This window comes from Eubalaena glacialis, chromosome 12 (assembly GCF_028564815.1).
Source record: "Eubalaena glacialis isolate mEubGla1 chromosome 12, mEubGla1.1.hap2.+ XY, whole genome shotgun sequence".
NCBI classification, from domain to species: Eukaryota; Metazoa; Chordata; class Mammalia; order Artiodactyla; family Balaenidae; genus Eubalaena; species Eubalaena glacialis.
In genome coordinates this window covers 103992883-104137061 of record NC_083727.1, presented here as the reverse complement: position 1 = coordinate 104137061, position 144179 = coordinate 103992883, and the positions used below count along the sequence as shown (strand labels likewise).

The 144179-nt window shown below is 37.1% G+C and overlaps 1 protein-coding gene and 1 pseudogene across 3 annotated transcripts; both read left to right on the top strand.

The window, feature by feature from the left end:
• Positions 1-24394: 24394 nt before the first annotated feature.
• On the top strand, positions 24395-118051 carry IBTK (inhibitor of Bruton tyrosine kinase). Of its 3 annotated transcripts, none has more exons than XM_061207270.1 (29): positions 24395-24562; positions 33851-34538; positions 39311-39407; positions 40538-40662; positions 44230-44340; positions 45691-45861; positions 47389-47506; positions 47597-47777; positions 49757-49880; positions 51791-51968; positions 54747-54921; positions 56139-56738; positions 57692-57778; positions 58612-58694; positions 58773-58810; positions 59248-59344; positions 67531-67632; positions 69558-69675; positions 72682-72742; positions 79538-79659; positions 81289-81401; positions 85161-85309; positions 87034-87197; positions 88301-88393; positions 88941-89084; positions 104257-104406; positions 115356-115427; positions 115838-115970; positions 116757-118051. In XM_061207270.1, the coding sequence occupies exons 2-29, from the start codon at positions 34218-34220 to the stop codon at positions 116886-116888; spliced, it is 4059 nt and encodes a 1352-aa protein (XP_061063253.1). In that variant the 5' UTR covers positions 24395-24562; positions 33851-34217; the 3' UTR covers positions 116889-118051. The 3 variants fall into 3 exon arrangements, with proteins under 3 accessions (XP_061063253.1, XP_061063252.1, XP_061063254.1); XM_061207269.1 differs by having other exon boundaries at positions 54744-54921; XM_061207271.1 differs by lacking the exon at positions 115356-115427 and having other exon boundaries at positions 54744-54921.
• A 323-nt stretch (positions 118052-118374) lies between these two features.
• LOC133102278 (amine oxidase [flavin-containing] A-like) lies at positions 118375-136039 on the top strand (annotated as a pseudogene).
• The last annotated feature ends 8140 nt before the right edge of the window (positions 136040-144179 follow it).

The window sequence follows — 144179 nt, the reverse complement described above, 5'->3', positions numbered from 1 at the left end:
CGCAACATGTGGGATTATAGTTCCCTGACCAGGGATTGAACCCACGCCACCTGCAGTGGAAGCTCAGAGTCTTAACCACTGGACCGCCAGGGAAGTCCCAAACTTTCTTTTTTAAAGGTCCTTCTTTTCATAAGTGGAATTTCTCCAGGGTTTTGCGTTCCAGGTGTGATCTAGACTGGATTTTTTTCCTCCCAAGTCCCTAAAGATCATATAATCATATTCACTCATATCTCACTAATAGACATAAAAACAAAATCAGGCACAGGTCTGGACACTTGCTTGTCCTCCCTGCAAATCTTGAAATCTAGAGTATTTGAGGAAGTGAAAGCTTTGAGTAAGTCATGTCTAATATCTCATCCAAAGGGAGATTTGGGGGGTGGTTGGTTCCACAAACTCTTTTTTTTTTTTTTTATAAATTTATTTATTTATTTACTTATGGCTGTGTTGGGTCTTCGTTTCTGTGTGAGGGCTTTCTCTAGTTGCGGCGAGCGGGGGCCACTCTTCATCGCGGTGTGCAGGCCTCTCACTATCGCGGCCTCTCTTGTTGCGGAGCACAGGCTCCAGACGCGCAGGCTCAGTAGTTGTGGCGCACGGGCCCAGTTGCTCCGCGGCATGTGGGATCTTCCCAGACAAGGGCTCGAACCCGTGTCCCCTGCATTGGCAGGCAGATTCTCAACCACTGCGCCACCAGCGAAGCCCTCCACAAACTCTTTTAGTCACAATGTATACCCTTCTCAGTATGTCCTGTCCGCCCCCTCCTCCATCTTTAATATACACTGGGAGCCAGTTTTTCAAACACCTGCTTTCTTCAGATGTGGTACTATTACTGTCCACGTCAAAAACGTCTATCCCTAGATAAAAGGAGGTCAGATGAAACGGAATGTGAAACCAGCTTGGACTGTGCCTCTCATGAACTCTGTGACTTTGGGCAATTACTTCATCTCTCTGACCTTTCATTTCCTCCTTCATAAAATGGGATGATTCAAACTTCATGAGGTTTGTTTGTGAGGATTAAATAAAATAATACAGGGAGCCTACTCAATCTATGTTCTTATTATGAGCATCTCCTTGTTAAGTTCGGCCCCTCTGATTTCTATGTCTGTCTGATGGAACGCTTGTGAATGAATTCCTCTGTATTTTCAACATTTACTTTTGTTCCTTTATTAATCACCTACTATGGACCAGATACAGTGCTAGCTTCTGGTGATCCATAAATGACTAAGAGAAAGACAGTTCAAGATGCCCTCAGCAATAAATTAGGAGTTTGGGATTTACATATACACACAACTATATAAAAAATAGGTAAACAACAAGGATCTACTGTATAGCACAGGGAACTATACTCTATCTTGTAATAACCTATAGTGGAAAAGAATCTGAAAAAGTATATATACATATATATGTATAATGGAACCACTCTGCTGTACACTTGAAACTTACACAATTTTGTAAATTAACTATACCTCAATTAAAAAAAAAAAAAAAAAGTTCCCTCAGAGCAGCAGAGAAGACAAACAAATGCAATAGAAGCCCCAGAATGGGAAGCCAGAGGGTGAAAGAAGTTTTTTTAAAAGAGAAAACCCTTGAGTTGCACAAAAGAGGAGAGAGCGGGCAGCTCATGGTGGCTTCTCGGGCCTCTTCCTTATGAAGAGAGATCTCTGGGCTACAGATGAAACCCTGCCTTCTTCTGATGGCCCTATTTCTCCAAAAACCCTCTATAATAGGATTGAAACACAGAAAGGATAGTTTCTCCCCTTCGTGGGGAAAGAAAGAAAATTGTTGTTGTTCCCCCCAAATATTTCTCCATTGTTTTATGCACGCAACAAACATTTGTGAGTATCAATTAAGTACCAGGCACTGTGCTAGATGCTAGGGATACAGAGAGACAAGAAACTTAGTCTAGTGAGAGAGGCAAATGAGAGAATCAAAATGACAGTCCATTTATAAGAGCTCTAACAGAAGTTTACTCAGGGGGATGAGAGGAGCAGTGATAGGGTGACCAACTATCCCAGTTTACTACTGTCCCCATTTTGGCAATGAAAGTCCCGCATCCTAAGAAACCACTCCGTCCTGCATGAACTGGGACACAACTGGTCAAGCTCCTGGCCACGGAATAGGCCCCCCTAATGCAGCCTGGGGTAGGGCTGGGATCATAGTCACGTTAGAATTGATGTCCGGCATAAACTTAATGAAATACTAGATGGATGAAGACATTGGGAACATTTGTGAAGTGAATGAATTTAGCACGTGGGAACTAGATGACACTGAATGCTTAGGAAAATCCCAGCAATGTGCCCACAGTAAATGTGGAACTGTCCCCAGCGTGTTCATTAACCACCGAGGTTATTTTTTAAGCTGCATCTGAGTAATTGATAGCAAAATCCAAGTTTCCTGATTTCTTTTTCCCAGTCGCTGGTGCTCTGAACTCCTTAAATTCAAACCCACTGTTTGTTTATCCTTGTTCCTCTCTCTCCTCCCCTCCTCCAGTTTTTGCTCCCATAAAATGCAGTGTTCACATCTCATTTCTCAGCAAAATTATGAGATGTGTTGAGTGAATTCACATTAATAATATTTTAGCTAGCAACACTTCGAAGAGTCTACAGACCATTTACCAAGGAAACTAAATTATTTTGAATACTTGTGTCAAAATAAATGAACCAAGGCTTTTCTGATGTAGTAGCCTAATGTTTTATTGTGGGTATAAACACAACTTCCCAGTCTCCAAAATTCAGCAATCCTTATTAGGTTCTTTCTTCATTAGTGAGAGTGAAGAATGTCCTCTTATTGATTTTTCCATAACTTTTAGTGGTGGAATAGGGCATCTCTTTCCTAAAATAATTTAAACTAATATGAAACTCTTTTCTAATATAAAAGTGTTTTTAGAATACCTTAGAATTATTGCAAATGATAAGCAGAATTTATTAAGGTTATGAATCAAAGAGAAATTTTGTGTTCTTGTTGTCATAAAAACATTTTTTTAGAGGTTAATCTTGTCCCCATATCTTGGCTTAGCGATGAGTTGGGGTTTTTTTCTCTCCTAATAGGTTCTCTTTGGTTCCAAGGTTTTCCCAGCTGCTGAGAGTCACAAATTCTGCCTGAGTAGCAGGGTGACCTTTTCAGAGAGGAGCCAATGTTTGTAAGCTAAAGTATACAAAGGAAGAAAACCAAGTTTACTGACTCTGTGCTAGCGGAAGAAAGCCCATCAAAGCAGCCCTCCACCACCCTCACTCCCATCCCCACCCACGTCTTCCAGCTCCTTCATCTCCATCCTCCCTGACCTTACTGGACTGGTAGAACTGACAGCTACAGGGATGCGGTTGTCCACTCAGGCTCTTTGATGTCTTTAAAATTCTCCCTCAGCATCCACTTGACTTTTTTTTTTTTATATAAATTTATTTATTTACTTATTTATTTTTGTCTGTGTTTGGTCTTCATTGGTGCACGCGGGCTTTCTCTATTTGCGGCGAGCAGGGGCTACTCTTCGTTGCGGTGCGCGGGCTTCTCATTGCTGTGGCTTCTCTTGTTGCGGAGCACAGGCTCTAGGCGCGCGGGCTTCAGTAGTTGTGGCACGCGGGCTCAGTAGTTGTGGCTCGCGGGCTCAGTAGTTGTGGCTCGCGGGCTCTAGAGCGCAGGCTCAGTAGTTGTGGCGCACGGGCTTAGTTGCTCCGCGGCATGTGGGATCTTCCAACACCAGGGCTCGAACCCGTGTCCCCTGCATTGGCAGGCGGATTCTTAACCACTGCGCCACCAAGGAAGTCCCCACTTGACTTTTCGGGGAAAGAAGCAGCATCTGGCACCTCCGCTCTGTGGAACGTGGCTGACTGCTCCTGGGAAGAAGCAGCCAACCTGGGTTAGGAGGGCAGGTGACCTGGGTTAGGAAAGCAGGTGACCTGGGTTATGCTCACCCACTGCCAGTCACGCAGATTACATTTGGTCTGGATATGACCGGATGTCCTCAATTCCCCAGGCCTGAATACACTGAACCTTGCTTCGCCAAACTGCTTTGCATTCCTTACCCACCCCTGCATCCCCTCCATTCTCAGCTCTTTAAAAAAAAAATCACAGACACTGCAGTTATCACACATCTTCTGACTGTTCATTCACAGCTTTGCATACTGCTTTCAAATCGTCTCTTCCTTCCTTCCCCTTCTTTTTAACCTCCCAATTTTGCTTTTTGGCAACCAACCAAAGATTTCTCTGTGCGACTTAAAAGAAATATTACAAGACAAACCCTCTCCTGGTACAAGAGCTACGTAATGATTTGCATATATAATCTCCTCCTGTGCCTCCTGCTAGCACGGGCCTTTTCGTCTCCAATCCCCATGGTGTAACAAAAGAATAAATTGTGGTACTACTGATAGAACATTACACTGACAATCTTCTGAGGCACTGGGAGTTTTAATGGAAACCAAAGAAAATTCAAGATTAGACATTTTCTTATAAATGTATTTCTTTTTCCTGTCTGCCCTCTCACATATTATCAATTTTCTTGCCTTCTTATTCACTCTCCTGTCTGCCAAATAACAAATCTAAAGCGGCCTTTGAGCCAATCTCTCATCAATGGAACTGTACCTGCTGATAGAGAATTAAGGTATTGGCAAATCGGTTACAAGGTGTTTAGGCTTATAATTTAAAGATTTAGTTAAATTAATAAACGATAGCAATTTCAAGGACTGAATGGATTCCCTTACTTAATATTTTGCCTCCTTCCTATTTCTTTGGGAAGATGGGAAAAGTGAAAATAAAAGTGCTTATATAGTGCCATCTAGTGGCACAGATGTTTAAAAGCTCTGTTTCAATCTAGGGATTGTTTAAATGAACCTGGAAAACAACTGCTACTATTAGGTTCTGGTTTGGAACCCCCAGGCTTAATTCTATTTTTTGTTGTACCTCCTATGAGGATATCCAACCCTGGGGGCCCTTTTTGGTGTCACTGAGAATTTTAAGTTTTAATCTGCTTTGTGGAGAGCCAAAAAACATAACTCTGAAAATCCAGACTAATTGATGCTGCATTGCTATTTTAACTTTAGGCTTTCTTGCCACTCCTTTTCTGACTATCTCACTAAAATAAAACACTGATTCTGCTCAGAAGAGAAACATGTTAATAATCTGAGAAAACTGCAATAATCATGCCACTTAAAATACAAAGGCGCTCTCCTCTTCCAACTCTTCTCACTTAAATCTACTGTTTTGTTTTTTTTTTTTTAAACCAAAGGCACATTTTGGCCAACCCAATATTTTTTTTAAAAATTTTATTAATTAATTAATTAATTAATTATTTTAGTTATGGCTGTGTTGGGTCTTCGTTTCTGTGCGAGGGCTTTCTCTAGTTGTGGCAAGTGGGGGCCACTCTTCATTGCGGTGCGCGGGCCTCTCACTATCGCGGCCTCTCTTGTTGAGGAGCACAGGCTCCAAACGCGCAGGCTCGGTAGTTGTGGCTCACGGACCTAGTTGCTCTGCGGCATGTGGGATCTTCCCAGACCAGGGCTCGAACCCGTGTCCCCTGCATTGGCAGGCAGATTCTCAACCACTGCGCCACCAGGGAAGCCCAAATCTACTGTTTTAAATGTTAAATATATGAATATGTACAAAGTTTCATCAGTTTTATTTATTAAAGAGATATACTTCTATGTGGACAAAACCAGAGTTTTAGAAGTTGGCCCCATGCTAGCAAAGTTCAAAATCAATAAACAACTGCCCCCCACACACATATAGAAAGAAAGCAACAGTTAGAAAAATGACAGCCAAATCAGAAACTATGATCTAATTTATTTGTTATTTCCCAGGATCAGCGTGCCCTTTCAAAGACTGATCTCTCACTTGGAATTGAGGCTGGCTTTGCTTTGTGAGATACTTCCAGGACCAGGAATCCATCTCGATCTGTACGTATAAGCTGCTGTTTCCAAAGTACTTCTGCCTTTCATAGCCGGGTTCTTCTCCGGTACCAGCACTGAGAAGCTGATCAAATCTGCATGTGTCAATCATTACCTGCTTCCTGACTGGTGACAGAGGTGAGTCCTCACCATGCTTACCTCAGAGACCTCGAATGCATTTCTCAGGACCTCTTCCAGTTGTGCATTCTTTCATTCTGTCATGATCTTGTGGATAAACTGATAGACACGAAAGTGAATTGAAATATAAAACATGCTGGGCAAGTCTAAAATGCTTCAAATAATAGGAGTTACTTGAATGGATGACTCTCAGACCTCATAGAGTGTCTGCTGAGATACGTATCTGTTGAGTCAGGGGGTGAAATCCCAAATTTCCCAATACAACCCATCGTCTGGAAATTTGTCCTTAAATAAATTTGGTCTTCCTCTCATGGTTCCCTGGTGCTTACGAAAGGATTTCTTTGGTCTTAATCTTTTCTTCTTAAGATATTCATAACTGTGAAAATGAATATGATGAAAATGAACGTTTCAGGAGAGCGGATTTTGGGGCCCAGTACTATCCTTTTACTGTGTTAATTACAATGAGTAACTGAATGAGGTACACCTGTCTAAAGCAGTTTCAATTAAAAAGGGCTCAAAACCTCTGTTCTTAATTTCGGCTAAAATACTATAGAATTTTCCTTTTCAGAAACAGGATAGTGGTCTCTTGATCTCTATGGTTTTCGAATCCCCCTACTCCCCCAATTCAAAGGCTCCCGTTTGGCTGATGGCATTAGCAGCAATGTCATAATTGGTAGTTAGAATTGACATGCGGTGAAACAGGCCGGTGAATGATATTGATGATTGTTGTATTATTCTCTATACTTTCTTAATGCTTGAAAATGGTTATAACTTTGGCTTAAATTCTTCATTATGAAAATAAAAATAATGTCAACAATCTTCATGAAAAAAATAAAAGAATTGACATGCGGTGGAGTTGAAGTAGTTGTTGGGATCGTTGTTGTTAAAGATCTTTAAATTCAATACCAGTTTGGTCTCTGGTGTTCTTTGAAAGGGCCACCCTTCCACAGCAGGAATTTTAGTGGAAGGATGCTAAGCTGTGCTCACTTTTTGTCTCACTTCCAGCCCTCTCCAGTGGTGCCAAGTTTATTATGGGTTAGGAACTAAGCAGGATCAAGCGGTTCATTTCTAAAATGTAATCATTTAATGTTTATATAATTTTATGAGGGCAGTTCAATTATTTCATAATTACATAACCGGAACATGGCATGATGCAAGGTTGTGATGAATGCACTATCTTGCAACCCTAAATATGCCTCGCCATCCCCCCAACCCCCCACCCCTGCTTCAAAAGTCTTCATCAGATCACATACAGAGATTCAATTAAAGTAATACATAGCCTGTGTTGGCATCTCTTTCTCTTCTCTCTCGGTGGGCATTAACTCAGAGTTTTCCTGGGCGTACAGTAAGAAAAGCCTGCCTTCTATGTCATTCTGGTTTCTCTCAGTGCTTGAACTTTCTGGTAACCCATTAGACACTATTTTATGCTGCCCTTAAGAGTAGAATCATGAGACTCAATAGTTAAGACCCTCCTCTCACAATCTCTCTCTTTCTGCTCCACCCTTGTCAATGATGTGTGAATAGAGGAGGCATAGATGCTGGGCCGTGGGCTTTGTGCCCTCACTACGAAATAACTTTTTCAGATCCCACTCCTGATGGAAAGCTGTTTGCAACACAGTACTGGGGCACTGGTCAGTTTCTGGTATATCATTTTATTAATGAACAAAAGAGCACCTAAAACAAATTCTTGCTGCAGCAGTAGAAGACATCTACTGAAGAGAGTTGACTGACAGGTTGCTGACTTTAACCAGGAACTAGGGCCATTTTTATTACAATGAACTCAGGAATGGCAGCAACTATAAGGTTGTTCCATTTTCATAAAACTGGAAACAGTGTAGTAATGGTTAATTATTTTTTAAAGCATAGCTGTGATTCCAAAAAAACATTTCTAAATTATCTAGGTTTCTTATTAAAATTTCCTGGGTTTTATGGACATAATTAGGAAGCAAAAGAACATTTCATCTTAGGAGACAACTTCATACTCTGAGAACTTGAAGGTACCAATGACCCCTGTGTAAGAGTTCTCATCCTCAGAGGGAATTTTATGCTTCAGGTACTAAAAGAAGGTGACGGATAGGGATGAACATAAAGAGATATTTGTATCTTCATGGTCTAGAATCCAGTGTCTGTGGTTATATCTTCTTAGGAGACAATTTAACTTGTATGTTCAAAGTGATTCCTGTGTGTTAGGGACAGGAGTGAGAGGTTGGTGTGTGGGCAGGAACTGGGAAGGACAGATATTATGTGTTCCACAGGAAAAGCCATCCAAGCCTGCTTGGACATCAAGCTCTGCAACAAGAGACCTCAGTGAGAGGCAGTAGAAGTGCTTCTAACAACCTGGGCACTAGACTCGGGCACCAGGAGTCTCCTTGAGGTGTGTGCACCGGGTGTATGTAGTGGAAAGCGACTAGACTGCCCGCAGACAGATTCTCTTGTCTATGAACAGGAGTTATCTGCATTGCTATCACCTATGTACAAATAATGGAGTTGTAAAATAGCTCACAGACAATGAAAGGCCCAGTAACCCAATATTATGAGCCAATTTACCTAGTTTTTCCATTGAAGTCAGCCAGATCTTTTGGGTACATTTCAAAGTCTTTCACAATTTTCCACTATGTTGGCAATCACGGAAATAAGAGATTGCTTTCAGATGCTCCCCCAAATCCTATTCATCCCTAAATTCCTTTACAAATCACTCAATTTAGAAGTTTACCCTGATCCTCTCAACTGATTGTGATCTCTCGCTTATAGCCCCACAATTCCCTTGTCTCTCTTCTGTGGCAGTATTTCATTTAGCCACCAGTAAATGAAGAAATTGAACATTTAAAGTGCGGGGTCTACAATTATTTAAATGAACAGAAGTCCTTCCTGGTCATTCTTATGAGAAGACTTTGCTGTGATTTTCTCCAGTGAAATTAGAAGTTTAGAAAAGTATTCCCATAAAAAGTGTGAATAGAAAAATTTTTTTAAGATTTTTTAAAAAAAGAAAAGATTTTTAAGGATGCCTTTTATTTTTTGAAGTACAGGTTAGATCATGATCATCAGCTAATATTTTATGGATTGGTATTACATTGAAATCTTTTTTGTCATTGAGTATGTGAATAAATTGAGGGAGTTTAAAACACTGCCTTCAAAACTAGAAATAATTGCACTGGGACCCGGAAACAGTTGGCATCCTTGCATAAAAGACACTTGGTACCAATTATTTATGCACTAAATGGGTCTAGAATCCCAGATTAAACTATCCACAGTTTTGATTCAATTAGCTTTTGATTCAGTGCCTATGTCTTTAATGACAAAGTTATTCCAGAAAAATTTGAGCCTTGGAAAAGTTTTACCTAGCTGAGATTCCCCTCAGGGGAGGATGTGAGTCACACAGTACTTACATTGGTAAATAAAACCACACCGCTCGTCTGCTCCCTGGGGATCTTAGTTTGCAGCAACAATAAGCTGCAAGTAATGGGTCTTAGGTTAAATGGTTGACTATAAAGTTTAAATCAGAATTAAGATGTCTTGTCTTGAAAAAGGTGAGGTAAATGTCAGAGGCGAAATAAATGTTCCCCCCCCCCACCAAGATAGCCTGGTTTTATCTCCCCCAACAGATATCTTCATATGAATCTATTCACTTTAATTAGTTCTTTCAATTCAGTTTGCACCTTGCCCTCACAACCCCAGGGGGAAAGAGACAGCAGATATGACCAGGGGAAAATGTTAAGTTGTCAGAGCATGAATTTGCCAATCAATATCTCCCCTTGGGGTACGCTTGCATCTCCAAATACAGTGCTCCCTACTTTTCTCCCTCTTTATTTATTCATTAATTTATTCTTTCATTTTTACTTTACTTTACTTATTCATTCATATTTATTTAGTCATTCCTTCAACAAACAAATACCTATTGAGAACCTAGGGTGTTTCTTCCATTTTTAAAAAAATTTTTATTGGAGTATAGTTACCTTACAATGTTGTATTAATTTCTGCTGTACAACAAAGTGAATCAGCTATAGGTATACATATATCCCCTCTTTTTTGGATTTCCTTCCCATTTAGGTCACCGCAGAGCATGCGGAAGAACCCTGGGTATGGTCCCCTGTGGGAGGGTATCAGGAGGAATAAGACAAGGTATGGGCCTTGGGAAGTTTGCAGCCTCATAGAGAGAACAGATGAGTAATTACAGTACATTCTATGAGAGAAATAAACACAAACCAATGACTCCCAGAGGTATCCAAGAAGGCTTCTCAGAGGACAAAATGCTTGAGCCATGTCTTTTTTTTAAAATAAATTTATTATTTATTTATCTATTTTTGGCTGTGTTGGGTCTTCGTTGCTGCACACTGCGTTGCGGTGCGTGAGCAGGGGCTACAACGTGAGCAGGGGCTACTCTTAGTTGCGGTGCACGGGCTTCTCATTGAGGTGGCTTCACTTGTTACAGACCATGGGCTCTAGGCGTGCGGGCTTCAGTAGTTGTGGCGCACGGGCTTAGTTACTCCGCGGCATGTGGCATCTTCCCGGACCAGGGCTCAAACCCGTGTCCCCTGCATCGGCAGGCAGATTCTTAACCACTGCGCCACCAGGGAAGTCCTTGAGCCACGTCTTTAAGAAGTAAAAATTAAGTGAAAATTAGCTAGATTCTCTAGGCATCAGAAGAGGTCCAAAGGCCATGCCAGAGTTCAGAAAAATGCTTTGGAAGAGCTGCGAGCAAATTCGTCACGGCTGGTGCATGGAATTGGAGTTGGAGAGGTGGTGACTAATAAGACAGGAGGTGTGATTGTAAGGAGGGTGTCACAGGCTAAGCTAAAATATTTAGACTTCATCCTTCGTGGAAGTGACATGATTAGATCTGAGTTTCCGAATAGATTAGAGAAAATACGACTGAGAACAGGGAAAACCATTTTTTGAGGATGCTGGAGTAATTCAGAAGAGAAATGAAGGGTACTTAATGGATTTCAGTGACTACATCAATGTATACAGTAAGGGCTGCCAACACCCTCCAGCCAAAGACCACCAGGTACATACCTTTATTTAAACAAGTTGGTTTTATTACTCACTGCAAGAGGAATGAACACTCACCATGAGGAACCAAGGGGTGTTTCTATAAGGGGGCCTTAGAAAGAACCTATTTGTTGGATTTGAGCTTTACTGGATTAGTTGGGTAATTTGGGAGAGAGTATAAGGAAATAGGGGTTTACTGACTACCAAAAAGTGAGGGCAATTCTATGATTGGATATCTCAATAAATCTTATCTGCAGGGAGGGCAGACTAGACGGAAGATTGGTAAAGAAGTAGTAATCACTCGTGGTAGCTGGGAAAGTGTGATGATTGATATCTTATGGGTAGCAGGGATCTTGCTTTTGTCTCACTTTATTATGTATTCCACTGTGTGAAGACTTCAAGTGCTTGGCTGCAAGGGGAGATAAACAAGGTAATAGTTAAGCGGCATTGGTTCGAGTTAAGCTTTGTTTGTTTTTGTGAAGAGAGATACTTGATCACTAAGCCAAGGAAAAGCACTTAGTAGAGAGCGAACTGTGAAGGAGGGAGAACAATTAATGTAAGGAGAATCCTGCAGACATTAGAGATCACAAATTTTCATTTGTGAATTACACAGTTGTTTGATTTCTTCTAGTAACACCCATCAGTCAAGATAAAGGAAAGTGGAGAACGTGTTAGTTATTTCTTTAGTATCTATTTCTCCCTTTCCAGTAGCTACTGATTTCTATTTGGGATCCATGGGATTCTAGGGAAATTGATTCCGTTTCTAGCTCCAATATGGGAACACAGAAGAGAGCTTAAAATGATCAGTTTATCTGAATTACCTGCCCAGAGTGACTGGTTCCGTGGTGGGCACATGACCTAGGACTTTTACTGTGAATACGGGGACACATATTTGTTTTTCCCTGCTGGATATGAGGAAGAAAGATTATTTTGAAATTTTAGAACCCTAAGGCTTCCAATGGGGAAAAATAGGTCACATACCAAGGACCAGGAACGAGAATGGCATCAGAATTCTCAGTAGCACTGCTGCACACTAGAAGGTAATGGAGCGATGCCTGGCCCGAGAATAAAGCCAACCCTGAGGAAAGCAGAGTGAAAAGACAAAGAGAAGCTTGGTCTTGCTCACATCATTTGAGCTGTAAGATCAAGCCGCATTTGAAGGCAGTTTTACCTTCGGGCTTTGCAGTCCAAATACCTTTCATTATTTAAGCAAGTGTGTGTTCATCTTTCTGTTGCTTGTTATCTTGTTTCTAGGCTAGCCAAGGTAAGGAGTGAAGAAGGCTGACGGGTACGTGTAGGTTGATCCAGTGTTACGATTGAACTGAGGTGGACGTGTGCACTAAGAAGGTCAGGGAATTAAATATCTTAGCAAAAGGATGATTTAAATGATGGTAATAGACTCCATAGGCACAAAAGTACCTGGTATACCTTTATTAAAATTTTCCTTTTCTCTATTTTATCTTCTCAGGGCCAAAGTCTGTATTTTCCATGCTATTATCTAATTTAGTTAAATTCAAATAAAAATTATTTATAAGCATTGCACTGTGCTAAATTTTGTGAGAATACAGAAGTCTAGGTTCCTGTTTCTAATACTTGTACTATATAATGAGGGGGTTAAAGCATACACGTACAACATTCCCCCATTCACTTATTCAACTCGTAAAAGAAAGACAAGGCAAAATATGAGGAAGAGCTCAGGTGAATTTTACAGATGGTAAGTGCAATGGGATTTGAGAAGTAGAAGGCAATCTGTGCTATTCAGCTAATGTGGGGTGATTAGAGGAAATTCCCCAGGGCTCTTTTCTCTCATTTAATCTGTTAGCATGAGAGAGGGCAGCAGGCTTACCCTGCTTCTGATGTGAGTGATGAGGGATCGTTTTACTAGCTCTGTGACCTTGAAAAAGTCACTTAACCCCTTTGGGCATCACCTTGTTTATTTTAAACCTTTTGATTATAATATAAGCCCCTACTTCTTTCTCAAGATTGTTGCTAAGAAGCAAAATCATAATCGGAAACAAAGGATGTTAAAGTAACTTCCAAACTGGAAAGCACCGAAGAAAAGTAGGCAATGATACTGATAATTAACGGTGGACCTTGGCTGGCCCAAAGCTACCCCCAACTTCCCTGTTTTTTGTTTTGTTTTGTTTTTGTTTTTTGTCAAACATCTAAATATCTAATGGTGGAAGTTTTAGAAGATATAGAAGGAACAAAGCTGTGAAGAAGAAACTGCTATACAAGTCACAACGTGTACCTATGTTGATCCTCTCTGTCACCTCCATTTGGGGGCAGATCTATTGGGCAATTAAGTAAATTTTTAGAAAGTGCTTATTCAGCTACATTTTACCCACAAACCTAAAACTGGGATCAAGAAACAAATGTATAATAAAAATGGCCTTTTCTGTTTTGGGACCAAAGAAAACTTCCATTCAAATGCAGCTGTTCATTGGTTCTGCTCTTGTCAACTTTGTAAATGAATTTCTTCACATTAAAAGCTGTACCTAATTTGTAAATTAGGTGCAAACGACCAACACCATCAAGGATCCAAAACCACATACACATTGAATGCAAAGCAGTCATAGAGGTAATAGGGGAAATAATGAGGTCCTTAAAGATGCTGGCTGTCTTCTTCCTTCTTTGACTTAGGCCAAGATAATTTCTCTAAGTCTTATTCCTTTTTTCTGAACTACATGTTTCCGTCTGTTCTCTTGCTTCTGTGGTCCTTTGCCCTTCCTATTGTCCACTCCTGATCTGCTTACTGTATAGGGCAATTGTACAGCTCTGTTCAGCATCCCCCTTTCAGAGCCCTCACTTAAGCTCTACTTAAAAGCAGGAAGGTTTCCCAGGCATAGTCTTCCTTCCATCTGAAAACCAGGATGAGCCATTCAGGGGGTTTAGGGAGGGCAGTGCTGCATATCACGAGTAAGCTACAGAAGAAAAATCTATTTTCTGGACACAGAAGTACAGGCAAGAATTCTGGCTTCTTAGGGATTTCAGAATAACAAAAAACCTCAGAAAGGGAGGGCCACCAATGGTTGCAAGGCAGCCTAAGCTCCAGTTCTCTCTGCTTCTAGAGGTAACCAAGCAGCTCTAATCAGGGTCAAAACAAAGAAATTCTTGAGGAATATTGCATATCCTTATTACTTTCTAGCATGATATCAATTTCTCAGTGGCTTCAGTGTGTAGAGGTACGCTTTAGCTTTGTTTATCACCCCTTCAAATCCCTCAGAAAATTAAGATATGCAGTTGAAACCATCAGAATAAAAACCAGCCAGCATTCAAAGCTGCAAACAACAGAGCCTGCATTGTCTAGTTTAAGCAGAAAAGGAATGTATTAAGATGTTGGGCACCTTACAGTTTCTGAGAGGGCCTTATAATCAGGTTTACGCGCTACAGGGCCTGTACTAACTAGGCTACTGGGTTTTCCAGTGAAGATTGTATCCCTTCTGCTTCTGGATAGAGGAATGGAAGCTTGTTCTTTTGCACTGTCAACACTCGATATGGAACTCAAGGGCTAGCGCCTTCACCCTAACTACCTTTGAAATCTGGATGCCTTTTTTTAAAACTTTATTTCCATTTCTTTACTTTTTAGAAAACCTTTTTTATTTTGCAATAATTATAGATTCCCAGGAAGCTGCAAAAGTAGTTCAGAGAGGTCCCTTATACACTTCACCCAGTTTCCCCCAATAGTTACATTTTATATAACTATAATACAAACAAAACAAGGAGATTGATGTTGGTACCATCCATAGACCTTATTCAGATTTTGTCACTTTTACATGAATTCATTTATGTGTACGTGTGTGAGTGACTTTGAGTGTACAGGTCTACGCAGATGTATAGATTCAAGTAACCACTACCACAAACAGGATACAAAACTGGTCCATCACTGTAAAAATCTCGTTTATGCTACCCTACCTACTGCGTATTGTCCTTAACCCCTGCAACCATTAATCTGTCTCTGTCTCTATGCTTTTATCATTTCAAGAATGTTATGTAAATGCAGTCATATATGATCTTTTAAGATTGGCTTTTTTTCACTCAGCATATTACCCTTCAGATCCTAACTATTCAGATCTTCAGATGTAACTATTGTGTTAGTTAACAATGAAAAGTTAGTTACTTTTCATTGTCAAGTAGTGTTCCAAGGTACAGAGATATACCATAGCTTGTTTAAGTGTTCACCCACTGAAAGACATTCTGGTTGTTTCTAGTTTGGAAGGATTACAAATAAATTTGCTCTGAATATTCATGTGCAGGTTCTCTGATCAACTTTTAAACCAATGTCTTTCTCAGGTGGGTCTGCTTGATAGAGCCCAGGCCAGAGTTTGTGCCCAAGGTTCTTAACAGACTTCCCTTTATCATCATTAGCCCCTACTGGTCATTTAGTACAATTTCTAACATATACAAAGTAGACAGAAATGTATAATGAACACCCACGTCCATCACTGAGCTTCAACAGTATCATGATTCTGCCATTTCTTTCATCCATAACTCCACCTGCGCTCCCTACAAACACTTGATTTTGAAACAGATCCCCAAAATATAATTTTATCTGTGAATATTTCAGTATATATCTCCAAAAATGAAGAATTAAAAAAAAATAACTAAAATGCCATTATCCCAATGTCATACTTTGGGTGCCTCCAGAAACTAATAACAAAACAAAGACTTGAATGCAAATAGTCTATTTGAGAGAGGGACCCAAGAGGGAAAAGGGGGAAGTGAGACAAAGGGAAGGTTGTAAGTTAGACATTGGCAGAAAGCTGCTCTGGCAAGCATTAACTCCTCAGCATTTGCAGACAGCCAAGGGCAGGCAAAGGTTTCAGCAGGCAGAGAAAGCCCTCAGCAAAGAGATGCAGATGCTGACAGCTGAATTCTGGGTAGCATGCCCTGAAGTAGTAAGGGTGAGTGACCGTGGGACCTGGGAACTGACAGCATCTCCTACACAGGCATAAAAACAATTAACAAGTAACCAGCTAGCATTCAGATTTCCCCTAGTGTCTCGTCATTTTATTTAACAGCTTATGTGTCCAAATTATGATCCAAATAAAGTCCATACATTGTAATTGATTTATACAATTTTTAAGTCTGTTTTCCTCCAACTTTTTATTTTGAAAATTTTAAACATACCACAAATTTGGAAGAATTTCATTGTGAACAACTATATATCCACCAAGATTATACAGTAAACATTTTTAATATACTTGTTTTATCACATATCTACCATCTATTCATCTTTTTATATAAATTATATTTCTTGATGCATTACATAGTAAATTGCAGGTATCAATTTACACCTAAATGTTTCAGCATAAAAATCATTGCTAAAGTTCATATTGTTTACTGTGTTTTTTTTCTTTTGAAGTAAAATTTAAACAATGAAATGCACAAATTTTAAGTGTATATTTGTTGAGTTTTGACAATGCGTACCCCTTTGTAACCCACACCCCTGTCAAGGTACAAAGTGTTTCTACCACCTCAGAAAGTTTTCTCATACTCTATCCCCAACTCCTCAAAGGCAAACCACTCTTCTGATTTTTTAACATAATGTTGTTTGTAATGTCTCTTATTTTTCCCTCTAACATCTGTAGGATCTGTAGTGATGACTACTCTTTCATTCCTGAACTGGTAATTGGGATTCTTATTGAGAGACTATTACGCATGGGTTTCTGTTACCTGAAAACTAGGTTTGCCTCTTGGTGGCTATTGAGTCAAAAGACACAACCAAGCCAAAGAACGGGAGAAAGAAGGATTTATTACTTGCAGCAAGTAAGAATACCAGGGATCTTTCCCAAAGCACTGTCTCCCTAAACAGCAAAATTGCTAAGGATACATGCATATTCAATGAAGGGGTTGGGGCAGTGTATTCGTATTCATGAAGGGGCTTGAGCAGAGGAGAATTCAACATAGAATTGGGGCAAAGGTTAACAGAGTCCAAGCTTTAGTTGATTGAAGTCACCAGGATCAGAAAATGTCAACATCAACCTCTTCATTCCTTTAGTTCCAGTTGACCTGGTGGTTGAGCTCTTCGGGGGAGTTTGAATTCTGCAAAAGAGCTCAAGAATGTGCCTCAGGCTAACCTTTATCACTGTAACAGAACTGGGAGTCTTTACAGCTGATTTATTATATTTGTTATTTTCACTTGTCTTGCCTGATAACAGTTGTTTGTTCCTGCATTCTTTTGTTCCCTTAAAATCTCAATTACTGAGATCTGTTAGGGATAATGTTGTGCAGGCTTAGATCACAAAATGGCTTAGGCCCTGAATGGCTTCTCTATGTCAAGAAAGCCATGCCTGGTTCTCCTTCTCCAGGGAACCCCCCCCCCCCCCCCGCCCCAACCCTATCTGCTTACATGTCTTCATGTTTCTGCACATCTTGTGAGGAGGGCACTGACAGCCTTTGTCCTCCACTACCTTCTCAAGGATATTGTTGGTATAGTAAATAGCCTTGGTAAATCGTGATAGTGGCTTCCTCCAGAGTAGAGGACAGGTTTATTTACTGTCCAGTATAATAAAGATAATTTCTACTTCAGAGGCAAAAACAGGCAGGTTTGCTTGCAGTATATTTTAAAATATTAAGTTTCCCTAAGCTTGGAATTCCTTAATTGGGATGCCAACTCACTACATTTGCAACGTCTACTTGGGCAGCATCTATATTATTCTTGAGGGATTTGGGGGCCTAAAGGAAGTGATGCAAACATAAAACTCATTCTGCTTGCTGTACCATGAGCAATAAAGTCCTGTCTCTGGCCCAGGAATCCCATTTAGTCCGCCAGCAGCCATGAAACTGTGGCAGGCTAACCTGGTTAGCTTTCCAAGTAGGGTACAATCTCAAACCCTTGAAATTCTTGACAGTTCTCAATTTTTATTTTTTCTTAACAACTGACAAGGAGTTTATCAATTTTGTTGATCTTTTCAAAGAAAAACTTCCAGTTTTGCTAATTTTCTTTATTTTTTTCCTCTGTTCGATTTAATTGAATTCTGCTCTTATCATTGTTATTGTCTTCCTTCTGCACACTTTGAATTCACTTTGCTTTTCTTTTTCTAGCTTCTTAGTGTGGAACCTTATGTGATTGATTTTCGATCGCTCTTCTTTACTAACATAACTATTGAAAGCTATAAATTTCTATATGTGTGCACTACTTTAGCTGCATCATACAAATGTTATGTTGTATTTTAATTTTTATTCAGTATGAAATACTATTCAACTTTCTTTAGATTCCAAGTGTTTTAACTCTATTAAGGCTTATTTTAAGATCTAGTATATGAAACAGCTCATTCAGCTCAATAATAAAGAAACAAAAAACCCAATCCAAAAATGGGCAGAAGACCTAAATAGACATTTCTCCAAAGAAGACATACAGATGGCCAAGAAACACATGAAAAGATGCTCAACATCACTAATTATTAGAGAAATGCAAATCAAATCTACAATGAGGTATCACCTCACACCGATCGGAATGGCCATCATCAGAAAATCTATAAACAACAAATGCTGGAGAGGGTGTGGAGAAAAGGGAACCCTCTTGCACTGTTGGTGGGAATGTAAATTGATACAGCCACTATGGAGAACAATATGGAGGTTCCTTAAAAAACTAAAAATAGAATTACCATATGACCAACAATCCCACTACTGGGCATATACCCAGAGAAAACCGTAATTCAAAAAGACACATGCACCCCAATGTTCACTGCAGCACTATTTACAATAGCCAGGTCATGGAAGCAACCTAAATGCCCATCGACAGACGAATGGATAAAGAAGATGTGGTACATATATAAAATGGAATATTACTCAGCCATAAAAAGGGACGAAATTGAGTCATTTGTTGAGACATGGATGGATCTGGAGACTGTCATACAGAGTGAAGTAAGTCAGAAAGAGAAAAACAAATATCGTATATTAACGCATGTGTGTGGAACCTAGAAAAATGATGAACCGGTTTGCAGGGCAGAAGTTGAGACACAGATGTAGAGAACAAACGTATGGACACCAAGGGGAGAAAACCGCAGTGGGGTGGGGATGGTGGTGTGCTGAATTGGGCGATTGGGATTGACATGTATACACTGATGTGTATAAAATTGATGACTGATTAAAAAAACAAAAAGTCTTTAAAATAGTTAAAAAAAAAAAAAGATCTAGTATATGGTCTATTTTGCTGAATGGACCATGTTCACTTGAAAAGAATATGTATTCTGCAGTCATTGAATGTGAGAACAGCTAAACATCAAGGAAGTTGTATTAGTCAGTGTTCTCTAGAGAAACAGAACCAACAGCACAGATTGTATATATGGGATTGGGTCAAGTGATCATTGAGGCTGACAAGTCACAACGTCTGCAATTGGCAGGCGAGCTGGAGACCAAGGCGAGCCAATGGTGTTGTTCCAGTCCCACTCACAGTCTGAAGGCCAGAGATACAGGAAGAGCTGCTGTTTCAGTTCAAGTCTGAAGGAAGGGAAAAATGGATATCCCAGCTCTAAGGCAGCCAGGAAGGAGGAACTCCATCTTTATTCACCCTTTTTCTTCTATTCAGGCCTTTAAAGGTTTGGACGAGGCCCACCCACATTAGGGAGGGCAACCGGCTTTACGCAGCTTACCACTTCAAATGTTATTCTCATCCAGAAACACCTTCACAGACACAGCTACAATAATACTTGACCAAATATCTCGGCACCTCATGGCCCAGTCAAGTTGACACCTAAAATTAACCATCACAGAGGTCACAACCATCACAGAGGTTGACAATCTTGTTCAAATTACCTATGGATTTCCTAATTTTTTTGTTCAATTGTTCTCTTTATTGCTGAGATTATAATTATGGAACTATTTCTTCTTTTAGTTCTGTCAGTTTTTGCTTCATATATTTTGAAGTTCTGTTATCAGGCACATCCATATTCATGGTTAGGTACATACACATTATTTCTTCCTGAGAAATTGATCCTCTGATCATTATTAAATATCCCTCTTTATCTGGTAATACTTTTTGTCTCAAAGTCTACTTTTCTGCTATTATAATAGCCATCCATAAGATATGCTTATGGTATCTTATGGGTTACTACTTTCTACTGTCCAATCCAGCCTCCTATCCATCTTTCAGGGAATCTTCCTAAGTTCTGGACCATCAGTAGCTAAACTTTTGTTTTCCAATGCACTTTTTATGAATTTTAAAATTCAATTTTAAAGATGTCTTTTCCGCCAGGTCTAGGGATTTGTGGCATGTAGTATGTGGCTGTAGTATGTGTCCAGTCTGCCATTTTAAACCAAACTTGCTTTTCTTCTTAAATCTTTACATCAAACTCCCTCTTCTTCTTCTTAAGGAAGCAGTGGTGACAACGACCTGATTTAATCATGTAGTTAGATAAAGAAGGAATACTATCAATTCTAAGTAAGATGGGCTGGGAAAAGAGCACTACAAATTCTCATAGTAAAGGGGAGATAGAGTTTGTTCTGATTATAAAAAGAGTGCTAAGCTTGCCAAATTTATTGGTTTGATTTCTCACAATTTTTGCTTGTCTCATGCAGACTTTGAATGTCTTGAATTTCTCCAGTATTTGCCTAGAATTTTTAGATTTATTGGCAGATTCTGCTTTCAAGCTTATATAGTTCTAAAGTTATATTCAAACACTGCCATCTTGTGGGTCATTCCTTGGGTCTCCCAATCCCACCCCTCAAAACTCTCTCATGCAAATATATTCATCCAGAAGAGTTCAGGGATGTCAACTTTTATGAGGTGCTAACAGCTGTACTAAGAGCTCTACATATATCAAATCATTAAACTTCATAAGGCCTTTATGAAGGAAGTACCGTTAATCCCGTGTTAGAGGTGAGGAGGCTGAGGCCTAGATGGGTTATATAACGTGCCTTAGGTCTCACAGCTAGTAAGAATAGGAGTAAACTTTTATATTCAGGCAGTTTGCTTTCAGAACCCTTGCTTTTACTGCACCCACATGTAAAACTAATCAATCTAAAAACAACACAGTGTGACACAGTAATATGAATAAGCTATAGAAGTAGTAGAGAAGATGGGATAACTGTTAGGAAAGGGCATCAGGGAAGGCGTCACAGATTTGTGAGGAGGTGGCCTCCTGTAAGTGAGAATTGGAAGGATAATCATTACATAGGAAGAACGCAGCTGGGACCATAGCCCCTGGAGCTAATAGCATGGAAACACCCTATAGTTGTCTATTTTTCATCTGCTGTGTACCCTATCTTCTTTTGGGAAACTACTTGTCACTCTGCTTCAACCACAGGACTCTAATGAAGGTTGTCAATCATGATACCCTTGACTCCTCACCTAATCTGAGCCAATATCAGGGTACATCGGGGCACCTGGGAATTCTGTGCTTGAGGCAGAGGGCTCAGTGCTATCTTCCCTAATGGTAACGCTGAGGTGTGTGTCAGAAAGCTGCTTCCAGCCAACTGTTCTCACGTGGAAGACAGTTTGAAGTAAAAGATAATAAGGCCAAACAATAAGGTTCTAGTCATCTGTAGGCCAGCTGCACTGCTGATCTTCCTGTTTTGATAACCATTCTTGTAGAACCTGAACAGGTCTGGGCTTTGGTCCATTGCAAATATACAAGTTCTGATATTCTTTCTTCTGTCACCAGCTGAAGCAGGGGCAGCACTGGCATTCCTCATCTCTAAACAACTTCAGCGGTAGCACAATACATTTTGATTATGAAGGATAGCACGATTAATTTATTTGGGAAAAAAATGGCATTTGGGGAGTGTATTGGAAATGGTGTGGCTTAAACATTTCTGCACTTTGTGCTCTATCTTGGCCTCATCTCAAACTTCATTCCTGATGCCTGGATTATTCCCCTGCTTCTTCTCCTCTAAATCACTGCAATCTTCTAAAACCGTCCTTAGATTTATTTCTTGCTTTAAGCCTACTTTAGAAATTCCAGTCAGTTATTTTTTCTTAACTTTGATTTTTTAAATTAATCGAGTAACAAAAGTGCAAATAAAAATGATAAATTCAAAATGATAGAAATTAAGAATCACCCATATCCCACCACACAGAGATAATCATTGTTATTGGTATATTTCTATCTCTTCTTTCTTCTGTGTGTAAACACAAACAGAATTATTTTTTAAATGGCTAATTTTGATCTCTTCCTTCAGCAAACACATCTACAATGCGTCAAATGAAATTGAATTGCACTTCATTTGTACTATTTCCTAATCATTTCAATATTCTGTCCTGCAAATTACCAGTATCTTTGAAGGCACCTAATTTTCCAGGAAAATGGGGAGCAATTCCACATCCCTTGGCTTACAATGTTCTTTCTTTCCCACTTCATCTGGTTATCTCCTACTCATTCTTCCCGTCTTAGTTGAAGTGTCACTTCTTTGGGAAGTTAGATTAAATTTATCATAGTATTATTTGCAGTTCTTGTAAAAGTTGCAAATTATTTTTTTTTTTATAGATTTATTTATTTTTATTTATCTTTGGCTGCGTTGGGTCTTCGTTGCTACGCGCGGGCTTTCTCTAGTTGCGGCAAGCAGGGGCTACTTTTCATTGTGGTGCAGGGGCTTCTCACTGCGGTGGCTTCTCTTGTTGTGGAGCATGGGCTCTAGGTGCGCGGGCTTCAGTAGCTGTGGTACGCGGGCTCAGTAGTTGTGGCTCGCGGGCTCTAGGCGCGTGGGCTTCAGTAGTTGTGGCCCATGGGCTTAGTTGCTCCGCGGCATTTGGGATCTTCCGAGACCAGTGCTCGAACCCGTGTCCCCTGTATTGGCAGGCGGATTCTTAACCACTGCGCCACCAGGGAAGTCCCACAAATTATTCTTATGTGTGGGATTTTCTGGGTCTATAAGTGTTTTGTTCACTATTGGATCCCTATGGCTTACCACAAGTGCCTGACACTGGCTATTGTTAAAATGAATGGAATAATTGGAATGGGATTGGAATAATTCTGCTGCTAAGGAAATACTTCTTATTTATAAAAAGTAACATCTACCATTTAGGAAGTGTTACTGTGTGCTAGGCACTCTGCTAAGTGCGATATATCTCTGTATAATTACATTTTCACAACCATAAAATGCATTATTGCTCCTATTTTACAAGTGAGGAAACTGAGGCTTCAAAAAAGCGAATTAACTTGTCCGCAGACTGCTAAAAGATTTGACCTTAGGTCAATGCATTCATTTACGTTATTGACTTTACTTGCCATTGCTAGCTTCTTTGTGCACGAATATAAAAGTCAGCGTACATAGCTTATTTTCAAAATCACTCCATTTTTACATTACAAATTAGTTTTTGTTACACGTCAAAGAAGGAAGTAGGGCACTTAGAATAAGGGGCAAAGAGACAGAACACTGTACTGGGAGGGGCAGCAGCGGAGCTATTCTCCTTTCCTCTTCACTAACCAGCTGTGTGGCTTTGGGCTTCCGCAAGGCAGGCTCCAGAAAGAGTGAAGCTGAATGGGCCGCCCTTAAGACGACATCTTAGTCCAACTCCGTCGTTCTATAGGTGAAGGAGACTAAGTGGCTTGCATTAATTGACCACGTGGCAGAGCTGCACAGACACCTCCTGACTCCTAGTGTTGTTTGTTCTGAGTTACAGTAACCCTCCCTGAACAAACATTTACTGGGCGCCTACTGTTTCAGGCATTCCCAGGCAGGATGTTTCCTTTTCGCTATCCTGGTATCGATTATTGGCTACTTGCTGTCCTCCCTAATTTTTTTTCACTCGACCATTTTTTAAAACGGCCCTTGGAGGCAGAGTTAAGGGGTAAAAAGCGTAGTACGAGCCTGGCATCAGGCACTGAGTGGCGTGACCTGGTGAGTGGCTTGGCCCGGGTCGGCGGCTAGCCCCGCACAGTGATCTAAGAAGGCAGTGACGCCTTCTGACCCAGGGAGTGACCCCGGAAAATCCGGGGGTGGGAGCGGCCGGGGAGAGGCGAGGCTGAGTCTCTTTGAGACGAAGCCCTGGGCTTTCCTGTGACCCCACCGGTAGGGCGACGGGAGGAAACTCTCTTAGGTGCAAGATGCCTACGCCTTTGGTTTCTGCTGCGTGGTGACCAAGGCATCCGTCCAGGTCCCCAGAACTCAGTCTCTCCACCAGGGTTTATCCTGGATTCCAAGTCTCGAGTTGCGGGGAGAGGGAGGTTTCTCCTTGGGCGACTGCTGACCCCGGGAGGGACATTTTCACCACCCCCCGTTGGCCCAGCGTCCTCAGCCGCTGCCTTTCCCCGCCCCCAAGGCCGGAGGGGTCAAGTTCCTTTCGGGTGCCAGGGAAAGACCACAGTTCAGGCGCTGCCACGCGAGGCCTTCTGGGTAGACACCAGCCAATCCTCCACAGGCATACACGAGCCCCAGCCAATCAGCGCCCGCCTTATTCCTGGGTCCCGCCCGTGCCGGCCCTTCCTCCCTGCCCCACTTCTAGACGTCTGTAGACGCGGCGGCTGTTGCTGCAGCGGCTTACGGAGCTGACCCGGGCCTGGGGCCAGGCCTCCACTGGCGCCCTTCGTTTTCTTCTGCTGCCTTCACTGAGGATGAGTCCCTGCGCGACCGTGTGCCCACCCCGCGGAGACCACCGGAGCATTTTCATCTAGCGACTGGTGAGGGAGGGCTCGGCGCGGCCCGACCGTGCGGAACGGGCAGAGGCAACGGCGTCCCTTGAGTCGCGGGGCGACGGGACAGTGTTATCTTTCCGGAGGGTGACCGCGGGCGCCGGTGGCCCTTGTGGGCCGCGGGAAGGGGACTCAGCGGCGCCGAGGCTGCCGGGCTCCGCGAGAGGCGGCGCGGGGCCGGCTGCATGGCCCGGGTCCCGGCGGCCGCCTCCTCGCCGCCGCCCGGAGCTAATGAATGGTCTGTGCGGGCGCCGCGCTACCTTGCGGTCCTGCCTGCCAAGCCCTCCAGCGACGTTGCGCTGCTAGTTTCTGATAGTTGTCTCGTGTCACTTCCCCTGGAGCCTTGAATTTGAAGCCATTCCTCGAGGCCCCCACGTCTCTTATCCCTTTCGTGGCGTCACAGAAGTTTTAAGTTCAGTCTGGGGAGGCTAACGATGAAGTTCAGTGTGAATCGACTGTTAAGTGAAAAGGGACCCGTTCTTTCTTGGGGGGATGGGGGACACAGGATAGAGGCCGTTTGTTCTTGTATCATGTTGCCGATTTCTAAAAAGTTTTAGTTCATCAGCGAAACAAGTAACCCAGGGTATCCGTGACTCTGGATTTCCAACGTAGGTAGTAAAACTTAAAGGGTGTTAGCCGGACGGGATATTTTTCAGGAAGCAGGATTGATGTAGCACCTTTTTTTTTTTTTTTTCTCATGCCTGGAAGTAGGGCGTTTGAAAGTTGAGATTTATCAGAAGTACTAAAAGAACGTGACTTTTATGAGTGGTAGTGTTTCTATGCCCATGATGTGCAAATTCACGTCCTTCCATAGCTCCTTGATCTTTTCACTGCCCTTTTTATTTTAAATTCCTTGATTTTTTTTTTATAGGTTTTAGAAACTGATATAGGGCAGAAAGATATATTTTCTTAAAAGAATTATAGTATAGATATTTGCTGAAAGTACAGATATTTAGTCAAAGCGGTTTACTTCAAGGAATTTAAAAAATGGTTCTTCCTTTATTTAAAAATTTAAAAAAAAACTTGTGTCCAGGCAGACGTAGAGAATGGACTTGAGGACAGGGGGAGGGGGAAGGGTAAGCTGGGACGAAGTGAGAGAGTGGCATGGACATGTATACACTACCAAATGTAAAATAGATAGCTAGTGGGAAGCAGCCACATAGCACAGGGAGATCAGCTCGGTGCTTTGCGACCACCTAGAGGGGTGGGATAAGGAGGGTGGGAGGGAGACGCAAGGGGGAGGGCATATGGGGATATACGTATGCACATACGTATGCATATAGCTGATTCACTTTGTTATACAGCAGAAACTAACACAACATTGTAAAGCAATTATACTCCAATAAAGATGTTAAAACAAAAAACAAACAAAAAAACTTGTGTCCAGGGCTTTCAGCATGCTAAATTATACATTATGCTTCGGAACCATAAAGTACAATAGACCATATTGCATAAGGAGCTCAGTGTTACTTGGTTAATTATTATAAATGATGTCAAAGTTAGTTTATTATCTTCTTTCTTTCTTTCTTTTTTTTTTTTTAACCATCTTTTGGCCATGCCATGTGGCATGTGGTATCTTAGTTCCCCCACCAGGGATCAAACTCACATCCCCTGCCGTGGAAGTGCGGAGTCTTAACCACTGGACTGCCAGGGAAGTCCCTTTATTATCGTTAATAGGGCAGTAATTCTTTTTTTAATAAATTTTATTTTATTTTTGATTTAATTTTTGGCTGTGTTGGGTATTAGTTGCTGCACGCGGGCTTTCTCTAGTTGTGGTGAGCGGGGGCTACTCTTTGTTGCGGTGCGCAGGCTTCTCATTGCAGTGGCTTCTCTTATTGTGGAGCACGGGCTCTAGGCGCACAGGCTTCAGTAGTTGTGGCACGTGGGCTCAGTAGTTGTGGCACGTGGGCTCAGTAGTTGTGGCTCACGGGCTCTAGAGCGCAGGCTCAGTAGTTGTGGTGCACGGGCTTAGTTGCTCCGCGGCATGTGGGATCTTCCCGGACCAGGGCTCGAACCCGTGTCCCCTGCATTGGCAGGCAGATTCGTAACCACTGCGCCACCAGGGAAGGCCCAAGGGCAGTAATTCTTTGCCACCTCCAGAGATATGCTTGCCCCCTAAAATTTGGGGAATTGTTCAATTGTGAAACTGGGTTTTGCACTAGTAAAATATTGAAGCTTCTATCCTTTGTACCCAGAGAATAATTGAGAAAACAGAATAAAATAAAATACAATATTGATAAAGTTAAATTATTACTTTCTTAAAGTAGTAAGTCTTGATGTTTTAAAATTATGTGAACTATTTTCAGGGCTTACAGAAGGAATTTAAAATTTTAAAAATTCTCCAATTATGAGTCACTATAATTTGTAGCTTTGTGACAGTTAATATAGATACAAGTTTATAGGGAAGATATTTTGATTTTAGAGAGTTCTTTAAAAATATAAGCCTACTTATTGAATACATATTATATTTTGTGACAAATATGAGTAGGTATGGCATTCTCTTCCCTGCCTTAAGGAGCTTAGAATCTTTATGTGTAGTCAAGGTCCACACTTACAAGGCATGTTGTTATCATCATTTTGCAGAAGAAGAAATTGAGGATTAGGAAGATTAAGCTACTTGACCAAGGTTTTAGATAATAGGAGCCCAATTCTTAGATTATAGGAACCCAATTCTTAGTTAATACATACAGGGCAATACAGGCTGGAAAGAGGATTAAATTAGTTCATTTATGTAAAGCACTGTGTTTGTCCATGTGAAGGTTCATAAGATGGTAGATGTAATGTTTGTAAGCCATGGACAAGTTGGCAGCCCTGTAAAGGTTTGGGTAAAAACATTCCAAGCAGAAAGGGCTTTAATATAGTTATTCTATTTTTTGACCAATATATTATATCACTATGTTCCTTTTTCCTTCGTAACATTTCTTGGGTGCTTACATGTGCATGAATTGTCTCATTTATTTTTCAGAACAACTCAGGAGATAAATAGTTTTTATTCCCTTTTTACAAGTGAGAGAATTGAAGCTTAGGCAACTCTTATGTGCCCAGGGTCATTTAGTTAGTGGTTACTAGCTAAGTGTTCTGAATTCACAGTCTGAACTTTGTGTGCTACGTGGTTGCCAAGTCTAACTGGCATCCTCTTCCTGAGGTCACAAGGCTATTAACACATGAAATACAGATATTGGTTCATTTTGGTCTTGGATATGTGAGAGAATAGCATGATCAGGTTTGTGTTTTAGGAAGATAACTGAACTCTTCACCAAGGTTAAATAGGATTGTGAGCCATTGTTGAGGGCTCAACCTCTACTGGCTGGCACCTTTGTGGTGGACCAGTCTTCAAGGTTAACAATCACCTGTGTAGCTAGCTACACTCTTCCAGCTCAGTTTCTCATCAACACTTCGTATTCATAACATATAAAGCAAAAATTTTCTCCTTTAATTTCTGTTTGTTCCTTTTGTTTTCAGTTTGTTTTATTTTTCTGATTTACAAAGCATTTACCCTTTACTCTTCTTCCTGGCTGCTCTATCTGTAGTCAAGCTAGAAACCTAGGAGTTGACCACATCTTGTCAACTCAAGGTCCTAAATATGTTTCTGAATTGCTCACTTTCTTTATCCCTGAAGAAAGGCACATAAGGCTGTCTATAATCTAGTTCATCCCTGTGTATATATTAGGCCTTATGCATTTCTGTCTTCTGAATTACTTAGAATTTTCAGAATGGACCAAGGTGATTTTAGTGTTTTATATTTACTGTTACTTCTGCCTCAAATGCCCACTGGCCCTGAATTTATCAGGCAGACACATACTCATCTCATCTCCTTTGGGGAATCTTCCCTTTATCCCTCTTGTTGACTCCCCATTCCTATGAGTCACTTGTTATATCTTTATCATAGGTTTTAATCATGATATATTTTTAGTACTTGATTTAATAAATACCATTCTCCTCTACTAGACTGTGCCCCACTGATGGTAGAGAATGCGTAATAGATAATAAATCTTGTTCAGTCAATACAGTTGTTAAATGAGCTATATTTTCACTTAAGTATTATCCATGAGTCTGTACTAGAATATCTAGAATATTTAAGTCCTATGTATTTTTGTTTTCTCAGTACCTTATGACCTGCGGATGCACTGAAGAGGCAGCATCGTGTTGTAGAAATAGCTTGGACTTTACTGTGAAATAGATCTGTGTTTGAATTCTAACTCCTCTTTTACCGATAGTGTGATTTGGGTGGCTTACTTAACCTCTTTGATGTAAAATATCACATCATGTAAAATATTACATGCTTAATAAGTATTTCCTTTGCTTTCTTTGCTTTCAATAAGCATTTGTTGAAAGCATGAATAAGATTAACACTAGGCATTGGGCCAGGAATTTAGGAAAGATGTGAAGGCAGGAGACAGATTTGAGGATTATGAGCACAGGTTAAAGTTAACATGAAGAGATTGAAATTATGCAGGGTGAGTATGAATTAGAGAGGAAAAGAAGACTGAAGATGGAACACTGAGAGAAGCCTAACATTTGAAGGTCAGGGGAAGGGAAAATGCCCTTGGAAGAAGTGGTAGGAGAGAGATCCCATGCGTAGATGCTTCATTGGTTCCCTACACTTTCAGTACTCCTTTTTAGATTCCTTACGAGAATGTCGTGGTCATGACTCGAAAGCAGGGAAGTCAAGTAACGTTACGAAAAGTATTTGGCAATTTGGAGGTCATTGGTAACCTTAGTATGTATGGTTTCATAGGAGAAGAATGCATGGAAACTAGTAGCAGAGACATTGAAGCCCAAACATGAACTTTGGAATAAAAATTTGTTATCTTTTTGTTACCGAAGAAATGATAGTAATAAAAGCTGCTATTTGTTGAATGTACATTTGGTAGCAGGTACCATGATAAGCAGCTTTATTTATCATTACGGTAACCCTTTGAGGTTGGTGGCATTGTCTCCATTTTCAGAAGAAGAAATGAAGGCTTGGAGAGATTATGTAATTTGTAGAGTTATGTAATTGGTAACAGCTGGCATTGCTATATTTGAATCCAAATATGTAGGATTCTAAGAAATGCTAGCTCTTAGCTCTTAGTCACTTAGTCCCTTCCTAATTTATGTTCATAGTACTCTGTATGTGCCTCTCTCATTATATATTATAGTATAGTATCACTTTTGTTTATATTTAATATTCTTTTTTCCCTTTTAAGTGTTTAAATTATGTATAGTAACAAATTAGGGAATTCTTTTCTCTTGTATCTTAATTATTTCATGTAGGGTTTGAGTTATTCACATAAGTAGTTCCTTTCAGGTATTAGGAAGACACTGAAAACACAAAGATGGCAAAATTTTAGAGCCTCAAAGGGATGAAATTAACTACATGCGACTATTTTGCCATCTGTCATGTTTTCCAGTTTAAACATTTTAAACTACTTGAGGCTTTGGTACTTTTTTCTTCATGTCAACTAACTACCAAACACTTTGTTTGCTTGTTTATATGTAGTCTAGCAGAAACAGAACTGGAGCTAGAAAGGACTAGGAGTTTTCTGGTTCTGTGCTATCATTTCCAGATGTGGAAATCAGAATAGTTAAGAACTAGTTAGATTTAGGATTTCTGACTTAGTGTGGTTTGAAATGGGAGTGGAAAATACAGATTTGGAATGTTTATGTCTGGTGCACACAAATTTTTCCTATACATATATGTAAACTCACTTGTGTCGCTCTAAATAGTTTTATAACCATTTTTCCTCTGTCATTGAGATAAATACAGTAGTCTCTTGGTATCACTGGGGTATCATTGGTTCTAGGACCCCAACGGATACCAAAATCTACAGATGCTCAAGTCCCTTATATAAAATGGCATAGTATTTGTATATAACCTACATATATTCTCCAGTATACTTTAAATCGTCTCTAGATTACTTAGAATATCTACATACAGTGTCAGTGCTATGTAAATATGGTTGAACCTTGGACAACATGGGTTTGAAGAGCATGGGTCCACTTATACTCGGATTTTCATCAGTAAATGTGTCCTGCAGTACTACAGGATCTGCCTTTGGTTGAAGTTGCAGATGTGGAACCGTGAATACGAGGAACCTACTATAGGGAAAGCCAGCTGTAAGAGGGTCATTGTGTTGTTCAAGGGTCAACTATAGTTGAAAATGCTGTGTAAGTAGTTGGCCGGCATGAGGCAAATTCAAGCTTTTCTTTCTGGAACTTTCTGGAATTTTTAAATATTTTCAATTCAAGCTTGGTTCAGTTCACGGTTGTGGAACATGCAGATCTGGAGGGCCGACTGTATTTTTAAAATAAATTAAAATGAAAAAAAGTATTTTGCAGAACTTAATTTGATACCTTGGAGAAGAGAATTTATGTAGAATTTCTACTATAAAAGCTTTAAAATCTAGGCATTATAGATGGGTTGACTACTCATTTAAAATCCAGAGCACAAAAATATTGAAAGAAGAAGATAATTAGGAGATGATAAATAAAAAGATGATGGAGAAATGCTTAAAGTAGTCCACTCTAGATATAAAATTTCTAATATATTGGTGGTTAGTTTTCTAACAGGAAGTGAAGAAACTGAAGGCTAGTAGCTTTTCAAGTAGTTGACAATGATATTTCATTTCTCCAGATCTGAATGGGCAAAGCAGACACATTAGCGTATTGGAAAAAAGCTAGAGGCTCATGTATGATGGTTGAGTTTTCTAGACTTTCCTGTGGCCTCTCTAATCAATATATTAGCATTTATTTATATTTTTAAGATGTTTATTTTAAAATAGGTATGCATACACATGGTAAAGCATTCAAAAGAGGTTACTAGTAGTAAAAAGTAAGTCTGCCTTCCATATCTGTCTCCAACCATTGGTGGTCTTCCCTAGAGCAACCACTATTAACCATTTTCTTGTGTATTCTTCTAAACATCTTTCATGCATATTCAAGCATAAACATATACTTATATGTACATTTTCTCATACGTGGCATTACAGATACATTTAGTTTTAAGAGACATTTTACAATATATCTTGCAGATTATTTCATATTAGAAAATATATAGCTACTTTATTCTTTTTGATACATGAATAATCTTCTGTTGAATGGACATGCCATAACTATCTTTTAACTATTTAGGTTTTTTCCATGCAGTGATGCAATGAATGTTCTTGTACTTATGCCATTTCACACATGGATATAGTTTTACAGGATAAATTCTTAGGAGTAAAACTGAGTCAGAAGGAGTGTGCATTTTACATTTTAGTAAATATTACTAAATTGCTGTCCATAAAGACTGTGCTGATTTATACTCACCAACAGTGGAGTAGAGTTTCTATTTCTTCACAACCTTGTCAATACATAGTAATCAACATTTTTTTTTTTAACCTTTTTGATCTTTGTCATTCTGATAGATAAAAATGGTGTCTCATTATAGTTTTAATTTACATTTCTTTTGAATGATGTGAGCCTCTTTCTTTTTAAAAATCCATTTAAATCCACCCCCCCGCCTTTTTTTTGAGAAATGTGGTCATATTCTTTGACTTTTATTCTGTTGGTCTCTTAATGATTTGTAGAGATGATATATTAAGGAAAAATTTTCTCCTTTTTTGTCTTTAACATTTTTTGTGTATGTTTTAAATACTTGTAGTGTTTAAATACATGTAGTCAAGCATACATCTTGGTAAAAGATTACTGCTAATCACAAAGAACAGATATCTCGTGTTAATGATTTTAGTGTTTTCCTGTGTATGGGAAGGTGCAAGAATCTGGTCTTTTTACCTACCTAGGAGCCTGTAGATCCAAAGCATAGAATGCTTCATCCTGTTTTTCCCATCCTGAATTTCCCTCAGGATGTACTGTCAGTGGGCCTCTGCAGTGCGTTGCAACTTAACCTTTTGTGTTACTGGATGATGAGCTACACTCTTCTTTAATGGTTGAAGCAGATGTACAGTGTGTGTTTGACAGGCCGTAAGACAGGCTGTTCTGGTTAGCGTAAAGTTCAAGCCAAGTCATGTATAAGCCAGAATGACTTCCCCATATCTCAGGATGTGAAAATTTTTTCTATCAGTGGAAAGTTTGTTTGTTTTTAACATGGTTAGTTAAATTTATTGATATTAGCAACAATAACAGAGCAGATAATGCAAAACTGTGGCCATCTGAAAAACAATATCAAGGTGGCTTTGAAGTGCATTTCTTTTAAAAGTTACCTTTGAAATGGACAGGTGACTACAATTCCAGGGCTTGAAAAGCACTTCAAACACAGGAATAGCACAAAGTAATCTCTCTCTCTCTTCTCTCTCTCCTTTCCTCCCTTCCCCCACTCCTCCCTCTCTCTCTCTCTGTCTCTCTCATTTTCTCTCTCTCTCTCCTGTCAAATGACAAAATTAAAACAATTTAGTAACGACTTGGGTGTCCTTTGTTCAAGGGAAAACAACGCATGGATTGCGGGGGGTGGGGAGTCAGCGCTCACTAGCAGTGAAGCAATCTTCCAAGGGATTTTGGGCAAGAGAGACTTACAGCATGTTAGAAGAGGCAACTCTGAAGCAGGGTGCGCTTGGCTAGGAGGTTGGGGATTTCCTAATAAGGCGTGCAGGTCCTGTTTTCTAGAGTAAGGTGAACTCGCTAAAACGGAGTTGGAGGATTGATTGGTGTTAGGATTCCTTGACAGGTGTGTCCTGTAGGTGCAGACTGACAGGTTTAGATTTGTGAAGTGGGTGAGGCCACTGGGGTGGCCTCCATTTTGGGGTTCCTGATTAAATGCATTAACTTCATCACTCCACATATACATATCTACTCGTGATGCCTAGATTCTGAAATAAAGTTTGAGTGAAGTCAAATAACTTAGACATACCACGGATATGAGAGCCCTTTGACCCTTCCAGTTACCTGTATGGTAACATTTGTAGAATCCGGGTGAACAGGCTGGAGGGTTGCTGCCAAGTGGATCCACTTCCCTTTCCTCTTCAACTTTCTCGGGTGGAGGTGGATGGAGCCACCTTTCAATCAGGCTTGTGGCCGAGCAGAACTAACCTCCCTTATCAAAACTGGGAGAGGAGGTCGAGCTTTTGTCAGTGAAGCTCTAACTTTGCCACACATTCCATAGGGAGAAAATATCACAGGGAAGGGGGAGCGACTAACGTCAGATCCTATCAGTGAGAAGCTGGTAGGCTCATTTATTTGCTTGTTTGTTTTTGAAATAGGAAGTAGGGGCACTTAAATATGGAGGTAATTGTATTGTAAAATACTTGAGCAAGAGATAGATTGTGTATTTTTTACTTTATCTTTCTCCTTCTCTTATAGGTCACACTTGCAATTATGGATATTTAAAAGGATCGGACAGTGTGGAGGGGGAGTTCCCCTCCTCCTCCCCCTTGGTGCTTGACTCCAGGAATAATTTATAAACTGTGGGAAGTTTTTTTTTAAATAAAGAACTTGTGTTTGATATAAACTTTATAGGGCTATTTATAATTTTTGGATTTAAGTGCCAAAATAAATTGTACAAATCTATATAGTTTTATACTGTTGCCATGAGGATTTAAATTATAATCCTAAACAGGCCATTTATTCTCTATAAATCTTTCTGAATAGCACCTTTGTGTCCTGGCTTTTTCATTTTTTAAAATTATCTGACTGTTCAGAAGAAGTAAGCTGTATAAAAACAATTAGGATGAATTCTTCCATCCCTGACTGCACATCGAAGTGTCGATCCCTGAAGCATGCTTTGGATGTCCTTTCTGTGGTGACAAAGGGGAGTGAAAACCAGATTAAGGCCTTTCTCTCCAGTCATTGTTACAATGCTGCAACTATCAAGGATGCCTTTGGCAGAAATGCCCTCCACCTTGTTTCCTCCTGTGGAAAGAAAGGAGTGTTAGATTGGCTTATTGAGAAAGGAGTGGATCCCTTGGTGAAAGACAAGGAGTCAGGATGGACAGCTTTGCATAGAAGCGTTTTTTATGGACATATTGATTGTGTTTGGTCTCTATTGAAGGTAAGTGTCATTTGTTTATTTAAAACTATTTGGTCTGGCATGTGTTTTTCTTAATCTTTTTCATATACTCCACTTACTTTCCAAAAGAGATTTGAGTTCTTATCAATTGTTTGATATCTTTTACTATTATAACTCATCTTTAGAATTCAAATCTCATATATCCTTTTAATTTAAACCTTTTATGATGTAAAATTTTGAACATATACCAAAGTTTACAATGTATCATGAACTTTTGGCCAATTTTGTGTTATGTATGTCTCCACTGACTTTCTCCACCCCATGTTATTTTGAAGTAAATCCCATTTTGTCATTTACTCAGTACTATATATCTTTTAGTATTTTTAAGAAATATAGTTTCCTTTTGTATAACTATATTATTATCTACTTTAAAAGGGCACTGGTTATTGAAATCACTTAGGGACTATGTTTTGAGTAGTGTGTTTATTTCTTGTTTGGCTAGGATAAAGTTTTTATAGTTCTTTAAAAAAATAATTAGAATCAGGGCTTCCCTGGTGGCACAGTGGTTAAGATTCCGCCTGCCAATGCAGGGGACACGGGTTCGAGCCCTGGTCCGGGAAGATCCCACATGCTGCGGAGCAACTAGGCCTGTGCGCCACAACTACTGAAGCCTGCGCGCCTAGAGCCCACGTGCCACAACTACTGAAGCCTGCAGGCCTAGAGCCCGTGCTCCGCAACAAGAGAAGCCGCCACAATGAGAAGCCAGCGCACCGCAACGAAGAGTAGCCCCTGCTCGCCGCAACTAGAGAAAGCCCGCGTGCAGCAACGCAGCCAAAAATAAAATAAATAAAATAAATTTATTAAAAAAAAATTACCTCTAAAAAACATAATTAGAATCAGTTTATTTTAAATTTCCCATCAAGTAGATTAAATCTAGGTTTGTTGTACTGTTTAGCCAAATAATATGAAGTGTTTTGATATATACCCCGATGGATGTCATTTCACTAATGAATGCAAATTAAAAACTGTTAGAAGTCATGAGTTTTAAATTGAACAATTAGTTTTTGTATAGGCATTTAGTCATGTTTGTGGAGGACCAGAGAAGAACAAAGCAGTTCCTGTCCTCAAGGCACTTGTGGTCACGTTAAGGCATTAGGGAGCTTATCTTCAGTGTCTTTATCTTTGGTGTCTGTTTTTTGTTTTTGTTTTAAATTTTATTTATTTATTGATTGATTGGCTGCGTTGGGTGATTGTTTGCCCGAGGGCTTTCTCTAGTTGCAGTGGGTGGGCGCTACTCTTCATTGCGGTGCACGGGCTTCTCATTGCGGTGGCTTCTCTTGTTGTGGATCACGGGCTCTAGGTGTGTGGGCTTCAGTAGTTGTGGCACGTGGGCTCAGTGGTTGTGGCTCACAGGCTCTAGAGCACAGGCGCAGTAGCTGTGGTGCCCGGGCCTAGTTACTCCGTGGCATGTGGCATCTTCCCGGACCAGGGGTCAAACCCGTGTCCCCTGCATTGGCAGGCAGATTCTTAACCACTGTGCCACCAGGGAAGTCCTGGTGTCTGTTTTTGACTTCAGAAAAATTATTTACATACTGGTCTTTAGGTGGTAACATTTACTGATCAAAATAATTTTCAGTATGTGTTAATAGCAAAATATCCTTTTTTGGAGGTAAACTATCTAGGTTTACTACTTAACTGAGTCCTCTTGGATGAGTTACTAAATCTTGAACCTCAGTTTCATCTATAAAAAGAGGATAATAGTGGTACCTTCCTTATTTTTTTTTTCTCCCAGGGAGTTTCAGTGAAGAAAAACTTTTCTTAAGTTTATTGATAGTACTGTTAATTCCTCTTATATCTAAAACCTTTGGGTATCAGTTTAATTTCCTTATTGTAATCTCTTTTATACGAAAAGCTAGGTTAGTAAGAGTTAAAGCATCTATCAGCTCTACTTCTACCCTTTCCCACCAGTTTCTGCTGGAAAATTGGATGACTGCCAATCCTTTCAAGCTTGAGAGTGTCCTTGGATTTTCTGCTGTCCTAGGGGTTGCCATTCCGGTGTTAGGATTTGGGGCTTCAGTTTGAAATAGGTTCTGGTCTGAATTTTGGACCTTCCCTCCCTTTGGGTTTCATTTCCCTTTAGAAATCCTCAATCATCCTCGCCTCCTTGGCTAGGAGAAGCCAGGAAATTGTGCCTTGGGCCGCCTTGCTCTCGGCTTGACTGTCTTACCATCATCAGAGTCCTTCTTCTGATCCGTGATAGACACTTAACATGGGTGCTTCCCACTGATAAAAGTATTCCCACAGAAACCCCTTTCATCCATTTAGTGTGCGCATGTTGCTGTAAGCCATCTGCATTTTTTTAGCACAGACTTCTTTCCCCTTTTAACACTCCTTTAATTGGAAGGGCTGCAATGATAGGGGTGTTCATGTCAGTTCCACTTCTGGTGATGGCGCTAGCATTTAAGGTGTTATGGACTAGCGAGAAGAGACTATACAGAAAAACATTTTAAATGAATTACATTTGATAAAAGCTTTATAGGTATGAAATTTTAAAACTAAGTGCTAAAATTGTACAATAAATAAACACCCATGCTATCAGTTCCCAATTGCCAAAGATGGAAAAACCTCAGCAGAAACTTCTTGTCTACCAAAAGCCAGAGTAGAAACAGCCTATCTTATGCAGCTTTTCATTACCTTCTTGATTCCGTGACAGGAGGCATGTTTATGTTTGTAGGGTCCTGCTGTGTCTGTTATCTCTATACCGTTTTTCTTTAATATTGGTGGTTTACTTATATTACTAACCTGGAAGAACTTGCTTTAGTTTTTCCCATTTGTAAATGGAAGAACTCACTGAATCATAAGATTGTGTGGACTAAGTGATATACTGTTTGTAAAGTATTTGGAATACATTTTTTTTTTTTTTTAGTGCCTAATGTGTATTAGGCAGTGATCTAAGTGCTAGGGATATTGTAATGGGAAAAAAAAAGATAGAATCCTTTTCTTTGCTTGTTTGTTAGTTTGTTTTTTGGTTATACTTAGATACTATTTAATAAGCTAATGAATTTACCTACTATTTTGGGGATATGTAAAGAGTTGATCTTTTAATAAATGGGATAGACTAGACTACACACTGATCCTACTACCTTTAGAGTTTAAGGTGAGCATATTAGAAAGTGTCAGAGACCACCATATGTAGGGAGCTGTAAAGGCAAAAAAGTGTTCCTAGTCCTTTATGCAGTTGGGGCTACTTAGGATGATGCAACTGTATGTAGTCTTATTAGGGTCCAGTTGGTATGTATATAAAGTTTAGGACAAATTTATAAAACTGGTAAAGTAAACTCTCCAGGGATCTAAGTTTCTGGGATCCTGTTTGTCAGATTCATAGCTTGGAACACTCTGCCCTGGAATCTACCCTTCTTACCCTTATGAAGACCAAGCTCAGGTCTTCCCACATGGATTTATTGTATCTAACTTTGAAAGTAGCAGGCAACATACACTTAAATTTGTTAAGATCTTAGATCACTTCTGAATTTTGTTTTATTTGTTAGCTCACTAACGAGTATTTTTGTTCATTGACAACCCTTGTGAAATCAAGTGTTATAACCATCTGGAACCATCTTGGTTTTAATTTATTAAAATCCATTGTTACGAGGTAAGAGGAGATTCTCTTTCTTAAGTAACCCAAAAAGAGTATTCCAACATGTTGTGGTTAGAGTTTAAAAACTTCATGGTTCGTCTCAACCTGTAATTGCCCAGGTAAACTGTGTGTGTAGATGGATAGGCAGTGATCACTCACACGAGTTAAAATTATTGTTGAATGCCTTATTATACTATCAGCAAATATTAAAAGTTATTTATGAAAAGGAGTACATTTTGTGTTTGAAAAACTGTATGTAATAATAATAATATGAATTGAACATTGCTGTATTTCTCCCCTCCTCCAGTTATATTTTAAAAACAGTAAATATGGTGCTAGGGATAGGGTGTGCTAACTGCCTTAAATAAATGGGACAGAAAATGTTCTGTTTCATGTTTGAATTCTGGAGATATAAAACTACAGGTTACTTTAAATTCATTCTTAAAACACACACACATGTGCATTCTCAGGGGTTTTTTTTTTTGATACAATCTAACTATAAGTGGTAAGAGACAATGCTCTGAAAATTTAAGTAGGATATTTTAAGTGGAAAAATATAAAAATATATATCACACAAGTGGAAATAAAAGAATATAATTGTCTTCATGTCAGTAATAGATGTAATAGAATTCAAGGCAAAAAGGTGGAGCATAGGTGATCACATTATATACAGTAAATCCTAAAAAACATATATATAAAAAGTAAAAAGTATTGTTTGCCATTGTGTAGAAATCTTTACAGCCCTTAGCTGGATGTGGAGTTTGGCTCTTTAAATACGAAAAAAAAAGCTTGTGTGTGTACATACACATGTAGACCCAGACCAAAAGTTAGGGCCTTCTCGGTAACTGACCTGCCTTACTGTGGAAAACTTTCATATCTAGTTCATTTTGATTTTTTTTTCATTTTGATTTTAAATGTTATTTTATTTGTTCACGTTTTCTGGTTCTTCTTTATTCCCCCAAGAATTGGATATTCGATTTCTCTTAGTTTTCTTTTATGTGAGAAATAAATGTGTATGAGCATAGGAGATAATTGTTATTAAATGTTTATTTTTAATGTATTTATGGGTTTTATCATCTGACTTTTTGATAAATAAATTACTGATTATAGGTAAATGATTAAAAATAAATACATATATATCTGTATATACACACACATATTTTTTCCTTTTTTTTAGCGTGGTGTTAGTCTGTATATTCAAGATAAAGAAGGCTTGTCAGCTTTGGATCTTGTAATGAAGGATAGACCAGCTCATGTAGTATTCAGAAATACCGGTAAGAAAATTCCACAAATATATTCCATTAAGGTACAGCTTAGAAAATTTTAATGAAATTTTATTGTTATAGAAATACCTGAGAAAATTTGTGTGGATATCTGCAAAGAACTTTTACTCTGGTATATGTTGGTTGATAACTTTGGTTTTCTTTCAGAGCACTTCGGTTTATTTTACATTTTTCAGATTCAGTGTTCATTTCTGTGTATAAGAGTAAAAACACAGCCTAAAAAGGGAAGGCAGCTAGAATTGTAACTACTGTAAAGCCATTGATGTGCATTCAGAAAGTAACAGCATTTGAGGTGGAGGGGAAAGGAAGTGACTCTTCTACCCACGTGTGCCTTCTTCTCATTGCACTTATCGCTTCAATTTTTTTGCCCTGTGAGCTTTGGCAATGGAAATTGACTGAAAAGGAGAAGAGATTTAAATGGGGGCACTAGTTAATTTGCATTTTAACCTAGTGAGCAAGCTAAGTAAGGACATGTTCTTCATTTTTATTTCTATCTTGGACACTATATTGCAAGTTACAGTTATAATTCCATTCAAGAACTTTATAAGCCTTCCAAAATAAAAATGAAGCTTTATATCATAATTAGCTGTGATTAAGTTTTATCCCAGTTTAATGGATATTGGCCCAATCTCTAGTGTGATTTTGCATCTATCAAGAGCAAACTATTGGAAAATGATGTTTCTGTAGAAATAGGAACTAATATCATGTTTGCTTCATTTAGAACCTTTATTTATTAAATGTTTTAATAACATTTTACATTTAAATAATTATATGTATTATTTTCATGGAAACTAGGTGCATATGGCGGGTGGTATTTTAATCATTTGGCAGTTAAACTTTAACTGCTAAAGAAACAAGGGTAAAGTGTTAGATTGCTTACATTGGGACAGGCCTGTGCTGAATTGGATTTTCTGATTTCTATTCTTAGAGTTATATAGTAAATTATTAGATTCATAATTTAAAAGAGAGGGTTGGTAGTATCTTTCTAAATATGGTAATTAAATTAGTTTTTGTGAAGAATCATGTTTGAGGTAAACTGATTAGTGGAGTATATCTGTAATTAAACTACACTGATACTTGTTTAAAATGTAAAAGAGTATAAAAACTAATTTTCATTTTAGATCCTACAGATGTCTACACTTGGGGAGATAATACAAATTTCACCCTGGGTCATGGAAGCCAGAATAGCAAACATCATCCCGAGTTGGTGGATCTGTTCTCTAGGAGTGGGGTTTATATCAAGCAGGTATATTGAAATACAATCTGAGTACTTTTAGAGATTAAAAAGAACTTTTGTATTTGATAGCTTATCTTTCATTTGGATTATGTTAACTTTGGTGAAGGTACAGTAACATATTTGAATGAAGAAATTGATCAACAGAACTTTACTAATTCTTTTTAGATTTTGTTAGTCTTAATCATATTTAGACTATGTAAAATATCATAAAACTATGAGATGTTTGTGTAAGGCATGTTAGAAGTTAGAAGGCATTATACAGATATTAATTTTAAAAAGGTAGAGCTTGTGTTGATTTTCTAGCTTTTCTTTCTACTTAATTAATTAGAGTTCTTTGAATTGTTTCTCAAGTGAATTTGTTGTTGATACTCAAATGAAGTTTGTTATTAGTTTTAGGTAAGTGAACCTGAGTTCTTAAATATAAGTAATTGTAAAATTTTAATTGATAATTGTAAAGGTTTGGTCTTTGGCCTTATATCATTATTCTGGATGATTCCACTTCAGTGGATTTTGCTACTGTTGACCTACTCATCTTTCTCTGTAACTCTCTCTGTGTGTGTGTGTGTGTGTGTGTGTGTGTGTGTGTGTGTGTGTGTGTGTGTAATTTATATCTCTAGCCTCAGCCTTTCTTCCTCTTGGGTTTCATTTCAGTTGTACTCCAGACATTGTTTCAAAGTTTTTAAATTTAACTGTCTGAAGTGCTAATTTTGCCACTCCTAAACATTCTCTACTTAATTTTTAAAGCTATAAATCTCAATTTCTGAATCCTGAAAATTACACCTCAGAATGTGTCTTTTGAGTTTATCTCTACGTGATTTTTTTTCCTGATGTAATTGTTAATGTCATTCCCCTTTTATTCCCCCAAATATTTGGATTATAAATTATATGGCCACCATATTTAGGGTTCTGTAGAACACTGTTTTTCACACCAAAAGTCATTAGTTAATGTATCACAATTAGCAGTTTAAAAAAAATGAAATAGAAGAGTTAAACTCAAGAGAATATTAAAATTTGAGAGGCCAGGAACAGGAGCCCACATGGGAATGAAGAGTGACTAGAGAAGTAGAGAGTAGAGTGGTGTCCTGAAAGCTAGGATTCTGACTGGCCATCTACACAGACCTCGGGGGAACTTAGGATACTGAAAGGACTTGGGATGGACCAGAGTCATAAGCCTGGGGTCAGAGTCTCTAGTGAGTGTGAGGAAAGCTGTTAGAGCAGGGCTGGCTGCTCTTCCTCACCTAGTTCAGAGCCTTTGGCAGATGTCGCTAATCAGTCACAGCGTACTCTTGTTCTCCCTTCTTCCCTCCCTCCCTCCCTCCCTCCCTCTTCTCTCCCCTCTCTGTTTTAAACTGAACTTGAACAGGTCCTCAGAATTCACCCATCAACAGCCACTAATGATTGATCAGAGTTGAGGCACTTAGAAAGATACCTGTTTTCCTTTTCTGAGTTAGTACATGATATAGTCAGATTTCATGAGGTGAGCTTTTTCAGGAGCAGAGATTTTTACACAAAAGTGAAGGAATAATGGTGGCATTAGGAAACGGGCTGATTGTACCTTCTGATCCTAAGATATATGTGCTGTAGAAGAATTGAGCATATCCACTTGGTAGGGTTAAGGATGAAACAGTATACCCAAAGAGAAAACTACATTTCAGTTAAGGCAAGGATGTGAGAGTATTTTGTGAAGAAATTAAGGATGTAAGGGATTTTTTTTTTTTTTAACTACGAAAAGGAGGGTTGAAACACAAGCACTATGGATAGGTTTGAGAGGAAGGAAAGCAGTGTAAATTTCAGTAAGAAAAATGGCAGCAAGTTAATGGGAATATTTACTGAGCACCTGTTATATTGAGAGCCCTATTACTGAAAAAGGGCTGATTCTGTAGTATATAGTACCAGATGAATTAACTGCCATGGGACAGAGATGATTATTATTAGCATAATATATTCCTGAGAATTAAGATGAAAATCCATGAGCAGTTACCTCCTTAAAAAATTCAGAGGTTTTGAAGTTGGAGGTCTTTCACTCTGGTATTGGTTGTTTTGTAGAAGTCAGAGATTATAGAATGGCATTCTAATATTGAATATAGAATTGAACAAAATATATTACTTCTGGTTTCATGAAATAATTTTTCCCTTACAGATTGTAACTTTGTATTACAAATTTGAATACAATTTTGGGTTTTATTTTTAGACTTTTCAGGTATTTATGGTACAGCTAAATAAGATAGTGATTTTTGCATTATCATAGGCACATGTATTTACAGAACTCGCCAAGTGGTTTAGGGATATGTGTAAACAGCTTGCAATTCAGCTTGTAACTTTTTTTTTTTTGGCTGCTTTGGGTCTTCGTTGCTGCGCACGGGCTTTCCCTAGTTACTGTGAACGGGGGCTACTCTTCACTGCGGTGCTTGGGCTTCTCATTGCGGTGGCTTCTCTCGTTGCGGAGCACAGGCTCTAGGCATGCAGGCTTCAGTAGTTGTGGCACACGGGCTTAGTTGCTCTGTGGCATGTGGGATCTTCCTGGTCCAGAGCTTGAACCCGTGTCCCCTGCATTGGCAGGCGGATTCTTAACCACTGCGCCACCAGGGAAGTCCATGATTTTCTTATTTTTCCAAAGGACCCTGACTTTCTGGAAAATAATTCTAGGATTTTTTATTTCTTAATCCTTTTTTTAATATCCTAAGCTAGAAATATTTATGGGTGGCATAAGAGATGTAAATGCAGATTATTTTTAAAAATAAAAAAGGATTTTTAGATAGTATTAAGGTAAAATAAGTATGCTGATGCATTGAAAAATAGCAAAGTGTGGCCTGCAGGTTAGCTATGTAAGTGCATGCATATTTAAAACTGCTGTTGGTTTCCTATTATTGCCTTCTGATGCAGTTCAGCCCTTTTAGTAACCTTGTTTTCTGGTAAGAATGTATGAAAATGGAACTGTTTGTCAGAGGGCAGGGAGGGTTCTGGGAAGGAAGCAGTAAGAAAGGAAGTGGGGAAAAGAGAAAAGCTTGAAAATTAGTGTAAAATTATTTAAAGCCATGTAATTATATTAAAGATATATTAGACAAAATCAGGGGTATAAAAAGCACATACTGTTTACCCCCCACTCCCTGTTTATAAGGTGATGTTGAAAAAATACTCTTAAGGCATTTTCACTATTTTCTATAGTAATAGTCACTATTTGGTAATCTTTATGCTTCATATTTTACTCTGTTCAATTCTTGCTGTTTGAGATTTTATGAAATTGGAAAACAACTGGCTACTACTTTTTGTAGTTGAATACTTAGGATTTGCATTTTCCTTTGTTTAGTCTCTTGTGGGTAACACGTGCTTAATTACTTCTAAATTTTCTTCCCCGAATGTCAGTGTTTTTAGACGTAGTTTTAAAATAGACCATATATTATAAATTTTTATTACAGAAAACTTTAAACATGTACAAAGTAGAGAGAACAGTATAATGAATCCTAATGTACCCATTATCTAGCTTAAACAATTAGTAATATTCTGTTATTTCTTTTTTATAAAATAAAGGATGTTTTATTCACAGAAGTTTAATAATATTCTCTTGTTTTCCTGTAGGTGGTGCTTTGTAAATTTCACTCAGTGTTTCTGTCTCAGAAAGGGCAAGTTTATACCTGTGGTCATGGTCCTGGAGGACGATTAGGCCATGGAGATGAACAGACATGCTTGGTAATTGAAATGTCATTATACAGTTTAGGTAACTTTGGTAAAATTTTATAAACTGGAAACTTCAGTTAACTAAAAATTTTTTTTAACGAACTATAAGGAGAAAATAATATACCGACTGATAATAGAGTTTAGAAGATCAGTTACTTTCCTGGTATATTGTGTTCAAAATAAGGATTTAGATGTGATGCAAAATTCTAAAGCATGAAAGAAAAATTATATTGTATAGCAAACATTGAGTCAGGAGAGTACATAAATAAGCTTTCAAATATTTCCATAGTTGAAATTTAAAAAATCAGACTAATTGTAAAACTCTTTTCCTGTAGTCCAGGGTCCAAGTTTTTATTCATTTTTAACTTCTCATTAAGGTATTTGTGGTCTGAAAATTGAGCCAATATTTTCATTGTATAATCACAAAATTGACTCTTAATGCTACTGAAACTTAGTGCTAATTGGAAGAAACCTAATAATCATTACATTCAGGAAAGTTATTTCCTCACTAGGTTATTTTTAAGGTAAGTGTTTTTTGAGGGGACTGCTGGCATCTTCATCAGTTAAGAGGTCTTTAAAAATGAGAGAGAGCTATGGTAGTCTCTTCCATTTTTCGAGGGTATATTATGTTCTAGGCATTGTTCATGCTTTCCATGCAGTATCATTACCTTGATTTAAGTCTAACAACAGCCCTGTGAGGTTATAGGCCTTATTATCCTCAATTTATACACAATGACAATAATAATAGCACTCATTTATCAGTTGTTTACTCTGAGCCAGAGAGTGTTGTGTTTTGTACTTACTAACTCATTTACTCCTTATGCTGATTTTTTATCATCCAAAATACTATTATTATTTTGTGTTCAGATGAAGAAAATGAGAGAAGATAAGAAGTTTGTTTGAGATCAAATAGCTGGTAAATGACAGAATTAAGATTTGAACCCAGAACAGATGACTTTAAAGGAATATGATATCGTATGTTTGGTTATGCATTGAAGGGCTGCATTGATTCCTGTATTCTTATTTATTTCTTCACTACACCAATGAATACTTTGGCTGAAGAGCTCCCTTTATTCAAACCAAACACGTTTGCACTTGGTGTATGATAAATGATAAGGGCTCAGAAATCATTTATTGAATCAAATTGTTTTATTGAAATGTCTTACTGGGATTTTGTATTTTACTTATAAAGCCATGTCCATTAAACTTATCTCCCCCTTGCTGAATTGTACAGTTTGCCTATGATAGATACAGCCGTATAGCAGTTGTATCATTTGGGATGTGGTATCATAAGATTTATTTGTATTTTGTACTTTATATAAATGGTTAATGTAATATACGAAAGTTAATTTTATTTTGTAGGTCCCTAGGCTTGTGGAAGGACTGAGTGGTCATAATTGTTCTCAAGTGGCAGCTGCTAAGGATCATACTGTTGTATTAACTGAAGATGGATGTGTTTATACGTTTGGCCTAAATATTTTTCATCAATTAGGAATCATTCCTCCACCTTCCAGTTGTAATGTACCCAGACAGGTAAACTTCTCTTTTTTAAATAATAAGGTGACCATTGGTATAAAACCTATATGGACAAAAAAATGGAAGGCATTGACAGAGCAACTTATTTTACTTGTATTCAACAGTGTGTTTCTTCAGTGGTATATATTTTATTTTTCACAGGAGAAATTAAGCATAGTAATGCACAGATTAACATTTGTTTGGAGTGAGAAAGAAAGCACTTGGGAAATTAGGCAGCAAACTGCCTTAGATTCAACTTGTAAGTGTTCATAAGCATCGGGGAATCCAGATATTTTGGGTTTGAAACTTAAATAATTTTGAGGCCCTCCTTAAGAAAAAAATAGAAATTTTATAAGTAAAAAATGGGCCATGTAAATGAGGCATCCAGAAACTTAAGCTTATTGGCTTCATGGTAGATCTGTCTCTGCGCAGAAATCATACCTGGCAAGTTTATGTGAGGGAACATAGGTCTAAAAGCAACTGTTTTTGTTCTGTTTTCCCCTTCCCATTTGTACAACCACCACCAGAGGGTGGCCTTTCCTCAACTTCAGGGACCTAGTACGCAGGACAGGACTGGTGCTTTAACATTAATATGTTACTAGAATCATCACATATAGCAAATGTGTTTTCAACTCATAAGATTTTGCATTTTGGGTGTTAGACTTATTCACTGGTTTAATCCTCTGGATTTAAAATGATTATTAGATATACATTTTTAGTAACAAGCTTTAAAATCCAATGCTTTTCCATCCTGGATGGCTAATGAATCAACAGGAATTACTCCAAAATAATTAGAGGTAGTTTGCAATCTGTGGTACTTCTTAGGCCCATTTTCCCCAACCAACTGTGGAATTTGTAGATATGTAATCATTTTGCAGACTTCTTTAGAAATGGTAGATTTTACTCCCATTTTTATTCTCATTGTGTGGCTACTGTGGAGCTCTGGGTTGATATGGACATAGCCAGTATTCTTAAGTGGGGACAGTTTTGTACGCCAGGAGCCATTTGGCAATGTCTAGAAACATTTTTAGTTGTCACAGCTGGGTGTAGGAGTGGGAGTGGTGCTACCGACATCTAGTGGGCAGAGTCCAGGGATGCTGCTAAACCTCCTACGATGCACAACAGAATCCCCACAACGAAGAATGATCTGGTTCAAACTGTCAGTAGTGTCACTGTTGAGATACTCTGGATATGTCAAATTTAAAAGTATAGTTTTTAATAAGAATGAGAATGCCTGTTTTGCATATTGCTTGTTAACAAAAGTTTAATGATTTGGTTTTTATACTGTGTCAGTTTTTTTTTTTTTTTTACATGTTTAAACTGCTGACTTAAGGTGGCTGCATCAAGATGTCTTGTATTCTGAGAAGAGTTGGGGTCTCAGTATTAGTGCTGAGATCTATTAGTGATGAATGCCATTAGCACTTGAGGGGGGTACTGGCAGCAAGTATGCCATATATTTGCTACCCTGGTCTACTGGATCGTGTGCAAAATTCTGTTAGTTCATAGGTACATAATAAACTGAAGTCTTATTTGTCTTTTGAATAGATGCAAGCAAAATACCTGAAAGGGAGGACAGTCACTGGAGTAGCAGCAGGCAGGTTTCATACAGTGCTATGGACTAGAGAAGCTGTTTACACTATGGGACTAAATGGTGGACAGCTGGGTAAGAAATCCATGATGACAATATCTGAAAAATAAATTGTATTCTTAAAAACGGATATTTTGTGATTTGTTTATTTGTGTAATTTTTTAGGTTATTTACTAGATCCCAATGGAGAAAAGTGTGTAACTGCTCCTCGTCAAGTCTCTGCCCTTCATCATAAGGACATCACTGTGTCTTTGGTTGCTGCTAGTGATGGGGCAACTGTCTGTGTTACCACAAAGGGAGATATTTACTTACTTGCAGACTATCAGTGCAAGAAGATGGCTTCTAAGTATGTGTATTTTTGTGAAAGAAACATACTTTAATAATAATTCAGCTCTTCCAGCAAATATCTGAGTATCAGCTTTATGCATTCTCTGAAATGTCAAATGGAGAAAATTGAATGGTGGGAAAGTCAGGAGTTTTTGCCTTTGATAATCTTAGTCTTTTGGGAAACATCCAGTAAATATAATAAAAGTTCTTTGTAGGTTGTAAAACAGTATTTCTGAATTATGGTAACATATGGTTAAATATGACCTACAAGTTTCCCTTTTTTATGCTTCAGGTGCACAGAACTAGATGAATCATAATTCTTGGTTTGTGACACTATCATCATTGGTTCATGTGTAGCCTTTTATATATTATACACTTATTTATTTAAAAAAAAAATCATATTCTGTGGACCCTCTACTCAGTCCATGTATTTATACCTAAGTGGTATATTTTCTTATCTTTGTATCTGTATAGCCAGTTGTTATCTGTTTTAGTAACGTGCAGTAAACAAGCAGTTGGCTGTCTAATCAAAAAGTTAAAGCAGGGAATTATAAAACTAAGATGGGTCTACCAATTGGAGTTCTCTGTCTTTTGTGCATAAACCATACTTATAATACTTATGTGTTACCTGTTACTTCATTTTGAATGATTTAAGGAGCAAGTGCTTAAAAACAAGTGTGAAGTAAGTTAAGGGCAGAATCCTATATTTTTTATATATTTTCAGTATTTTATATAGTTGGTTAATCCATATCTGATTTGACAGCCGTTTTTTGCTTGTCATATTTATTGTGTCGTTTTAAAGTATTCAGCTTTTACAGAAAGTGTTCTTTTCAGACTAATATTTCATTGATTTACATAATATTTCATTATATTATAACTGTAATAATAAATACAAGTAGAGAAATAGATCTTTGAGCAGATACAATAGCTCAGTTAGTAGAAGCAGGAGTGTGTAGGAATTCTAGAGAGTAGCTATCCAACTTTTAAAGTAATCAGGGATTTGAACTGAAATGCAACAGAATGTGCTTTTGCTAATGTCAATGAGATGGTAACTTCATGAACAGATACCAACTATGAGGTTAGCTCATGAGCAGATGTCAACCATCAATATATACAACTTATCTTCTGTGTGTAACAACTGGAAGGTTATCAATTGCAGGTCATATTTCAGTTATAAAAACATGAAAATGTGAACATACATGTTTCTTAGAACTGACTATGTAGGTTTCTTTCTGAGCATGAGATGATTTGTGGAATGTTAGGTTTTGTTTTTACTTTACATTTATAAAATTTGCCCTGATAACATTAAATTACATAAATATAAGTTACATGCAAGTTTTCACTAAGAAAATTCTTTTGTTACAGCTGGTTACAACATAGTAATTTTGAGAAGAAAAACATTAAACAAACAAAAAAATAAAAACATTTTAAAATGTGGGTAAAATATCTGAAAGGGAGGATAATCATTGGAGTAATAGCAGGCAGGTTTCGCACAATGCTATAGGCACATCACATGTGTAGATGTAATGAAATGTATAATGAATTGGCTAGTGGATGAGTTATTAAATTAGCAATACTAATGATTTTTATGGTAGGTGTATCTATTTAAAGTTGTCCATATTTGAAATTAAGGATTTCTGTTTTGATTTGAGGTTTAAATTTTTTCTGTTACAATGCAGATATGTTTAGGAGCTTTTAGCCTTATCAGTTATTTAACCTAGAGAGAATGTGTGTACATGAGCAAGTGAGGTTTTAGATGTTTAATGTGTGTATCTGGGTAGGTAGAGACTTGTGGGGAGGGAAGGACTTGCCATAGAAAGAAATGGTCATTGTGTAGGGGAAACTCATAAAAGGAGGGACTGAGGATACCAAAGGCCAAATCATCTTACTCCACCTTTCACAGTAATCACTCTAAATTAGTGTTTGAATAGTAATTTCTTTAAAATTGATTGTATATTTTAGAGAACATGTTAATCTAGAATTTTTTTTTTCACCCAGACAACTAAACGTGAAAAAGGTTCTTGTATCTGGGGGGCATATGGAATACAAAGTTGATCCTGAACATTTGAAAGAAAATGGGGGTGAAAAAATTTGCATTCTTGCAATGGATGGAGCTGGAAGGGTGAGTATATATTTATACAAAAGCATAGTAATCTTGTTCTCAGTTGATAGCTGTAGGAGACCTGATAATGTAAAACTGTATTGCTATGATAGTGATGATTCGTATTGACTTTTGTTCCCCTACTTGTTTTTGATGTCCAGTACTGATTATAGATAGTTGGGAGCTGGTATTTCAAAGAAAGTATGATGACATTTAACTGATGTTGCATAGTACTGCCTTGTTAAACTGTAGTTTAAAGTTTCATTTATTGCGCTTAAGATGGAAGTAAGGGGTTTTGATAGCTTATTTGATACATACACTGAGTACTGAAAAATGGTATTGAATTGCGTAGATATGAGATATATAACTATTCTTAAAAAAAGTAAAAAGCTAAGCTGGCAATATTAAAAATACATAATTGGAAATATTCTCTCAAATTTGGTTTTAAACAAATGTACACATTATATGTATGCAGAGATCATAACTATCATATAGAAAATGTAATGTATTTCTAGATCACTATATAAAGAATATCTGGGACGTCCCTGGCGGTCCAGGTGTTAAGACTCCACACTCCCAATGCAGGGGGCACGGGTTCAGTCCCTGGTCAGGGAACTAAGATTCTGCATGCCGCACAGCGCAGCCAAAAAAAAAAAAAGACTCTCTTACCTCTTTTCATTTAAGTAAATAGAGTTCTAATTTTTATTCCTCTGATAAAATTGTCAATTAAAAAATATGTATTATACATTAGAAACACTGAAAAAATTTTACACTGTGACTGGAAAAACAGATTGCTTTTCTGCTTTTTGTTTATACAATAAAAACATACAACAAGTGTTTTCTGAGGTTTTATAAAGTGCTTTAAAAATTGACACTTTAGAAATTGAAGAATTAATCATAAAGCTCCACCTGCTGGTACATTACAGGCATAAATCTACTGTGGTTGATCATTTTATTTGAGGGAACTATATTTAAGAATTAGAGATCTAATTTGTACTAAAAGCAGGAAGTAGAGGCATGGAGTTGCATTTAAAAAGTTGAATATAAAAACATTTGACTTTGGGATTTATTTCATTTACATTAATAGGGATCTAGCTTGTTTATACACGTGGATATTTACTTCCTGTAAAATTAATTACTTTCCTATAAAAATGACAACCAAGCTCTGACGGAATCAGTTAATCAATATAGTCTATTTTTGTGTACATAACTTTTGAGTGACCTTGGCAGATACCATTCTGTGCTTTAGGTTTCTTAATTATGAGGGGATTGAGCTTTTAAAGATCAGCAGTATTAATTGCTCAAATGAAATCATACTTGGAATACCAGTCTGTGAAGCAGATAAAAGGGTTGCTGCTCTGGATAGAGCTGGATTGGGAAGCCCAGCACCCTGCCTCTTATCGTCTTCCATCCCTGAGCAGCAGCCCCTGAGCCATTTCTCAGGAACACTAAGGTTTGCAGAACCACGTGGAAGCCATTGAATTCTATGATTTTTCTGTCTCTGAGACTTTGTTTTACTTGAGTTATGCAGACATCTCTTTTTTTTCCCCCTTGAGAGTAAAGTTTGGATTTTCATAGGGTGGTTTACATTCTTGTAAATACTACACCAAGTCTGACATTCCAAGTTATAGCATTAAGATTTTTGTTTTTCTTTCCATTGTATCTGTTTGCCCCAAACAAGTAACAGTGAAAATTACTTCTTAAGAGGAGTGTCTTTAAAGCATTTTTAATGCTTCATGTTAGCTTGATGTATTTTCTGAAAGACACACCATCTTGACTTTTATAGTGTTTGTCTTTTACTATGAAAGAATGAACATTGAAACATACTAATCAGAGCTTTTATTTTTAGAGATAATATCTCTTGATTTCATTTTTTGGTTGTTCAGATGCTATATTGCTTTCTATTCCACTGTAATTTGGTTCTATCTTAGGTATTTTGCTGGAGATCAGTCAACAGTTCTCTGAAGCAGTGTCGATGGGCCTATCCACGCCAAGTCTTCATTTCTGATATTGCTTTAAGTAGAAATGAAATTCTTTTTGTCACAAGAGATGGAGAGGGATTTAGAGGGAAATGGTTTGAAGAAAAAAGAAAGAGTTCTGAAAAGAAAGGTTAGTTCATATATGTGAATGGCATACCTTTAGCTAACGTTTAATTTTATAAGTATTTATCATTAGGTTTAACTGACAAGTGTTATTAGGTTTAACCCCTATATCTCTTCTTTTGATTTTGGTTGTGTGTATTCAGGTAAACAAAGGGAAATCAATCCACTTAAGTCCGTAGTTTTCAACCTTTTAGTATGCCCTGAGGTCATGGTACATTCCCATCAGTAACAGGGGCACATTAGTCTCTAGCCTTGGCTCTAGGGGCAGGGATATATAAAGTTTAAAAAAAAAAAAAACTTCCCAGATGGATTTGAACCATCTTCCAAGCTCCTTTTTTTTTCTCTCCCCAGACTGAGAATTGAGTGGCTTATGCTATGGGTTTTTTTTTTTGTTTTTTTACATGTTTGAATATATAAAATTAAACTTTTATGAAGTATCTTAGGACTTAGAGGAAAATTACAGGAAGAATAAGGTTTTTATGTTCACTGAGAATTTTAAAAAGTACAGGTTGTTTTATTAAACGATTGCTGAATAATTGGAGACAAGTTTTATTCATTCCTTGATGAATATAAAGGAGAGCTTTAATTAAGATGCTACCATTGAAAATAGAAGTCATTCATTACATTATATAGTTCATTCTTAATTATCTGATTATAAATTTACAAACTTGTGGGTTATTTAACATTGGTTTTTAACTTAGGTTAGCAGCTTTTTTCTTTCATCCGTAATTAGTAATCTGTTGCTTTTTTTTTTTCCTTCCAGAAAAATTTGAATTCATTTACCTCTTTACATCTCATTGCTCCCACCCTAGCCCAAGTCATCACATGATCGACTGCAAAAAATAAGTTTTCTTATTTCCACTCTTGCTTCTTTTTATCTATTCTCTTACCAGCGTGAGCTTTTAAGCTCTGATCCTAATATTCCTGTGTTTAAAAACTCTGATGGTTTCCTCACTTCCTGAACATGGCCTACAGGGCTCCTGCTCTGACCCTTGTCTGCATCTCTGAACTCCTCTTGAGTTCTCTCCCTCTCACTTACCACTCTTCAGACACACTGACCTTCAGGTATTCAGTCTTGTCCAGCTGTGATTAGTCCCAGGGCCTTTCCTAATTTTTCACATCTCAGCTTAATTTTTACTTCATCAGAGATGTTTTCACTGATTCCTTAATCTAAACTTAGTAACCCTGTTTTACTTTTAATACTCTCTTTGTATTTTCATCATGCAACTTATTTTTACTTGTTTTTATGTATTTATCTTTGTGATTAATTTTTCTAATGCTGGTCTCCTATCAGATTATAAGATGGCAAGGACCATGATATAAGGTCTGTATATCCTTATAGAGGAATCAAAGGTTCGTCTGTATTCCTTAGCATTCAGCATATTTCCTGACACATAGTAGTCCCTCATTAAGTCATCTGTTGAATAAATAAATCAGTTATTATATGCTAAAAGGTATATAAAGAACATTTATAATTACTCAGGAAGTTATAAACATATTCTTTAAAATTATAAAGCCACAAAGGAATGATTTTTGGATAGTTTATTGAGTTGTCGTATTTTATTTCTTTATAGATTACACAAGTCTGTAAACATTTAAGGTATATTTACTATGTGCCGGATATAGGGCTAGGTTTTAATGATACAAATATATATGACAGGCCCCTGTTCTCAGACACTTACGAGTTTGTAGGGGCAATAGACTATGTATATAAATATTTGCAGTTCATGGAGACAAATACTAATGTGCACATGATAAGTTTTTTGAGAGCATAGAAATTAGAATAACTGATTGTCAGGGGAAGATTAGTAAAGCTCTGTGAGGCTGAAATAGAGTGAATTTTTGAGAGAGTAACCAGAATGCATGTTCGACTTGTAAGTGTTGGAAGTTCTCAGAATTGTGTCTTAGTCATATTTAGTGGTCTAAAACTGAATTCTGATCTCATGCTCATGCATCTGCTTTTCAGTGTTTCTAAGTAAATGGTTATCTTTCACACCTCATATTCACTCACCCTCTACATCCCATTGGTCACCAAGTTTTGTCACTTCCATTTCAAATATTTTTGAAATCTTCACTTTCTCTAGTTTCATTGCTACAACCTCAGTCTATAGTATTCATTCTTTTTCTGGACTCTTAGTTTTCTAAATGATCTCTTTGTCTTTATGTTTATTTACTTTAAACATTTTTCATACTACAGTCAGAATCATTTCTGTGCATGCACATTTCATATTTTTTTTAAATAGCCTTGATCTGACTTTTAATGATAAAATCATTTGTTTAATGTCTGCCTTCTCTGCTACATTGTGTACTTCAAGATGGTAGGGACATGCCTATCTTATAGGTTCACTACTATATTACTAGGGATACACTGTAAAGTACTTTATCACAGTAGCACAGTGTGGTCACTCAGGTATTTGCTGAATAAATGGAAGGAAGGGGGAGAAGAAGGGAGGGAGCAAATAAAATTTTTAATGGAAGCTGAGGAATTTTAAAAGGTCGTATAATATTGTATTTGCCTTTTAGACAGCTTTGGTTGCAGTGTGGAGGATAATATCATGAATAATTGAGAATTGACCCACCAAAATTTCCTTTATAAGGCAACCAATATATAGGGTGTAAATTATGTTGAAGAGAGAGAAGATGTAGTTCTTCAGAAGGACTTAATACAGACAAAAGATATTTCCATATTCTCCTAATTGTTTTTCTATTCTATTTACTCCTAAATCATTTTAACAGTTTCAATAGAGCCTTGATTAATTGAAGTTTATTTTTTTCTTTTTAGCAGATATTTTATCGAACCTTCATAATTCCTCACCAGATGTGTCTTGTGTCTCTGATATGAATAGTGCATATGAAAGAATTCGACTTGAGAAACTTACTTTTGCCCATAGAGCTGTTAGTGTCAGCACAGATCCAAGTGGATGCAACTTTGCAATCTTGCAGTCAGATCCTAAAACAAGGTACTCTTGTATGTATTAAATTTCATTTTTAGAAGGAACAGTCACTGGGTTTTCTGTTTTCAATAGCTCTTGGAACAAATTTAATTGAAGAGCTGTTGTCAAGTCTTGTAGAGACTTCAGACATATGGATACAGTCATGTTACCAGGTTAACTCAGGGGTGGAACTTGTTATATTGGAAATGTTGAATGTTCCTTTTAGTTTGTAAACTGATATTTATTGAAAATATTGAAGATAATATGTACATATACGCACAAAATTGATTCATATCTTTAGTACTTTGTGATGTACTCTAGGTTCTCAGATTCTGAGCAATAGATTATAAATATTTGTTACGTAGTTTATAAAAATTTCTGACCCTTGACTACAATGAGAAATGACAAAGGAAGAGGTAGTATAGAGTCATCTGGAGGGCATTGTGAATCTCAGTACAAATCTTCTGTCACATTAGTACAGAGATGACAAGTTAAGATAAATATCAAGGGTCTTATTGAAGAGGGAAAAAGTCCTAGAGACAGGGTTATCATTCCTCCTGCTTTGCCCAGGTCAGTCCCATATTTAGCACTGAAAGTCTATTCTCCTGGGAAACCCCTCAGTCCCAGGCTGACCACGGGGGTTGGTCACCCTACCTAGAAGGGCAAAATGTAGATGGGGAAGGTATGATTGCGTGCTTACAGTACTGAAAGAACCAGAGTTGTGGACTGATGTATGTCTGTGTGTGTATTTATCTTTACTTCCTTAAGTTTCTAACCTGTTCTGGGATCTGGGACCTGAAGTATTTACTCATTTTTCTGTATATGTTTTTCTCCACTTGTGAAATAAAAGGATATAAAAGAGGAAAAAGTTGAAAACTGTACTGTACTCTTTTTGAATGTTTTTAGTGATACTTTTAATCATTTAAAAAATTTCTGTGAAACAGTCGTTCAAATTTATATTCTAGTGTTTCCTCGTAGAAAGAAAACACTGCTTTCAAAGGAACACTTAATTCTTGTCATTTTAGTTTAGGGGAAAAAATACGTAAAGGAATAGAAAATATTTAAAGGGTGATACAGTATCAAAGACTGTGAGCAATATTCTTATGTTATTGGAAATGCTAAATTTAAAATTTTCTAAGTTTAATAAATAAAAAAGAAATTATACTTTAAAAGGAGAATTGGCTAGGGATGCTTTCTTTTTTTCATTTTCTGGAAAGTAAAAATAATTTTTGTTTCATTTCTAGCCTTTATGAAATTCCAGCTGTGTCCTCATCATCCTTTTTTGAAGAGTTTGGCAAACTGTTGAGGGAAACGGATGAAATGGACAACATCCATGACGTGACATTTCAAGTTGGCAATAGACTCTTCCCTGCACATAAATATATTTTGGCAGTGCGTTCTGACTTTTTCCAGAAATTGTTTCTTTCAGATGGTACTACTTTAGACTTTATAGATGTTTACCGGAAAGATGAAGATTCTGCAGGGTGCCATCTCTTTGTGGTAGAGAAGGTTCATCCTGACTTGTTTGAATACCTTTTACAATTTATATACACAGATACTTGTGACTTTTTAACTCATGGCTTCAAACCAAGAATCAATTTAAACAAAAAACCAGAAGAATATCAGAGCACTCCGAATTGTCATTTGAATAAAATGAATTCCCATGAAGATAATCAGAAGTCAGCATTTGAAGTTTACAAAAGTAATCAAGCTCATACAATTAGTGAAAAGCAGAAAAGCAAAAACAAATCTTCCAAAAAAGTAAAAAGTGTTGGGGAAGATGATCCTGTAAAAATGTTGCAAAATGTTGCAGAGAAATTTGGTTTCAGTAATTTGAGTAGTAGGTATGACTCCTCCTTGATATCTGTTCATGTACCGCATTATGTCCTCCTTTTAGAAATTCTTTATTGTTTTTTTTTGTTTTTTTGTTTTTTTTGCTTTGATTTACTGCTGCTACTGTTCTTGCTTCTGTTCTTGGACCTTCTTCTCCTCCTCCTCCCCTCCCTTCCCCCCATTCCCTCCTCATCTTCCTTCTCTTATTTTCTCTTTCCCTCAGTCTCCGTCTCCACGTCCTTTTCTCTCCACCTCCCCTTTATTTTTTGGATTTGTATCTTTCTTTTCATGGACCTGTTTCTCCATTTTCTGCGAAAGCTATCTCTGGGATTCCCTGGATTAACACATTAAAGGATAGGAAGGCTGTTAGTGGGTTTGAACTCTCAGTGGTGTTTGTATAACAGGGATCTGGAGTGGCAGACAGTGTGGTATTCTGGAAAGAGTACTGTCTTTGGAGTTAGAAAGAACTATACATGCCTCTTAGCTCTATGACTAGCTAGGGCAAATTTCTTATTTCCATGAACCTCAGTTTCTCAGTATATAAAAGGGGAGGGATAATATTGACCTAATATTGTTGGTGTAGTTTGGTCATACAGCATGTATAAAGTGCCTAATACAGTATTTGTCATCTTATAAACCAGATTTTTTGGAATTCTCTGTTTTTAAGGTATTTATATTGCCTGTGGCAGTATAACCTTAGTTGTGGGGCAGGAGCAAGGGAGGGGAGTATATCATGTTTTCTAATTGAAAACAGTGAAGGGCTTTATGCATAATGATGTTTAATGTATTTTGAATATTAAGTATGATATTTCTTTATCACAGAGTGGGGGTTAGTTGAGATACTCTTCCAGGTGATACAGATTATATAATTATGTTCAGATGTGGGCTAATTTGTTGGATTTTTGTTGTTGTTCGTTTTGGTAGGGGAGTATATTCACCAGTTGTTAATTTTTACCCTTGACAGGTTAGATGGAGTCCGATTTGAGAATGAAGAAATTAATGTCATTGCCAAGAAAACTGGTAATAAACCAAAGCTAAGTCAGAGAAAATGGTAAGTTAGGAAATGAAGATAAACTTTTCATCCCTAGATTTTGGGACTTAAGTGTGGAAATAGAGCTCTTTTTACTCATATGTGAAGCAAAATGTGTATGTGGATACCCTCTTACCTTTATTAGTCTTCTTTATTTCTGGAAATGTTGGAGAGCTGTTGAGGCAAATGGATGAAGTATTAACTGCTCAATAAGACATTGATACAGTTCATTTTTTTCTGATTACTTTCTAATGAAGAAAGGAATTAAAAAAATTTTTTGGCCTGAATTTTGTATTTTTTTTATAAGTAAGTAATGATGTTAACCCAAAATAATTATGCCTCGTCAGCATTATGAAGATTATTTCCTTTAGTATAATCTTTTTCCGTCATAGATATACTATTCTAAATATGTTTATTATTAAAAGTTTTTCTTTTTAGGTATGTGTACTTGGTAGGTGAAAAGTCTTGGAGAAAAAAAACTGGCAGTATCTAGACTGTGCTTAGCACAGAATAGGTTGTACAAATAAGTGAATTAAAGACCTTTGACTGTGATGTTACTTATTACACCGGGCCTGTATTGAAAAAGGAAAATAAAAAGCAAGACTTTTTTGAATATTTATCTGTATTCAGTTCCCTTTACAAATATTATCTTTATTGTAAGGCCTTATTATCTTCCCCAAAGTGGAAGGAGATGAAGTACTTTATATGTATACCCTCAAGTTGTATATTCTTTGCCACCTTTAATTAGGAGAAAATCAAACGTTAAAACAAATCCTATAATGGATTTTCTTATTTCTTATTTGCTAAATATGTAAAGAAATTGCTCTTCAATTAAACTTTTTTTTTTTTTTCAGTTCTTATTTATGTGATGTGACCATGAAATCAGTGGATGGAAAGGAATTTCCATGTCATAAATGCGTTCTTTGTGCTAGACTTGGTAGGTACACTTTTGTTAGTTGCTGATTTTTTGTTTTGGTATTGTTTCACTATTCTTACTCAATTTTTTTTCTTTCAGAATATTTTCATAGTATGCTGAGTAGCTCATGGATTGAGGTAAGATTTAAATAGAACACATAGGCTGGTAGTTATACTTTATACTTTTGGGAAATTATATGCTAAAGAAATTAAAAAATACTTTAACTCAGTTTTTGCTTTGTATTCAACTTCATTTTATGCATAAGCCTGCTGGAAAATAGCAACATTCCAAAATGAAAATTGTTGCAAAAAAGTTCCTTAAATAAATTCTCCATTATTATTTGGACTTGTATTTGGAATACCAGTTTGTTTCTTTTTTTCTCAATTTTTCTTGATTCTTTTTCATGTTACAAGGCATTTTAAAATTAAATGTATCTCATTTTAGCTTTGCGTTTTATAAATGTTATGTTGTTTTGCATTTGATGTGATTCCTGTTAAAAGTTTTTCATACCAGTAACTTCAGTCAGATTGTAGTAGTATTTTGTAGTTTAATTATTTTACTTTATTTTATTTAGGCTTCCAGTTGTGCAGCTCTGGAAATGCCAATACATTCTGACATACTGAAAGTTATTTTGGACTACCTCTATACTGATGAAGCTGTGGTGATAAAAGGTATTAATAAGAGTTAAGACATTTCAGATATTTAAGATATAGTTAAAAATGATAAAAATCACGTGAATCTTAATTTCTACTCTAATTGTGAAATAAGCCATCAACAGAGGCTTAAATTTAAAATAAGCAGTGGGGATGATTACTAATAGTAAAGAATGGAAAAGAAAATTTTCATTACCTATGTGAATATATAAGACTTATTAATATTGGTTGAGATTAGGTTTAACATTTCCATACCCAGCTACTTACATGATTAAATGAGGACTTGACAGCAGGGAGTATAGCTTTGACAGTCTACAAAAGTTCTTTCTTGTCTGTTTTTCCCCTGTGCGAACATACCTGAAGTAAAATAAATAGACTAATAATTGAACCGAAATTTATAAAGACAGTTCATTTGTATACTTTGTCAGGCAACACACCCATGTTTTATTTACCAGGTGTCTTTAGTCATAGAGTGGTATGCTTCTGTGTTCTGTTGTATGTTGATACCACATTTTCTTTATCCATTTGTCAATGGACATTTAGGCTGTTTCTATATTTTAACTGTTGTGAATAATGCTGCAGTGAACTTGGAAATGCAGGTATATCTTCAAGATCCTGATTTCAGTTCCTTTGGCTAAATACTCAGAAGTGGGATTGCTGTATCATATGGTAGTTCTATTTTTAATTTCTTGAGGAACCTCCATACTGTTCTCCATAGTGGCTGCACCAATTTACACTCCCACCAACAGTGCACAAGGGTTCCCTTTTCTCTCCATCTTCATCAACACCTGTTATCTTGGTTTTTTTTGATAATAGCCTTCCTAACAGGTATAAGGTGACATCTCACTGTGGTTTTGATTTTCATTTCCCTGATAAATAATGACGTTGAGCACCTTCTCATTTACCTGTTGGCCATTTGTATGTCTTATTTGGACAAATGTCTATTAAGGTCTTTTGCCCGTTAAAAAATTTTTTTTTATGTTTCTTTTTTTAAAATTTTTATATTGTATTGGACTACAGTTGATTTATAGTGTTGCAGGTTGTTTCAGGTGTACAGCAAAGTGAATCAGTTATACATGTACATGTATCTATTCTTTTTCAGATTCTTTTCCCATTTAGGTTATTACAGAATATTGAGCAGAGTTCCCTGTGCTATATGTAGGTCCTTGTTTGTTATCTATTTTAAATATAGTAGTGTGTATATGTTAATCCTAAACTCCCAATTTATCCCTCGGCACACCTTTCCCCTTTGGTAACCATAAGTTTGTTTTCTAAGTCTGTAATTTTTTTTTTTTATTTTGCTATTGTATTTTTAGGAGTTCCTTATATATTCTGGATATTAATCTCTTATCAGTTAGGGTTTGCAAATATTTTCTCCCATTCCAAAGTTGCCTTTTTATTTTGTTGACTGCTTTGCTGTGCTTTTGGTTTCATGTAATACCACTTGTTTATTTTTGCTTTTGTTACATGTGGTTTGGTGTCACATCTAAAAAATCATTGCTAAGACCAATGTCTGGGAGCTTTTCCCCTTTTTTCTTCTAGGAGTTTTATAGTTTCAGGTTTTAGATTCAAGTCTTTAATCCACTTTGAGTTGATTTTTTTGTATGGTGTAAGATGTGGGTCCAATTTCATTGTTTTGCATGTGGATATTAAGTTTTTCTAATACCTTTTATTGAAGAGACTGTCCTTTCCCCATTTTGTATTCTTGACACCCTTGTCAAAGATTAATTGGCTGTATATATGAGGGTTTATTTCTGGGCTCTGTATTCTGTCTCATTGGTCTACATGTCTGTTTTTATGGCAGTACGTTATAGTGTTGATTACTGAAGCTTTGTAATAGGATTTGGAAATCAGGAAATGTGATGCCTCCAGCTTTGTTGTACTTTTTCAATAGTGCTTTGGCTATTTACGGTCTTTTATGGTTCCGTATGAATTTTAGGATTACTTTTTCTACTTCTGTGACAGATGCCATTGGAATTTTTGTAGGATTTCACTGAATATGTAGATTGCTTTGGGTAGAATGGGCATTTTAACAATATCAATTCTTCCAGTCCATGAACATGGGATATCTTTCCATTTATTTGTACCTTCTTTAATTTCTTGTCTCAGTGTTTCATAGTTTTCGGTGTGCAGATCTTTCACCTCCTTGGTTCAGTTTATTCCTAAGTCTTTTATTCTTTGTGATGTGATTGTGCATGGGATTGTTTCCTTAATTTCTCTTTCTGTTAGCTCATTGTTAGCATATAGAAATGCAACAGGTTTTTGTGTATTGATTTTGTACCCTGCAACTTTATTCTTTCATTATTTTTAATAGTATTTTGGTGGCATCTTCAGGGTTTTCTATGTATACTGTCATGTCTATCTGCAAACAATGACAGTTTACTTCTTCTTTTTCAATTTGGATTCCTTCTGTTTCTTGTCTCATTGCTGTGGCTAGGACTTCCAATACTGTGTTGAATAAAAGTGGCGAGGGTGTGCATCCTCGTCTTGTTCCTGATCTTAGGTGAAAGCTTTCAGGTTTTTACTGTTGAATATGATGTTAGCTTTAGGCTTGTCATATATGGCCTTTATTGTGTTGAGGTACATTCCTTATATACCTAATTTCTTGAGAGTTTTTATTATGAATGTATGTTGAATTTTGTCATATTCATTTTCTGCAGCTGTCGAGATGATCATATGATTTTTAGCCTATGTTCTGTTAACGTGGTGTATCGTGTTTATTGATTTGCACATGTTGAACTATCCTTGCATCACAGGTGTAAATCCCACTCAATCATGGTGTATGATCCTTTTAATATGCTGTTTAATTTGGTTTACTGGTATTTTATTGAGGATATTTATATGTATGTTAATCAGGGATATTGTTCTGTAATTTTCTTTTCTTGTAGTGAACTTGTCTGCCTTTGGTATCAGGATAATGCTGGCCTCATAAAATGAGTTTGGAAGTTTTCCCTCCTATTCAATTTTTGGGATGAGTTTAAGAAGGATTGAGGTTAATGTTTCTTTAAATATTTGGTAGAATTCACCTGTGAAGGTTTCTAGTTTTGGGCTTTACTTATTTTGGAGACTTCTAATTATTGATTCAATCTCCTTACTGTGTTATTGGTCTGTTCAGATTTTCTATTTCTTCATGATTCAGTTTTGGTATGTTTCTAGGAACTGATCCATTTCTTCTAGATTATCCAATTCATTAGCATATAGTTCATAGTAGTCTCTTATGATCATTTGTATTTCTGTGATATCACTGGTAATGTTTCCTCTTTCATTTCCAATTATTTATTTGAGTCTTCTTTTTTCTTAGTCTACTTAAGGGTGTGTTAATTTTGTTTATCTTTTCAAATAACCAACTCTTAGTTTAATTGGTCCTTTCTGTTGTTTTACTGGTGTCTGGTTCATTGATTCCTGCTCTATCTATATTATTTCCTTTCTTCTCCTAACTTTGGGCTCTGTTTTTCTGTTTATAGTTCTTTGTTGTGTAAAAACCTTAAGGTTGTTCTTTTGTGATCTTTCTTTTTAAGGCATTTATCAGTATAAACGTGTTTCTTAGAACTTCTTTTGTTTAATCCTATAAGTTTTGATACGTTGTGTTTCCCATTTTCCTCTGTCTCAAGATATTTTTTTGCTTTCTCTTTGATTTCTTCTTTGACATATTGGTTGTTCAGGACTGTATTGTTTAATTTCCACATATTTGTGAATTTTCCAGTTTTCCTCCTGTTTTTCTGACTTTATACCATTGTGGTTGGTAGAGAAGATACTTGGTATGATTTCAGTCTTCTTAAATTGTTAAGACTTGTTTTGTGGCCTCACATGTCATCTATTTTGTAGAGTGTTTTGCATACACTTGAGAAGAATGTGTATTTTGCTGTTGTTGGATAGAATGTTCTCTGTATGTCTGTTAGGGCCATTTGGCGTGTATTGTTGGTCAGGTCTGCTGTTTCCTTATTGGTTTTCTGTGTGGATTATCTATTCCTATTGAATATGGAATATTGAAGTCCTCTATTGTTGTACTGATGTCTATTTCTGCCTTCACCTCTTTTACTGTTTCCTTTATATATTTAGGTGCTTCAACTGTATGCCTATTATAATTGTTATATCTTATTGATGTATTGACCCCTTTATCATTATATACTGACCTCTTTGTCTCATGTGACTGTTTTTGACTTAAAGCCTATTTTGTGTGATACAAGTATGCCCACCCCCCGTTACCATACCATTTGCATTGAGTATATGTTTTCATCCTGTCACTTTCAGCCTGTGTGTGTCCTTAAAGGTAAAATAATTTTCTTGTAGGCAGTATATAGTTGTACCTTGTTTTTTAATATATTGAACTACTTTGCTTTTGATTGGAGAATTTAATCCATTTACATTTAAAGTAATTGGTAGGTAAGGATGTACTTCTGGAATTTTGTCAGTTGTCTTCTGACTGTTTTGCAGTTCCTTTGTTCCCTTCGTCCTCTTGTGCTGTCTTCCTTTGTAATTTAATGATTTTTTGGTAGTGGTATGCTTTGGTTCCTTTCTCTTTATCTTTTGTGTTTCTACTGTAGATTTTTGCTTTGTGGTTACCATGAGGCTTACATGTAATAATATTTTATAATTATAACAGTCTGTTTTAAACTAACCACAACTTTTTTCTTTTTCTTTTTTTTTAAATTGATGTTTGGTTGATTTACAATATTAGTTTCAGGTGTACAGCATAGTGGCTGAATATTTTTATTGATTATACTCCATTTAAAGTTGTTACAAAATAATGTTTGTATTTCTGTGTGCTGTACACTATATATATCCTTGTTGCTTATTTATTTTATACATAGAAGTTTCTAACTCTTAATCCCATAAACCTATCTTGCCCCCTCCCCCTTCCCTCTCCCCACTGGTAACAACTGCTTTTGTTCTCTGTATCTGTGCATCTGTTTTTGTTTTGTTATATACATTTGTGTTTTTTTTTTAGATTCCAGGATTCCACATATAATTAATAACATGGAGTATTTATCTCTCTCTGACTTATTTCATTAAGCACAATACCCTCTAGGTCCATTGTTGCAAATGGCAGAATTTCATTCTTTTTTTATGGCTGAGTAATATTCCACTGTATGTGAGATACATACACACACACCCCCCCCACATCTTTATCCATTCGTCTATTGATGGATACTGGGGTTGCTCCCTATCTTGGTTGTTACTCACAACTTAACTTTGATTCCATACAAATCCTCTTCACTTTTACTTTTCTCCCCCTCTGCATTATTTCTTCAAATATTCTTTATGTCTGTTCTTTTTTCCTTCTGGGACTCCCATAAGTATCTATCTAGGCTGGATAGTGTTCCATAGGTCTCTTATACTCAGTGTATTTTTATTCATTCTTGTTTTTCTTTCTGTTCCTCTGATTGGATAATCTCAATTGATGTATAGTTTCTGTCTTCATTGATAGTCTTAATTTCATGAGATATTATTCTTATACTTTCTTTTAGATTTTTAGACATGATTTTTTTATTTCTTTGAACATATTCAAAATAATTGATTTAAAGTCTGTAATATGGCTCAGCATCTTAGCATTCTCAGGGACAGATTCTCTTGGCTATTTTTTTTCTGTATATAGACCATATATTTACATCTCTCTTTTCATCTTTTATAATTTTTTGTTGAGAACTGGACATATCTAAATAATACCATGTAGCAACTCTTGAAATCAGATTTTCCTCCTTCCCCAGGGATTGTGTTGTGTTTGCTGTTTGTTTAGTGACTTATTGGAACTAATTCTGTAAAATTGGTATTCTTTGTCATATATGACCACTGAGGTCTCTGCTTGGTCAGCTTAGTGGTCAGCTACCAATTAGACAGAATTTTCCTTAAATGCCTAAACCAGTAAATCTCCCAGCCTGTGCCTAGGGGCTCTTTGTGTGTGTGGCGGCCTGGCTTCAATTCTTAGCCGGGCAGTTTACAGCTGTGCCTTAGATTCATTTCCTGCTTTTGCAATCTCAGGGTCAGCCAGAAGTAAGAGTTTTGGGCCTTCTTAAGTTTTTTCTGGGCATGTGCACAGCCCTCCACATATGTATGGCCTTCTAGATTCATAGGAATATGTTAAAACTTTTCAAAACCCCTTATGGACACAGTCAGCTCAGACTGCCATAACAGAATAACGGAGACTGAAATTTATTATTCACAGTTCTGGAGGCTAGACGTCTCAGGTCAAGGTCCAGCAAGGTTGGTTTCTGGTGAGGATTCTCTTCCTGGCTTGTATATGGCTGCCTTCTTGTTATGTCCTTACTTGACCTTTCCTCAGTGCTTGTGTGTGAGTGTGAGTGGAGAAAGAGAGAGTGAGAGAGTACACACACACACGAAGGGGATTAGTGGGGGGAGATGATGGATCTGTGATGTCTCTTCTTAGAAAGACACTAATCCTGTCAGATCAGGGCCCTACCTTATGACTGCATTTAACCTTAATTAGTTCCTTAGAGGCCCTGTCTCCAGATACAACCACAATGGAAATTATACCTTCAACATGTGAATTTTCAGGGGACATAAACATTCAGTCATGACAATATCTCTTTCCCTAGCTATTCTTTTTAAGTTTTCTTAACCTGCTTCTTGTTTGCTCTATCCCTTATTTATTGTCTTGGGCAGCTTCAGTGTTAAGTAATTGCTAATTGTTTTCAATAAATGCCCTCTTCTGAGGCTGTTCACACTGGGCAAGCTTTGAGTCAGGTCAAATAAACCCCTGCTAGCTGGGTTTCCAGGAAACTGCCAGACAGGTCAAGTAATGACAGTTTCTTGATAATGTTGCTCCACAACTGTTCTGTCTCCTCCAGTGGATGTAGCTGCTCGTACCTGCCTGTGATTGCAGGATTGATGGTTTTCAAGACTACTGAGGAGGAGAGGCGAGGAGAGGAGAGGAGGATCTAAGTAGGAGCAGCTAGTGTCCCAAAGCTTACTATTCTAAGATTCCGCCAATTTTTTTGAGTCTAATGCTCCCTAGATTATTGCAAGCCTTTGGCTAATTTCTAGAATTCTGAAAAAGTTGATTTTTGATAATTTTTTGTAATATTCTCATTGCTTCTGTGGAGGAGAAGAATTTTTGAAGTAGTTCTTAGTCTGCCATGTGCAATGACTTCACCTCTCCCTCATTTTTTAAAATGGTTTTTCTACTTTCATTTTTTTCTTTTTTTTTTTTAATGCATATATTTCATCTTCATTTTGAGGGCTTTTTGCTTTTTATTTATTTATTTATTTATGACTGCGCTGGGTCTTAGCTGCAGCACGCAGGATCTTTTAGTTGTTGGCGTGTGGACTTCTTAGTTGCGGCATGCAGACTTCTCAGTTGCAGTGTGTGGACTCTTAGTTGTGGCGTGTGAACTCTTAGTTGTGGCATGCATGTGGGATCTAGTTCCCCCACTGGGGATTGAACCTGGGCCCCCTGCATTGGGAGCACAGAGTCTTACCCACTGGGCCACCAGGAAAGTCCCTCATTTTTTTCTTTTTAAGCATTTTTTTTCTTCCTATGGTGGTGGTATTGTTTTTTTCTTTTCTCCTATTTATATTACTATTCTGGCAGTGATTCTAGCATTGCTTAAGGTCATTAATAGTACACTGGATCAAGTTTATGTTAAATTAAGGTTATGTTATGTTAATTTATGTTAAATTAACATAAATTAATTATGTTAAGTTTTAAAAAAAAGTACTCTTAGATGACCAATTTTGTTTTAAATAAGGAAGCCTAAGAGCATTATTCACCTCTCCCTTTGTCCTTCCCTGCCCCCTCTACCCCCCCGTATGTATATATATGTTTTAACATATGTGTGTCTATTTAACATATACCTGTATATTACCTTTGATGATGAGATTTGACTTTCCCCTCTATTAGTTTGAGAAATGTTTGTTCAACAGCAATGGGAGATTTTAAACAAGTCAGGCATTCTAGTGGTTCTTTAGACTAAAAAAGATCCACTCAAGTTGCCCATTTTATGGTCCTAGTGTGAACCAGGGCATTTTGGGTGTGTTTTATTTTACAGCTTTCTACTGAAAAGACAGAAATATTTTGATGTTATTACTGTTATCATACTTGCCATTTCAACATTTAGAAAATAGTCATCATAATTCTCTCATTTGTAGTGTCTTAATTACTTGAACTTTTTCCCCTTAGGTATAATGTTTACAAAATAATAATAAAGAGTGACGCTTCTTTTTCTTTTCTTTTTTTTTTATTTTAGAATCTCAAAATGTGGATTTTGTTTGTAGTGTTCTTGTGGTGGCTGATCAGCTTCTCATATCTCGATTGAAAGAGATTTGTGAAGTGGCATTAAGTGAAAAACGTGAGTTTTTGAATTAGAATCTTAGTGTGTTTTCAGGTTGATCCAGGATTTACTGTATTTTATTGACTTTCTGATGAAGTTTATGGTAAAATGCATGTTTTTGTATCATTAAAAATATCAAGACATTTAAACTATTTCATGTCATCATTTGTAAGCACATCCTTATTTTAGAGATGTTAATATGTGAAAACATGAACATCTCAGAATGGAAATACGTTAATTTTTTGGAAATGCCATAAAAGCTTGAATAATAAAGATGGCATGAAACTTATTTTGGAACCTGAAAGATGAGAGTTTGAAAGCAGAAATTTTTTACCCTTGCCCTGGTCTGTAACTCTACACTTAGCTACCCTGCTATTTGCTGGAATTTTTATGTAACCATCCCGTTAATATATTTGATCAAAAACTTCTCTTTTCTCTCAAACTCTTATTTTTCTCTCTCTGTTCATTATTTCCATTAATTGCATGGCTGTCATCCTAACACAACTTTGGAACCCAGAGTTATTTTTTGTTATTTTGTTTTTACACCCAAATTGCAGCTGTCAAAATTGATTATAATCTTAACTGTGTTGATCACATTTCCCCTACCTTTTTATTCTCACTGTCACTCTGCTAGTTGAGATCACTGTTACCCATCCCTTCTGTGTCATGTCATAGTAGACTTTTAAGTCCCGTTTCTCTTTTCTAACTTCCTCTTTAATCTTTCTGTAGGAAGGAATTAATGTCTTCCCTTGTTCATATATTTTTAATTGCTTACTCTGGGATAAAGGTTAAATTTCCTCACCCTGATATAAAAGTTTCTTGGCTTTCTAATCTTAGCTTTGTTCTCTTTCTTTGCCTCTTCAGGAAGTGTGAAGGGATTTCCTGTCAAATTTTTCTAATTTGTACTTCTAATAGTTTGTCTTAGCTCTAGAGTCTTATTTACTCACTTTTCTTGAGCTCTGTGGAGTATCTTCTCCTTGAACAACTCTAAAGTTGTTGTATGATCCATTTTTATTTCTGTGAAATGGAAGAATTTGGGTTCATCATTAGTTGAAACTTTAGGTTAGTCAAGAGTGAGGCAGCGATCATTATTGTCTGCATTTTTTCTGCATATAACTTTTGACTGAGTTATAAGGGAGAAAGAACAAAGAAGTGGAGGAAGCCAGGTGTAGAAAATAGTTGTGTTCCTCTGTTGGCTGGGACTCGGAGTAAGTAAGAAAAAGAATGGAGGGGTTTGAGAAGCAAAAGTTACATGCTAGGTAAATAGAATATTCTGGGACACTCTCTAGCAAAACACACTTCATATATAAAGTTAACAAGGATTGTAACAAAATCTAGCATCTTTTGTACAATATGCCAGATTCTGCACTGGCATGAACAATAATATGGTAAGATTTAAATGTACTTATTTTCTAAATATATAGTATTTGTATGTGTTTATATATGTAAATATACCCACGTAAAGTCTGATAGATGACTCAACATAAATATATTTTGTAGAACGATTTCATCAGTTTCTCATACTCCTAAGTATACTTTTTTAGTTTTATCGAAGAGAGAATGACTATTCTGTGCTATATAAATGAAAAGGAATGTTGTTTATCAGTGGAAGTTAAAAATATTCTGAAAAGGTTAGGTAGAAGATTGTCAATTCTTATATGTTTGCTTTTAGATGACACTGTAATGCACCTTCTGTATTTTCTTTTGCTTAAAGTTTTACGTGTGTTTATACTTCCTCTGAACAAGTCATTTAAAATTACTTTGGCATATTGGGATGGAAAATGAGTTGTATATTTGCCCTAGTATAACTTATTTTTGGCAAGACACTACTTTCAGTTTTCCTTCTTCTAAATGTTCAAACCTGACAACTTGAGAAATAAGTATATTTCATTTGCTGTAGTAACATGCCTTTCATCTCATTTCGCGTATCTTTTCCTTTGTAGTTACCCTTAAGAATGCTGCTATGCTACTGGAATTCGCAGCAATGTATAATGCTGAACAGTTGAAACTATCTTGTTTACAGTTTATAGGACTGAATATGGCAGCTTTACTTGAAGCAAGGTAGGTTAGATATATACAGACTGTTGCAAAAGCACTTATTTATATATAATAACAAACATATTAGCAATTTAAAAGTGAATAACGGTAAGTCCCAGCTTTGTAGAAAAAGTGAAAATGTAAGGGGATTTAATCATTCCATCAGTATTTGGATGCTTAATATATGCCAGTCATTGCTAAGATACTACCGGGAACAAATAAAGACAATATCCTTGCCCTCACTGGTGCTTATATGCTGGTTGGAAGGTTGTGGGACAATATTATCACAAGTATATTTGTATATGTTTTCATATCTCTTTGCTTGTTTAGGCTAATTTGTAACTATGTAGTTTTTACCTTGGCTTTTGGAAACTATCTGTAATACTAATTAAGCCAGCCAGCACTTAATTACTTCACATATATGCATGCATACAATTTGTTACTGGTTGATTTCTGTTTTCTCTTTGTATTTATTCTCTTTTAAGATATTTCCTATACTACATACTGATTCTTTGGTCAAACTTAGGCTGCACCAGATGGCCTGAAAAAAATTTAGTTGGTCTAGTTTATGGCAAGCTGATATGTGTGTTGAAGCTTGCATGGTAATGAAATTTTTCTTATGAAAAATGACACATTTTATGTGAAAAAAATCAGCTAAATATATGTATCCTGTTTTATAAGCTAATATTTCATGTTATATTGATGTTTACCTGGATGGAAAGAATTTGATAAATGCTAATGATTTAGGAGTCATAGACATTTTAGAATTAGAGGAATCTTGGGAAATTTAATCCCATTGTTTTCAACTATTTTAGCAGTGGAATTTTTTAATGAAATAAGTTTACAGATTTATTTTTTAGCATAAGGTCACAAATTTATTACATTTACTCAGTATAAAGTCAGTGATGAGAAAAGTAAGTCTTTTTGGTCAGCACGGGAATTTCAGATTAGATTTCTTGGTGTCAGTTGCAGTTTTAAAGTCGGTGTCTAGTGTAATGCTGTATTTTGTTTTAATTGTAATATAATAGCTAACACTTACTGCCATAATAATAGTTATTAATAGTAATAATTAATAATAGTACTATAATAATAGTTATATAGTAATAGTAATAATGATAATTAATGGTATGTGCCAGGTGGCATTCTAAAAGTGTTATATGGATTCACTTAATTTTCATGAAAACCTTACGAAGTAGATTCTGTTTATATCCTCATATGAGGATGAGAAAACCCGTGAAACATTTTTTTTTGGCAAATAATCAAGAAAACCTTGATCCATATAATTAATTATAAATGGTAACAGTTTTTTGATAACTCACCTTTCAAAGTCAGGATGATGCTTAATGAAACTAATTCCAAAACATGTTTGAAATAAAAGTTTTCTACCATTTTTAAAAGGTGAATCACTAACAGATTCTTAATAATTGCCATTTAGGGTTCAGTTTAGAGAAAATTCTTTTGGCTATTTAATGCTTTGTTATTTTGTGAAAAATGCTTTCCAAATGCAAATTAATATTATGGGATATTAGACAATGTCATTTCAAAATGCCTCTGGTATTTCATTGTCAGAACCTGGCAGAGGTTTCAGAATACATTTATTTTTTTTGCTGACATTACATTAGTCATTCTAATCATAGCAGTTTTTTCCCCTTGCATTGCCAAATTAAGCTCGTTTAATTTGTCACAGTGTGAAACAAGCCAAATCTATCTAAAATATGATATTGGAGGATGATGTGTCACATTACTATTGTTCCATTATTATGTTGTGGCAAGTTTGTCAGCTGAACTATTAAGGGTGGCACATGTGCTGCGGTGAATAATTTTACATGAGTAGACATTATAACTTGCATTAAAAGCAAAGATTTATGTAAATGTAACCATTCCTAGTCAAATATGTGTTTGCCAGAAGTGTAAATAAATACGCACAGAGATGTTAAGAAAACAGAGCTGCATCAAAATTGCATCACAAGTTAGTTGTCTTCAAAATGTTAAAAAACTAGTATGGTACAGATTTGAATATGGTTGCTTTGTATTAGTTTTAAAAATAGTTTGAAGTACATTTTAGAATGTAAACTTTGACTTAAATTTTTACTGATGCCTCAAAGTACCTCTTTGGAACCTGAGAGTTCCTTAAAATCGCCTTTGAATGCAATTGAACTAGTCCAAATGTCGTTTTATTTTTTTAATTTTTAAATTTATTTTTATTTTTATTTTGGGCTGCATTAGGTCTTCTTTGCTGTGTGCGGGCTTTCTCTAGTTGTGGCGAGTGGGGGCTACTCCTCGTTGCAGTGCGCGGGCTTCTCATTGCGGTGGCTTCTCGTTGCAGAGCACGGGCTCTAGGCATGTGGGCTTCAGTAGTTGTGGGTTGCGGGCTCAGTAGTTGCAGCACGTGGGCCCTAGACCGTGCGGGCTTCAGTAGTTGTGACTCACGGGCTCTGGCGTGCAGGCTCAGTAGTTGTGGCGCACAGGCTTAGTTGCTCCGCGGCATGTGGGATCTTCCCAGATCAGGGATCGAACCTGTGTCCCCTGCATTGGCAGGCAGATTCTTAACCACTGCGCTACCAGGGAAGTCCCCAAACGTCATTTTACACATGAAGATATTAAGGACTAGACAGGGAAAGTGAGTTGCTCAAGGTCATGTAGGTAATTGGGAGCAGTGATAATTCTAGATAGAATTCAGGTACCTGATAGTTAGGCCATTTTTCTGTCAGTATAGTACTCCTTCTGTAGTAAAGATTATATTTGTGGAAAATGAAAGTTGAATACTTGCTATTATGATAGAAAATATTTTTCTATCATTTATTTATAAGAGTTGCTTGAGTTTTATTCAGTATGTTTGTCTAATATGTTTGCTGTTTATGTGAAATATATAACTACACATACTTCCAAGAAGAATTTGTTGCAGCTGGCATATTAATGCTTTAAAAAAATATTCCTTATTCAACAATATAAAATGTCTCTGCATATTTGAAAGTCTTAACAGGTATTAAACTTGAGTGTTAAGATAGAATTTTATATCTTATTATTTAGGTCTCTTGATGTTTTAAGTGACGGTGTTTTGAAGGATCTTTCTGTGTTTTACCGAAAAATGGTAAGGTTTATGTTTTTGTCAATTACAATATCAACTAAAGCAGTATATTTGGTCAGACTTCTCAATGGAACAATTTCCTAATGAATTCTGATTCATTAGGATCTTTTAAAAATGAGGACATAAGATTTCTTTACAAGCTCTACAGGTAAACACGATAATAAAAATTGAAGATATTTAATGATAAAATTAATACCTATTTAAATTTCTTTATAAATGAAAGTTATTGAATGCTTTGGGGTCTTTCGTTATTTATTTACTAACGATCAGGACAGTGTAAAAATACGGATTTTAATGATTTTATTTATTTTTATTGAGGTAACATTGATTTATAACACTATGTAAGTTTCATGTGAACATTATTATATTTCTACTTCTGTATACCCTACAGCTTGCTCCCCACCAAAAATTTAACTTCCATCTGTCAGCATATAGTTGATCCCCTTTATCTATTTCACTCCCCCCCTCCTCTTCTCCCTCTGGTAACTACTACTCTATTCTCTGTATCCACATGTTTGGGGGTTTTTTTTTTGTTTGTTTAGTTCATTTATTTTGTTTTTGTTTGTTTGTTTATTAGTGTTTTATGTTCCATCTATGAGTGAAATAATACAGTATTTGTCTTTATCCATCTGACTTATTTCACTTAGCATAATGTCCTCATGGTCCATCTGTGTTGTTGCAAATGGCAAGATTTCATCTTTTTTCATGGCTGAGTAGTATTCCATTGTATGTGTATATATGTGTGTGTGTGTGTGTGTGTGTGTGTGTGTATGTATTTATATATACATACACATATACTACATTTTCTTTATCCATTCATCCCTTGATGGGCACTTAGGTTGTTGCCATATATTGGCTGTTGCAAATAATGCCGCAGTGAACATAGGGGAGCATATATCTTTTCAAATAAGTGTTTTGTATTCTTTGGATGAATACCCAGAAATGGGATAGCTGGGTATCTTATGGTAGTCTATTCTTAATTTTTTTAGGAATCTCCATACTGTCTTCTGTAGTGACTGCACCAATTTACAGTCTCACCAACAGTGTATGAGCGTTCTCTTTTCTCCACGTCCTTGCCAACGCATGGTATTTCTTGTCATTTTGACCCTAGCCACTCTGACAGGTGTACAGTGATATCTCAGTGTGGTTTTGATTTGCATTTCCCTGATCATTAGTGATGCTGAACATCTTTTCATCTGTCTGTTGGCCATCTGTATGTCTTCTTTGGAAAAATATGTATTCAACTCCTCTGTCCGTTTTTTAATCAGGTAATTTTGTTGTTGTTGTTGAGTTGTATGAGTTATTTTAGGGTATATGATTTACAAATATCTCCTCCCATTTGGTAGGTTGTCTTTTTGTTTTATTGATGGTTTCCTTTGCTGTGCAGAAGCTTTTTAGTTTGGTGTAATCCCATTTATTTTTGCTTTTGTTTCCCTTGACTGAGGAGGCATATTTTAAAAGATATTGCTATGACTGACATCAGAGAGCATACCACCTGTGTTTTCTTTCAGTTTTATGGTTTCAGGTCTTACACTCAAGCCTTTAATCTACTTTGACTTAATTTTTGTGTATGGTGTGAGATAATGGTCTAATTTAATTTTTTGGCATCTGGCTGTCCAGTTTTCCCAGCACTATTTATTGAAGGGACTGTCCTTTCTCCATTGTGTATTCTTTGCTCCTTTGTTGTAAATTAATTGTCCATGTATGCAAGTGTTTATTTCTGGGCTTTCGATTCTGTTTAGAGATCTTTGCATCTGGTTTTCTGCCAATACCATGCTGTTTTGACTACAATGGCTTTGTAATATAGTTTGAAATCAGGAAATATGATACCTCCAGCTTTGTTCTTTTTTCTCAGCATTTGACTATTCAGGGTCTTTTGTGGTTCCATATAAATTTTAGAATTTTTTCTTCTATTTCTGTGAAAAATGATCTTGGGATTTTGATAGGGATTGTATTGAATTAGATTGCTTTAGGTAATATGGACATTTTGATAATGTTAATTCTTCTAATCCATGAGCCTGGCATATCTTTCCATTTATTTGTGTCAGATTTTTGGTAGAATCTTTAGGGTTTTCTATGTATATAAAAATCATGCCATCTGCAGATAGTGACAGTTTTACTTCTTCTTTTCCAATTTGGATGTCTTTTATTTATTTTTTCTTGCCTAATTGCTCTGGCTAGCACTTCCAATACTATGTTGAATAAGAGTGGTGAGATTGAGCATCCTTGTCTTATTCCTGATCTTAGAAGGATAGCTTTTACTATTTCACCATTGAGTATGTTAGCTGTGGGTTTGTCACATATCATCCCTTCTATACCATTCTGTCGAGAGTTTTTATCATAAATGGGTGTTGAATGTTGGCAAATGTTTTGCTGCATCTATTGAGATGATCGCATGATTTTTGTTCATTTTGTGAATGTGTTGTATCATGTTGATCGATTTGAGGATGTTGAACCATCCTTACATCCCTGGTATAAATCCCACTTGATGATGTTGTATGATCCTTTTGATGTAATTTTTAATTCGTTTTGCTAATATGTTGTTGAGGATTTTTGCAACTGCAGCCATCAGAGATATTGGCCTGTGATTTTCTTTCTTTGTGTTGTCTTTGTCTGGTTTTGGTATCAGTGATATTGGCCTTGTAAAATGAGTTAGGAAGCATTCCCTCCTTTTCAGTTTTTTGGAATAGTTTTAGGATAGATATTAAATCTTCTTTGAATATTGGTAGAATTCACCTGTGAAGCAATCTGGTCCTGGACCTATGTTTTTTGGGAGCTTTTTGATTACTGTTTCAAAAAGTACTGTTTCAAAAAGTACTAGTACACTGTCTCTGTACTAGTGATTGGTCTATTCAGATTTTCTATTCATGATTCAGCCCTGGAAGGTTGTATGTTTCTAAGAATTTGTCCATTTCTTCTAGGTTGTCCAATTTTTGTATTCTCTTATAATCCTTTATATTTCTGTAGTATCTATGTTTTTTTCTCTTTCATTTTTTATTTTATTTATCACGCTTCTCTCTTTTTTTTCTTAGTGAGTCTAGCTAATGGTTTGTCAGTTTTGTTTGTCTTTTCAAAGAACTGACTCTTAGTTTCGTTTGTCTTTTCAAAAACCAACTCTTAGTTTCATTCATCTTTTCTTCTGTCTTCTCTGATCTTTATATTTCCTTCTTTCTACTGACTTTGGGCTTTGTTTGTTCTTCTTTTTCTAGTACCTTTAGGTGTAAGTTTTTCTTGTTTCTTGAGGTAAGCCTTTATCGCTACAAACTCTTAATACTGCTTTTGCTGTTTCCCATAGATTTTGGTATATTGTATTTTCATTTCCATTTGTCTTCAGGTAATTTTTTGTTTCTCCTTTGATTTCTTCAGTGACCCAATTGTTGTTCTGTAGCATATTGTTCATCTTTACTATCTGTCATTTTTCCAGTGTTCTTGTTCTTGATTTCTAGTTTCTCATACCATTGTGATCGGAAAAGATGTTTGATAGAATTTCAGTCTTCTTACATCTATATTGAGACTTCTTTTGTGTCCCAATTTATGGCCTATCCTTGACAAAGTTCCATGAGCATTTGAGAAGAATGTGTGTTTTGCTGCATTGTTCTGTTTAAATCTGTTAAATATATCTGATCTAACGTTCCAGCTAAGGCCACTGTTTCCTTGTTGACTTTCTGTCTGGGTGATCTATCTGTTGATGTAAGTGGGGTGTTAAATGTCCCCTACAATTGTTTTGTTTCTGTCAGTTCCCTCGCTTTGGGTATGTTAGTAATTGTTGTATATATTTTGGTGCTCTTATGTTAGGTACATATACATTAGTCACTTTTATGTCTTCTTGATGAGTTGTCCTCTTTATAATTATATGCTGACCATTTTTTGCTCTTGTTACCTTTTTGGCTTGAAGTCTATTTTGTCTGGTATAAGGATGGCTACACTTGCTTTCTTTTGGCAGCCATTAGCTTGGAGTATCATCTTCCATCTCTTCACATTTAGCCTGTGTTTGTCTTCAGAGCTGAGGTGTGTCTCCTGGAGGCAGCATTTGGTTGAGTCTTGTGTTTTAATGCATCCAGCCACTCTGTGTCTTTTGATTGATGAATTCAGTCCATTTACATTCAGGGGGATTAGTGATAGATGAGGATGTAGTCCTGAAATTTTGTGTTTTGTCTTTTTGTTGCTTGATATCTCTATTGTTTCTTTTTCCTTGTGTTTCTGTCTGTTATTTTGGTTTGGAGGTTTTCTGTGGTATTTTTCTTAGTTTCTTCTCTTTTTATGTTTCGTGTCTCTGCTCTGTAACATAAAGTTTTGTGGTTGCCCTGAGCTTTGTATAAAACGTCTCACAGATAAAATAGTCTTTTTTCTGCTGAAAGTATGTTATCTTCATTTACCTGTATGAGTTTTTTTCATCCCCTTTTATGTTTTTGTTTTCTCACATTATCCCTTTTGATGTTGTGAGTTTGCTACCAAACAGAAATAGCTTATAGTTATTTTTCTGCTTTCTTTTTTTCTCCGTTTAACCTTTATGCTCTCATAGAGTTGCAATTTTCTGGTTCTGTTTTATCATCTTGCTCAAAGTTTTGTGTCCCTTTGTCTTTTTTGTCTCTGTTAGAAGTGCTGCTTTCAACATGTCTTGTTAGGCAGGTCTTGTGTTGATGAACTCCCCTCAGCTTCTGTTTGAGAAAGTCTTTATCTCTCCTTCATATTTGAACGATGTCTTTGCTGGACAGAGTGTTCTTAGCTGACGGTTTTTATCTTTTAGTATTCTGAGATTGTCATTCCCCTCCCTCCTGGCCTGTTGGGTTTCTGCTGAGACATCTGCTGCTAGCCTAGTGGAGGTTCCTTTGTAGGCCACCAGCCTTTTTTTTTTTTTTTCCCCCTTTTTGGCCACGCCACGTGGCTTGCAGGATCTTAGTTCCCCGACCAGGAATCAAACCTGGGCCCTGGCAGTAAAAACACTGAGTCCTAACCACTGGACCACCAGGGAATTCCCAGCTACCATCCTTTTTCTTGGCTGCCTTTAAAAATCTTTGTCATTGACTTTTGACAATTTTAATATTTTTTACATGTCTTGGAGAAGGTCGTTTTGCATTTAGGTGTTCTTTTAATTTCATGGACTTCTGTATCCAGTTCCTTTTCCAGCTTTGGGATATTCTCAGATATTATTTCTTTAAATAAACTCTCTTTTGCCTTCTCCCTCTCTTGTCCTTCTGGGTTACTCATTACCCTAATATTTTCCTTCCTAAATGAGTTGGATAGGTCTTGTGAAATTTCCTCACTTTTTTTTTTTTTTTGTAATTTTATTTATTTCTTTATTTCTTTATTTCTTTATGGCTGTGTTGGGTCTTTGTTTCTGTGCGAGGGCTTTCTCTAGTTGCGGCAAGTGGGGGCCACTCTTCATCGCGGTGCGCGGGCCTCTCACTGTCGCGGCCTCTCTTGTTGTGGAGCACAGGCTCCAGACGCGCAGGCTCAGTAGTTGTGGCACACGGGCCTAGTTGCTCTGCGGCATGTGGGATCTTCCCAGACCAGGGCTCGAACCCGTGTCCCCTGCACTGGCAGGCAGATTCTCAACCACTGTGCCACCAGGGAAGCCCCTCCTCACTTTTTTAATGTTCTGTTTCTCTTCTTCTACTTGTATCATTTCAAGATTTCTACCTTTGAGCTTGCTAATTCTCTCTTCCATATGATCTGCTGTATTTCCATTTCTTTCTAATTCATTCTTCATCTCATTTATTGAGTTCTTCAACTCCAGCATTTGTTTGGTTCTTTTTTAGAGTTTCAGTCTCTTTGGTAAAGTATTTCTTCTGTTCATTAATTTTATTCCTGAGCTCATTAAACCGCCTTTCTGACTTCTTATAGCTTATTGAGTTCCTTCATGACAGCTATTTTGAATTCTCTATCAGTTAGATTGAAATATTCTGTGACTTAGTTTGGTTTCTGGAGAACTGTTATTTTCTTTTTGTGGTCGAGTGTTATTGTGGTTGTATATGGTACTTGAATTAAATTGTTCCTCTGCAGGTGCATTTGAAGTTAATGACAGGTTAGAAGTTAGAGTCCTTTCTTTTGCTTTCCAGTAGGTGGCACTATAACACAGGTTTGTTTTCTCTTACCTGAGCTGGCTCTGATTATATATGCTAGTTGGCCCTTTCCAGCCTCCACCGGCTCTGTAAGAGGTGTGCTTCTGTGCCTTCATTATTGCTTCTTGTGCCTCCCAGGTCCTTACTGCCTTTCTTCTGCCAGAGCTACTGTCATCATCGGAATGTTGGGCTCTTCCCCAGTTTGTGGGATTCCTTGTGTAACAGTCTTTGCGTGGGGGGAGGAGGATCATGGGGGTGTTGGGAGCCAGGGTTGCACAGGTGCCTGTCTGATATTGTATGAGGTTCGTGGGCTTCCGCCACTGTTGATGGTGGGGGATGGCGGCTGGGTTCCAGGGCTCACTTCCACTGCTACCAAGCTACCTGTGGTCATGAGCACCCCTCCATTCAGGATGCCAGAGTTATAAGTGCACCACCTCACATGCTGGTACTGGGTTCCCTGAAGCTGTGGGCTCAGCTGCCATGGTTAGAGGCCCAGAACTGCAGGCACAGACTCCACTCTTTCATCTGTTCTGCCTCTCCTCTGTGTGTTCCAGCCTACCCACCTTTAGATGTACAAATGTGTGGAATTCTCTGGTGTCCTAGTGTGTTGGGCAGAGGCAACTTTGTTGAGCTCTGCATGTTTTACTGGTTGTAGATTGAAGGGGAGACAGAAAGGTAGCTGATGTCTTTCCTCTACAAATTTTGTATTTAAAAAGTGACATCTTTTTTTCTATAGATTCCAGCAATGGATAGAAGAGTCATTACACCATATCAAGATGGACCAGATATTAGCTATTTGGATGTAGAAAATGGAGATATCTTTTTGAAAGAAGAAATAAATATGGAACAAAATTATTCGTAAGCTCTGTTTTTTTTTTTCCTTCCTTTTCTCCTTCCCCCATCCTCAATCTTGGACACTGTTGATACTTTTATATTAATATGGAAAGAAAAATTGAGAAACCTAACATAAAAAATAGGTATTTATGTTCATTTTTAGCCTTGATATAATACAAAGTAAATGCATAATTAATACTTGCAGATATAACAAAGTTAAGTATAAACACAAAAGGAATGTAGCCTTCTGGTTAAATATGTTGGGTTGAATAAGTGCAGTTATCTTAACTACCTTTCCAAACCCTGCTGAGATTATTAAAGAAATAAAAAAGGCATATTGCACTAGAGCAGAGAGAACAGGAAAGGAGTACATGGCAGTCAGGAGATGTTAACAGTTTTGGAAGTTGGAAAGTGGTTGCCGAGCAGTAATGACTTAGAACAGAAAAAACTAAAACAGAATTCTGGAAAGGCTTAAGAATTACAGGTACTAGGTTTATGAAGACCAGTGTAAGTGGTTGGATTTGGAAAAGAGCATTTTTTTTTTTTGAGAATTTTTCAAAGAGCATTCATTGATGTATTCCTGAACCAAGTGATTGCCCCTCCTCCATCTTGGCAGAAGACGAGACATTTGCCTTCTGGAGAGGGTGAACCAAAGGGAGTTCATCAGCCATTCTTCTAGATCCTTCTCTATAGAGAACTCTACTCATTCAAGAGATACGACCCACAGTGACTGGCATTTGGGAGTCCTTCAATAAAATATCCCAGGTTCTACACAGTCTCCCTGTTGACCATTTAATAAGTCCTGCTTACAATTTCCAATCTGCATTTTAGGCTAATTTATCAGCTGGTTATAGAATTACTTTCCTTCTGCTTGGTAAATGACCTGTTAAAATAAAATCTTCGGATATTCAAGTCATTTACTACATATATGTGTGAGTGTATATATACGTATGAGTATAATTGTAGCTCACTGAAAAGCTGCTCTTGGTTCCAGAAATTTTTTTTAACCTCTTTTCTAGAGTTTGGTGGTAGCCACTGGAATACTTGAGGTTTATAAATATCTGACTTGGATGTATGACATGTTATTACATTAAAAATTATAATAAAATGATTAACATTGACATAAATACATTATCCTTCACAAAATAATAGTATTCACAGCTGACTTGTGTTACTGTGGATGAATTATGTAATGAGATCTATAATTTTTAGGTGAAATAAGACTGTTGTAGTCCTCATAGATAGTTATTTTCTCTTTCCTGATTAATAATAATTCAAGGAATTAAGCAGCCCCTGAAATACTTTAAAACTTATCACCAAATATTTCTAGTTCCAGATCATAGATTATAATAGCTTGTGTGTGAACATGTACAGTATTTTACTTTTCAAAGTATTTTCTTATGTACCATCTTGTTTCTAACTTTCACAGAAATGCTAGGGTTAGAACAAGTGATAGTATCACACTGAAGTTTGGTGGAATTGAGTAACTTGCTCTGGGCCACTTAGATAAATGGGACTAGAACATATGTATTCTTCTGTGTTTTCTGTTTGACCAAAATGCTGTATTCCGTTGCTCAAAATGCATAGTTCTTCTCCTGTTTCATCTGTAACTTAATTTTTTTAAAATGACTTTTATGTTTGCTTTTTTCCTAGGGAAAGTGTGTTCAAGAAGACAAAAACGAAAGCAAAAAAGAAGCCACGTAAGCGGTCAGATAGTTCTGGAGGTTATAACCTTTCAGATATTATTCAGAGTCCACCATCTACAGGTTAGTGGAAAATAGTTTAGGGTATATTTTCTGATCTAATCTTTCATGTCTCTGTTCCTTATCTAATTCATTTAACATGTATTAAATACTACTATATGCCATCTGCTGGGGCTACAGAAATAGAAAATAGTCCTTGTCTTAGGGAGGCCACAGAAAATGTTAATGTATTGTGATAAGTACTCTGATTGATGTTTGCTCTGTGAGCACAGAAGGGGCACCCAAACTAGTCTGAGAAGATCAGGGCACATCTGTTGAGGCAAGTGATAGCTGAGCTGGATCTTGAAGAGTGAAGAGAATTTAGCCAAGAAAAGGAGGCAGATTGACATGCTAAGAGAATGGGGCCTAGAGGCAGTAGAAAGACTGCACGTTTGTTGTGCATAGCTCAGCCATATCGGGTAGGTGCAGATAGGAGATAGGTTGGAGAGGGTCAGATTTTGGAGGGTGTTATATGCCAAACTAAGGAATTTGGACCTTAATCTGAAGGCTACAGGTAGCTATTGATGGATTTTTTTAAGGCAGGGTGTGACTGGATAAGGTTTATGTTTTTAGAAAAGACCACTCTGTCTAGTGGCATAGAGGGTTAGAGGTGGGCAAAACATGACAGAGATACTATTAACACGTGCATTCAGTTCATATATATCAGTGCTTCAAGTGAGATGCCACGTGGGATTCCATTCATACGTGTTAAGGAGGTTATAATCCAGTAGTAAAATACAACACATTTTATATCTAGGCATTATGTGAGCCTGTTTGAAAGTAAGGTTATATAGTTTTTCTGAAATTTTTTTTCCCAGTTTTTAATTTTGAAAATCTTTAAGTTACTAAAAAGGTGAAAGAAAAATACCATGAACACCTGTATACCCATTATCCAGATCTATTGTTAACCTCTTACCACATTTGCTTTTTCTTGCAGGCTTTGTCTTGCATGCTCTGTTCCCTCATCCTCCAAACATTCTACACACACACTTTTTTTTTTTAACCTGATCCACTTGGAACTAAGCTGTAGACGTGACATTTTCCCCCCAAGGTTAATATGAATCTCCTAAGCATAAGGGAGATATAACCCTTATTCTGTACAACCACAATACCATTATCACATTGAAAGACAATTAACATTAATTAATATTATCTAGTGCTGTAGTCTATGCCCAGATTTGCCTAATTGACCAAACATGTTTTTATAGCCTTTTCTGTTTTAACATTAAGAAAAAAAAAAATCTAATGTTGTATCAGGGTTGACATTGCCTTTGCTTATTAATGTCTTTTTAGTCTCTTAAGTAGAACAGCACCGCCACACCCTTCTGTTTTGTTTTGTTTTGTTTTGTTTTCAGAAGTTGAGGCCAGTGGTATTGTAGACTATCCCACATTCTGGATTCATCTGATTAGATCCAGATTGAACGACCTAAATTTTAACAGTTTCTTTAGATAAAAATTTGAAGTGTAACCAAAAAAGAATGGCAGCACCGCATGGCTTTCAGAAATAGTTGGTGTGTCTATAGCCGTAAGACAAACTGGTGCAATTTCTATCAGCAGTGTTTTCACAGTCAATCAGCCGTATACAGGCAACTTTGAAAAGTAAAAATGAGGTATTTGACATGTTTGATAAATAAATAATGTGAAGAATAGTCATTTTAGATAACACACGAGATATTAAAAAAGAAAGCTAATATACCTAAATTGATTGATGAAGTACTGAAGATAGGTCTATAGGTCTTTCTCATTTGCTGCATATCCTGATTCCTATTTTAGGACCTTTTTAAAATTTAAATTCTGTGATTTTGCATCCTCTGTGTTATATGAATTACCCGTAGTCCTTAGAAGGAGGCATAAGTGGATTGATGGCAGGATGAATAAATGGATAGACAGTCGTGGAGCTAGTGATTTTCCAAATACCTAAAAGATTTATGGAAGAAGCAGATATTTGGTTTGTTTTAAAGGATGTTATTGATAGCATATGTGTTAAGAGTCTTAGCATTTCAGAGCTGGAAGAGACCTTAGTAATGAATTAATTTACACCCCTTCCTTTAAACTTGAGGAAACAAGCACAGAAAACTTTTAAGTGATTTCAGGTCGTAGCAGCCAGAGGTAGAATTTATTTTCTTGATTCCTGTTCAGTATTCTTCCTGCTATACTACTCCTTCTGTGGCCAAAGCAAAAAATGATTGAAAGGTTAAATTTAACTGGGGGCCAAAGTAACCTATTCTTGGAGAAAATCTGAGTATGAAGCTAATTTCATCAAGGACAGTTGTATGAAGGCTTAACATTTGTTTGTGTTGATCCTTAAAGTTAGAAGTCATTCTGTGAAAATGTTTTTTTATCAAAAATAATTGTTGGCCACTTTAATCGTCTTTATTTATTAGATTTGTTTCTAATTGACTTTTGGGAGCATCCCAGTATTAAATATACTCTCTTATATAAAAATTTGCTACTCTTAAAAATATTTAAAACATTGTGGGGGAGAAAAGTTTGAATGTTATTTCCAAATTGTATTTTAGCAATAACAACAAAAAAGGCACATACCTTGTCAGGGTGATTTACTTTTTTTTTTTTTTTTTAATTTATTTATTTAATTTATTTATTTTTGGCTGCGTTGGGTCTTCATTGCTGCGCGCAGGCTTTCCCTAGTTGCGGTGAGCGGGGGCTACTCTTTGTTGAAGTGCCCTGGCTCTCATTGCAGTGGTTTCTCATGTTGTGGAGCACGGGCTCTAGGCACGCGGGCTCAGTAGTTGTGGAGCACGGGCTCTAGGCACGCGGGCTCAGTAGTTGTGGCTCGCGGGCTCTAGAGTGCAGGCTCAGTAGTTGTGGCGCACGGGCTTAGTTGCTCCGCGGCACCTGGGATCTTCCCAGACCAGGGATTGAACTCGTGTCCCCTGCATTGGCAGGCGGATGCTTAACCACTGCGCCACCAGGGAAGCCCAGGGTGACTTACTTAAAGAGAACAACACTTACTGAATTTATGAGATATGTTTTATAATGTATTTATTTTGCTACTTCATTTAGATTGTACTACATTTTAAATATGTGGAAATAAACACATGAACCTAAGCAAAAGTTTTTTTTTTTTACTCTGTTTATACTTGAAATGACTGATTTGCTAATGAGCCAGGATACCAGATGTAGCAGGGAGACAGGTGTTTAGCTTGCCTAAGAGAACAAATGGTATATACATTTCATAACAACTTATGCTTTAGGTGATAAGCTAATTGAAAATAGCTCTCAGTTCAGATATTTTGCAGAAGGAAAAACCCTCAAACAGGCCACAGTTGACTTCCGCAAAGCCTCTGCTACCTGGCCAGTCTGCTGGCTTAGATGAGTGGCAGAAAGGTTATAATGCTTCTTCCACACAGACTGAGACTAATCCCCCTTTGCATAGGTGCAGAGACAGATGAGAAAGGGAAAGGGGAGGGGTCTAGAGTTTATTAATTTTGTCTTGCTGTCTTATCTTTATGGGGAAAAAAATGTTCTGAGTCACTTTTTAAATTAGATACCAAATAACCATCTTCCTCAGGTTTATTGCTTAATTGGCATGTAATTAAAATGAATAAAACTGTTGTTTTAAAATTCTCCATTTCAGTTTTTCACTTCAACTGATTTTTCTTCAGTTAGCTTGAATTATTAAGACTTTAGTACAGTGACTATAATTTAAATGTTACTAAATCTGGATAAATGGATGCTTTTAGCTCTATTTGGTTCATTAAATGTAATACATATATGTTTACTGTATATGTGTTTAAATATGAAAAAATTTTTATCTTTTAGGATTACTAAAGTCTGGTAAGACCAATTCTGTGGAATCTCTTCCAGAACTGTTGACATCAGACTCTGAAGGAAGCTATGCAGGAGTGGGTAGTCCTAGAGATTTACAGTCTCCTGACTTCACAACAGGATTTCATTCAGATAAGACTGAGGTTTGTCTTTGTTTATTAATGCACTATTTTCTTCAAATTTTAGTCTATAGACAGTTTAGTTTTTCATTATTTTTACTCTAACTTTAAAACACTCTTCTGGCTGGGTTATAAGAAAATACAGTTAATGACATAATATATGTAGTGTTAGTTTTCTCAAATTTGCCTAATATTTCTAGTTTTAAAGATCATAATTGCAGTTTTGAGCCCTTTATGATGTTGTATTTCTAATCTTTCTGCAATAAAAGTAATGTTGATGTAAAGTATAGCAATACTGTATAGGCATATTGAAATATATATTCATAGCTAAATTACTTGAAATGTATTTTGTGAAATGTCAGTTAACACCAGCTAAAAATTGTCAAAGGAAAATGATTTTGAAAGTAAACCTAATACCAAAATCTGTTTAGTGTCTTTCCGCCATGGTGTGAACTGGAGCAGTGCAATCTGGAATGGAGTTCTTCTCCTAGTCTAGCATAATTGACACTAAGCTGCTGAATTTCTAGGCTGGTCAACTCTGGGGGAGGCCATGTTTCAGACATCTCTTAACATTTAATTCCATAGTTGTTAATCTACAGGGAAGGAGAATGTCAAACTTACCAGATGTAGAGTAATTTTTTTCTAACCTCTGTACATCCACAAAATATATTAGAACATCTAGAAATTTGTGAGACAATAGAAAATTTACCCTTTATTAAGAGTCTTATAGTCCTCAAGGGTTGATATAAAACAAATTTTTATCATAAAATTTTTTTTATGTAAGATAGAAGTTTGGGGGAAATTCATATTACACTTAGGTTGGCCTGGAAGACAGGTGAGGTTTAAAAGAAGGTTGAAGGCATACTGTGAATTTTTGGCGATAGTAGAAGAATCTATCCTGGCAGTGGAAATACCATTTCAGTAACTTCTTTGACCTATTGTAATCGCAATAGTTTTAGGGTCCCTTTTGAAGTGTCAATATTATTTGGCTTTAATTTTATTCAGTCCTTTAATTATATTCAGAGTGAATTGTATGACATTTATACCAGACTTTCATTTTGTTTCATTTTAAAGTCATGGATGTTAATTTTAAAGTTACTGCTTCATATCTTATTTGAACAACTTATATTTATTAACATTTTTGTTTAATGCTCAGGTAAATAAGAACTTGATATGCAAACTTACGTCCCTAAAAATTATTCCCAAAGCTTTTAATAATTGGGTTATAGCCACTGATATGGTTTGAGAATTGATCAAGATACTAAACTGGGGGCTTCCCTGGTGGCGCAGTGGTTGGGAGTCTGCCTGCCAATGCAGGGGACGCGGGTTCGAGCCCTGGTCTGGGAAGATCCCACATGCCGCGGAGCAACTAAGCCCGTGAGCCACAACTACTGAGCCTGCGCGTCTGGAGCCTGTGCTCTGCAACGGGACAGGCTGCAACAGTGAGAGGCCCGCGCAACGCGATGAAGAGTGGCCCCCGCTCGCCACAGCTGGAGAAAGCCCTTGCACAGAAACGAAGACCCAACACAGCCATAAATAAATAAATAAAATTAAAAAAAAAAAAAAAAAAAAGATACTAAACTGTAGAAGAACTGAATTGAAAATACTAGATAATTATTGTTGTAAGGTTTTACTCTTTAATATAGTTTAACCAGTATTTACTGAGTACCAACTATGTGTTAGCTACTGTGCTAGGGGTACCTGCTATTACTCACTTTTTAATTTTTTTCTTTTTTTTTTACCTCCAGGGGAAAATTAAATCCTATGTTAATGGTACACCTCCTACACATTTTAGGGAAGATTTAAAACCATGGGAAAAATCACCAGTACTTAAAATATCTGCTCCACAGCCCATTCCCAGTAACAGAATTGATACTACAAGCTCTTCCAGTTGGGTTTCTGGCTCTTTCAGGTAGGATTTTTATTTTGTTCTGTACTTGTTAGTCTGAGAAATATCATTTATTTTTAGTCAAGTGAAACTTTTTAATGAAGCACATTTAAAAAATTAATATAAATTTCTAATATACAGAAAATTACCTAAATGCATACAAATTACCAGCTAAAGTGCATACAAATTACCAGCCAGCTAAAATAGGCTCTTTTTTCCAGACAGAATTTAGTTGCCTTTGCAATGTCATCAGGGAATACTTCGTAAAATACTCTATAACAAACAAACACACACACACACACACAGTGACTTGATATCAGCTTCTTTTTCTTTTTTAATGGATAGTGTATATTAATAAAAACTCCCACTCAGGAAGACCATTTTGTCATTTGTAAGCTTACTTTATCTTTTTTTTTTTGCACATTAAAGTGTATTTAAGATCTCACAAAATGTGTTGTTACTCACAATTAATTTTCAGAGGGAATTCATTTAATGTTATGCTGTAGTTTTAACTTAACCTATATTCTATCCATATTTTTCTTTTACTTAGAAAAGTCAATTTTTAAAACTGAAGGAATAAGTATAATTAACATACAGTATTCTTTCAAAGAGCTAATTGAGCTTATGCTTCATCTTTATTACCTAGTATGGTTTATAATAGGCTAAGACTGTTAATTGACTTACCAATTGTATTGTCATCTGGGCCATTTGTGTAATTATTTTGAAATATGCTGTATTTTGCACAGTTGGAATAAAGGTGATGATGTCCTGGTTTATGATGCTTCATGGTCTAAAGATAGTTCAGAAAGTAGTCTCACCTTTTTTCCTAAGTAAACATATTTGTGGGAACACCTGGAAGCATCTTCTAATCACTAATGTTAGATATTTTATTAAACATGTATCTCTTAACATTATGACTTTTGATGTATCTTATTATTATGTATGTATATATAAAAGTAGCTTTCATTCAAAATATCCTTTTTGAAGTTGGCCACAGCTGACAAAATAGACCTAAATTATCCTCTCATTAATGATGTTATATATAATATACAGTTTCAGTAATGTTTGGGTGTTGGACTTCATGGATAAATGAATGGGTTGTAAAGTAACTTTTATATGTCTTTTAGTCCTGTAAGCCCTCCTGTCATGGATCTCAGAACCATCATGCAAATAGAAGAAAGTAGACAAAAATGTGGAGCTACACCAAAGACAAATTTGGGGTTGGTTACAAAATCATAAAAAAGGAAAGACCATGTTGTGTTATAGTTCTGCCCTAAAGAACTGGAAAGACCTACTGGACCTTTCCTATTATTTTTCTGCATTTGATGTTAAAGTTAGTTGTAAGCTCTTTTCTAGGTAATTTAGCCTCCATAACATTATTTCTTAAATATATGCTGAAGACTGAGTTGGGTTGATAGTCTAGCTCTTGTGGAATACAGTATTACATGCCGGAAATTTGCCTCTAAAATGATCTATTTCTCATACAAGTGTGATGCAAGTGTATCAGGAGGGCTCCCATGCAGCTATTACTTGATCCTTGATAGTATAAACTAATTATATATTTTGCCACTGTTGAAACTTGTGGTTATTTTGATCTGGTAATAGTAAAATCCCATCAAATAAACACAGAGCAATATAATTACCAGTAACCTTTTTTGAGCAGAAATTAATGTTAATTGGTTTAATTTCTAGCAAAATTATTTCTTATGGAATTAAACTTTCTCAGAAGCGGTGAAACTGATTGGTTTAATTTAACTTAATTTCTAGAAAAATGATTTCTCATGGAGTTAAACTGTCTCAGAAGCAACGAAAAATGATTGCAATGACTACCAAAGATAATAATTCAGGAATGAATAGCATGGAAACAGCTTTAAGTGCTCCTTCAAAAACCCCCAAACCAGCGAATGCATGGTATGCTCTAATTTTAAATTAAAATAAGCTTTGTACATTAGCTTTTAAGGTAGTTCTTGGCTTTGGGTGCTTTTTTTTTTTTTCCTTCCTATCTTTTCAAATATTTCATTCCCCTGTTTGCTTTCAAGTGAAAAATTGGACCTTGGGAAATACTTTAGTTTTTTGTTTGTTTTGAGAAGTACATCATGATTTTTGAATTTTTTTCATATGTGTAGATAAAATTTCTTCTTGGTATTTTAATTAATGTTTATTGCTAAGGCAGTTTAAGGGAACATTCTTATTTTTTCATTTTTTATAAAAAATAATGTATATCATAGAGAAGTTTGATAAAAGCAAAGAGTTTTCTTTTAGCACCCTAATTTCTTTGTATATTCCCTGTATGCATCATGAATATCTTTAAATTTTTATAATCATAGCTTGTCACTGTCACTTTTAAGCAGGGCTGTTTACTTAACATTGTGTTATATAACTTTTCTCAATTACAGTTTACCCATAATGCAACATTAATAGGAATAATCTCCAAAGAGGTCAGAGAGCAATTTTGACATATGAAAAACAGGTTGTACTTCTCCCCTCCCATCCTCCCTTTTTTTGGTAACTAATATCATAATAATTGGAAACCAATTTTAGAAGAAAAATACATGGATAGTATGAAGGGCAGGAAAGATCAGCAGAGCCCTGTTGTTCTCACAAGCATTGAAGAGGGTATTAGAGACTGCTCTTGGTTTGGGGGAATCCCTTCATTACTTCTAATGCCACTTTTTTCTATTTGTAAGAGGGAGTATTTTTCCCAATTAAAATGTAAATTGTTTTGAAGAGAGTGGCAACTCATTTTGATTGCCACCAATAGGACTAAATATCAGACCTACTAGTAAATCTAAAACATGATCACAGAAGAAGAAAACAAGAGGTGAGAACACCCAAGTGAAAAAGAAAAGAGAGTAAAACTTGAGGGAATGGGTTTAGTAGAATGTTTGTTTTTTGTTTTAATAAATTTATTTAGTTATTTATTTATTTATTTATTTATGGCTGTGTTGGGTCTTCGTTTCTGTGCGAGGGCTTTCTCCAGTTGTGGCGAGCGGGGGCCACTCTTCATCGCAGTGCGCGGGCCTCTCACTGTCGCGGCCTCTCCCGTTGTGGAGCACAGGCTCCAGATGCGCAGGCTCAGTAGTTGTGGCTCATGGGCTTAGCTGCTCTGCGGCACGTGGGATCCTCCCAGACCAGGGCTCGAACCCGTGTCCCCTGCGTTGGCAGGCAGATTCTTAACCACTGCGCCACCAGGGAAGCCCAAGTAGAATATTTTAATTGATTGGTATTTGTTGTGCACCTTCTACATGCAAGGCACTGTTCTAGTTTCTGGTGATAAGGCAATATACAAAACTGATTTAATCACTGCCTCTGTAGGGTTTATGGAGTAGCTGTTACAATATATATTTTTTAATATAAATTTATTTATTTACTTTTTAAAAATTTTTGGCTGTGTTGGGTCTTCATCGCTGCGCCCAGGCTTTCTCTAGTTGTGGTGAGCGGGGGCTACTCTTTGTTGCGGTGTGTGGGCTCAGTAGTTGTGGTGCACGGGCTTAGTTGCTCCGCGGCATGTGGGATCCTCCCGGACCAGGGCTCGAACCTGTGTCCCCTGCATTGGCAGGCAGATTCTTAACCACTGCACCACCAGGGAAGTCCCCTATTACAATATTGAGTTATGTTTTCCCTAAACAAAAGTATGGAAAAGACAAAAAAAAAGTTCTTTGATTAGCTCTCAAGATACTAAATATATCGCAATTTGAGAGAATTAACCAAGCGCATGAGGAAGCTTTGGGCTTAGTAAATACAGTTATAGCCCTGCCATCAACCAGTTTCCTTATTTAAAAACAAAAAGTAAATGAACAAAAGAAGGATCAAAACAATGATCACTCAAGTTAGGAAATCCAACTACTGGACAGATACTCTTGGTTTAGCATCTATTTCAAACATAGGAGTTCTTTCCAACCCCAATAAAATAATTTTTTAAATCAAAACACATATTTTAAAATATTTAATAGTATGGTAATACTTCAAGGCTTCTTATCATGAAAGATAGCAGTTGCCTGCCCTGCCACAAACTTTCTCTTTTATGACTGGTTAATTAAGATTCACAACAGAGTCATATTGTGAGGAGGATTTTATTTCCTTTTTTTACACTCTTCTATTTTTTCCCTAGAATAACTAATTCTGTCAGTTTTCCTATACTGCCTATGTACTCATCAGTAATTCCCCCCCCCCAGAGCTCTCTAAAACATACCTCTCTCCATTATGATGAAACATACCAGATAATTTATGACTTCTGTTTTTTATTGGAGGCATCTTCATTAGAACTCTTGAGTTCTCTGGTCTGAACTAGGCCTTTTCCAGGCCTGCTTAGTATCTGTGATCTTGAGACTTCTCTTAACTGTCATCCTGGGAATTTCTTTTGCTACCCTCCGGTGTTTGATCCCCAGTTTCCTAGATCCTGTTTTTCTATTTCTTGGTTTACTCTTTGTTTTGATGTAGCACAATCTACATCAAAACCAGTGGTTTTCTGATAAAAGATGTATAGGACATACATTTTTGGAGCTCTTATATCTTTGAAAATGTTTTTATTCTCACCATTCTTGACTGATAGATCGGAACAGAATTCTGAGTTGGAAATCATTTGCAGAGTTCCTTTTTCTTATTGCTGTTGTGAAGTTTAATGCCATTCCAATTCCTAACTCTTACTATGTTTACCAGTTTCCTCCCTCTCCCCCTCCTCCCTTTTTCTTTTCTTTTTTTTTTTTAATTAATTAATTTGGCTGCATCGTGTCTTAGGTGCGGCATGCAGGCTCCTCCTTGCGGCGCGTGGGCTCTCTAGCTGTGGCACAGGCTCCAGAGCACGTGGGCTCAGTTGCCCCGGGGCATGTGGAAATCTTAGTTACCCAACCAGGGATCCAACCTGCGTCCCCTGCATTGGAAGGAGGACTCTTAAACCACTGGACCACCAGGGAAGTCCCCCCCTTCCCTTTTTCTTTATCTCTAGTGTTCTAAAATTTCAGAGTGATGTGCCTTGATGTGGGTTCTTTTTTGATAGATTATGCTGGGTACTTGATGGGCTCTTTTAATTGGGAAAAGCATGTCTTTAAGTTCTAGGAACATCTTGTATTCTATTTGATACTTTCTTCTGTACTGTTTTCTCTAGAAATCACATTAGTTGGATATGGCTCTTCCTGGATTTCCCTAATTTTCTTACTTTTGCTTTTCTAATGTTCATATAATTATCTTCCTATTCTAAATACTTTCTGGAACATTTCCCAGACTTTATCTTACAACCCTTCTACTGAATGTTTTAATTTAACTATTAAAATCTTTAATTGCCAAGAGCTCTTTCTTATTTGCCGATAGTGCCCTTTTATCAGTATCCTGTTCAACATTCAACTGTTAAAGATACCTGTACTCTATAAACTTTTTCACTCTTTAATATATATCCAACAGAAATATATGTACATGTGCACCAGGCAACATGTATCAGAATGTTTGTATCATCCTTATTTGTAAAAGCCAAAAACTGTAAACAACCTAAATGTCTATAGCAGTAAATGGATAAATTATAGTTTATTTGTATAGTAGAGTACTACACAATGATGAAAATGAATTATGACAAAATACAACTGTGTGAATGAATCTCATCAATGTAATATTGAGCGAAAGAAGCCAATCAGAAAAAAAAACTATATGATTCCATTTATAAAAGTTAAAAATAGTCATTGATTTACATTGATGTGTATTCACTCTTTTTTCATGTATGTTTTAGTTACGTTTTATTTGGTGGATTGTTTAAGTTCTGGTTGGAATCTGTGTGCCTGTGTGGGACAGGTTGACTGATGGGTGCGACTGTAGGGTGACCCAGCGGTACCCTTAGGGGACCCCTGCACCACTGTCTCCGTGTTTTTTCTCCTTGGTCTGTCAGTTTCTCTAAGGAGAAGGCTTTTAATTTTTGTATTTGGTTGCCAGCCTTCTGGAAGCTGATCAGGGTGAGGCAGTTAGGCCTGGGACTGAGTTTCTCACAATTTGGTCTAGATTCTCACATATCTCATCATTTAGTGTATAGATTTTAAACACAGCAGTTTAGTCCTACCTGCCTCTATATACTGGTGATTTTCAATCAAATCCTCCTCCTACCAAGGTGAAGGAAGTACAGTCATCTGACCACGTGGAGATAGGGAGGGCATCTGGCATTCTCCGCCACTCCACAAGTAAACCTTGAGCCAGTATTCCTGTTTTCATCTGCATGACTACTTCAGGATTTGATACTTAAGATGTCTCCAACGTAGGAGCCTTTTCAGGGTTCCGAGCTTCACACTCTACCCCCACTCCACTTGATGACAGGTTTTCTTTATTTCCACTACATCAAGGTTCATTCTGGCCCTGTTCTGTCCTCCAGTAGTGTATTATTACTTTTAGTCTGCCATTGTCTTAATGCCTTATTCTTTTGCCTGTGTGGGTTTATGCCTTTCTGATTATTTTCTTGTTCACTTAACATGGGATTTTAGAGGAAAGGATTGGAGTAATCATTTATCTGAAACTTCAGACTTTGATTTTCAGGTTTAGGAAAAAAATTTCCCTAGTCATTATTAGCAATATGAACTCAGACTCCTACGTTGAAGAGACTATCTAAATTTCAAAAAAAATATATTATGGCATATTAAGGAGAATTCTAGGAACGTGGGAGGAAGAATGCCATATAATTTGGCCAAAAATATAATCAGGGTATTTTTCTTTGAAAAGTAATTTGGTGACTGAATTATAAGTGATGTTTATTATACATTTAGTTGATGAAAATGCGACTGGAAAATCTAAATACAAACAGATGAATAATGGATCTTATGTATTTTACGGAACCAAAGAAATTTATCTAACTGACCAATTATAGGTAATTTATTCTGAATTTTTATGAAAGTGAGAGATACCTGAATTGTCATAAAATCAATCATTTATACCCTTTTTATGACTTTATGAGACCAAATTTTTGGTATCTGAAGGATCTTTTAAAGTTCATTTCTCCTAAATTCTTCTGAATTTATGTACTGCTTGAGTTATTAAATAAATAAATAGTGGGCTGAATTAACTTAGTAGACTATATGTATGTAAGATATATATGTCAAGAAATGTACATAATTATACATATGTATTATAAGCATATATGTATATAATATATGCATATAAATTAATGACAGGGATCAGAAAACATTTGTTAGAACTTTTTTTTTTTTATATTTATTTTTATTTATTTATTTCTTTATTTGGCTGTGCCAGGTCTTAGTTGCAGCTCGCGGGCTGCTTAGTTGTGGCATGCGAACTCTTTGTTGTGGCATGCATGCGTGTGGGATCTAGTTCCCTGACCAGGGATCGAACCCGGGCTCCCTGCATTGGGAGCATGGAGTCTTAACCACTGCACCACCAGGGAAGTCCCTTGTTAGAACTTTTAAGAACATATTTATGTAAAATGGTTGATGTTTGGTATTCCTGAATTATGATGTATATTTAGTAGAAATGGAAATAGTCATTTTTAGGTTGTTGAATTTTCTTTCTTGAATTCTTATAAGGCTGCAGGTTTAGTATATCACTTCATTTTTAATCAGTTACACATAGGTTATAAATACATGTGGTATATGGTTAAAGAAATAAAATAGTAATAGATTTGTTTTCCTGAGAATATCTCTTGTAAATATTGGTTTATAGGAAGTTGGTAGAATTTTAACTTTGCCCAGCTTTGAAAAAAGTAGAAAATTAATCTGAAATTAGCATTTTAATCTGATTTACAGATTGTATTTATGGAATATATTCATTACTGTAGTGATTTATCTGTTTTTAAATACTTCTCAAAGGGACATCTTCATCCTGATGAATCATCTAATGTGATTTTATTTATTTATTAGAAGGGCTTTAAAAAAATTTTTATTTATTTATTTATTTATTTATGGCTGTGTTGGGTCTTCGTTTCTGTGCGAGGGCTTTCTCTAACTGCAGCAAGCGGGGGCCACTCTTCATCGCGGTGCGCGGGCCTCTCACTGTCGCGGCCTCTCTTGTTGCGGAGCACAGGCTCCAGACGCGCAGGCTCAGCAATTGTGGCTCACGGGCCTAGTTGCTCTGCGGCATGTGGGATCTTTCCAGACCAGGGCTCGAACCCGTGTCCCCTGTACTGGCAGGCAGATTCTCAACCACTGCGCCACCAGGGAAGCCCTAGAAGGTGTTTTTGTACTGTGTTTATCTTAATAATGAGGTTAATGTGCCGTTCATTAGCAAATCACACATTAGCCCTCTAAGTCTGCTTCTGGTTGTGGTAAGGAATTTTACTTAGTTTGTTCACACATTCACTCACCTTGTGTCGGTGTTAAATATGAAAGATAACTGGTTTTTGCATTACAATGAAGTTCTAACCAGTTGACTTTTAAATCTAATGTGAAAACGCCAAGTGTACATGGGAGTTGGTCACTTTTCATTTTCCTTTATTTTACTTGGAGAAATAATACAACATTTCTCACCAGTCATCTTGAGTGGAAGAATGCACAATCTTTGTGGCCTGGCTTGATGTATGAATGTAAATTCTCCAAATTCCATTTAGAGCTAACCTATAAATTATAAACTAATTTCAATTATTTAAATTTTTAGAGCTAGAAATCTTATTCATTAAAGCAAAAATTTCATGGCTGCTTTAGTTGAGGAACAAAATCTTGATTAATTTTTTATGTGGCTACAGATGCTTCTTCATTAAGTTAAGTTTCTCTGGCTGCTAAAATGGGAAAGAGCCAGAACCTTTGAGTTAGGAAAGTAAAATCGTTGGAAATCAGACACTGTTTCAAAGTATGGCATGATCAGTGGAAAGACTAACAGAACTCATTTAAAGAAGTCTGCGTAAGACATTTTATAGGTAACCACTATGCATGGTTAATGAACATGTGAGTTTAAGATATCTTGTAAGCATTGTTACCTATATTTATTCTTAAGGAGATGTTATCATAAGTAGCCATTAAAGAAATAAAAATTTTTAGTGTGTATATTATTTACCACATCTAGAAGTTCCCAAATTACCACTAAGATGAATCTGACACCGAGTGGTTCTTACACAGATCATTGTGAAGTTTCTGTGTTTAGAGACATGAATTACTTACAAAAGACATTCAGCGGATTTTTTTGGCAGAGTATTCGCCAGCAGTGTTCCCTAATGACTAATGAGACACTGTACTTTCCACCATAGTTACGTTGTTTGCCAGTAGAAACCTTCAGGTACGTGTGTTTTTGGGAGCAGAAAGGAGTTGGTAAGGAAACGGAGAGTGGTTCTTTGTATTCAGTTTTTCAGTGTTCTGCATGTGTATGTGCTTTGGAGAAAATTTTGTGGTAAAGTCAGGTAAGTTCCTTTTGAAGAAATATCTTTCACGTGAATACTTCAGTAGGTCATGTTTCTGATAAATCTTTAAAGAACATTTCCCTTCTATGATTTAAGATTTTACATAGGGTAAATGATTTTTAAATGTGGACACAGTAGTAGAGTATAGTGATCTTAATATAGTGATCTTATAGTGATCTCCTGGGTTCTGGAGTGAGCCTTGCTTGAGCTTGAAATTGTGAATCTGTTACCTGGTAGCAGTGTGAATTCAGATAAGTTATTTAATCTTTCTCTGTCAGATCAGTTATTTAATCTTTTTCTGTCTCCTTGTTCATAAATAGGGCTAAACACAGTACCTATTTCACAGGGGTATTGTGAAGAGTACACTGAGTTAAACACATTTAGCCTAGCGCCTTCAGTGTTGTATGATCAAATGTATAAATGTTCACCATTCTTATATACTAAATAAATTGTAACTTAATCTGTAGTATGTTCACATGATTAACTGATTTCTTTAACATGTGTTAAGTTATTGGTTAGTTTTTTTCCTTAGAAAAATTATGTGAGGTAGTTTGTATTGATTTAATTATTGAGTAGATAAAAATTTGGTAAAAGTTTTTAGCCGATTTTGTTATGAATAGATGCTTAGCTCATATGCTAACAAAACAGTGTGAATCACCATTATGTTCCTCCCTTCTGTGTCATCTTTGGCTCTTTACAAGGAGTATTGTTTTCATTTCTTATTGAAGCCAGTGATAGACTAGATGGCCAGGCATGAGTTTTGTGATCATTAAGAACTGGGTTTGGATCCCAGTTCTGCCTTATCTCTGGTCATCTTAGGATCATTCAGATCCCTCAACTTTGGTTGTACTCTTCTTTTAAACTTAGGTAGTGATGAAAATACTTACCTTTAAGGATTGTTATTGTAAGGGTTAAATGAGATGATGCATGTAAAAGTGTTTTGGTGGTTAGGTCAGAATCAGGTACAGATGAGTTATTCAGACAAGATACAGGATTTTAGAAGGCCTTGCTAATTTTTTATGGGGAACCCCAAATAGTTTATGAATTTAATCTGGGCGTGGATTTTATGGTTTCTTCAAAGTATGAATTTAACTTTTTGGGGAATTAACTGGTTAGCATTTGTGTTCACTTTGTTTTCTGAGTAAATAAAATAGAAGAAATTAATATTAGACTAGGAAATTGCTTATGTTGTTATTCATAATTTTGACTTATTAAGGATTTCTGAAAATGATGCTAAGGTTACAGTGTAGTTCTAGTATACAAAATAATAGCTAAAGGTTACATTTCTGAATCAGTTTTTCTAAGTTAGACTTTAGGAAGGAAAGACATTATGCCTATGAACTGACTATATTTCTTCATGTCAGAATTTCTGTGTTCTCATTGTCTTCTTTTTCTCTTAAAATAAGTTAGTTTTGTTAAATGCTGTGAAAATTGTGGATAGTAACAGACTTAACATAGCATTTTTATGTTATGTTTTTATATTTTATGGTTGTTATGTATAACAACCATTATAAGGAAGGAGATGGTATCAGTATCTCCATGTTACTGATGAGGAAACTGAAGCTCAGAGGTTAGTATCTCCCCAAGGTCAAAGCTGGTATGTGACAGAGCCAAGATTTGGACCTACAACAGTTAGCCGCAGAGCCTGTGTGCCTGACCCTGACTACTACCCTGCAAATCCTTTTTACATTTTTGATTGCAGTAAAACATTGTTGAATAAAAAGATTCTAATACTATAGCAACCTGAGCATGAAATCTTTGGAAGCTAAATTAATCTGTAAAGGTGATTTTTAATTTGTATACTGTTTTTTGGTAGATATTCTAAAGTGCATTCCACTCAACTAATTCTCAAAGTACCACACCTATACTGGGTGTGATTAGTTTTGTGTATTTTTGATTATTTAGATCAACTTAATTTTTATTTCCTCTATGTTCTCCATGTAAAATTAGATTTAAATTTAAAATTTTTCTTTTTTTTTTTGGAAAATATATTTATTCCTTATTTTAGTACAGGAAACAAACCTATTTAATATAGCAACACGAAAACTATGTATTACATGAAACAGATTCCCTACTGAATAAGCACATTTAATATATTCACTGGAAGTTTGTTCAGAAAACAATTATAAATCTATTAATTGAATTTTCTTTTAAATATTTTCAATTTCTATGACCATCTGAGCTGCACACTGCTTGCTGCACTGTGATCTAACATTGTTAGTTTTATCAGCTTTTTTTTTTTTTAATCAGTCATCAATTTTATACACCAAGCCCAATCGCCCAATTCAGCACACCACCATCCCCACCCCGCCGCGGTTTTCCCCGCTTGGTGTCCATACGTTTGTTCTCTACATCTGTGTCTCAACTTCTGCCCTGCAAACCGGTTCATCTGTACCATTTTTCTAGGTTCCACATACATGAATTAATATACGATATTTGTTTTTCTCTTTCTGACTTGCCTCACTCTGTATGATAGTCTCTAGATCCAGCCACGTCTCAACAAATGACTCAATTTCGTTCCTTTTTATGGCTGACTAATATTCCATTGTATATATGTACCACAACTTCTCTAACCATTCGTCTGTCGATGGGCATTTAGGTTGCTTCCATGACCTGGCTATTGTAAATAGTGCTGCAATGAACATTGGGGTGCATGTATCTTTTTGAATTATGGTTTTCTCTGGGTATATGCCCAGTAGTGGGATTGCTGGGTCATATGGTAATTCTATTTTTAGTTTTTTAAGGAACCTCCATACTGTTCTCCATAGTGTCTGTATCAATTTATATTTCCACCAACAGTGCAAGAGGGTTCCCTTTTCTCCACACCCTCTCCAGCATTTGTTGTTTGCAGATTTTCTGATGATGCCCATTCTAACTGGTGTGAGGTGATACCTCATTGTAGTTTTGATTTGCATTTCTCTAATAATTAGTGATGTTGAGCATCTTTTCATGTGCTTCTTGGCCATCTGTATGTCTTCTTTGGAGAAATGTCTATTTAGGTCTTCTGCCCATTTTTGGATTGGGTTGTTTGTTTCTTTAATATTGAGCTGAATTAGCTGTTTATATATTTTGGAGATTAATCCTTTGTCCGTTGATTCGTTTGCAAATATTTTCTCCCATTTTGAGGGTTGTCTTTTCGTCTTGTTTTTCGTTTCCTTTGCTGTGCAAAAGCTTTGAAGTTTCATTAGGTCCCATTTGTTTATTTTTGTTTTTATTTCCATTACTCTAGGAGGTGGATCAAAAAAGATCTTGCTGTGATTTATGTCAAAGAGTGTTCTTCCTATGTTTTCCTCTAAGAGTTTTATAGTGTCTGGTAGGAGTGCAGTTATCTTAAGTGTGTAGGTTGTTGTATTTTCACAAACTGAACACGTCTTGTGCAACCAGCACTCAAATCAAGAAGTAACACTACCAGCATCTCAGAAGTCCCCTCCCCCAATCCACCATCCTGACTTCTACTTCCATAATCTCTCCCTTTTTAATACACACACACACACACACACAGAATCATTGTTTCTAGCTTCTTTTGCTCAACATTATATTTATGAAATTCATTCATATTTTGATGAGTACTGTCTAATATTCCATTGTGTAAATATACCACAATTTATTTTACTCATTCAGTTCTTGCTGGCATTTTAGTAGCTTTGTTGTTTTACTGTTGTTAGGGTTAGTGCTGCTGTAGATATTCTAGTTCACGTCTTTGTTGAACATATTTGCATTTCTGTTGGGTATATAACTAGGAATAAAATTACCGGGTTGTAGGATATGCATATATTCATTTTTAGTAGATACCACTAAACACTCTCACTAGTGGTATGTGAATTGACCTTTTTCCACTTCCTTTCCATTAAAAATTGTTTCAGTCATTCAGAAGGAGTACAGTAGATTTCATTGTGTATTCCGTTTTTTTGAAATAACTTTACTGAGGTATAACTTACATACAGTAAAATGCACTAATTTCAAGTGTATAGTGGGAGTTTTGACAGATGTTATCACCTGTGTAATCACCACTCCAATTAAGAAAAGTATTTCCACCATCCCACTACCTTTTCTCAACCAACCCCCACCCTCTACCCATGCCCCCAGCTACCACTGATGAAATTTCTATCACTATAGCTTAGTTTTTGCTTGTTCTGGAACTTTTTATAAATGGCATGTAAGTACAGTATGCTCTCTTTTGTGTCTGGCTTCCTTCATTCAACGTAAAGGTTTGGAACTTCATCCATGTTGTTGCATGTATCAATAATTTCTTCCTTTCTTATTGTTGAGAAATACTGAGTTTATTTTTATGAAAAAAGTTATTTATGTACAAGTCTTACGTTATTATTTCTCTTGAGTAAATGCTTAGGATTGGAATTGCTGGTTCGTATGTTAAGTGAATGTTTGACTTCCTAGGAAAAGTACCAAACAGTTTTCCAAAATGGTCATGCCATTGGACATTCCTACTAGTAGCATGTAAGAGTTCCCATTATTCCACATCCTTTCCAACACTTCGTATATTTAATCTTTTTAATTTTAGGTCTTCTAGTAGGTGTGGTTTATTTTGTATTTCTTGGGGGCTTATTGGCTATTTTCATATCTCTGAAATGTCTTTTCAGATCTTTTGCCTTTTATTGGGCTATTTTGTTAATCTAGAATTCTGAGAGTCTATATTCTGTAAATAAGGATGTTTTTGGATATGTTTTGTGGATATTATCTCCCAGTCTGTATTTTGGTTTTTCATTTTGTAATAACATTGTCTTTGGAGGAGCAGAAGTTTTTAATTTTGGTAAAACCCATTACATCCATTTTTTTTTGTTTTCATTGGAAGTTAGGGCTTTTTATGTCTTTGACTACTGTGTTACAAAAATTTTTTGTTTTGATCTAGATGTTTCCTAAATTTAGCTTTTGTGATTGGGTTTGTGATTTTCTTTTTATATGTGGGTAAGGTAGAGATCAAGGTTTTTGTTTATTCTTTTTTTTCTCATACAGATATCTAGTTGTTCCAGCACAATTTGTTGAAAAGATTGTTCTTGCTCCATTTTATTACTTGGCACATTTGCTGGAAGTCAGTTGACCATGATGTGTGTGTGGGTCTAATTCTGGACTCAGTTCCGTTTGACCTATATGTATGTGCTTTTGATGATAGCTTTTGTAAGTGTTGAAATCAGATAGTATAATTTCTCTGATTTTGTTCTTTTTATTCAAAATTATTTTTTCTATTTTTAGTTTTGACCATGTTTAAATAAATCTTAGATTTGGCTTGTCAAAAAAAAAAAAAAGCCTACTGGGATTTGTTGGGTGTTGCTTTGAATCTGTAGATGAATTGAAGAGTATTGACAGGTTATCAATATTGGGTCATTGAGTCCCCTAAGAATGAACATGGTATCCTGTAGATTCTCTTCAAAATCTCTCAGCAGTCTTTTATAGTTTTAAGTATATGTATCATGTCCATCCATGTTTTGTTAATTGTATCCCTAAGTATTTAATTTTTTTGATGCATCCATTGACTGGATCATAGAACTTTTCTGTAGGATTTTTCTCCTTTATCCTGTTAATGTGATGAATTATATTGATTGATTTTTTTCTTTTTTGAGTGTTAGAACAACCTTGCATTAAATAAAACCCACTTGGTCATTGTTTATTACCTTTTTAGTAAATTGCTGAGCATTACCATTATCCCAGAAAATTTTCTTCAAAAAGTTCTCTTTTTATCTTTGCCCCCCTCTCACCCCAGTGTCAACCATTGTTGTGGTTTTTCTTTTTTGACTATAGTTGAGTTTTGCCTGTTCTAGAAGTTTATGTAATTAGAATGAAACATAATATACTTTTGTGTCTGGTTTCTTTCACTCAGCATGTTTTTCAGATTTATGTGGATTGTGTATACCAATAGTTTATTCCTTTTTATTACTCAGTACTATTCCAAGGTATGAATATACCACAATTTGTGTTTACTCCTGTCAGTGGACACCTGGACTCTTTCCAGTTTTTGGCTCTTAAGAATAAAGCTGCTCTGACCATTCTTGTTTAGTGCTTTTTGTAGACATATATTTTAACTTCTCTTGGGTGAACACTAGGGAGTAGAATTGCTGGATTTTTACAGAAAATGCATGTTTACTTTTTTTAAAAAACTGCCAGATCTTTTCCACAGCATTTGTATCATTTTATCCTCCCCGCAAAATTTATGAGACTGTTGGCTGTTTCACATCCTTGCCAGCATTTGGTATTGTCAATTAATTTTACCTGTTTGGGTGGGCATGTAGTGGTTTCTCCTTGTGGTTTTAATTTGTGTTTCCCTGATGAGTAATGAGCACACTTTTTCACGTGCTTATTGACCAATTAACATCTCTTCCTCTGTGAAGTGTCTATTCTGAGCCTTTCTGCATGCCTTTTGAAATTGCCTTCTTTTTTTTTTTTTTTTGGATGCATTTGGTCTTCATTGCTGTGCGTGGTCTTTCTCTAGTTATGGTGAGCAGGGGCTACTCTTTGTTGCAGTGCGTGGGCTTCTCATTGCAGTGGCTTCTGTTGTTGTGGAGCACAGCCTCTAGGTGCGTGGGCTTCAGTAGTTGCAGCACGCAGGCTCAGTAGTTGCAGCACACCTTCCCTAGAGCACGCGGGCTTCAGTAGTTGTGGTGCGTGGGCTCAGTAGTTGCGGCATGCGGGCTCTAGTGCGCACAGGCTTCAGTGTTGTGGCGAGCAGGCTCAGAGTTGTGGCTCACGGGCTCCAGAGCGCAGGCTCAGTAGTTGTGGCGCACGGGCTTAGTTGCTCTGAGGCACGTGGGATCTGCCCAGACCAGGGCTTGAACCCATGTCCCCTGCGTTGGCAGGTGGATTCTTAACCACTGCACCACCAGGGAAGTCCTTAGGATTTCTTTTTAGAGTCTGGGTAGAAGTCCTTTGCCAGATGTATGTTTTACAAATATTTTCTCTGTTTTCTTAACGATATTTTCTGATGAACAGAAGTTTTTAATTTGGTTAAGTCTAATTTATCATTTCTTGATTTGATGGTTATTGCTGTTTATGTCCTAAGAAACCTTTGCTTACCACAGAGTTAGTTATGAAGATAGATAGTCTTCTGTTTTCTTCCAGGATATTTAGCTTTTATGTTAGTTCTATAATTCATCTTGAAATAATTTTGGGGTATGGTGTGAAATAAAGGTCAAGGTTTTTTTTCCTTCTATAAACCGTTTGTTTATTATAGAAAACATTCTTCCCACTGGGTTGCTTTGGCAGTTCTGTTATTGAAAGTAAAATGACTATCTACATGAGGGTCTATTACTGGGTTCTCTAATCTGTTCCATTGATCAGTTAATCCTTAATACCACACTGTCTTGATTATTGTAACTTGTTTTATCTTCTTCCAGTTTTGTATCTCTCTTTTTTACGATGACTTTGGCTAATCTAGGTTTTTGTATTTCCATATAAATTATAGAATCACTTTGTTAATTTCTACAGTAAAAAACTGGTGGGATTAATTCAGTTTTTAAAAGAGGTATAGGTCTATACAGATTTTCTTATTAATTTATTCTGACCATATTTTTTATTGTTACCTGAGGCATAGTTATAATAGCTGTTTTTACTTCACCATCTGGGTTATCACCAGTGTTGGTCTCCATTGATTGTTTTTTCCCACACAGTTTTGATTAGTCTACAATTGACAGCAAGAATCCAACATCACATTGAAAACTGTAATTATATCATTGTAAAATTTTTGGTATATATTCTCTCCATTATCCCCTTGTCACTTCCAGCAAAAATGAGTGTTTTTACATGATCTCCATTGTTTTTTTACAGGGCATATTCTCTACATTCAGTTTCATCCAAGTCATTCCGGGATTTCTTTCTAGAAGAAAAAAAATCTATTACTGGCCAAAGCTCCAGAGATCATGTCAAAAAAGTTTGTTTTAAAGGAACTGAAAGTTCCCAGGCTGCAAAAGTTGTAAGGTAATAATCATTTTCCTACCTTAAAATGTGCTATGGTGGTTCTTCTATATCCTGAAATAATCTTTAAAAATTTATGAGGTAGATTTTTATACATTCTTTTACATTCAAAATTAACGTATTTTTTTAAAGATATATTTCAGTATAATTGGCTTGCAGTAAATTGTATATATTTAAAGTATACGATTTGAAGTTTGGCATACGTATACCCTCGTGCAACCATCATCACCAGCTATTCAAGTCAGTGCATAGATCCATCATTCTCAGAAGTTTCTTCATGCCCCTCTATAGTCCTTCCTTCTCCGTCCTGTCTCCTTGCAGCTACTAATCTGTTTCTGTTACTATAGACTAGCTCTGATATTCTATAGTTTTATATCAATAGAAGCATTTAACATGTGCTTTTATAAAAATCTTTCTTTTACTTAGCATACATTTTGAGATTCATCCAAGTTGTTATGTGTATCAGTAGTTCATTCCATTTCATTGCTGAGTAGTATATTTCTTTGTTTGGCTATGAACCCACCTGTTTATTTGTATCTGTTGAGCGACTTGGGTATTTCCAGCTTTTTCTCTAGCTATTTTTGATACTGATTTTAAAATACATTGGAGTTTAACAAAGATGTTTCATATTATAAATGCCTACATGAACCATGAAAATCTAAACATAGTTTCACCATGATCTGTAAAGTCTCTTAATTATTATTCAAAAGGGAACCAAACATTCTTGGGGCATCAGATAGGCCAATGTTGGAAGAAAAAACTATGTTTCAAGTTGGTTAACTAAATGGAGTTTTTTTTTCCTATTTCTGCTAATATGACATCTCCCAAATAATATACTCCCTAGAGTGTTTTAGGGAGTGAGTGTTTAATTACAAAAGTGTGATTAAAAATGTTAGTTGTGACCAGATTAATAATTTTGTTTTTCATAATGATACTTTTTCACTGTCAAACCTTTTTTTCCTCCCTAAACCCTTTTTTAAAATCAAATCTCATGTCCAATTATTTTATCAAACATGTAATATAAACTCCTCTGATTGATTGAAGTGAGGAGAGGGGTCTGGGAATCAAACTAGTTTAACCTCACCTTACCTACCTGTCCTGTAAGCAGCTCCTGAGGAACTGTCAGAGTCTTCCAAGAACATTGGAAACTGCTGGTTTAGATGAACTGTTTAAACATAGTTTCATTTTTGATTTTGTGACTGGCTTTCCTATGTACATTTACAACCAAAGTTCTTGAGCCACTTACTTACAGTACAGAAAATGAGAGAGAGATTAACTTGAAGAAGTCATCTGGTCTATCTCCCTAACTTTTCAAATACTTTTTAGCAGTGTAATGCTATTTTAAAATAAAAATCTTAAATGGAACCCTAACATACAAAACAGATAGATAAACCATTTTACATAATGTTTACTTACGATGAAGTGAGAATATTAAGGCTCTTTTGATAGGCTCATAAATACAAATTGGGTGCAATGTAAGATGCTGTCTTAATGTTGACAGATATTTATTAGCTGCCCTGTATCAGACATTACACTAGGTACTAGAGTTACAGTGGTGAACTGTAACATAGCCCCTGCTCATGTAGAACTTAGTCCAAAAGAGAAGAGCAACCTTATTACAGAAATGATTAATGAAAAGAGTACAAGGCATTATGAAGAGGAAGTTTATCAGCCTCAACATTCAATCTGTTTCTCATTTTGTCTTGTCTAGTATTTATTTCAATTAGGATTTTCTTAATAATGATGAAAACAAATCAACTCCTTGGCATTCCATGTCCAAACTACATTTGAGTGCTACTTGTACACATACACACACTTATACATATGTATTTCATAAATGTAGCATTACATATGTATACACATCTCATGAGGTGTTTCTATTCAGACAAATTTTTAATTAGAAAAAAATTTTTTTAATTGGTTGTTTAGCATTCTCTGTAATGACCCTACATCTATTATATTTTTAAAAAAATGAATAGTCTCCTGATAGAAGAAAAAATGTAAGTTATATGGTAAGTTATATGAGTGTTGTCCTGTAGACCATGCTTTTAAATAGAAAGACATAACTTCTTTATTTTTCCTACTTCAAGACACACAAATCTGCCTCTATTTGTATTCATCTTATCTTCCTTTCTTGTTTTACAGTAGAAGAGTTATCCTTCCCATCTAAGGCTAGGGTTTATACCTGTACCTTGTATCTTAACCCCTTCCCACTTCTGAGGGCTTCAACTATTAATTATCCCTCTCTTTTTCTTACGGATGTTCAGTGTTTTCCTTTTAAGTAGATTTTTTCCCGTCTGGTTTTGAATATGCGCAGGTCTCTCACATGTGGAATGGGTGGGGTAATCGATCCCTCACTCATCCCCCACACGTTTTCTAGCAATTGTCCTATTGTTACCAATTTCCTGTTTCCTTCACAGCCAGATTTCTCAAAAGAGCTGTCAGCACCCGCTCACTTCTCAATCCATTCTGGCTTCCACTCCCATTACTAAACTGAAACAGTTCAGGCTAATAAGTTCAGCAGTGACCTCCATATTGCCAACGACTCGTCATACTTGAAGTTCACTTACAGGCCATCTTCTCATTTCACTTACATTCTTTCTATGCTGATACTTGCTGAGCTCCTATGTTGAGTTATCAGCTGTACCCTAAAGACTCAAAGTTAAACTGCCTGTCCACCGCTGCCATCTGAGCTTCACACTTCATTCTCCATCTGCCTTCTTGGTATCGCCATCCTATTTTGGATGTTCAGAAATACCTTCAACTTTATGTCCAAAACCAAACTTAATGTTTTCCTCATAGCCTTATCATAAAACCAAAATCAAACAAAAACACAGACAAAACATAAAACCAGTCTAGTCTATTCTTCTTGATTTCTCTTCCTCGGTAAATGTCATTTGCAAGTCTTTGACATGTCCATCTTCTTCAGCAATTTCCATTCTTTCAGCAGGACATCACAGTTTTATTTCTTAAATATTTCTCAGATCTATGTATTAAACCTCATCTCCACTGCCATCACCCTCATTCAGACTACTGTGATCTTTCACCTGGGCCATCTGAGTAAGCCTCCTAACTGGTCTTGCCATAGCCTTTCTTTCTTCTCTACAATATATTGAGCTAGTGTGTGTGGTGGTTTTTCTTTTTTTAATGCAAATCTTAACCTTGTCGGATAAAAGCTAGAGTTCTTATATGGCCTTCAAGGCCCACATAGTCTAACTCCTGCCAGCCTCTTTAGCTTTATCTTTTAATATGATCTCTGTATTTTAGCCACCTTGGTCTTCTCTTAGTTTTTCAAATACCAGTTACTTCTTCCCACTTACTTACCCTTTGAATAGCTGACTCTCCTCCAATCTCTGTTCAGTCATATTTGAAGAAGCCTGACTTGTCTTATTCTCTTACTGGGTCAGTTTCCTGTTACATGTCTTCATAGCGCTTCTCACTCATCACACTTACCACAGTTAGAGTAGTCCCCCCTTGTCTGCGGTTTTCCTTTCTGTGGTTCTGGTTACCCGTTGTCAACTGTAGTCTGAAAATATTAAATGGAAAATTCCAGAAATAAACAATTTTTAAGTTTTAAATTGTATGCTGTCTTGAGTAGTGCGATGAAATCTCTCGCCATCCTGCTCCATCTTACCTGGGACGTGAATCATCCCTTTGTCCAGCGTATCCTGCCCGTTAGTCACTTAGTAGCCATCTGAGTTATCAGATCGATTGTCAGGGTATGACAGTGCTTGTTCAGGTAACCTTTATTTTACTTAATAATGGCCCCAAAGCACAAGAGTAGTGATGCTGACAATTCAGATATGCCAAAGGGAAGCCGTAAAGTGCTTCCTTTAAGTGAAAAAATGGAAGTTCTCGACCTAATAAGGAGAGAAAAAAAACTGTATCCTTAGGTTGCTAAGATCTATGATACAAGTGAATCTTCTATCCATGACATTATGAAGAAGGAAAAAGAAATTCATGCCAGTTTTGCTATCATACCTCAGAATGCAGAAGTTACGGCCACAGTGCGTAAGTTCCTAGTTAAGATGGAAAAGGCATTATATTTGTACAAGATACTTTGAGAGAGCGAGACCACATTCACATAACTTTTATTACAATATGTTGTTATAATTGTTCTATTTTATTATTGTTGTAACTTTCTCACTGTGCCTAATTTATAAATGAAACTTTATCATAGGTATGTACGTATAGGAAGAAACATGGTATGTAGAGGGTTCAGTACTATCCGCGGTTTCAGGCATCCACTAGAGGACTTGGAATGTATTCCTGTGGATAAGGGGGGGAACTACTGTAAACTTACTATTGGTGTGATTCTTTGTTTAATGTTTTCGAATACAAGTATTTTAATGTCTCTATTTTTAGCTGTATGTTCAATGAGAGGGAGGAAGATTGGTCTTTGCTCATCACTGATTAGAATGTTTGCTAGCACGTGGTAGGTGCTCAGTGAGCATCTGGTGAATGAGGAGGAGAATAAATGAAACAAAATTGCAGCTCTGTTTCAAGTACCATTTACTTCTAATGTAATGACTTATATTGTATGCCTTAGATGTATAAATGTTAAGGTATGAATGTTAAGATTGTTTTTGTAATATTTTTACATTTTAAATATTGAATGTATTTTTTTAAATTTATTTTCTTTGGATAAATACTTTTATTTGTCGTGGAACTTTAAAAATTTTAAGGATGTGTGGTTTCATAGTTGATCGCTAGGGTGTGCTGTAACACCAGGCTCTTAATTGTGAAAAGTGGTATGTGCTGTTAGACTGCTTTGCAAATTTTAGTTAAAGGAGTGTGTGATAGTATCATGCTATCTGATAGTATCATGCTATCCATAGCTTGGGTGTTTGGCAAGTGGAAGTTAATGCTTTAAATAGCTGTTTGTTATCATCTGATCACTGAGAAAGAAAACAGCTTGGGTTTCATTTTTAATTTCATCATAGAAAATATGTTATCATAGGAGAGCTTTTTTTTTTAAGGAAATAATAAAACATAACATAACAGATAAAGTAAAATATTAACTCAGCAAATTATGGGACACTTGATATACGTACAGTATTCTGCTGGCCTCTCTTGGGTATATATAAAAGTATAATAGGCGCATCCTTAAATATGTTTGAAATCAAGTTGGTAAGTCTATGCACACATGGAATTTAACTGACAGAACAAGAATAAAATTGCAGTATAATATAACAGTGTTAAAGAAGTCACAAAGCAATATATGACTAAGTGCTGTATGAGTGGTTCAGAGAAGGAAAAATGACAGTGGGCTAGACTTGTCTGGAAAAACTTCATTGAGGAGGAAAGGCTTGAGTATTAAGTTCATAAACACTTTTCCTATTCACTCTCAAATATTTGATCGTTATATTTATGGCCATATGAATAGTGTTAGAAAAAATATTGATCCATTTCATTGCTACTAGCTTTTGAACATAGGATGGGATTTTTTAAAAGGAGAGAGGAGAAAGGGCAGTATAAACAGAGGAAATAGTGGGAATTAAAGCAAGAAGACAAGAATGCTTATGATTCTTTAGGGAATCAGGGTGGCAGGGATGGAGGGCTCATCTCAGGAAATTCCACAAATAATAAATTCTTGTTTTAATTGTAGGAAATGTGATATTTTTTCCCCCCAAGGCTAGAGAACTAGAAGAATGGCAGTGTTGTTACTTATTGATGTGAAAAGGATTAATGCAGTTTCTGTTTGTTTATTGTTACGTCTGTGTTGTTGTTCATTTTAATGTGTTTTCTTTCATTTTCCTTTCACTTAAATACCTCCTTATGTTAATTCTAGGCAGAAAATGTGATCTTGTGTTTCTAATTAGTAAGGAAAACTATGTGTGAGACAAAATCATCCTATCAGCTCTAATTTTATATAAAATCTTTGTAACTGGGATAATACAAAATTCTTTTTAAAAATAGTCAACTATGTGAGCAAAAAGTAATTTAGTTTTTCTCTTGAAGTCTAAATTTGGCAAGATTAATATTCTTCAGTTTGAACAAAAATCTTTGAAAGTTTTTAGCCAGCCCTTTTATGTTGGTTTTATTTTCAGAAGGCTAAATTTTATATGGATTATCTATTGGGATGTCTATTTGTGTTGCAAATACCTAAGGCTTAATAATGCTGTTATTTATTGTTGGAAAGCTTATACTGTTTTTATATTTGTTTAGTCATAGCTCTGTTTTATTTAGCAATTTTGCTTCATTGTAAGATGAAATTTTGACAGACTTATAGCTGTTTAAGTAAATTTATAATTAATGAGATTATCCATAGGAAAATCATTAATGGAAAGAATGCTAATAACATCTTATGAAACAGATTTAAGTCTAATGCTTACAGCAGCCCTCTGAACCTTTTCTGAAACGAGAACAGTAATGCCTATCATATGAAAGTACTTTATGAATTATACAATGTTACATAGATAAAGTTGTTATACTTAAGCTCTGATTGTTTGGCTTTGATTTAACAAGGCCTATACAAGATACTTTAGTCCTATATTCAGTTGTTTGCCAGTGACATCATTTTCAAAGATAGGGCTTATAGTTGCTGCTTCTTACTTAACAATTAAAAGGTAATTGGTTCTATATGATTTTTGCATTTCTTTGAACATGTCAAACACTTTAGCTGATCCCTAGACACCAGGATGATTTTTGAGCACCAGTTTAGTCATTATCTGTTTTGTTATGCTGTGTTTTTATTGTCCTAGAAGGCCTTTTATCTCCAGCCCTGACTGATTTAAGGACCTTTCAAGGAACTTAACCAAGGGGATTTACATTTAGCCTGTCCAAGGTAGTTATCTATTCCATTAGAACGTAGAATTTTCCCGTTTATTTTATAGTCATTTTAGTTTAGATTCTCATCATCTCCTAACAGGTTTATCCCAACAGCTTTCTAGTTCATCTCCTTGGCTTCATTTTTCTTCCAGCTGGAAGTCTTTTACTTCATCCTGGAGACTTTTCTTATTTTTTTGGATGTCATAGGTCAGGTATCCAGCAGGATTCAAGTCATAGAACTTCATTAAAACTAAGAACCTAATAAGTACCCATTTTCATTTCATTTTGTATTTCAGTACCCACATCTGGAAGGAAGAAGTTATTAGTAATTCGAAAGAATAAGGAATTTTTTTAAAGAAAAACTCTGCTTTTATTCTGTCCCATATTTTAAATCCTTTGGCTTTCTGCTTCAGTTATTTATTCTCTAATTACTTTTACAAACAACTATGTTCCAGGTGTTTTGCTGGACACTGAGATACAAAGATGAAAGAAACAGAGTCCTGTACCTTGAGAGACTAGTCTAGCAGTTAAGACATATGTGTGTGAAGTTTTAGAACAGTAATTGAAGTGCTCTAAAAAGAGAAAAGGTGATACTTGAACCAGTCCTTAAAGAATGAGAAGACATTTTTAATGGACTGTATTCTACACTACAGTGTATGGAAAATACACTGTATTCTGAGTGAAAAAGGCCTGGATTTGAGTTCTGTCCTTACCATTTTCCCAATTTGAGAATCAGGCAAATCATCGAATATTCTTTGAGTATTAGTTTCCTAATCAGTATAACGGAAATAATGCATGCTTTCTTCACAGAGTATTACGAAGATTAAATGAGATAATGTATATGAAAATACTCTCAGTAAATTTGTTTGCCCACTCACACATCAGGTTTAAACATTTTAGTTCTTACTGTATTTGTACTCTGACCCTACCATTTCATTTTAACTTTATTTCCCTCCTAATCTCTTAATCCAATCATTCAGTTTATTGAAGAGAACAACCTACCTTTACTTAAGCCAACAAAATCTTTTACTGTTCCATGTATTTGTATGACCAAAACCCTATCTCAGTGCCACGCCTCTCAGCTTTAATGTCATTTCCTCAGTGAAGCCAACAGTTTATACCCTCCTCCATATTGTTAATTTCTCCTGTGAATCCATAGTACTTGGTACATATTGGTATCAATATTAATTATATACTCTCACATTGCTTTATCATTTTTTTTTTTAATAGTAATCTATTTTTTTAAATTTATTTTTGGCTGTGTTGGGTCTTCGTTTCTGTGCGAGGGCTTTCTCTAGTTGCGGCAAGTGGGGGCCACTCTTCATCACGGTGCGCGGGCCTCTCACTATCGCGGCCTCTCTTGTTGCGGAGCACAGGCTCCAGACACGCAGGCTCAGTAGTTGTGGCTACGGGCCTAGCTGCTCCGCAGCATGTGGGATCTTCCCAGCCAGGGCTCGAACCCGTGTCCCCTGCATTGGCAGGCGGACTCTCAACCACTGCGCCACCAGGGAAGCCCCTGTCATTCTTAAATACCTTTTAAAATCTCTTTTACCAGAGATTTTTTAGTGGAGGGGACTGAGTTTTAATCAGCCTGATTTTCAGTACCATAGTGCTGACACAAACCCAATAAATGTGCATAAATGAATCAGGAAGTCAGTATTTTAGGCCCTGTTTGTTCACTTGCTGTTTGACTTTCTGTTGTTAAACCCAGCTAGACCTAAATTTGCTTATTGCTGAAAGAGGGCATTGGATTAATCTAAGTAATTTCTAGGTATCTTTCTAAGCATAAAATTCCACATTTAGGCCACACTCTGTAGTTCCTTTGTTAATTTTTCTCCTTACAGGAATGCTTCTTACCCACCCCCTCATTCTATAGCCCTTTTATTGTCTTCTCCATGGTTTTTATAGTCCTTATAGTCAGTCAGAAGACCTTTAAGTTTGTTTTCTTAAATTCTTTCTGTTGTATTATGTCATTTTTATATGTTGTTTCCTGATCTAGTTTGTGAGTTCTTAGAAGGCAGATTGTGTCTTCAGTTTCTGTCCTATCAGCCACATGTAACTCATGAAGTTAGAACACACCCTCTCAACATACACAAAAATAAACTCAAAATGGCTTAAAGACTTAAATATAAGACATGACAATAAAACCTCCTAGAAGAGAACATAGGCAAAACATTCTCTGACATAAATCGTACCAGTGTTTTCTTAGGTCCGCCCCCCAAGGCAATAGAAATAAAAACAAAAATAAACAAATGGGACCTAATCAAACTTACAAGCTTTTGCATAGCACAGGAAACCATTAAAAAAAAAAAAAAAAAAAGACAGCCTACAGAGTGGGAAAAAATATTTGCGAACTATGAGACTGACAGGGCTTAATTTCCAAAATATACAAACAGCTCATACAACTCAACAACAAAACGACCCTATCCAAAAATGGGCAGAAGACCTAAATAGACATTTCTCCAAAAAAGACATACAGATGGCCAATAGGTACATGAAAAGATGCTCAACATCGCTAATTATTAGAGAAATGCAAATCAAAACTACAATGAGGTACCACCTCACACCAGTCAGAATGGCCATCATTAAAAGGTCTACAGATAAATGCTGGAGAGAATGTGGGAAAAAAAGGGACCCTACTACACTGTGGGTAGGAATGTAAACTGGTGCAGCCACTGTGGAAAACAATATGGAGGTTCCTCAGAAAACTAAAAATAGAATTACATATGATCCAGCAGTTCCACTCCTGGCCATATATCCAGACAAAACTATAATTCAGAAAGATACATGCACCCCTAGGTTCATAGCAGTACTACTGTTCACAATGGCCGAGACATGGAAGCAACCTCTAAATGTCCATTGACAGATGAATGGATAAAGATGTGGAATATATAAACAATGGACTATTACTCAGCCATAAAAAAGAATGAAATAATGCCATTTACAACAACATAGATGGACCTAGAGATTATCATACCAAGTGAAGTAAGCCAGAACAAGAAAGACAAATACCATATGATATCACTTATATGTGGACTCTAAAATATGACACAAATGAACCTATCTAAGAAACAGGATCACTGACATAGAGAACAGACTGGTGGTTGCCAAGGGGGAGGGGGTTGGGGAAAGGATGGAGTGGGAGGCTGGGGTTAGCAGATGTAAGCTACTGTATATGGAATGGATAAACAACAAGCTCCTACAGTATAGCACAGGGAACTATATTCAGTGTCCTATGATAAACCATAATGGAAAAGAATATTTTAAAAAAAGGAATTGTGTGTGTGTGTGTGTGTGTATACACATGTGTATAACTGAATGACTTTGCTGTACAGCAGTAATTAACACAACATTGTAAATCAACTGTACTTCAATAAAAAAAATTTCTGTCCTATCTATAACCCCTAGAGTATCAGAGTATTTACTGTATTTTTCTTGCTCACAAAATTTAGACTATATATTACAGTCACAAAATTTGGCTGCTAATTATCTTGTTTCTATGTATTTTGAAACTCAGTGCTAATTTGTCACTCTTATTCATAAATGTTCCCAATATAAAACATTCTTCACAAAGTTGTCTGTATTTCCTAACATATGTTTGATTACAGTAAGTTGGCTATATGAATATTATTAGAAAAAACAGACCATTTGTTTTTTGGGGGAGTATAGTTGATTTACAGTGTTGTGTTAGTTTCAGGTGTACAGCAAAGTGAATCAGTTATACATATACATATATCCACTCTTTCTTAGATTCTTTTCCCATATAAGCCATTACGGAGTACTGAGTAGAGTTCCCTGTGCTATACAGTAGGTTCTTATTAATTATCTATTTTATATATAGTAGTGTGTATATGTCAATCCCAGTCTCCCAATTTATTCCTCTGCCACCCCGTTTCCCCCTTGGTAACCGTAAGTTTGTTTTCTACATCTGTGTCTCTGTTTCTGAAAAACAGACCATTTCTTCCAAGATCTTTCCCCATGGTATTTTATACACAAGATTTTATAACTACCTACAGATTTTTTTGTTGTTGTTTACTTACAATTTTAAAGGTAAGTCTGACTGCATATATTAATTTGTCTTCTGAGTCAGGGCCTTGCAATTCCTCCTCTGTATTTCTATTAATAAGTGATTTTACTAATGGTACTAGAAGCTTTAATCTTCAGTTTTTGTTGTTTTGCAGATGTTCTACTCATGGTTCCCCAGGACCAGAAGGCAACCATATTTCAGATGTACCACTTCTAGATAGTCCCAAGTAAGGTTAATTGATTAGCTTTGGGACCTCAAAGCTAGACTGCTTTTTAGGACTGAGAGAGAATATTAAGAAATTGGGAATAGTATGATAATCAAGTAGAATGTATTATCTGAATACTTTCTGCTCCACAGTTTGAGTTACCTTTCTGTTTAGTTATATAGCTTTGCTCCATTCCACTTTTTGGTGTTTCCAAAGTTTTCTCTACAGCACCAATCCAAATAAAATATTAGTTCTCCTTGTTTCTGTTTGTCACTTTGTCATTCTGTAAGTTGAATGCAAAACCTCCCAGGTCCCCTTACATTATAGGTCACAAGGAAAAAATGTAACACTGTTAAAGAGTATTTCAGAGGAGATTTTGTGTGCAAAAATTTGGCAAGATGAATGAAAACTCATAATTCCTGTTCTTTCAGTCCCTGGCTATGTTCTTCATTGCCTGCTCCTTCCGTGCTAGCCCCAGTCACTTTTGCATCTATTGTAGAAGAAGAGCTACAGCAGGAAGCAGCTCTTATCAGAAGTCGGGAAAAACCCTTGGCTTTGATTCAGGTAAATAACATGCTTATTTGGGTTTAATTTAGGGTAAGAACTATACTACATTTCATTCTTAGGTCTTAAGAAAATTCTCTGTTTGCTTTGCAGAGGTGCATGTATTTATCACATTAAAATGTGAGTGCAATGTAAAACAAAACTGAAGCATTCAGCAAGTATTAATTGAAGGTATTCAGGATAATTAATTTACAACTAATAAATTGTGCTAAAGCTAATATTTTTAGCACTGGTGATGCTTTGGACTGTTTTAGTTTTTGAAAGTGACCAGTAGAGAACTTGGCATTATCTAGCTCTACACCTGGCTTATGTATCAGTAAGAGTTCTTAGGTTGTAAGCCACAGACACCAAGTCAGGCTAACTTAAGGAGAAGAGAACTTACTTGAGAGACACTGAGATTCCACAGACTTAGCTGGAAACCAGAGAGCCAGGCTTAGGAAACAGACGACTCATAGTTGTCCTAAAGAGCTTAAAGAACTAGACAACTTGTACAACAACAGAAAGTATCTCACAGGATAAGCAATTGGAATGAATGGATTCCAACAGCTATCTTCAGTTTCTTTTTCCTTGCTCTAGATTAAAATCAAGGGAAGGTGGGTATCTGATTATTCTAACTCAGGCCTCAACCCTTCTCCTTTCGAAGGGGATAGCAGGATACCTATTCCACTGTCTTGTATGCATAGAAAGTGGTAGTTCCACAAAAGGAAATTGGAAAGCTAATAGAATCCTGCTCGGTTTATAATTGAAGGAGCAAAGCAACTTCTCTTTTCTCCTTCCTCCTTTCAGATTGAGGAGCGTGCGATACAAGATTTATTGGTTTTCTACGAAGCATTTGGCAACCCTGATGAGTTTGTCGTTGTTGAAAGGACACCGCAGGGGCCGCTGGCAGCACCTCTGTGGAATAAGCACGGATGCTAGTTCACCACGGAGTTGAGATGCAATTTTCATAAGTTGGGATTGTTATAAATACATGCTATGGAAAAAGAGTTCTTACAAATTTGGTAACAGATCATTCTAGATAGAATAAGAAAGGATTTAATTTCTTTACTGAACTTTAAGCATATACTGTTTGTATGATTAAAAAGAAATCCCTCAGAATTGTGATTTTAGTAACCTTTTGTGTAAAAATGTGTGAGAGGAAAAACTTACTAGGTTAAGTTTAAATAGAACTATTTCTTCTGAATAGTCTTAAAAGGAAAACATGAGTGATTGAGGTGTAAAATTTAAGAGTGATGCATTAAAAATAACTTTCCATTTGAGAATTTGGGATAAATAATTTAGAAGATTTTTGCCAAATATCTTTTTTTTTTTTAGTGTGACATTGATGAGCTTAAAGTAGGAGCGTCAGCCATTACTTTTGATCCATTGATGGCCAAAATTTTGTGTTTGCTACAGTAGTTATGCCTCCATTCTTGTGTCTTTCATCAGGCTTTGAATCTTCTGGCCTGATTTTTAAAGCTTGAGCTGCTTGAATGCCATTTTATTTCGGTTTCAACAGCACATTCTCCATTTTGCATTGAACTGTGGAGTATGGTGGAAAGGAAATAAGAATACTATTCTGAGCAGCTTAGTCTAAGATAATAGTTTCTTATAAGATTTGGAGTCATTGTGGGGATTGTTTTTGGATGGGGAGAGGAGACCTTATAAAAGCCTTATTGTGACAGAATCCATTTCTGAAAGTGTTAAAGTTTTCTGAAATAAATGCTTAATCATACATATAAGAATTGAATAGTTTGGAAGAAGGTTGGTTTACAGTTACCTTTACAATGTTACATAATCAGAAATTCTCTGAGCCTGGGTTATATATGAATAGACATAAACATTGTTTTCTTTACAGTATGCTGTTTGGGTTGTTTTTGAGTGGTTAAATTTTTAAAAAAACAAATGTTAAATCTGTGCTCCAGCACCTAGACAAATTGGGAAGGTTAATGTTTCTGAGAAGTAATAAGCCAAGGGGAACATACAGGCAAATCACTGCTATAATTAGGTTGATGAAAATACGGCTGAAATTAACTCAACACTTGAGCTTTAGCTCCACCCAAAGCAGCAAACTTGTAAGCAAATGTGCAATAAAAAATAATCTTGATCCATTTCACTGTTACTGTGTGTTTGATATCTTATACTATATTGACATCTATTATAGGAGGAATTACTAATGATTCCTCCTAATATCATATATTGTAGCCAGTATTTGTTGAAGTTGATGCTGTATCCATTCCTTAACTACTTAAAAAAGGGCAGTTTTCCTGCATGCACCTGCATGTTTGAGTAAATTGAGAAGCAATGAATTTTATAATGTTTTATGGATGTTGCTGTAAAGAGATTTTCTGAAGTAATTGATTTATTTCATTTGAACCTTTGATTCTTCCACACTTCTTGGCATCTTTAAAGATACCATAAAGTGATGATTTCCGTGGTGTACTCCATGCTGCCTGGGAAGCACCCTAAGGGCCTTTGGTGAGTGGGATGTGAAGGAGGAGCCAGGGTTGACCAAGTCTGTGGGGTTTTAGGTCTTCACTAACCTCATTCAGAGCAATTGCACTTTACGACCTGTTTTATATAGTGGAGAATTATATAAAACTTCATTTGGGAGAAAAAAGTTCTTTCGCTAGTAAAATGAAAGGTAAGCACTGCTATAAACTACATGAAGATAGCAACCTGATACATTGTGACCAAAAAGCCCAGGAAAGTGATGGGTTTTTTCCTTAACATTATTCTGCCTACAATAATTAACTCACCTTTAATCCCATGATTTCAAGAAAGTCTTAAGACTCTAGAAATGGGCAATTTAAGGGATCAGTGGGATGAAGAGGTTTTTAAGATTGACCAGAACAATCACAGAACTCCTTAGCCTAGAAAGGTGTTGATTGGATGGGGAATTGGGATTGGGGGTAGAGGTGTCAGAGCAGAATATGCTTAAAATTTGCAAAATCAAGACCAGTCAGGTAAAGTCGTATTTGTTGACAAAATACTAGGATTCAGGACTTTTCGTAAAGTCTAAAGAGGTGGCTTTTAAAATAAATTGTAGACAATCTTTATAGAGGAACAACAACAGATAGTCAGTTGAGAAAGGTATTGCTAGTTAATATCTTGGTTGGTTCTATACTCTTTTGCAGGCTGGGTTGTATTTTTTAGTTCATGATAAGGGCGTTGATAGCTGATTCATAAAACTTTATTTTTTTGGCTGCGTTGGGTCTTCGTTGCTGTGTGCCGGCTTTCTCTAGTTGTGGCGAGCGGGGGCTACTGTTCATTGTGGTGCACGGGCTTCTCATTGAGGTGGCTTCTCTTGTTATGGAGCACAGGCTTCAGTAGTTGTGGCACATGGGCTCAGTAGTCGTGGCTCGCGGGCTCTAGAGCGCAGGCTCAGTAGTTGTGGCGCACGGGCTTAGTTGCTCCGCCACGTGTGGGATTTTCCCGGACCAGGGATTGAACCCATGTCCCCTGCATTGGCAGGCAGATTCTTAACCACTGCACCACCAGGGAAGTCCTGATTCATAAAATTTTAGATCTGAAGAAACCTTGTAGATTAACCCTGTATATTCACTTTATTATATAAATTGAAGAGCATGAACTCCAGAGAAAGTGACTAATGAGAATGTCTTCTGTCTTTTCAGTCTGGTCCACCTACAACTACACCAGACTGCCTCTTAGAAATTACTAATTGTCTGTAGCAATTTAGCCAAGACTAAGAAAATATTAAAAAGCACTTAGTAAAAATACATATAACCCAGAAGCTTCCAGAATTATCAATTTAAGAGCTATTTTCAGAAGAAACTGCAGCAACCTCCCAGCAGGGAATTGGGGACAAGTGATCCAAGATATTCATAGTAATGTTGATGTATATCTTTTTTGCTTGAGGTGATGTTCAATCATGTAAGATGCCAAAACAACCTGGTCTTTCCTACACACATGACCATCAAACTATATTTCAGACCCTATATATATTTCATTTTCTTGTATGTCTCTACTTGGCTGCTTGGCTGTTTGTGTCAAAACTGAATTCTTGCCTTTTCCCAAACTCTCATCTTTTTTTATTTCCTTATCTCTTATTCTGTCATTCTCATTAAGGCTAAATGTTTGGTTTCTTTGTCTCTTTCCCACATTTATTGTCCAACTCCTGTCAGTTCTGTCTCTGCAATATCTTTTATCTAATTTTCTTCATTTCATTCCCATTACTACTACTCTGTTTTAGGTCCTGAAGTTTTTCTGAAAGTTCTCAAACTTTTTGGCATCAGGATCCCTTTATACTGATTAAAATTATTGAGGACCTGAAAGAGCTTTTGTTTATATTCATTACATATCTATCATATATAATGTATTGCAAATTAGAACTTTTAAATTTAGTTCATTTAAAAATCATAAGCCAACACATACTAACATAAATAAAATTTTTAATGAAAATGTAACTTTTACAAAACAAAATTAGAAGAGTGAGCTTGTTTTATATTTTCATATATATATGAAAATATGTAACTCAGTATTTCAGGTTCAGGCCTTTACTGTCTGGTTTAATAGAGGACTCCTACATTCTCATATTTGCTTCCACATCTAATCTGTTGTGAAAACAAATGTCATAGTGTCTGGAAACTTGAAAGACTGAGGTTGAAAAAGGCAAGTAACATGTTATGAAAATACTTTTGACCTCGCCAACTCCTGAAAGGTCGAGAAAGTGGTCCACTTAACTGCTTAAGTCCCTTAACTGTTGAGTCCCTTAACTGCCACCCCATTCTCTGTTTCCTGGTCCAAGACATTAAATTCTTTAACTCTCAGACTAATACCCCCAAAGCATATCTTCCTGCTCTGAAAACTCAAGTTACTTCCTCTGCACTTTAAGTTGATATTTCCTCAGCTTGGGCTTCCAGTGATTTCTTTTTCTTTTTTTTTTTTTTTTAAATCTATACACATAGTGGTGGAGCCAAACCTGACCTGATGTTTCTGCCAAAGAGGCTTCAAGCTTTGCTCGTGTAGATCTCCACCTAAATTTTTCTTTCTCTTCACCTATTGAAATTCTACCCATCCATGATAAAGGCAACCCCAATTTTATTTTCCTTATAAACTTTTTGTTTTTTCCTTCTCATACCTCCTCAAAAGTAAACCAAAATAAAGTATTAGCATACATGGATCAATTATGTTCCCATTTCCTCTTAACACTTGTCATATTCTGCCATTATTTTTGTTTTTCTGTTTGTCTTTTACTTTTACTATTACTTATAGTTTGAAGGCATAGGCTAGGCACTTTTTTCTTTCTTGTATTTGTGTGTATTTAAATCTTCAAAATCTTGAACTGTAACACAAGACAAAAAGGTTTTACTTCAGTGATTTACCAGTAAGTCAAGCAATGGACCATTAACAGCCTCTTGGAAAGAGGTGCTGGATTTGATTTGCTAGTATTTCATGGAGGATTTCTGTTTCTATAATTCATGATATTGGTCTGTGGTTTTTCTTTTGCTCTCTTTTTCTAGCTTTAGAGTTAGTTTAATAATGGCCTCATGGAGTGATTTAAGAAGTAGTCCCTTTTCCTCTGTGTTCTGGATGTTTATAAATGATTGGTATTATTTAAATATTTGATAGAATGAACCAGTGAAGCCATCTGGTTATGGACTCTTCTTTGTGGAAAGGTTTTAAATTATTAATTCAGTTTCTTTCTCTTTACATGTTATATATAAGTCTATTGAGATTTTCTGTCTTCTTGAGTCAGTTTCAGTAATTTGTGTGTCTAGGAATTTTTCCAGTTCATCTAAATTGTCTAGTTTGTTGGCATAAAGTTGTTCATAGCATTTACTTCTAATCCTTTTAATTTGTGTAGAGTTGGTGGTGAGGTCCCCACTTTCGTTCTTGATTTTGGTAGTCCATTTCTCTTTTTTTCTTTGATCATATCAATTTTATTGTTCTGTTCAAAGAACCAACGTTGTGGATCCTTTTGATCTTTCCCTATTTTGCCTGCATCCCCCTTGTTTCAACCCTGATCTTTATTATTTCCTTTTTTCCTGCTTGCTTTAGCTTTAATTTGCTGTTCTTTTTCTAGCTGTTTAAGCTTAGATTATTGATTTAAGGTCTTTCTTCTTTCCAAAACATAGGCATTTAAAGCTGTAAATTTGCTGGTAAGCACTGCTTTAGCTGCATTACATAAATTTTTATATGTTGTTTTCATTTTCATTCAGTTCAAAATACTTTCTTATTTCCTCTTGATTTCTTCTTTGAACCATGGATTATTTAAAAAGTATATTGTTTAATTTCAAAATATTTGTGAATTTCCCCCAATATCCTTTTGTTGTAGATTTCTAATTTAATTTTGTTAAATTTGGAATACTTATTTTTTATTGTTTCAGTCCTTTAAATTTGAGACATGTCTTATCATCTAACATATGAAAGTTCCATTGTATTCATGAGAAGAGTATGACTGAATTGACATCAACCTCTTATGAAATGGTAGCTTACAGGACTTTGTTTCCTATGTTGCGGACATAAATTTGTTGCATAAATAAAGGACAAGGATAGATGCTGAAGAACAAAAGGAGTGGACTGTGCTGGATATATTCTGTTTGCACCTCAGATCCATTCTCTGTTCTTCTTCCCTCTACTATGTCTTGTGGAGTTGAACTCTAGGACTTTACCAGTCAGCTTATTTACCAGCCAGGGTTAGGCAACCTCTGGCTTCTGGTTACATTAGCCAATTTGGAACACTAGCAGAATACTGGCATATTGACAGGAGGAAAGATAAAGCTTCTTTTTTTCCTGCCCTTTACCTCCATGATGTTGCTATGGGCCACACGTCTCACAGGCTCCTATCAGGTAGCTCACTCTCCACAGAGCACTTTTCTCTCCAGATTCTGTTTCCCTTCACCCATTCAGTTCTAGGAATGGCAAAAGACCTCCCATTATTTCTAGCCCAGGTTACTGCAATATTCATTGTATACAGTTTCCCTATATCCTGCCCACATTATAAAGAATCCTTTAGTAATTTACCCAAGTTGAGAGTGCTGTCTGTTTCCTGCTAGGACTCTAATTGATTAGAGATGATCCGAGTAATGGAGAAAAGTAAGAGAATGTAGAGGTTTTGATTCAAGGATATTTCATTTAGAAACTTGGCAGTGAACAGGTAGATGCATGAGACACAGAAATGATAGGTAGATGGGTCACTTGTTTTGTGTTTTAAAAATGGAAGTCTATGCATCAAGAAAGCAGAAGGTGAGAAGTTGATGCATAGAGAAAGAGATTGGAGGTGCTGGGAATAGAGTAAATAATTGCAGAATGGGGATGAAGATGGAATCAAGAGTACAAAGTAAAACTTGTGGGAAAGGAGAGAAGTACTATCTGTTTCTCCTAAACTGCAGGGAAGAAACTAAGGATAATCATTGATCAGTGGTTCTCAGTCTGGTCTCCACATTAGCAACCAACATCACTGGGAACTTAAGAGAAATGCAAATTATCAGGCTCCACTCCAGTTCTATGGAATCCAAAACGTGTAGAGTAGATCCCCACAATCAATGTTTTAGCAAGGCCTCCAGGTGATTCTGATGCATGCCACGTTACTCTGATACTAAAACCAGGCAAAGATGCCACAGAAAAAGAAAAACTACAGGTCAACATCCCTGATGAACATAAACACAAAAATCCTCAACAAAATATTATCAAACTGAATTCAACAATACATTAAAAGGATAATACACCATGATGAAGTGGAATTTACTTCAGGGATGCAAGGGTGATTCAACATCTGCTAATCAAAATGAAGGATAAAAATCATATCATCTCAATAGATGGAGAAAAAGCATTTGACAAAATCCAACATTCATTTGTGATGACTCTTAACAAAGTGGGTTTAGAGGGAATAAAGGGCACATATGACAAGCTCAGAGCCAACATCATACTCAATGGTGAAAAGCTAAAAGCTTTTCCTCCAAGATCAGGAACAAAACAAGGATGCCAACTCCCACCACTTTTATTCAGCATAGTATTGGAAGCCCTAGAGCAATTAGGCAAATAAATAAATAAAAGGCATCCAAATTGGAAAGGAAAAGAGTAAAACTTCACTATTTGCAGGTAACACATTATTTACAGAAAACCCTAAAGACTCCACCAAAAAACTGTTAGAATAAATGAATTCAGTAAAGTTGCAGTATACAAATCAACATATAAAAATCTGTTGTGAATCTATACATTAATAAAGAACTATGAGAAAGAGGAATTAAGGAAATCCCTTTTATAATTGCATCAAAAGGAATAAAATACTTTGGGATAAATATAACCAAGGAGGTGAAAGACCTATTAAAACTATAAAATACTGATGAAAGAAGACACAAATAAATGGGAAGATATTCTGTGCACATGGATTGGAAGAATTAATATTGTTAAAATGTTCACATTACTCGAAGCAATCTATGGATTCAATGCAATTCCTATCAAAATTCCCATGGCATTTTTCACAAAAATAGAACAAACCTAAAGTTTGTATGGAACCACAAAGAACTCAAATAGCCAAAGAAATATTGAGAAAGAACAAAGCTGGAGGCATCACACTTCCTGATTTTAAACCTATAGTAATCAAAACAGAATGGTACTGGCATAAAAATAGACACACAGATCAATGGAACAGAACAGAAACCCACACATATATGGCCAATTAATTTATGACAAAGGAGCCAAGATTATACAATGGGGAAGGGACAGTGTCTTCAATAAACAGTGTTGGGGAAACTGGACAGCCACAGGGAAAAGAATGAAACGACTACTATCTTACATCATATAAAAAGTTAAAATGGATTAGATTTGAATGAAATACCTGAAACCATAAAACTAGGGGGGGGGAAAAAGGGGGTAACCTCCTTGACATCAGTTTTGGCAATGTTTTTTTTGGATTTGTCACCAAGAGCAAAGGCAACAAAAGCAAAAACAAAGAAGTGGGACTACATCAAACTAAAAAGCTTCTGCACAGCAAAGTAAACCATCAACAAAATGGAAAGGCAACCTACTAAATTGGAGAAAATATTTCCAACTTATTTTTCTGATAAGGGAATAATCCAAAACGTAAAAAGAACTCATACAACTCAGTAGCAAAAAACAAACAAAAAAACAACAAAAATTGATTAAAAAATGGGCAGAGGACCTGAAGAGACATTTTTCCAAAGACTACATAGAGATGGCCATGAAAAGGTGCTCAACATCACTAATCATCAGGGAAATGCAAGTCAAGACCATAATGAGATATCCCACACCTGTTAGAATGGCTATTATCAAATAAGCAAGAAATAACACGTTTTGATGAGAATGTGGAGACAGGAACCCTTGTGCACTGTTGGTGTATAAGTGAAATTGGTGCAGCCACTTTGGAAAACAGTATGGCGGTTCCTCAAAAAATTAAAAATAGAACTACTGTATGATCCAGCAACTCCACTTCTGGGTATTTATCTGAAGAAAATGAAAACACTAACTCAAAAAGATATATGCAGCCCCATGTTCATTGCAGCATTATTTACAATAGTGAAGATACGGAAACAACCTAAGTGTCCACTGATGGATGAATGGATAAAGAAGATGCGATACACACACACATATACACAGTGGAATATTATTCCATAAAAAGGAAATCTTGCTATTTGCAACAAGATGGATGGACCTTGAGGGCATTATACTAAGTGAAGTAAGTCAGGAAAGACTGTATGATCTTACTATGTGTAATCTAGAAAAAACAGAAAACGACAAGAAAAAAACCAGGCTCATAGAGACAGAGAGCAGATTGGTGGTTGCCAGAGGTGGGAGGTGAGGGGTGAGCAAAATAGGTGAAGGGATTCAAAAGGTACTAACTTCTGGTTATAAAATAAGTAAGTCATGGGGTGTTAGGTACAGCACTGTTAAACAAAATTTTTGTGACTATGTATGGTGACGGATGTTAACTAGGTTTATTGTGGTGATCATTTCACAGTATATGTGAATACTGAATCATTTTGTGGTACACCTGAAACTAATAAAATGTTTATGTCAGTTATACCTCAATAAAAAAATTTCTAGCACCATTCTTTGTTTGAAAATAAAAATTAAATGGCCCAAGTTAAGACTGTGTGGGAAAAATTATAGGGCCAAACTCAATTTCAAATATTCAAGACAGACTGTGACTTCTCAAATAATCAGGTATTCTGTTTTATAGTCTCCCTTCACCTATCTTTTATACATTTAATTATGTGCATATAGCCTTTTTAGATTCCATACCTGGTATAATTAAGTTTGGAATTAATTTGCATAGAAAATGAAGAACTGGATACATTGTTAAATGGTTGTGAATATGAATTTATAATGCACATAATTTTCCAAATGCTTAAAATTTTTGTTTAGCTATGGAGCTTAATTTAGTGTGTATTTGGAGCTCCTAAAAAATAAAATCCTATAAATATGCTCCTTTTAAAACAGATGGCATTTGAAATGGATGGCAAATATTTTGTACCTTTTAAGATTCGGCTAAACATATTAAGGGAATCTCCAATCCCTTCATCTGCACATGGGATGATGAAAAAAAGATGATTTAACTTTTTTTTTTTGTTTTTTTTTTACTTACAGAGACTTTGGAAGCACAATTTAGCGTGCGCTAGGACTTCTAGTTTTAGGATAGAGAAAAGACACCTTCAGCTTTCTCTTGAAAAATCACCTCTAAATAACAAGAAAAGCAAGAAGCAAACACAAAGTTCACTTTTGATGAAATCAGGAGATATCTCTAAGACTGCATTACAGTGTAGGAAGACAGAATGAGTGTGGGTCCCATGAAACTTCTAGTAGAATGGCCTCCACTTTTATTAGTTTATTATAACTACATAAAGCCCTTGTTCTTTAACTATTTTCCTTTTTCAGCTGGTTCTAATTTGAGCTCTTCTGGGTCCAATACATCTATCCTGAGCTTCTCAAAATTTCCAGAACTCAGAGTCGATTTGGTCATCCACTTTGGTGAGTTTCAGGTATTGTAGGTCAACTGATGAAACTGGCTTGTAATAAACTTCAGCATGCTGCTTGCTCATGGCCCAAGCCATCTCAATATCAGGCTGACCCAAGGCCAGCATCTCACTGGCTCATCACCAGTTCTACTGATCACTGCCATGTTGCAGCCCACAAAGCACGGCCTCACTTTCCTTACAGTGATTGTGTGTGGGTGTGTGCTCCTTCCCCAGTTGACTGGAAGGGGCCAGAACTAACTTACCTTGCAAAAATAAGTACTGGAGATCTATTCAGCACAGTGCCTGTAACTAACAGTATGATTGTATACTTAAAACATGCAGATCATGTGTTGTTACCACACACATGCAAAATACTACTGTTAAAGGGGGTGGGAGGAAACTGGGAGGTGATGGATTTGTCAACAGCCTTCACGGTGGTGATGCTTTCATGGTGTGTTCTTATTCCCAAACTCATCAAGTTGTATACATTAAATATGTACAGCTTTTTACATATCAATCATACCTCAATAAAGTGTTTTTAAAAGTAAACTGAATTAAAAAAAGAACAGAAGAGCTGAAAGTGATGCCTCTGAGCTGGGGTCAGGGGCCACTTTTGGCACAAGTCTTTTTAGCAGGGTTTGACTTCTAAGCTCTGCAAGTGTATGTTACTTATATAATAATTTAAAGATTGTAAAGTTAACTATAAGCTCAAAAATGTAGTAAGTAGATTGATGGCGTTATAGAAAAGAGAACCAGACATAATTTTTGCTCAGTATAAATATTGATTGAAATTGTGTTTAATTTTAAAATTTGAGACTGTATAAAATAAGTGCCCCAAACTTGGTTAACATAAAAGTTCTAATTATTAAGCCAAGTTTCCTTCATGAAATAAGCCCCCGTTTCAGAAAACGTACAAGTATAAAGCATCTATCTTCACTCTGATGTATTGTAACTGCATTAGGTATTTTAAGGTAAAATCTATGGTGGAAATGTAACAAACATGTAGATTATTTACATATATAAAATCTTGTTCACATTCCTGAGTACACTTCAGATTTGTTAAAGTAATACTAAACTTCTGAATCAGATTATGATGTATTAATGATATGAAGAGAGAGGTAAGTTGTGGATTCTGATAAGTTACCAATATGTGCCATATAGTTATAGCAGCAGACAGCAGATTTGAATAAACCCTCTTCTAATAATCATAGTAATTGCTGGGTCTCCCTATATGGACTATCAGTAAAGAAAATAAATCCAAAGCAGGAAGTTAAAGTCAGTTAAAATTTATGAAGGCTTCACATTGATTTCTATTGAAGTTAAGCACTTTTAAAGCTGGTTTTAATTTTGTGTTTGATTTGAGCCTCAGATTCTTCTTTGGAATTGCTATTTTAAGAGAGCATGTGGGAGGAGTCAAGATGGCGGTGTGGGAAGCTGCGGAGCTAGCGTCTCCCCACAACTAGGGCACCTGCTTGGCCGCTGGTGGGGGACTCTGACCCCCAAGGAGACGGGAGGACCCCCAAAGTGAACTGGTAGGATGTAGGGGGACCAAAGGGAGAGGAGAAGTGGAGGCCAGAGAAGATCAGTGCCCCTGAGGCCGGGGAGATTGGGAGAGGCAGGCGGGAGGGGCCGTCCAGGTGGAGCAGGAGAGGAGCAGAGGGCGACTGCCCTGTCCACTGGGGCCGCGGGAGCCTCTGACCTCCCAGGCTGGTGCCCTACCATCCAAAGCCCCCTCCAGGCCACGTGGGTCCTGGGAGCATAGGAGGGAGGCTGCGGAGATCAGGAGAGGCAGGTGGGAGGGGCCCTGTGGGAGGACCAGGAGAGGAGCAGAGGGCGACTGCCCCACCCACGCAGGCCCGGGGAGCCTGCTGAGCTCCCAGGCTGATCCCCTGCCCTCCAAAGCCCCCTCCAGGCCAAGTGGGTTCTTGGGGGCATAGAAGGGAGGCCAGGGAGATCAGGAGAGGCAGGCGGGAGGGGCCCTCCCAGACCCCAGACCTGAGGAGCAGGAGAGGAGAGGAGGGCAACTGCCCCGCCCACTCGAGCCCAGGAAGCCTGCTGGGCTCCCAAGTGAGGTCCCCCGCCCTCTGAGACTGGGGTGGGGGGGCACGCCTGGGCCCCTTCTGTTCCTTGAGCCTAAGCCCCACCCCCACAGCCCCTAGGGCCTTTTCCAGCACTGTGGGTCCTGAGCATTGGCCCCGCCCACCACCCAGACCTCTCCCTTGCTTAGGCCTCGCCCCCCACAGACAAGGCCTTCCCCCCCCTTTTTTTTTCCCTTTCCCTCCTCCTCTTTTTTAATATTGTGGTACTGATGTACCTTCCAGTTGTTGATTCATCTATATTTTTATTTTTACATTCTTTCTAACATGTCTGTTAGGTTCCTAGTCTAATTTTATTTTTTACTTTGTTTTTTTTTTTTTTTTTTTTTGCCTCCCCACATGGCTTGCGGGATCTTGATTTGCAAGCCTGGGGTTGGGGGGGAAGCTCCTGCAGTGGGAGCTCCGAGTTCGAACTACTGGACTAACAGAGAACCTCAGACCCCAAGGAATATTCATCAGAGTGAGGTCTCATGGAGGTCCCCATATCAGCACCAACACCCAGCTCTACCCAATAGCCTACAAACTCCAGAGTTGGAAGCCTCAGGCCAAACAACCAGTAAAACAGGAACACAATCCCACTCATGAAAAAAAAAAAAATGAGATGGCAAAAAAATATGTCACAGATGAAGGAGCGAGGTTAAAACCTACAAGACCAAATAAATGAAGAGGAAATAAGCAATCTACCTGAAAAGAAATTCAGAGTCATGATAGTAAAGATGATCCAGAATCATGGAAATAGAATGGAAGCATGGATTGAGAAAATAAATGTTTAACAAAGATCTAGAAGAACTAAAGAACAAACAGAGATGAATAACACAATAACTGAAATGAAAAATATGCTAGAAGAAATCAATAACAATAACAGAGGCAGAAGAACGAATAAGTGCGCTGGAAGACAAAATGGTGGAAATAACTGCCAAGGAGCAGAATAAAGAAAACAGAATGAAAAGAATTGAAGACAATCTCAGAGACCTCTCTAACAACACTAAACACACCAACATTCGAATTATAGGGGTCCCAGAACAAGAAGAGAAAGAGAAAGCGTCTGAGAAAATACTTGAAGAGATTATAGTGGAAAACTTCCCTAATATAGGAAAGGAAATAGTCACCCAAGTCCAGGAAGCACAGAGAGTCCCATACAGGATAAACCCTAGGAAAAACACACCAAGACACATATTAATCAAGCTAATAAAACTTAAATTCAAAGAAAAAATATTAAAAGCAGTAAGGGAAAACCAAAAAATAACATACAAAGGAATCCCCATAAGGTTATCAGCTGATTTTTCAGTGTAAACTCTGCAGGCCAGAAGGGAGTGGCAGGATATACTTAAAGTGATGAAAGAGAAAAACCTACAACCAAGATTACTCTACCCAGCAAGGATCTCATTCAGATTCAATGGAGAAGTCAAAAGCTTTTCAGACAAAGCTAAGAGAATTCAGCACCACCAAACCAGCGTTACAACAAATGCTGAAGAAACTTCTCTAAGTGGGAAACACAAAAGAAGAAAAAGACCCACAAAAACAAATCCAAAACAATTAAGAAAATGGTAATAGGAACATACATATCGATAATAACCTTGAATGTAAATGGCTTAAATGCCCCAGCCAAAAGACACAGACTGGCTGAATGGATACAAAAACAAGACCCATATATATGCTGTCTACAAGAGACCCACTTCAGACCTAGGGACACATACAGACTGAAAGGGAAGGGATGGAAAAAGATATTCCATGCAAATGGAAATCAAAAGAAAGCTGGAGTAGCAATACTCGTATCAGATAAAATAGACTTTAAAATAAAGACTGTTACAAGAGATAAGGCGGGACACTACATAATGATCAAAGGATCAATCCAAGAAGAAGCTATAACAATTACAAATGTTTATGCACCCAACATAGGAGCACCCCAATACATAAGGCAAATGCTAACAACCATGAAAGGAGAAATCGACAGTAACACAATAACAGTAGGGGACTTTAACACCCCACTTACACCAATGAACAGATCAAACAGAAAGTAAATAAGGAAACACAAGCTTTAAATGACACAATAGATCAGATACATCTAATTGATATTTATAGAACATTCCACCCAAAAGTGGCAGAATACACTTTCTTCTCAAGTGCACATGAAACGTTCTCCAGGATAGATCACATCTTGGGTCACAAATCAAGCCTCGGAAAATTTAAGACAACTGAAGTCGTATCAAGCATCTTTTCTGACCACAATGCTATGGGATTGGAAATCAATTACAGGAACAAAACTAAAAAACACAAACACATGGAGGTGAAACAGTGCACTACTAAATAACCAAGAGATCACTGAAGAAATCAAAGAAGAAATTTAAAAATACATAGAAACAAATGACAATGAAAAACAACGACCCAAAACCTATGGGACGCAGCAAAAGCAGTTCTAAGAGGGAAGTTTATAGCAATTCAATCTCATCTCAAGAAACAAGAAAAATCTCAAATAAACAATCTAACCCTACACTTAAAGCAACTAGAGAAAGAAGAACAAGTCAGTAGAAGGAAAGACATAATAAAGATCACAGCAGAAATAAATGAAATAGAAATGAATAAAACAATAGCAAAGATCAATAAAACTAAAAGCTGGTTCTTTGAGAAGATAAAATTGATAAACCCTTAGCCAGACTCATAAGAAAAGAAGGAAGGATGCAAATCAATAAAATTAGAAATGAAAAAGGAGAAATCACAACTGACACTGCAGAAATACAAAGGATTATAAGAGACTACTACAAACAACTATATGCCAATAAAATGGACAACCATGAAGAAATGGACAAACTCTTGGAAAGGTACAATTTTCCAAGACTGAACCAGAAAGAATTAGAAAATAACAGACCTATCACAAGTAATTAAATTGAAACTGTAATTAAAAATCTTCCAACAAAAGTCCAGGACCAGATGGCTTCACAGGCAAATTCTATCAAACATTTAGAGAAGAGCTAACACTGATCCTTCTCAAACTCTTCCAAAAAATTGCAGAGGGAGAAACACTCCCAAATTCATTCTACAAAGCTACCATCACTCTGATACCAAAACCAGAAAAAGATATCACAAAAAAAGAAAATTATAGACCAATATCACTGATGAACAGAGATGCAAAAATCCTGAACAAAATACTAGCAAACGGAATCCAACAGCACATTAAAAGGATCATACACCAGGATCAAGTGGGATTTATCCCAGGGATGCAAGAATTCTTCAATACATGCAAATCAATCCATGTGATACACCACATTAACAAATTAAGGAATAAAAACCATATGATCATCTCAATAGATGCAGAAAAAGTTTTTGACAAAATTCAACACCCATTTATGATAAAAACTCTCCAGAAAATGGGCATAGAGGGAAACTACCTCAACATAATAAAGGCCATATATGACAAACCCACAGCGAGCATCATACTCAATGGTGAAAAACTGAAAGTTTCCACTAGGATCGGGAACAAGACAAGATGTCTACTCTTGCCACTCTTATTCAACATAGTTTTGGAAGTCCTAGCCACAGCAATCAGAGAAGAAAAAGAACTAAAAGGAATACAAATTGGAAAAGAAGAAATAAAACTGTCACTATTTGCCAATGACATGATACTATACATAGAAAATTCTAAAGATGCTACCAGAAAACTACTAGAACTAATCAATGAATTTGGTAAGGTTGCAGGATACAAAATTAATGCACAGAAATTTCTGGCAATCCTATACACCAACAATGAAAAATCAAACACTCCCATTTACCATTGCAACAAAAAAAATAAAATACCTAGGAATAAACCTGCCTAAGGAGGTGAAAGACTTGTACTCAGAAAACTACAAAACACTGATGAAAGAAATCAAAGATGACATAAACAGATGAAGAAATGTACCATGTTCTTGGAATGGAAGAATCAATATTTTGAAAATAACTATACTACCCAAAGCAATGTACAGATTCAATGCAATCCCTATCAAACTACCAATGGCATTCTTCACAGAATTAGAATTAAAAAATCTTACAATTCGTATGGAAACACAAAATACCCCGAATAGCCAAAGCAATCTTGAGAAAGGAAAACGGAGTTGGAGGAATCAGGCTCTCTGACTTCAATCTATACCACAAAGCTACAGTAATCAAGACAGTATGGTACTGGCACAAAAACAGAAATATAGATCAATGGTACAGGATAGAATGCCCAGAGATAAACCCACGCACATATGGGCATCTAATTTACGACAAAGGAGGCAAGAACATACAATGGAGAAAAGACAGCCTCTTCAATAAGTGGTGCTGGGAAAACTGGACAGCTACGTGTAAAAGAATGAAATTAGAACACTACCTAACACCATATGCAAAAATAAACTCCAAATGGATTAAAGACTTAAATGTAAGACCAGACACTATAAAACTTTTAGAGGAAAACATAGGAAAAACACTCTTTGACATAAACCACAGGACGATCATTTTTGACCCACCTCCTAGAGTAACAGAAATAAAAACAAAAATAAACAAATGGGACTTAATTAAACTTAAAAGCTTTTGCACAGCAAAGAAAACCATAAATGAGACAAAAAGACAACCCTCAGAATGGGAGAAATATTTACAAATGAAACAACAGACAACGGATTAATCTCCAAAATATACAAACAGCTCATGGAGCTCAGTATCAAAAAAACAAACAATCCATTTAAAAAATGGGCAGAAGACCTACATAGACATTTCACCAAGGAAGACATACAGATGGCATGGCCAAGAGGCACATGAAAAGATGCTCAACATCACTAATTATTAGAGAAATGCAAATCAAAACTACAATGAGGTATCACCTCACGCCGGTCAGAATCTCCATCATCAAAAAAGCTAGGAACAATAAATGCTGGAAAGGGTGTGGGGAAAAGGAACCCTCCTACACTGTTGGTGGGAATGTAAATTGATACAGTCACTATGGAAAACAGTACGGAGGTTCCTTAAAAAACTAAAAATAGAACTACCATATGACCCAGCAATCCCATTGCTGGGCATATACCCTGAGAAAACCATAATTCAAACAGAGACATGCACCACAATGTTCATTGCAGCATTATTTACAATAGACAGGACATGGAACCAACGTAGATGTCTATCGAAAGATGAATGGATGAAGAAGATGTGGCACATATATATAATGGAATATTACTTAGCCATAAAAAGAAACGAAATTGAGTTATTTGTGTGAGGTAGATGGACCTAGAGTCTGTCATACAGAGTGAAGTAAGTCAGAAAGAGAAAAACAAATACCGTATGCTAACGCATATATATGGAATCCAAAAAAAAAAAAATGGTACTGATGAACCTAGTTGCAGGGCAGGAATAAAGATGTAGACATTAAGAATGGTCTTGAGGACACAGGGTGGGAGGGGGAAGCTGGGGCTAAGTGAGAGTAGCATTGACATATATACACTACTGAATGTAAAATAGTTGGCTGGTGGGAAGCAGCAGCATAGCACAGGCAGATGGGCTTGGTGCTTTGAGATGACCTAGAGGGGTGGGATAGGGAGGCTGGGAGGGAGGCTCAAGAGGGAGGGGACATGGGGACATGTGTATGCATATGGCTGATTTGCTTTGTTGTGCAACAGAAATTAACACGGTATTGTGAAGCAATTACACTCCAATAAAGATCTATTTAAAAAAAAAAGGAGCATGTGAATCGTAAAGGTGTTCCAAAATTAGAAATTAGAGATTTTTACAGGTTACTGGGAGTTCACGAGTCCACATTTCATGCTTTAATGTAATAAAAGTCTCCAAATGAGGCACTATCTTTCATATTCATAGCAACAGATGGCATACTAGTTTAGAATTTTTAAGTTGTGAATTGTATCACACTTATTAGTAAAAATAGAAAAATGGATGTTACAGGAAGAGTGGATGGTGTGAAAGGGTGGTATCATGAGGCATGAACCACAGTGACTGTGAGGTGAGACAGGACTGCTAGGCAGTTTGCATCTCTCTTTGTGAATATCAGTGTGACCTCTGAACCCCATGAGGTGTCTGCCCTGTGGTTCTTGTGGTATGTGAAGCAGTGTGGAGGCACCACTCAGATATTCTCCATTACAAACGGGGCCAGGAACAGAAGTCTGTAGACGGATCTGGTCAAGTAAGCGAGCGGATAATGCACCTCCTCGGGGACAGAGTGAAGCTGGGGTGTCCTGTCACCTATGTGGACCAGTCAGGCGACAACATCATGATAGAGATGTTGGATCATCAACTTTATGAGTGCCGATACGTGATTAGCGCCATCCCACCAACTTTGACTGCCAAGATACACTTCAGACCAGAGCTTGCTTCAGAGAGAAATCAGTGAATCCAGCGTCTTCCAATGGGGTCTATCATTAAGTGCATGATGTATTACAAGGAAGCCTTTTGGAAGAGAAAGTATTACTGCAGCTGTATGATCATCGAAGATGAGGAAGCTCCAATTTCAATAACCCTGGATGACACCAAGCCAGATGGATCGCTGCCCGCCCTCATGGGCTTCATCCTTGCTCGAAAAGCTGACCACCTTGCTGAGGTCCATAAAGAACTAAGGAAGAGGAAAATCTGTGAGCTGTACGCCAAAGGGCTAGGATCCCAAGAAGCTTTACAACCGGTGCGCTATGAAGAGAAGAACTGGTGTGAAGAGCAGTACTCCGGGGGCTGCTACGCTGCCTACTTTCCCCCTGGGATCATGACTCAGTACGGAACGGTGATTCGCCAGCCCGTAGGCAGGATTTACTTTGCTGGCACGGAGACTGCCACATAGTGGAGCGGTTACATGCAAGAAGCAGTAGAGGCCAAAGAAGGGGCAGCTAGAGAGGTCTTGAATGCTTTGGGGAAGGTGGCAAAGAAAGACATATGGGTCCAAGAACCTGAATCAGAGGATGTTCCAGCTGTAGAAATCACCCACACCTTCTGGGAGAGGAACCTGCCTCCCGTGACAGGCCTGCTGCTGCTGAAGATCATCGGATTTTCCACATCGGTAACTGCCCTGTGGTTTGTGGTGTACAAATTCAGGCTGCCAACCCGATCCTGAAGTTTCGGCTTCATGCCTTCTGCTTACTCTTTCCCAGCATCATCAAAAGCAAAATGTTGACAAATTGAAAGGCTGTATCATCGGATCATCTTTAAGTGCACTGATTTAACCCCTCGGTTTAATCTCAGTGTATCACCTCCTTCATTTCCATAAGCTCACACTCCATCTTGTGATGTGTCTGTAGACCAGCTCGTGATGACTGGTAGAAAATTACCTTGTGATCAATTTCTTAATTTCAAGAAGTTAAAGCTGACGTGCTCATAAGAAAAAAAAAAATAGAAAAACACTCAAGTTTTATAATTCTAGTATTCCTTTTATCTTCAATCCCAGTGAAATGGAAATAACATTAAGCTGGAGTGAAAGGATGAATTTTCCTTTACCGTCTAAGAATAACATAGCAGTGACCAGCCTGGGTTTGCTTATTACTCTGATTCTGTTACCATAAAATAGAATAGTGTTTTTGACTCATTTTGCGTCATTAGAAATGGAAAACTTTTAGAGGCAAAGAGGCATTTAGTATGGTTTCATATTAGATGTAAGTCCATAACTAGGTATCTAAAACCATCAACATCAACATCACACTCATTACCAAGCATTTGTTTAAATAGAAAGTAGAATTCAAGGACAGGGAATAGCATGTACCCCTCCTGCCTAGGGACTGATGTTTGAGTGATGAGTGGCAGGAAGTAATATAATGTAGTATGTTCTAAGAACCTATAAGAAGAGATATTGGAAATAAGTACTATAATTAAAGGTAGTGGCTGAGATTTAAAGAAAATAAATTTGGGACTTCCCTGGTGGTTCAGTGGTTAAGAATCCGCCTTCCAATGCAGGGGACGTAGGTTCGATCCCTGGTCAGGGAACTAAGATCCCACATGCCGTGGGGCAACTAAGCCTGCATGCTCTAGAGCCCACGTGCCACAACTAGAGAGCCCGTGTGCTGCAACTACTGAGCCCGCACGCTCTGGAGTCCGAGCGCCACAACTAGAGAGCCTGCACGCTGCAACTACTGAGCCCGTGCGCTCTACAGCCCATGTGCCGCGACAAAGATCCTGCGTGCCACAACTAAGACCCAACACAGCCAAATAAATAAATAAATAAATAAATAAATAATTTAAAGAAAGAAAATAAATTTGCTCTTTGGTTGTATATTATACAACATTTATTTTGCATTAGTTAAATAGGGCCCTCCAAATGACCTTATCTTAAACTTTTTGGAACTGTACACCATTCAAGGTGAAAAGCAGGCTTCTTAGAAAGGAGGTTTATTTTCTCTTTAACATCATTTGCCCTCAGAGTTGTTGGTGTAAACTTGTTGTTGGTGTATTCTTCTAGGGTAGAAACCAAAGACATATATATATATATAATTTCACTAAGTTTGCCATAGGATTATTACTTTCATCAGTAAGATGGTATAACGCTATATAAATGAACTATTTGTAGAGTTCTTGTGAGGCTGAAGCAGTTTGGTTTCACAACAGGATTAGGCAGTTTACAGAAATATCAGACATTTAAAAATAGGGCAGAAATGTATGCTCAGTGCAGAGTTTCCTAAAATGTTTTCTATGGAATGCTAATTCTGAGGGGTGTTGATAGTTCTATATAGTTCTAAAAAGCCCAGTGGCTAATTTAATTTGGGAAATGCTGGGTTAAAGACTACAGGACTTTAATTTGCTAATATGCATTGAAAACTCTCAAGAAGGAACTTTTATAACATGCTTTATTTTAAAATGTATATTAAATTCATTTAACCAATGAACTCTTTTTCTTTTCTTTTCACAATATCCCTAGGGACTGGAGTTCTATGGTCTATGGCGAATATCTGAATCACACTGGCATCAAAGTTAGATATAGAAGCTCTGGAATTAGACAAACTAGCAAGTCAGTTTACCTCTCTGAGCCCTGGGTTCTCACCTGTACATTAAGGAGAATAATTCCTACCTAATGGGAATATTAGAGATTGCCAGTTCAGGTAAAGAACATAGCTTATTATAAGCAGTAAAAATGCTGACTTATCAAAACAGCATTAATTGGAGAAGCAGAGATCACAAAAGCAGCCACTGTAATTCTTCGGCAGAATGTACAACAACAAGCCTAGAAAACTGGGCAGTATGTCACCAAAGACAACTGTGAAGCAATAGGAAAAATCTGAACTGTTTTATATTAAAATGTAAATTTTGCATTGGTTTATCATTCATAATTCGATCCCATAATTGAGTCACTACTTATTAAACTGAGTATTTTCATATACGTTATCTCATTTAATCTTCATAAAAAACTAAGACCCAAATGCAGCCAAAAATAAACAAATAAATATTAAAAAAATTTCTCAAAGTGATAAAAGTATAGAGATGCAGAACAGATTAGTGGTTGCCAGAGGACAGAGACTTGGGGTGGGAAGGGGGTGGTTAGGAGAGAGGGGCACAGATACAAAGAGGCAGCGCAAAGGAGTTCTTTTCTGGTGATGGAACGGTTCTGTGTCTTGATTGTGGTGATCATTATGTGAATCTATACATGGTATGAAATGGTACAGAACTATACACACCCACACACACCCACATCAATACAGGTTAAAAAATGATGGAAACTGAGTAAGGTCTATAGTCCAATTAACGGTAATATACTAATGTTGATTTCCTGGTTTTGATATTGCACTACATCACTATATATTGTCCTATAATTGTGATGTCATACTATAGCTATACTTCTGATATCATAATTTGGGGAAGTAGGTTGAAGGCTACACGGGACTCTATCTTTTTGCAACTTCTTGTGAATCTATATTTCAAAATACATAAGTTAAAAAAAAAAGTGCATGAGGGATGAGAGGGATTATTGCCACCATCTTGGAGACAAGTTACATAGTCTTACGGCTAAGTGAGTAAACAGTAGCACAGACTGAGAACCCGGGCTCTTGGAGCCAACAAACAAGAGCTGTGACCCTGGATGATCTGCCCGTGTCTGGTTGAGAGGACGGGGCAGGCCCCAGACGTGGTTTGGTGGGACCGGCATGGCGCCAACTCCATTAACTCAGGCTCAGGATGGAGTGTCTGTCTTTGAGGGTGAAGAGTCTACTAGAATGGGTAATTAACTGACAAAAATTAAAGGAAAATGTAGACAGAAACCCCATCCTGAAAATGAGGCCAAATTGGAGAAGGGAATGGGTAGCCTGAGATTCGGCAGACCCCAGGAGCTTTGGTGGCAGAGGGATTCTGAGCCAGTGGGTCCTGTGCTGTGTGACTCATCACCAAGTCCTGCAGCGTGGGGCCCAGAGGCAGGTAAAATGCACAGACTGTCGAAAGAGCCCTGGATCTCGGACGGACCCCTCGCGGGGAGGCGCTAGAGAATGCAGACAGAAATCAAGCAAGGGTCAAAGCACGAAGAGAATTAGGGCACTTTCTCTTCCAAGGAATCCTAGGTTTCACCTCCTTTCCTTTACCATTGCATTTCTTAAACATGTTTCCAATTTGGAAATGACTGCAAAGCACTGTACTTCTTTTTATAGAACTGAGATACTGCTTTACCAAGATTAAGGTTACACTTAGGCAGAATCAAACCACATATGGTGACCAGAAGTCATTCTGTTTCTTTGGGCAGAGGGAGGGTTTTGAGTGTCAATGTGCTTCACGGACACTGTCGATGCTTCCTTGAACGAGAAAGAGCTTTTAAAATAATTGCAACGCAATCCCCCAAAAAAGCTATGTCAATACATTTACGTAACTGGACTTAAAAATTTCCCTGACCAAGTAAGTTTCTTGTTCACTTTCCAAGATAGTAAACCGTAGTGTTACCTGCTCTTTCTTTCCATCCTTGCCCCCCAGGAGATGGGGCTAGGCCAACAGGTTGAGCGTGTGTTCTCATTAATTGTAAATGGTCATGTGGGGCTTCCCTGATGGTGCAGTGGTTGAGAATCCGCCTGCCAATGCAGGGGACACGGGTTCGAGCCCTGGTCTGGGAAGATCCCACATGCCGCGGAGCAACTAAGCCCGTGCGCCACAACTACTGAGCCTGCGCTCTAGAGCTCGTGAGCCACAACTACTGAGCCCGCGTGCCGCAACTACAGAAGCCTGTGCACCTAGAGCCCGTGCTCCGCGATGAGAAGCCACCACAATGAGAATCCCGTGCACCACAACGAAGAGTAGCCCCCGCTTGCCGCAACTAGAGAAAGCCCGCGCACAGCAGTGAAGACCCAACACAGCCAAAAATAAATAAATAAAATAAATAAATTTATTTTAAAAAAATTGTAAATGGTCATGGGAATGAATGCTGGTTGTCTTACTCAGCGTCCCTGCCTTTCCACCACATCCCCGGGAAGAACGTCTTGTACAGAGCCACCTCCATGGCCCTGCAGTTGCCCCAACTCCACACTCCTGCCCACACACAGCTGTGACTCAGTCCCCTACTTGAATGTTAGAAATGTCAGCTACTGGGTACACAGTCCAAATCCTTTCTTAGGACCTAATGTGATCTCTAGTGATAGTCTGGCTTTTACATAGAGGACATTAAAAAAATCAATTCGATAGTCAGTGTTTCCACACAGATGAGAGGCCTGTTTTCATTGGCTGCTGGATAAGCAGTGCTTCCAGATCTCGGGTTTAGTGCAGGACACTATTAAAACACACGCTCTTAGTTAAACAGAACATTTGTGAATAATCATTTTAGTGATAAACGTACTTGTTCAGCTGCCCTTATGACTTTTAAATTTGGCATGTATTTCATATAGATTTTTCCATTAGAACATAACTCCAAGTGGTACCAAACATCACCCTGGCTGTATTTTAACAATGACAGTAGTGGCTACAAAGGCCAGGATTTCAATTAGCAGAAGATTTTTTACACTCACAGGAAGATGATTCTGAATTTAGTTTTACATATTGGATAAGTGTGTTGCATGAAAGCATGAAGTGATGCTTCAGCAGGAAGCCAGGCTGGTGGCACATAGACCAGAAATTAGTGCAAAGAGGTTTAAGCCCAGTTGTTTGACTGTGCTGCAATCTGTTGGCTGGCCTACTATGCCCTCCCCTGCCTAGAACTGCAGTATTCCAACAAGAATCTGGTTAACACTTGTCCCCTATCTCAGTGAGTTGCCATCAAAGTTAGTTTTTCAAAATCGCAAAGCTCTTTGAGCTCTCAAAGTGGGAATTCACTTTTATTTTCTATTCTAAAATAGGCTATTCTTGGCCCCAGGCCCTAGGGCATAGCTAATCTTGCACACCGCATGGCATGTGGGATCTTAGTTCCCCGACTAGGGACCGAACCCCTGCCCCCTGCATTGGAAGCTCAGAGTCTTAACCACTGGACCACCAGGGAGGTCCCAGGGCATAGCTCAGAGCGCCCCCTCACACACATCCGTTAGGTTACCCTGATTCCTCTGTAGAAAGCACAGCCTTGACCAGGGGTACTGGAAACCCTCAGGAGACAGCCAATATTGTAAACTAGCTATCTGAAGAACCAAAACTATTTCTTATGGCAGAAGGACAGCTCTGCAGATATTTTTTATTAGGAAAAATATATGCCTAAGAATTGTGCCTCATTTTATATCTGACTCTGAGTCTTGGTTTCATGACTCTTGCCTATGAATCATCTTGTGATACTTTAAAAAAACATTTCCGTGACTACGTATTGCCAGGCTCTGCTGATCAACGCATGTTTTAATCGAAGAGAAAATATGGATTTTGAGTATGTTCTGAACATCAGCAGGGAATCAAACTTTGTTCTGAGCATTGAGTAAAGATTTTAGTGACCAAGCAGGGATTGGACTGCCTTCATTCATACAACCTTCAACACAGTAACTTTTACTTTGGCCTAACTCCACCCAGAAGATATTTATAGTCAGCAGTACAATTTGTAGGCTAGAGCCAGTGTTGGACATTTTGGCTGGATAATATAGCAATGCCATCTTTGTCGCTATTGAGGTGGTGACATTCCATAGATGACTTTGCAATTGATCTTGTGGTGAATGTGCGGGCCAGTCATCACAAAGTATTGATGATATGGTAAGTGATACAAAACAGTAATTTGCATTCACCAGTGTATGCTCATACACACTAGATTGTCAATCATGGCTTGACTTTTCAGAAAACTTTTCTTAGTGATGGCAAGTCCCTCACTAAGACACATGTGAGGGGATTAGGTGTTTCAGCAACACTTAACATGGGTGAAAAACATGGCAGAACCCCAGGAAGGCTAAAGCTCTTAGCTGCAGCGTTAGGACTGCAGGTGGTTTCCTTGCCTTAATTAAGGCCGGAAGTATTGATGATGTGGCTTAAGAAGAAGACTGACACCTGAGGTGATGTATGATGTAGGGATCTAGAACTTCCTACAAAGAACCACTTGCTTCCCTAGTGGCTTTATGTCACATCCCTTAAAATGTCAAGTGGAAGCTTGCAGCCCCATTTACTGAACACTGAGATCTCAGTGCACAGCGGTAACGGCAGTTTTGGCAAAAGGCCTCGATAGAAAACCCTGGAAACTCAAGAGAGCCAGCAGCCTGGAGTGTTTGGACTCCCTAAGGAAGTATTCCGAGAGGCTGTTGCCTTGAGCAGAGAACAGCCAAAGGCTCTGCCCGGTTCTCACGGGGCCAGTGTGATAAGGGCTCCTCGTACCCTGCTGGGCCGCTCACCTTGGGAGAGGGGAGTAGAAGCCTGCACTTAGTCACACGCTCTTTCTGAGCCACATGGAGCTGGGGGTGGGGTGGGGTGGGGTGGGGTGGGGGGAGGAGGGCACTCAGACAAGATGAAGCTCGCTAAGCCTTTCCTGTGCTTACGGACATCTACGAGCGCCGCTACAAATTGCGCAGAACCCTAGGCACCTTTCCCCGCCCCCTTGCGATAGCATCCCGTTCCTCAGCTAACTCACCCCGGGCGAAGTGCAGGGCTAGGGTGAGACGTAGCACGATCACCACGAGAGACCAGGACATGTGGGCCAAGTGGAAGACGTGGTGTTCTCGTGACTGTGGGCGACCGTCGTCAGGGATGTGAGCAAGGCCCCTATTTACCAACAGCAAGGAGGCTTCGAACCGGAACCCTTCCCGAGTTCTGCTTAAACTTGGTTTTTAGTTTCTTGAAACAGTCACGGGATCTACAGCTGAGATAAGGGTATTAATATTCACATAGTGACTTTGCTTTTAAATTGCATCAGAAACTACTGGGAGCTTTCAAAACTTACTGTAATATTCGAGCATAGAATAGGACACTCTATCAGACTGTCAACTTTCCCGTTGGATCTTGCATCTCGTGTGTGTGTGTGTGTGTGTGTGTGTGTGTGTGTGTGTGTAACGGTTTCTGTGAGGTCTTTAGCTATGTAGGGCTCATCAGCTGACTTACACTCCAGCATGGTGGGCAGCAGGGCAAGCCTGTGGTTCCCTTGGATCCAGCAAGGCTATGATTCTGTGGGAACATTTATAGTATCACGTTTGCTGTCCCTCTTCTCCTAAAGGGTGACTGAGGAAAGCGGTGATGTCCCTGGGGCTTTTGCATGAGTCAGGCAGGCCGCTTGCCTGTGAGCTGCTGGCAGGCTCCAGCCACCAGCCCCTCCCCGTCCTGGGAAGCACATCCCTCTTGCTTCCATGCATTCCTTATTCTGTCCTGAAATTTTTTTTTTTCTTAAAAGAGAGAAGGCTCTGTGTGTGTGTGTGTGTGTGTAGAGAGAGAGGGAGATAGAAGAACGGGTGACTTATATGCTTCAAATTCCCTTCCATTTTATAGGTGGGGGTCGCATGCTATTTCCAAGACAGAGACATTCTATGAGAAACAGGTTTCAATAGAGAGTCCGAAATGACAGGAATGGTTTAAACCCAGCACTGGGGAGAGAATGCTGCCTCTAGGTAACACACATCGAAAACGATTCCAAATGTTTTCTCTGATGCCAGCGGTGCAACCTTCTGGAGAAATCATTTCACACCACCCTCTTCAGCGCACTGAGTGCAGATGTATCCCCCCGGCCTCAAAGATCTTGGACCGAAGAGCAGCCGCCCCTGCGGTGCCACCACCCACCACAGGAGGCGCTGCTCCCTGTCCCAAGCCGGCACGCTCCCAGCACCAGCCCCTCCTCCACCAGCTCAGTGACCAGTGACAGGCTCCGTGTGACGCAGACCAATAAACTCTGCCCGCCGGGACCGAGTTTCCCTGGGTACACAAGC

Bases quoted from the DNA above. Each gene is read 5' to 3' on its own strand.
- IBTK (XM_061207269.1), top strand. From the start codon at position 34,218: ATGAATTCTTCCATCCCTGACTGCACATCGAAGTGTCGATCCCTGAAG. The intron at 34,539-39,310 runs GTAAGTGTCATT...CCTTTTTTTTAG, and splicing joins GTGTTTGGTCTCTATTGAAG to CGTGGTGTTAGTCTGTATAT. The intron at 47,507-47,596 runs GTAAGAAATCCA...GTAATTTTTTAG, and splicing joins ACTAAATGGTGGACAGCTGG to GTTATTTACTAGATCCCAAT.